Source organism: Ochotona curzoniae, unplaced genomic scaffold (assembly GCF_017591425.1).
Source record: "Ochotona curzoniae isolate NIBS_2020 unplaced genomic scaffold, NIBS_Ocur_1.0 contig_2321, whole genome shotgun sequence".
NCBI lineage: Eukaryota > Metazoa > Chordata > Mammalia > Lagomorpha > Ochotonidae > Ochotona > Ochotona curzoniae.
In genome coordinates, this window is record NW_024465421.1 from 7,433,510 (window position 1) to 7,554,713 (window position 121,204).

General features: G+C 54.3%; 10 protein-coding genes, 1 long non-coding RNA gene and 1 pseudogene across 20 annotated transcripts in view; 5 read left to right on the plus strand and 7 right to left on the minus strand.

Annotated features, from left to right (window-relative positions):
• The window catches only part of GNB2 (G protein subunit beta 2), a 4,825-nt gene extending 583 nt beyond the window's left edge, over window positions 1-4,242 (minus strand). The window contains exons 1-9 of one of the 2 annotated variants that reach the window (XM_040972892.1): window positions 4,087-4,242; window positions 1,782-1,927; window positions 1,540-1,578; window positions 1,317-1,423; window positions 1,092-1,155; window positions 838-1,000; window positions 680-746; window positions 265-466; window positions 1-184 (exon numbers count right to left, since the gene is read on the minus strand). The exon at window positions 1-184 is cut by the window's left edge and continues 33 nt beyond it. In XM_040972892.1, the coding sequence (XP_040828826.1) occupies window positions 1-184; window positions 265-466; window positions 680-746; window positions 838-1,000; window positions 1,092-1,155; window positions 1,317-1,423; window positions 1,540-1,578; window positions 1,782-1,838 (883 nt within the window). In that variant the 5' untranslated portion in view covers window positions 1,839-1,927; window positions 4,087-4,242. Of the gene's footprint in view, window positions 185-264; window positions 467-679; window positions 747-837; window positions 1,001-1,091; window positions 1,156-1,316; window positions 1,424-1,539; window positions 1,579-1,781; window positions 2,482-4,086 lie in introns of those variants that run through there. The other variant, XM_040972890.1, reaches the window with a different exon arrangement.
• A 6,885-nt stretch (window positions 4,243-11,127) lies between these two features.
• On the plus strand, window positions 11,128-19,886 carry ACTL6B (actin like 6B). The gene is made up of 14 exons (XM_040973823.1): window positions 11,128-11,254; window positions 11,674-11,750; window positions 11,883-12,048; window positions 12,295-12,395; window positions 15,855-15,952; window positions 16,519-16,613; window positions 16,691-16,797; window positions 17,419-17,508; window positions 17,593-17,654; window positions 17,789-17,903; window positions 18,023-18,103; window positions 18,182-18,277; window positions 18,470-18,556; window positions 19,777-19,886. The coding sequence occupies exons 1-14, from the start codon at window positions 11,230-11,232 to the stop codon at window positions 19,855-19,857; spliced, it is 1,281 nt and encodes a 426-aa protein (XP_040829757.1). The 5' UTR covers window positions 11,128-11,229; the 3' UTR covers window positions 19,858-19,886.
• On the minus strand, window positions 18,412-20,094 carry LOC121151960. The gene is made up of 3 exons (XR_005883210.1): window positions 20,028-20,094; window positions 18,994-19,151; window positions 18,412-18,804 (listed from the first exon to the last, which is right to left on the minus strand). It is a non-coding gene; the product is annotated as an uncharacterized LOC121151960 (long non-coding RNA).
• A 1,197-nt stretch (window positions 20,095-21,291) lies between these two features.
• TFR2 (transferrin receptor 2) lies at window positions 21,292-32,858 on the plus strand. The gene is made up of 18 exons (XM_040973825.1): window positions 21,292-21,324; window positions 21,553-21,805; window positions 21,905-22,091; window positions 25,243-25,383; window positions 25,457-25,568; window positions 25,668-25,790; window positions 26,124-26,240; window positions 26,382-26,521; window positions 26,832-26,995; window positions 27,376-27,495; window positions 27,768-27,850; window positions 27,942-28,005; window positions 28,094-28,161; window positions 28,246-28,322; window positions 28,400-28,484; window positions 28,571-28,798; window positions 29,083-29,223; window positions 32,291-32,858. Exons 1-18 carry the CDS (start codon window positions 21,292-21,294, stop codon window positions 32,558-32,560), a joined length of 2,406 nt encoding a protein of 801 aa, XP_040829759.1. The 3' UTR covers window positions 32,561-32,858.
• Window positions 32,859-35,238: 2,380 nt separating this feature from the next.
• MOSPD3 (motile sperm domain containing 3) lies at window positions 35,239-37,563 on the minus strand. Of its 4 annotated transcripts, none has more exons than XM_040973827.1 (6): window positions 37,416-37,563; window positions 36,806-37,073; window positions 36,571-36,646; window positions 36,139-36,368; window positions 35,504-35,701; window positions 35,239-35,381 (listed from the first exon to the last, which is right to left on the minus strand). In XM_040973827.1, the coding sequence occupies exons 2-6, from the start codon at window positions 37,008-37,010 to the stop codon at window positions 35,350-35,352; spliced, it is 741 nt and encodes a 246-aa protein (XP_040829761.1). In that variant the 5' UTR covers window positions 37,011-37,073; window positions 37,416-37,563; the 3' UTR covers window positions 35,239-35,349. The 4 variants fall into 4 exon arrangements, with proteins under 4 accessions (XP_040829761.1, XP_040829760.1, XP_040829763.1 ...); XM_040973826.1 differs by lacking the exon at window positions 37,416-37,563 and adding an exon at window positions 37,238-37,295; XM_040973829.1 differs by lacking the exon at window positions 37,416-37,563 and having other exon boundaries at window positions 35,504-35,668; window positions 36,139-36,338; window positions 36,806-37,200.
• Window positions 37,564-38,498: 935 nt separating this feature from the next.
• On the minus strand, window positions 38,499-42,919 carry PCOLCE (procollagen C-endopeptidase enhancer). Its single transcript, XM_040973830.1, has 9 exons — window positions 42,825-42,919; window positions 41,827-41,935; window positions 41,244-41,502; window positions 40,252-40,376; window positions 39,802-39,938; window positions 39,321-39,604; window positions 39,128-39,196; window positions 38,847-39,017; window positions 38,499-38,743 (listed from the first exon to the last, which is right to left on the minus strand). The coding sequence occupies exons 1-9, from the start codon at window positions 42,917-42,919 to the stop codon at window positions 38,607-38,609; spliced, it is 1,386 nt and encodes a 461-aa protein (XP_040829764.1). The 3' UTR covers window positions 38,499-38,606.
• Window positions 42,920-44,047: 1,128 nt separating this feature from the next.
• Window positions 44,048-50,587, minus strand: FBXO24 (F-box protein 24). Its single transcript, XM_040972896.1, has 10 exons — window positions 50,517-50,587; window positions 50,098-50,196; window positions 49,833-50,016; window positions 48,732-48,970; window positions 48,309-48,543; window positions 47,502-47,660; window positions 47,117-47,238; window positions 46,763-46,894; window positions 44,779-44,949; window positions 44,048-44,580 (listed from the first exon to the last, which is right to left on the minus strand). The coding sequence occupies exons 1-10, from the start codon at window positions 50,517-50,519 to the stop codon at window positions 44,218-44,220; spliced, it is 1,707 nt and encodes a 568-aa protein (XP_040828830.1). The 5' UTR covers window positions 50,520-50,587; the 3' UTR covers window positions 44,048-44,217.
• Window positions 50,588-52,804: 2,217 nt separating this feature from the next.
• Window positions 52,805-64,115, plus strand: LRCH4 (leucine rich repeats and calponin homology domain containing 4). 3 transcript variants are annotated; one of them, XM_040972895.1, is made up of 18 exons: window positions 52,805-53,085; window positions 56,186-56,330; window positions 56,470-56,596; window positions 56,744-56,849; window positions 60,089-60,225; window positions 60,343-60,455; window positions 60,602-60,701; window positions 60,854-60,944; window positions 61,039-61,115; window positions 61,219-61,277; window positions 61,371-61,493; window positions 61,591-61,659; window positions 61,739-61,842; window positions 61,952-62,035; window positions 62,152-62,237; window positions 62,388-62,525; window positions 62,620-62,697; window positions 63,873-64,115. In XM_040972895.1, the coding sequence occupies exons 1-18, from the start codon at window positions 52,857-52,859 to the stop codon at window positions 63,975-63,977; spliced, it is 1,971 nt and encodes a 656-aa protein (XP_040828829.1). In that variant the 5' UTR covers window positions 52,805-52,856; the 3' UTR covers window positions 63,978-64,115. The 3 variants fall into 3 exon arrangements, with proteins under 3 accessions (XP_040828829.1, XP_040828828.1, XP_040828827.1); XM_040972894.1 differs by lacking the exon at window positions 63,873-64,115 and adding an exon at window positions 63,025-63,864; XM_040972893.1 differs by having other exon boundaries at window positions 61,198-61,493.
• Window positions 64,085-66,130, plus strand: SAP25 (Sin3A associated protein 25). The gene is made up of 6 exons (XM_040972897.1): window positions 64,085-64,642; window positions 64,812-64,888; window positions 64,989-65,089; window positions 65,211-65,454; window positions 65,545-65,642; window positions 65,735-66,130. Exons 1-6 carry the CDS (start codon window positions 64,497-64,499, stop codon window positions 66,029-66,031), a joined length of 963 nt encoding a protein of 320 aa, XP_040828831.1. The 5' UTR covers window positions 64,085-64,496; the 3' UTR covers window positions 66,032-66,130.
• Window positions 66,131-66,529: 399 nt separating this feature from the next.
• Window positions 66,530-68,218, minus strand: LOC121151851 (insulin receptor substrate 1-like). Its single transcript, XM_040973703.1, is given in 2 exon segments — window positions 66,530-67,626; window positions 67,768-68,218. Coding segments are annotated over 2 exon segments (1,548 nt in total).
• Window positions 68,219-71,750: 3,532 nt separating this feature from the next.
• Window positions 71,751-92,842, minus strand: AGFG2 (ArfGAP with FG repeats 2). Of its 4 annotated transcripts, none has more exons than XM_040972898.1 (13): window positions 92,482-92,842; window positions 83,589-83,682; window positions 82,652-82,767; window positions 81,642-81,795; window positions 80,953-81,103; window positions 80,176-80,298; window positions 79,735-79,767; window positions 74,862-74,982; window positions 74,682-74,764; window positions 74,429-74,512; window positions 73,505-73,633; window positions 73,140-73,213; window positions 71,751-72,807 (listed from the first exon to the last, which is right to left on the minus strand). In XM_040972898.1, exons 1-13 carry the CDS (start codon window positions 92,703-92,705, stop codon window positions 72,748-72,750), a joined length of 1,446 nt encoding a protein of 481 aa, XP_040828832.1. In that variant the 5' UTR covers window positions 92,706-92,842; the 3' UTR covers window positions 71,751-72,747. The 4 variants fall into 4 exon arrangements, with proteins under 4 accessions (XP_040828832.1, XP_040828833.1, XP_040828836.1 ...); XM_040972899.1 differs by having other exon boundaries at window positions 80,176-80,295; window positions 92,482-92,781; XM_040972902.1 differs by lacking the exon at window positions 79,735-79,767 and having other exon boundaries at window positions 80,176-80,295; window positions 92,482-92,781.
• Window positions 92,843-103,027: 10,185 nt separating this feature from the next.
• On the plus strand, window positions 103,028-103,180 carry LOC121152083 (annotated as a pseudogene).
• Window positions 103,181-121,204: the final 18,024 nt, after the last annotated feature.

The following is a 121,204-nucleotide window of genomic DNA, read 5'->3' on the forward strand; positions in this document are numbered from 1 at the left end:
TGCAATTAAAATCATCATAGCCGGCGAGCAGCAGCCGGCCACTGCGCGAGAAGGCGACAGAGGTGATGCCACAGATGATGTTATCGTGGGAATACATGAGGAGCTCCTGATCAGCTCGCAGGTCAAAGAGGCGGCACGTGGCATCGTCGGAGCCCGTGGTGAAGGCATAACCATTGGGGAAGAACTGTGGGACACAGGCCAGAGTGGAGTGAGGACTACGGACGGGTGGAGGTGGGGGCCAGGCACATAGGGGCAAGCACTTACAGCCACGGCGTTGATGTCAGACTCGTGGCCAATGAAGGTCTGTCGGCACATGGAATCCCGCACATCCCACAGCTTGATAGAGGCGTCACAGGCCCCTGACACAAAGGTGCGGCCATCGGGGGCCAGTGACAGTGACATCACGTCCCCACTGTGTCCAGCAAAGCCCACGGTCTGCTGACCTGTCTCAATGTCCCACAGGGCGCTGGAGAGGAGACAGGAACAGGAAGGGATCAGGGCAGGAAAGGATCCTCCCCACCCACTCCCTCCAAACCCCATAGGAACCCAGGGCAGACCCAGGGGCCAGCCCTCAGCCCTGATGGGAGGGATGGCCCCGGGCCACCACAAGAGGAAGGCCTCATTGGCTGGGTGGGAAGTGGTGGCTCAGCCCAGACAGCCTGGCCCTGACAGGGCTCACCAGGTGGTATCCCCAGAGCTGGTGATGATCTGGTTGTCATCCAGGAAGCGGCAGCATGACAGGTACCCTAGGGGAAGGAGTGGTCAAGCAGGCCCGGGTGATGGACAGGGGAGATAGCCCCAGCCCGCGGTCTCCACACCCAGCCAGGCCCCCCTCACCGGTGTGGCCAGGCAGCTCCCGGCTGACCCGGACATTGCCCTCACGGGTCTTGAGGCTGTAGATGGAGCAGATGTTGTCCAAGCCCCCACAGGCCACAAAGTTCCCTGAGGGTGCATAGGCACAGGTCATGACCCAGGAGGAGCGCAGCGGGATGGCATGGACCTAGGGAGGAGGGTGGGCAGTGCTTGGGGTTAGAGCTGTCCAGCCGAGGCCCCACCGCCTGTTCCGCACCACCTCCCCACACGCCCTCTACCTTGTTGGTGGTATAGCTGTCCCAGATGATGAGCTTCCCATCCTGGGAGGCGCTGACCAGCAGCCTGGTGGAGGCCGAGGGGTGGGATGTTAAGCCTGGAGCTATAGCACCTCCCCACCCTCTCCTGCACCCTGGAGTGTCTGGGAGTCAGGCGTCCTCTGCATCCCACCAGACCTGGGGCGGCCGTACCCATCCCCAGCCACCCTGCCAACCATACCCACACACCTTGAGTCTGTCCCCCAGTGCATGGCGTAGATTTTGGCCAAGTGCCCACGGAGGGTCCTCCGTGTCCTCATCTGGATCCTCCCCACTGGGTCCAGCCCAGCCGTGATCTGGAGGTGGGCAGGGTGGGCTCAAGGGGCTGTGGTGGGAGCCCTAGGAGCAGCCAGGCCCCCAGCCTCCTCCCCCTACCACCCCCAGCTCCCAGCTGTCCCTGGGGTCATCTCACCTGGGTCAGTGTTGAATCCCCACATGCTTTCCGGGCATCCTGCAAGGTGGACAGACCCAGAGAAGCCAGAGAGAAGAAGGGGGTGGGGGAGCAGAGGCAAACAGGAAAGCAGGAGACAAGAGGAGAGCCAGGGATGAGACACAGAGGAACACTCAGGATGCCCCCTCCCCGTCCCCACTCCCGCTCCCAGGCACCCTAGTGGCCAGCTCAGCTTCCCCCACCCCAGCGAGCCAGGCCCTCACCCGGATCTGGTTCCGGAGCTGCTCAGCCTCCTGTCTCAGTTGCTCCAGCTCACTCATGGCGCCGGGCCCGTGGGGCGGGGTTGGGGGCGGCTGGGGGCCGCGGGACGGGGGCTGGGGGAGGCAGCTCCTGGCCGCTGGCCCGAGGCCTGGGGGATGCAGGGCTGACGTCAGCTCCAAGGCCGTGGCCGCCGAGTAAGAAGCGGGGAGAGGCGGGGTGGGAGTCTGGTCCGGAAGGGGTAAGCACCGGGAAGCGGAGGGGGAGGGGTGGTGGCCACAGGGTGACCCTCCCTGGGCAGAAGCTAAGGGTCCCTGACCCAGGACAGCCATTGCCCAGGGGACTAACCCACTTCCCCAATCTTCCTCCCGCCCCCCGGAAATGGAGTGGGAAGTGCAAGAGGAAGCGCAGGGGAAACCCCTCCCTAGGACAGCGGGCCAGGCGGGACACCCGCGGCAGGAACTGGGGGGGGGATGGTGGGGGGAGAGTCCCTTCGAAAACAGACCTGGCGTCCGCCCCAGCCTGCACAGGCACCGCCCTTCAAGCACCTAATTTTAAAAGGGGCGGTGCCTCTTTAAATTCACCCCCACACGCTGCACACCCTCCACACACACCCCCAGTTCCGAAGGTGGGGAGGGGGGAGAGGAGGGGAGAAGCTGGGCTGTTCGTGGAGTTGCCTAGGCAACCGCCACCCGGACTGAGAGCACCTCATTGGAGAAGTGCCCCCACCCTAGCCCCGTTGCCAAGGCAACCGCATCCCCAGCAAGAGACCTGTAGGGTGGGTGACCCCACCCCCGGCCCCTTCGCCCCCGCCCCGACCCAGCCTCCCGCCTCTCTCCAGAACCGGCCAGGGTGGCTGTTTACAGGATTTGGGAAAAGCCGATTCGGCACTAATGGGTTCGGGACGGCTCACCCCGGATAATCCCCCAAGCCGGCTGCGTTCCATTAGCGGTCTGCCGAGGGTGTGTGGGGGGAGTGCGGGGGACAGTGGTGGGAACGCAGCCCCACGCCACGGCTCCCTCCGGCCCCAGCCGCCCGCCCTGCCGCGCCGCAGAAAGCCCGGGGGAGCCGCTCTCCAGTAATTAGGGCTCCGAAGAGAGGCCGGCGGCCCCGAGGCGCGGAGCTGCTCTCTTCCCAGGCACCCCAGGAGCCCAGCCCGTCGGACACCCCCACACCTCCCCGACACCTGTGTGATGAGCCGGCAGCCCGGGCGCCCCCACCCAGCTTCCACTTCCCCCTAGCCGCTGGGCGTTCCTCCTCCCCACGGACACCCCTTCCCCTTCTCCAAGATCAGCTTGCCACCCCAGCGCCAGGGGATGCCCCCCTCCAAGGGGCAGAGCCCCCCGACCCACACCCACATCCAGCGGCCAAGCCCGAACAGGGCGGCGACGCCTGAAGCTCAGGCCATTAGGAAACAGCAAGCCAGGAGGAAGGCCGCCGGGGCGGGGGCGACACTCCCTGCCACCCTCCGCCCGCCCTCCACCGCAGCCCCCGGCAGCCGGGAGAGGGGGGCTACCGAGGCCCCAACCGGAGACGGAGGAGGGCTGTCACCGCCCCCGCAGGCCTGCCGGGGCGCGCGCGAGGGCACCGAGGGTCCCCGCATCTGGCAGCTGGGTGCCGCGGTGCGAGGCGCAGTGGGCCTTGGCCTCGGCCCCCACGACCTCCATTTTGCCCAAAAGCCAGTCGGGTGTGTGCGTGGGGGGCGAGTCACCTGGGAGCGAGTCTTTGGGGTTGAGGGCTGGTCAAGGGGCACGGGGAGGGGTGCCCAGGTCTCGGCTGACTTGGGGTAGCGGGGCCCGAACCCCAGCGCGCAAAGGGTGGAGACGTGCGGCCCGGCCTGCCTCTCCCAAGGTTCCGGAGTTCTGCGAGGCGAATGCGGGCGAGGGTGCAAAGCCCGAGGACAACTTGGGGCGCTATCACCCTTCCCCGGGCGGGTAGGTAGGCAGGCAGGCGGGTGGTGTGGGGGGGAAGGGGGCGGGCCAGAGGGGGGAACCAGAGAAAAAGCCCGGGATTTTGACCCCCCAATTAACAAGGGAGCAAAAAGGCAGGCAGAGATGGGATGGGGTCTGGGGGGGGGGAAACCCCAAAATGCTGCTGATGGTGTAGGGACCGCATGCATTCCTGGGGATAAGGGTCCCCCCACTCGGTTCCCCTTCCGGGTTTGGGAGAGACGAGGCCGGAGGAAGGGAGGGAAGGTCTGAGGAGTTACGTCCACTCCCTAGAGGCCAAGACCCAGGGGACCACAAGCGACGTGCCCCGGTGGGGACCTGGGCTGGGGAAGCCGAGGACGCCCGTCGTCGGCGGGGCTACCTGTGGTGGGGGGCCTCTCCAAGGGGTCGCGGGCAGCGCGGGAGGTCCTGTCTTCCTCCGCGGCGGAGGCGGCGGCGCGGATGGATCTCCTCAGTCACCCCAACTCCGCCGGCCAGCGTCGCTCTCCCCAGAGCGGAGGGATCCCGCCCGCCAGTGACGCGGCCCTCGCCGCCGCGCCCAGGGCCCGGCTGGGCGAGACCAACGTGTCAGTGTGAGGGGGGGAGCCCACAAGAGAAAACAGCACGGAAACGGGCCCAAGACGAATTGAGTCCCCTCCCACAGACACAGTTGCCCATTATTTCGACGCGAGCCAGGTCGAAAGCATCAGTGTTCTTCCAGAAAATAAGCAACCTATTCTGCCCCTATTGCTGTCGGAGGTGGTACCGGCCCGGGGAAGGGGAGGGCGAGAGGGCTCTCTGGTCACGTGACAAGACATCCCGCCCCTCCCGGATTGGGCGGCTCCAGACTGGAGGCTGCAAGCCCAGGTTCTCGGCATGGCCACGCCCCCATCCTGGCGAGACCACGCCCCTGCCCGGGGGTGGAGCCAGAGCGATCCGGACGGGCCCCGGCCCAGCCCCGGGTTGGCAGAAGGAGCCAGCCTTTCTGCAAGTGGCTGAGCTTGAGTGGGGATGCAAATGCTGTTCCCTGGGCACGCCGCCGCCGCCCCCAGGAGTCTACCAGGCGGGTCGCCAGCTTTACCCCTCAGTGAGCTCCCGGAGCACGCCAAGGGGTGACCCCCATGGAGTTCCAGGCTCCTGGCTTCGTTTGGCCAACGAACCAAGAGATGGACCGTGTCTCTGTCACTCTGCCTATCAAAAAATAATCTTTTTGGAAAGGTATTACTAACATTTTTCCATCAATGCTAAATAGTTTTTCTTTTTTTAAGATTTTTTTTTTTAATTGGAAAGATTTCTGAAGTAAGAGGAGAGACAGATAGTCTTCCATCCTCTGATTCAGTCCCCAGACGGCGGCAGTGGCGAGGGCTGAGCTGACTCAATGCCAGGAGCCAGGAGCTTCTTTCAAACTCGCAAGAGCTGGAGCCATCTTCTGCTGCTTTCCCAGTTCACGAGCAGGGAGCTAGATCAAAAGTAAAGCAGCTAGGGCTTGAACCAGCGCCCATATGAGCTAGCAAGAGGAGTGTTAGCCAGTTATGGCACGCTACCAGCCCCAGCATTACAGTGTTTCGGAAGCACAGTGTTTTAAAGAACACTGTGGACTTCCTACTCCTAGGTGTACATGAGTTCCCAACTGATGTCAGAAGGGGCCTGTGGATGATTTACTTTCCTCAACCGGCCACTTGGAAAGTTAGCAGCCTGAGATGAGAGCCTAGCGAGGTCACTCCCTACCGGGCTTTCGCCCCTACTTCCTCTCACTGTTGGTTTCTGTGCCAATTTATTACTGTGTTTGAATTCTTCCAGCTAATCTCTCTGCTGAGTGCCACAGATACGTCCTGTGCAGTTCCAGGCCCTAAGGGTGCACTGGGAACAGCAGGTGCGTCTACAGAGGGGATAGGAGACAGGCATGGGAAAGAACCGTGAGTCCTGGTGGCCTGGAGACAGCAGGGAGACAGTTGAAGGGAGACACAGCAGCGGGGAGGGGAGGGGAGTGGCAGGACTTTGAGAGGGTTGAGGTGGCCACGGGAAAGGAGTCAAGAGAAATCCCTCCCCTCCCCCCCCCCCCTTATGAGAGAGTTCTGAGCTAGAACGGGGAAACAGAAGGAGTGGAACACACTCCAGGAGATGTGTTTAGGCTGCAGGTTGGAGACATTAGGCCCAAAGTATTGGGGAGTAGTTACAGGAATGCTCCAGAAGCAGCTGCTGAAGGCCTGCAGCTCAGCAGAGAAATCGGGGAAGAGGGGCTCAACAAGCTTGTCCTCTGCCTGCAGCGCCAGCATCCCATATGGGCACCAGTTTGTGTCCCAGCTACTCTACTTTCTGATCCTGCTCCCTGCTTGTGGCCTGGGAAAGCAGACCTGAAAGAAGCTCTCCTCTTCTCTGTAAATCTGCCTTTCCAATAAAAATAAATAAGTGTTCCTTCCAGCTGAGCCGGTAGCATGGACACGGCGAGGGTCAGGGAATCAGACACCGACAGGAGACCAGTAGTGGTGGAAGACATCTCTCACTGGCCTCCCTTTATTCAGCCATATATACTTTTTCCCCCAAGCCTCTAGCAGAACAATAGGATGCTAATGAGTCTGATAGACAAGGTGCCACTAGCCTCCAAGCCCATTTCCTGCAGGAGCCAAGCTTAACAAATGCTAATCAACTCCTCAGCCCACAACAAATAAGTATTAAAAAAAGAAAGAAGTATTAAAAAAGAAAGGAAGGAAGAAATTGGCCTTTGGGGCCCAAAACGGTAGCCTAGCGGCTACAGTTCTCACCTTACGCGCACTGGGATCCCATATGGGCACTGGTTCTAATCCCAGCAGCCCTGCCTCCCATCCAGCTCCCTGCTAATGGCCTGGAAAAGCAGTTGAGGATGGCCCAAAGCCTTGGGACCTGCACCCACATGGAAACCTAACTTTGGATCAGCTCAGCTCTGGCCCTTGTGGCCACTTGGGGAGAGAATCAGTGAACGGAAGATCTTCCTCTCTGTATATCTGAATTTCCAATAAAAATAAATATTAAAAAAAAAGAAAGAAAGAAATTGGGCTTGGCGTCAAGCCCCGAGAGTGTGTGGCGTGTACAAGCACTTGAAGTCATACGATGACTCATTTCTCTTCCGAGCTCCAGCACAGTCTCTCCAGTGGTAACAACTTGAACCCAGCTGTGGTTGGAGTACTGCTGCTCTGGACATTGGTGCGCACCTCAGCTGAGGGTACCCAAAGAACTAACCCCCAAGACATCCACATCTCGGCTCGCCTTCAGTGGGTTTAGCCCTACATCAGTCACGTGATTCCACTCCCTGTCTGTTCATCCCTCCGCTCTTCCCCAGTGGCCAGCACCACCATTCAGCACCGAAAGAAGCTCACCTCATTAGGGGAGAAGTTAAGGGTAGCCCAGAGGCCTGCAAATGCAGCAACTTAAGTCCCAAAGGAAATACCCCAAGGCAGTGGGGACTTCTCTGTCATTCCAACATGGTGGCCTTCATCGCCATGTCCAATGGGGTCCAGGCAACCACCACTGTTGTAACTATATCTCAGCCTGTGGGAAGGTGGTAAGGATGAGGGGGACAGCACTGGCTCATTCCTGATCTAGGACACCCCTGACTTCCGTTCAGAAGCCAAGCAAGATGTAAGGAATGCTGGGATGTGTAGTCTGCAGCTAGGTTCCCAGCTGAGCTGTGAATAGTGAGTAAAGAGATGGCTACTGGTGGAAGGCCACTGTCATTGTCAATCACAGGAACATCCCATCAGTGCTACCTGTGGTACTGGCTGCCAGCTGCTATTCTGTCCATCCTTACCTTTGTTTTGGCCTCTAAGAGAGTTTGTTTATAATCAACCTATCAAATACAGCTGCTGGAGATATCTTTCTAAGATGCAAATCGTATCACATAACTTAGGCTGTTGAGAAACAGCACGCACAGCTCCCCACTGGTTCCACAAGAAGGACCAAGCTTATTTGCATGATGCACATGCCAGGTCTTGTCTGCTTGACTCAGCACATCTTCCATCCACCCCCACTGCCACCCCCGTGCAACGCTCTTTCCTTGTCTGCCAGAAAAATTCAGGTCATTGTCTGGGACTTAGTCTAAATGCTACTTCTCTGGTCACATTATGTGCACCCCCCCCTTTGCAATGCTGGCTGTTCTCCTACTGCAGCCTTTACTAGACTGTAAATTTCTGGACCCTTGATACCTGCTGTGGGCTCCCTGGGAAGCCAAGCACCTGGTGTATCTACCTTGGAAGGTTGTCCGGGAGCTCAGCCAACAAAGAATTGCCCTTTACAAGATGCGGGGGGGAAAGGGGGCATCAGAAGGGCCCAGGTCTCTAGCATCCTCAGCATGATTAGCAGGTGCTTAGATTTGGCCAGCCTGAATGTAGCCATGGAATGTGAGACCCTCCAGATGATTCTGTTGAATGAATGGTTTCTTCTGCTGTTTTCCTGGGTAGGCCTCAAAGTCCACGGATTTACCATTAAGTTCTAGGAGCCATTTTATTTCCAGTGCTTGCCAGGCTCTTGGTGAGCATTTGTGTTTACCTCCTGGCCAGCACTTTGCACAGACCGCTGAAGTGCTCGTTTTGAACACGCCAGGATCCTATATGGGCACCAGTTCTAATCCCAGCTGCTCCACTTCCCATCCAGCTCTCTGCTTGTGGCCTGGGAAAGCAGTCGAGGATGGCCCAAAGCCTTGGGACCCTGCACCTGCGTGAGAGACCCAGAAGAAGCTCCTGGCTCCTGGCTTCAGATCAGCACAGCTCTGGCTGTTGGGGCCACTTGGGGAGTGAATCATCAGATGGAAGATCTTCTCTGTCTCTGCTCTCCTCTCTGTATATCTGATTTTGCAATAAAAATAAATAAATCTTTAAACTAATAAATAAATAAATCTTTTAAAAACAGACTGAAAATATTTAGAACATACATGTAACAACAGCTGCCACATGGAAAATGCCTTGGACCTGTGAAATTCAAGTGGAGTTGCAGGGGTCAACCAGTTGGCCTTTGACCTGTTTTCCACTACTAGCCACAAATTTCCCCAGACACTGGCCTGTGCCATCAGAACATGTCCAGCCTGTCTCCCAGCTCAAGCTCCTTATGACCCCCACACAATCCAGAAGTGCACCTGCTGGGCATGTGCTGTCCTCCATGTGGAAGACATCTCTCACTACACTACATCCTTCACCACAGCTGGGACTCTGCCCCCAGGAGCTCTCCTGGACTCAGCAGTAGGCAGCCACTCCCTGCCTTTGGGCCTCCTTTTTGGCCATGGTGTAGGCCCCGGTATCCCAAGGGTTAACACCACAGCTTAACTTCTTTCTCAAGGTGTAACAGGATGGGCAATCTTGGCCTGATGCACTCAGCCCCCGGCTTGGACTGACTCGGGGTGCGTGGTGACGCGGGCGTTGCCCACACCATGGTCTAGCACATCTGAGCTCCCCACACTGCGTCCAGATCCCTTATGTGTAGGGGTATCTTTATTTGAGCACAAATATATCTCAGCACCTCCTCCCACCTCCCCCAGCCTAGTCCTTGCCAAACGGTGGACAGTAAAGATGCTTAAATGGATGGATGAACAAAAATGAGGGGTGTTTGTTGTTTCATCATAACTGTTTTCTTTTTCCTTTTTTTTTTTAAAGATTTATTTTTATTATTTTTTCATTGGAAAGGCGGATATACAGAGAGGAGAGACAGAGAGGAAGATCTTCCGTCCGATGATTCACTCCCCAAGTGAGCGCAACCGGCCGATACTATGCCAGTCCGAAGCCAGGAGCCTCTTCCGGGTCTCCCACATAGGGGCAGGGTCCCAAAGCTTTGGGCCGTCCTCGACTGCTTTCCCAGGCCACAGGCAGGGAGCTGGATGGGAAGCGGGGCTGCCGGGATTAGAACCGGCGCCCATATGGGATCCTGGGTGTGCAAGGCGAGGACCTTAACCACTGCGCCACCGCGCTGGGCCCTTTCCTTTCTTTTTAAGATTTATTTATTTTGGGTCCAGAGTAATGGCTCAATCACTAAATCCTCACCTTGCCTGTGCCTGGATCCAATATGGGCACTGGTTTGTGTCCGGGCTGCTCCACTTCTCATCCAGCTCCCTGCTTATGGCCTAGAAAAGCAGTAGATGATGTCCCAAAGCTTCAGGACCCTGCATTCATGTGAGAGACCTGGGAGAGGCTCCTGGCTCCTGGCTCCTGGCTCCTAGCTTTGGATCAGCTCGGTTCTGGCCGTTGCTACCACTTGGTGAGTGAACAAGTGGATGGAAGATCTTTCTTTCTGTATTTCCTTCTCTCTGTAAATCTGCCTTTCCAAAAAAAAAAAAAAAAAAGAATCTTTAAAAAAAAAAAAGATTGATTTATATTTTTTTGGAAAGGCAGGTCAGATGTGCGTTAGCCATTGAGCCATTGCACCAGGCCCCACTAGAACCCCTTCTATCACATAAGAGACTCTTGTGTCAGGTCCCATGGGAAGTGGCCACTGTCAGTTTTGGTGACTCACTTCCCCCATCCAACTCCACTTCACATTCACTGGGAAAGCAGTGGAGGGTGGCAGGCCAAAGCCTTGAGATTTTGCACCTGGGTAGGAGACCCAGAAGAAGCTCCTGGCTCCTGGCTTCAGATCAGCTCAGCTCTGGCTGTTGTGGCCACTTGAGGAATGAACCAGCAGACGGATGATCCTTCTCTCTCCTTCTCTCTGTAAATCTGGCTTTCCACTAAATAAATAAATATTTTTTAAAAATTAAGTGAGTGGGAGTGCCAAAGTGCCCCAACACACATGTATTCACGTGTACACACACACACACACACACACACACACACATTAGGCCACACCTGCCAGCACCGACAGACTCACAAAATCTAGGAAGCAGCCAGAAACTTGGTCCAGTGATGGTGGCCTCCTAGACAGAACAGGTGGCTGAATAGAGGGGGGTAAGGGCAGGTGAGTCGAGTGCCTGTGTGTGTATTTGTGCATGTGTGTGCAAGTGCACATACATGCGCATGGGGAAGGCCCAGATACCTGAGGGTAGATCAGGAAAAGAGCCAGTCGTCAGAGACCAAGGTGAGAAGACCAGAGGAGAGAGGGAGACACAGCCCCTAGAGTCCGGCCGAGGGGAGGGCGCCCTTGGCTTCCTTTTAGTATCTAGCTCAGGAAACTGAGGGTGGAGCAACCCCTCGCCACTGTGGCACTCTCAAGCCCCTACCGCCCCCCATTTTTAAATTTAAGGGAGTTGGGGTCCCCATCGGTTATCCTGCGGGGTTCTGGTCTCCTCTCTGCCGCCCATTGCGTCTAGCCGGTCTTCACCGCCTAGCAAGGATGCCCTCCTCGCGGTAGCCCGGACGCCCCCGAGTTGCTGCGCCTTTAAAGCCGCAGCCCCCGACCGGGTTATTGTCTCGCCTCGCAGCCAACCGGCAGCGCCGTTGGGGGCGGGGGACCGGGTCTCCGGATTGGCCGCCGCGCGCGCCCCGCCCGCCCGGGATCCCGGGAGCTGTCCGGCCGCCGCGGTGCTGATCCCGCCGCCGCCCACGGGCCGCGAGTCGCACGGAGGGACACTATGAGCGGGGGCGTCTACGGCGGAGGTGAGCCGCTCCCGGGCCGCGGGGGGAACCTCGCGCGCGCAGCCCTGCGCCCCGCGCCCGCGCCTCCCCAAGCCCGGGCCACTCCGGGGCCTGTCACCGGGCACGGGGCCGGCTGCGCGCGCCACCCCTCTCCCGGCTTGCCTCGGGCCCAAGAGCTCCACACTATCCAGTCCACCTCTGCCCAAGCCCTGGCTCCATCCTTCCCAGTCAGGAGAGTGGCCGTCACAAGGCCACCGGGTAGGAGGCAATCTTGGCGGCCCATCTCACCCCCTCCTCTCCAAGGTCCCTCCACTCCGGGGTTCTACCCCCGCTTCAGGCTCCACTCCCACCTTCCCTGACCCCTGTGCCTTTACCCTAACCTCCTCCCACCCGGACAGAGTGAGGGGGAGGTCCCTTCACGAGCCCATCTCTCTGCACAGATGAGGTGGGAGCGCTGGTCTTTGACATCGGCTCCTTCTCGGTACGCGCTGGGTATGCCGGCGAGGACTGCCCCAAGGTGAGCTTCCCCTCAAAGTCGCTCCGGGCCCTCCAAGCACCCAGCCCACAGCCTCTGCGGAGCCACGGTGCATGCTGGGGCTGGTGGGGTGGTAGTAGGGTGACGCCCCCTTTCCATGTCCCTGCTCGGCAGGCTGACTTCCCCACCACGGTGGGGCTGCTGGCCGCGGAGGAGGGAGGCGGGCTGGAGCTGGAGGGGGAGAAAGAGAAGAAGGGGAAGATCTTCCACATCGACACCAATGCCCTGCACGTGCCTCGCGATGGAGCAGAGGTCATGTCGCCCCTCAAGAATGGCATGAGTAAGGGCCCTCACAGCTGCCCCTGAGGTAGACCAGGATCCCGCCGCTCAGGCAGCGACACACAGCAACTGTCCAGGTCCCAGGGACCCCGGCTCACTAGATTCCTGGGAGCATGGGGAGGGAATTTAATCCTCTAGAGTTGATCTCACCCTCCTCCTGGACTAGGCTTCCCCCACTCCCCTTTCCTTCCTGTCCCTGACCCCAACCTGCCCCACTGCATCATTCCCCGTTGTCTTCTGGCTTCAGTTGAGGACTGGGAGTGCTTCCGAGCCATCCTGGATCACACCTACAGCAAACATGTCAAGTCGGAGCCCAACCTGCACCCAGTGCTCATGTCTGAGGCTCCGGTAAGTTCCCTGGGTGCCCCCTCCTCACGCCAGGTTTCCCTTCTCAGGCAGTCCTTGCTGCACTGTCACGGATGATGTGGATGCCTGAGCCTTCTCTCCCTTGGGTCCGGCTCTCACCACCCTTCTCCTTGCCAGTGCTTTTTTAATCTTTGTGGTACCCTTGAGGAATCAATTTGCTTTACAAAACACAGTAAGGAAGAAATGCACTTCTTTCCTCTTTCTTCCATTTTCCCTTTGCCAAAGGCTGCTGCTTTTTTGCCTTATTTATTTACTTTGGACGTTTTCCTCTTTATGTCTGTAAACGTCACACTGCTGTTTGTAGACTCGAGTGTCACACATTGCCTGTGGATAAAAAGGGGCCCTGGTGTCTTTCCTGCCCTCGTCTGTGTCACACGTGTTTCTCATGCCCCGCCTTTGAGTACATTCCATTTTAGACTTTTAGAAGATTAATACTCACTATTTAACATCTTATGACCATGGATGCTAATCAAGGCTGAGCTGGCCAATGAACAGATACTTTTCTTTCACTGTGAAACTTTTTGTGTTCCCTACAACTGAAGAATTATCTGAATTTCAATTTTTTTCTTTGTATAGTTTTCTATTAATGTGATCTAAGTATTGATCAGCTCTCTGCACCTTGTGTTGGAGATCACGGCTCCTGCACTTGCTTCCTTGATTTATTCCTTTGTTTTCATGGAGATCTTTCCATAACTGCTTTAGAAAGTGGTTTATAGTTCATGGGGAGGGGCTGGTGCTGTCACTTAGCGCGTAAAGCCACTGCTTGCAAAACCAGCATCCCATACAGGCTCCGGTTTGGTTTGTGTCCAACTGCTCCACTTCTCATCCAACTTCCTGGCAAGAGCCTGGGAAAAGCAATAGGAACTAGCCTGAGTGGTTGGGCCCCAGACTCCCTGGGAGAGACCAAGAAGAAGCTCCTTGCTCCTGGCTTTTGGCCTGACCCAGTTCTGGCTGTTGTGACCACCTGGGAAGGGAACCAACTGGTAGAAGACTTCTCTCTTTGTCTTTCCTTATATCCCTCATTCTGTAACTCTTTCGAATAAATCTGCAAGAAGGAAACGTAAGAAGAGAAGAAAGGAAAGAGAAGAAGGAAGAAAGAGAAAAAGAAAGAAAAGGGGAGAAGAAATCGGTCATGTGGGGAAAATGTTTTGAGACCTTGTGTGTTAGACCTTGGACTGAGGGCTAAGTTGAGTTGCAGCGTTCCAGGTGGGAGATGGGTTTTCTCCCGTCGACACCTGCTGTTGCCATCAAGCATACTGGAGCCGACAGCGGAGGGTCCTCTGATGCCACGACTTCCTTTTTCAGGAAGTTTATATCATTTTCACTTCATCCTCAGTGTCCTACAACGTCACGATATGTGTGGCTTGTCTCTATCTTTTTTTTCTCTTTATTATTTTAAAGTTTACTTGAAAGGCAAAGAGATAGCAACAGAGATTTCTCCATCTGTTGGGTCACTCCCCAAATAACTTCAGCTCAGCAGCTACCGCAGAACCACAGCTGGAGCCAGAAGAAGCCAGGAGGCCACAACTAACCCAACTCCTCCCAGAGTGTGCCTGAGCAGAAACCTGATGTTGGAAGTGGAGCCGGAAGCGGAGCCCAGGCCCCTCCAGTGTGGCATGAGGATGTCCCGGGTGGGGCTGAACCACTGCACACCCTGAAGTCCATTCAAAAGATGGAAGGACAAGAAAGAGCATTTGCATCTCCTGGTTCATGTCCTAAAGACCCTGTGGCTGTCAGGAGTCCAAGTATTCCAAACCATCTTCTGCTGCTTTTTTAGGAACATTAGCAGGGAACTGGATCAGAAGCAAAGCAACTGGAATTCAAACTGATCCTCTGATATGGATGCCAGGCTTGCAAGCAGCAACTTGCCCCTCGTACACTCCTTTTCTGAACCTCCTACCCTTTTTTCACGGGTGTGAGATCATCTGATATCTTACTCAGGATGCTGCCAGTTTGGGTTTTGATCTTCATATGTTTTCACCTGCCCCTGTAATCTCTATCCATTGTCAACCAGCTGCTTCTCATCCATTCTTGGGGGTCCCTGTCTTGCTTTAGAGACCTTTCTCAGATTTATACATACTCCTGTATATCTATGGTTTTAAAAATGTTTCAAAAAGAGTATTTGCTTGTTTGAAAGGAAGAGTTACAGAGAGAGAGAGAAATGGAACGAGATCTTCCATCTGCTGGTTCACTCCCTAAAAGCCACAGTGGGTAGGGCTGGAACAGGCTGAAACCAAGAAACAGGAGCTTCATCCAGGTCTCCCATGTGGGTGTCAGGAGCCAAAGTAGCTGGGCCATATAATGAATGAATTTTGGTGTGCGAGTTTTCCCAAGCAGCAGAATTTTTTTTTTAAGATTTAAAAAATATATATATTTGAAAGTCAGATTTACAGAGAGAAGGAGAGACAAAGATCTTCCATCTACTGGTTCACTCCCCACAAGTCCACAATGGTTGGAGTCAATCTGATGCCAGGCCCCTCTAGGTTCTCCATATGGGTGCAGGGTCCCAAGGCTTTGGGCCATCCTCTGCTGTCCTCCCTGGGCATAAGTAGGAAACCGAATCAGAAGTGGAACAGCTAGGACTAGAATGGGTGCTTATATGAAATGCCAACGCTGCAAGGTAGAAGATTATCCAGTTGGCATTATCCTTTGGCATTCATCTCTCAGCACGTGGTCATCCTTGATGGTCATCTGGCTATCAAAGATAGTACTAGTGTGAACCTCTATGTGTAAGATTTCGAGTCCCAAGAGTAGAGCAAGGTGGTCCAGCTCTTGCCTTCTCGGGTGACCACCAGCTATTCGGGACACCTGCCGTGTGTCCAGGTTTCCATTTTCCATGTGCTGGATGCTTGCTGTTTTTTGCTTCTTACGTATAACCATCATGCTTCCTCCGGTGGGGGTGCAGTGGTGTGCGTCGTGGGGTCTCACCTGCCTCTGGTTATAGCTTTCCTGGGGTCTTGGGAGAGAATAAAAGTAGGCATTTGTGCTCATTTCACCACAATGACAAAGAAATCCTCTTTGCCTGGGGGAGACTGCAGTGAACAAGAGAGGGATACGCAGGCCTGGAGGGGGCCTTGAACTTGTTTTGCCAGAAAAAGAGCTCCAGGCCAAGGTCGAAGGACTGTAGCTCCAGACTCACGTGTCCAGAGCTTCTGAGTGACCTGACCTTGGGCAAGTTGCCACCCCTCTCTGAGTCCTGCCGTCCTCAGATAAGTTTGTCCTGAGATCTTCAACATCCTTTGACGTTCTCACATTCTGAAGCTCTCTGTGGTTCGAGGAGCTTGACCTGTGTTTCTTGTCAAAGTGGCGTGTACACGTGTAGGAGTGCCTGTGTAGAGGTACATGTGTGTGAGTGTGTGGGCATGCGTGTGCAGCCCCACACACGCACCTGGGTCTGGGCTGCTCCCTTGCCAATTCCTCCCTCCCGCACTTTCTTTGCAGTGGAACACCCGGGCCAAGAGGGAGAAACTGACCGAGTTGATGTTTGAGCAGTACAACATCCCCGCCTTCTTCCTGTGCAAGACGGCAGTACTCACTGCGTATCCTTCGGGCCGGCTGCTCAAGCCTGGCTGCACGGCCGGGTGGGACATGGGTTGCACTTTGCCTGGCCTGATTCTTCTGGGATCAGTGAGGGTCCCAGGTGGATAGCTGCCCCACTTCGCCCCATGAGTGGAGCAGGTCTAGCGGGCCAAGCGCATTGGGTCAGAACAGGGTCTCTTCTTGTTCCTTGGATCAGGTGAGCAGAGAGCAAGTTGGCGAGGTAGACAGCAGAGCCAGGAGTGGAATTGGGGAGGCAGCTATGACACAGAGGAGTGATTTCCCAATCAAACCATCCACATTGCCCTTTATTTGTGGTCAGCCTCACATTAAACCCTGAGTTGGGTGATCGGGCCCTGAATTTTAGGGTGTCTGTAGGATACAGAGCTAATTGTGGAGATCAGGGGGTTCAGCTGTGATGGAGACGAGGAAGATGTGGCCACGGGAGGGACTTAGAGAATGGCCATGAGGGCAGGGAGGACAGCAGAGCCAAGAGTGAACCACCCACACCTGTACCCCACCCCCTCCTGGTCACTGCTGCCTCTTTGACCCACCCAACTCACACCAGCTTTGCAAACGGACGCTCCACAGGCCTTGTGCTGGACAGTGGGGCCACACACACCACAGCCATTCCAGTGCACGACGGCTATGTCCTGCAGCAAGGTGGGGCCTCGACAGGGGGCTGGGGGTGCCCTCTGGAGGGCCAGCTCTGTTCTGACTTACCCCTACTTCCTCCTCAGGCATTGTCAAGTCACCCCTGGCAGGGGACTTCATTTCCATGCAGTGCCGGGAGCTCTTCCAGGAAATGGCCATTGACATAATTCCCCCCTACATGATTGCAGCCAAGGTGGGTCCAACTAGACCTGCAGCTGCCCTTGTAGAATCCTGGGCTTTCACGCACTGACCCCACGAGCTAGCAAGGCAGACAACAGTCCACTCCCTGCTCGCCCCAGGCAGGACCCTCAATCTACAGTAGGGTAATCAATGCTCTGGCCAGGAGGAGGGACCTGACTGAGGTTACATGACCAGCCAATATGTGGCAGGACCACATGCTGGATGCCGGGGGTCTAACATACCCCTGCTTTGTGTTCTGCTTCCCTGCTGTGTGAGAGCTGAGTGACCATCATCAATAACATGAATGCTCCCTAAGCCTCAGTCTTCTCTCCCACAAAGTGGGACCACAGTAGAGAGGGCTGCTGTGAGTGTTAAATGATACTACGTCCAGATACACAGAATGCAACCCAGGGACTGCCCTGGTCTCCCACAATGCTCCCCGGACCCCACGCTGTCTCTGATCAGCAGGAGTTATCAGTGGCCAGCATGGGAACAGGCTTTGCACTTCCTCCTCTTCTCAGGAAGGGAAGAGGGAGGGATACCACTGAGTAGAGATTCCAAGTCAACCTCGTGCTGGGTAGGCAGGTGCAGTCACTTGGGCTGGGGCAGTTGCTCACAGACTGTCTCCCTACAGGAGCCTGTCCGGGAGGGTGCCCCCCCAAATTGGAAGAAGAAGGAGAAGCTTCCCCAAGTCTCCAAGTCCTGGCACAACTACATGTGCAATGTGAGGCACTGGCAAGGGGGGTTTTGCCAGGGGGTGAGTGCTGGAAGTCAGTGAATGGGACCCTAACCCCTGCCTGGTCCTCAGGAGGTGATCCAGGACTTTCAGGCCTCGGTGCTGCAGGTCTCAGACTCCCCCTATGATGAGCAGTGAGTGGGGCTCCGAGCCGGCGCCTTGGGTGGTGGTGGTGGAGAAATGGGAAGGGGTAGAATTAGGGCTGCAATCCTGCCTGCGTCATGGGGCTTTAGTGAACTCCCACGGCCTGCTCTTGCTCCTCGGACAGGGTGGCCGCACAGATGCCCACGGTGCACTATGAGATGCCCAATGGCTACAATACAGACTATGGAGCAGAGCGACTCCGCATCCCCGAGGGCCTGTTTGACCCCTCCAATGTCAAGGTGGGTGAGGGGCACTGCACTGGGTGATGGTCACCCAGCATCCCTGGAGTCTGGATGACCACAGGCGTCTGGGAACAGAGGCCAGAGGTTCCCAAAGCCCAGATCCCCTTTGTCCATAGGGCCTGTCGGGCAACACCATGTTGGGTGTGGGCCACGTAGTCACCACCAGCATCGGCATGTGCGACATTGACATTCGCCCGGTAAGGTGTCTGAGACTCAAGGGAGCAGGGGGCGGGGCAGACCCGTGAAGGTTCACTCTCGCTGCTCCCTGCTTTCAGGGCCTGTACGGCAGCGTCATCGTCACGGGTGGGAACACGTTGCTGCAGGGCTTCACCGACAGGCTTAACCGAGAGCTTTCCCAGAAGACCCCACCGGTAGGAGCTCACCCTTGACGCAAGGTCCTGGACTCCTACCCTGACTTAGCTCTGCCTCCCCTACCCCCAGCCCCCAACATCCAGTGCTGTGGCCACCAGAGCAGACTGCCCATGACTATGCAGTCTCTCCTGAAAACCTGCCCCTTTCCACATCCAGGATGTCTGTTTCCTTTGGCCCATTTCTTCCCACAGAGCATGCGACTGAAGCTCATCGCCAGCAACAGCACCATGGAGCGCAAGTTCAGCCCCTGGATCGGGGGCTCCATCTTGGCCTCACTGGTAGGAGGGAAGGAACCTGGTATAGTGCTGAATGAACGCATTGTGGGGGGTACCCCGACTGCTCCCGTCCCCCGCCCCCGTGCTTGCCAACTGCAGGGGCACTGCAGGCTGAGGCTGTGCTCGCTGTAGACAGTCTGCTGGTCCCCAGCTGCCCACAGGCTGTCCAGGGAAAGTCACAGGAAGGGCACAGGTGTGGTGGTCCTTAGAGGCAGAAATCCGATCTAGTTCAGGAATAAGAGTCCATGGAGCTGACATGAAGAAAGAGGAAGAACTCAGGAGGTGGGAAAAAAAAAAATAAATAAGGGCACACAGACCACGCGAGCCAGAGGAGGCCCCAAGGCAGCAGGCAGGTACAGTTGGTTCCAGATGTTAGAAGTCCAACCTGGGCTGCCAGGGTGAAGGAGACCGGAAGGAGGCAGGCAGAAGCGCAAGCTCACCTCTAGGTTAACTGATGGTCAAGGTCAGTGCTACTCCGACATCCCTGTACTGCCTTGCTGACGGCATCATGACCAGAAAAAAACAGTCCGTGCTTGCTCAATTCAGATGCAGTTTCTTAATTGTGCTGGTACAGAACCGGCAGATTATGGAAAACCAACTGTACAAAGAAACGAGTGCCAATCACAGAAGGAAATACTTTGCTGGATCCAGGGTATCTGAAACACTCGCCTCTGCATGTTCCGTGGATGGACAATGTTCTCAATCCTTCACATCCTATTTTCTATACTCAGTCAACAAAACCCAGAGTACTCTTCCGGCCTGGAGCAGATCTCAATCTGCACCTGCCGCGTGAGGTTCATGGGCAGCCCTGGGCAGCCCCAGGCCCAGAGGGCGACCAAGGGCAGACAAGAAAACAGGCTCCAGGGGAAGGTGGCAGGAGAGTGGAGGGAGACCTGGGACCTGGGGAAAGGAGGGGTGAGGTAGATGAGATGACCCACCAGAGCTTAGGAGCAACATAGGGAAAGAGGTCAGGGACATGCAGACTCTGACCTGTAGGCCGAAGCGGGGCCTGGCAGAGAACAGGAGGACCAACTGGCTCAGGGACGCCCCAGGGCTGGGTTCTCACCGGGCAGGTTTAGCAGGGGTTGGGGGTAAGGTAGAGGACAGCTGGGTAAGAACCCACTGAACGGAAAAAGAATCCTGGCTTGAATGCTGGGCAGGGGGAAGCAGGGCTGGGGGTGCAGCGTGCCTTGACCGCCATTGTGCCTCTCCTCCCATCTCAGGGCACTTTCCAGCAGATGTGGATCTCCAAGCAGGAGTATGAAGAGGGCGGAAAACAGTGCGTGGAACGGAAGTGCCCCTGAGGCCGCCTCTTCCAAGCGCCCCCCGCAGCGCGTGTGGGGGTGAGGGGCGTCAGGAGCGGGGGCTCGCCCCTGCCAGGCCTCCAACCAGTACAGATTGAAGCCCTCGACCCCCTCCTTTACTTACCCACCCATAGTGCCCCCTCCCCTTTCCCCATCCTTCAGTCTCTTACATTGTGATGTTTCTGAGTTGGAAAAAGTAAAAAGGTTTTAAGAAAAGCAAGTTTGGCGTCCTTGGGGCTGAGGGTGAAGGGGCGAGTCACATCTCCATGCGTGCTGCCCCCGTGGCCCGGATTGCAGGCATGGACAGCGTGGACGGGCGGGGGAGGGGGCCCTTGCCGGGAACCTGCTGGGGGAGGAGCTGCGGGCCGGGGCGGGGCGGGGGCGGAACCTCGGCCGGATCTCGGGGCTCCCGGGAGCAGCGCCCACGCACTCCGCGCCCTAGGGTCGTGCAGCTCAGGTGAGCCAGGGCTGCGCTGTGCCTTCCCTGGGTGCCATGCATGCGGCGGGGACTGGAACACTGATATACACTAATAGCTCAGAAGTTCAGAACCTGGGGAGGATGTGGGGTTTCTCTGGGGATACCCCAAAAGGGAGCCTGCGCGCCCTCTGCAGTTTGCACCTGCCATGTGTTTCTGCCGGGAGAGGACAGGCAGAGAGGAGGAGAGCCCTGTTTTGAGTCCTTCAGTGCCAGAGGCTGGAGTGCCTAAGGAGGACCGTGACTTGCCCTTGGCCACCCAGCTCTATCTACACCCTGACCCGGGCTCTTCCCACTTCCCATGCTTGGTCGGCCTTGACCTCAGACCCCTATGCTGGAGCGCTCCCTGGTTGCAGAGACCACATCCTCCTACTGTGTCACTGAACCTAGAGCGAGAGGGCAGACCCAACCCCAGCCCATCATGGTGGGACCCAGCCTAGGATCCCCAGGGTTGGGGGGTGGTTAATGAAGGGAGTAGGGGCTGCAGGCAGATGAGGAAGGGCCCTGGTCCTCACCATGAGCCTACCACGGGAGTGTGGGGTGGGAGCTTAAGGAGGTACGAAGGGGTCCCCATGTACACTCGGAGGGGTGAGAGCAGGAGGGGGGGCAGATGTCTGTCCCCTGCCCCCTCTACACTCACCCACCTCCCCCCATCCCTGACAGGAACTGGGAGGCCAAAGTCTGTCCAAGGTCAAACATTGATCGTTCATCCAGTGGGGGCAGGGACTGGCATGGGACTAAGGAGGGATTGGCTGGGCCAGCACAGTCCCTTGCTTGGGCCTGGGCTGGGGTCTGTCTGGAAGGCTGGACTGAGGCCAGGACGGTGCCCCCACCCTAAGAGAGGGAGGAGGAACAACTGCCTGCGGGGGCTGATAAGAGGCCCTTAGGGGCTCCCACCAACGGTTTTATCACTGGGGGGGTGGGGGGGTATCCTGCAGGGCTCCGGAGGGGACAAGGACATGGAGCCACTTTGGGGTCTACTCCGGAGAGCGGTAAGACCAGGAGAGTGGAGTGGGGGGGGGGGGACAACTTGGGGCTTCCTTCAGAGCTTTACAGCCCACTCCCAACTCTCCAGGGTGGGCCCCTCTTCTCCTTCCCTCTGCCCCACCCCCCAGTACAGCTTCCCAGATGTGGCCTCTGCTCTGCAGGCTAACCCCAAAGTCAGAGAGCCTCCAGACCATAACCTCAGATCTCACACACCCCCCTCCACACATACACAGCAGCAGCTGTCCCCACGGCCCTCTCAGAGCATCTACAGGCGCGTGGAGGGCCCCACACAAGGGCGCCTGGAGGAGGAAGAGGAAGAAGAAGAGGAAGAGCCTGAGTTGCCCACCCCTTTCTGCCCCATGGAGCTGAAGGGTCCAGAGACCCTGGGTTCCAGAGAGGGGCAGCCTGGCGCCATACCCTGGGCAGCAGTGGGACAAAGGGCTGCCCCCTATCTGGTCCTTACAACACTTCTCATCCTCACAGCAGGTGAGAACCAACCCCCACCCCATCCCTGGGCTACGGAAGGGTCCCTGAGGTCCGAGGGTGGGGGCACAAGGAGAATGCCCGGTCTTGTCACCCCTCCAGCCTTCCTTCTGGGCTACGTGGTCTTCCGAGGGACCTGCCAGGCGTGTGGGGACTCCGTGTTGGTGGTCAACGAGGACGCTGGCTCTGAGCAAGGTCTGGACGTCCATCGGGGCCCGCTGTACTGGAGCGACCTTCAGGCCATGTTCTTGCGGCTGCTTGGGGAAGGGCACCTGGAGGACTCCATCAGGTAAGTGCCCACCTGCCCCCTCTTGGCCAGCCTGCTCTGAGTCCTTCCACCTGCTTCCCTGACCTCTCTGCAGTGTTTTGTTTTTTGTTTGTTTTGTTTTGGAGGGTGGAGGGTGGCATTGGAAGCTGGGGTCCCAGGAGACTCAGGGCCTGAGGGTAGCACCTGAAGGAGAGACGTGGCTGATGAATGATACAAATAGAGACAGAATCCTCCATCTACTGATTCACTCCCCAGAGGACTACAACAGCCAGGGCTGGGCCAAGAGCTTCCTTCAGGTTTCCCCACATGGGTCACATAGGCCCGAGGACATGGCCATCCTCTACTGCTTTCCCAGGCCATAAGCAGGGAACTGGAAGGGAAGGGAAGCAGCTGGGATATGAACCAGCACCCAAATGAGATCCTGGTACATGAAAGACGAGGATTCAGCCACTAGGCTACTGTGCTGGGCCCGGATGTTGAATTTCTTACCCTTGCAGGGCTGAGGTTTTTGGAGTTGTAGAAAAGGCATCCCCAGCTATGTTACTCAGGAAGTTGTTTGCTACGTTCTGCTAGGAGACCAAGCCAGGAGAATTGGGATAAATGTGTTTCCTGTTTGGTACACACATGTAGAATTTGCATAACCATGTGACTTCATAATTGTGGTCTGAGAAAAAAAGGAATGTTTCTGTTATCTGTTTCTTGCAGTTAATGTAAAAGTCCTAAGCTTTTGAAGTGTTCTTGGGAAAGCTGGCTGTGTAGTCATGCAGTGGTAATATTTTATGTATCCTGTATTTATTTTTGCTTATGTACTCAGAGTGACTGTTTTATTTAAAGATTCATTTTGAACCCAATGCAGTAGCATAGCAGCTAAAGTCCTCACCTTGAACGCGCCAGGATCCCATATGGGCGCTGGTTCTAATCCTGGCGGCCCTGCTTCCCATCCAGCTCCCTGCTTGTGGCTTGGAAAAGCATTCGAGGATGGCCCAAAGCCCTGGGACCCTGCACCTGCAGTGGGAGACCAGGAAGAGGCTCCTGGCTTCAGGTTGGCTCAGCTCTAGCCATTGGAGCCACCTAAAAAAAGAAAAAAAACTTTTAAAAAAAGATTTATTTTTATTGGAAAGTCAGATTTACAGAAAGAAGGAGAGAGAGAAGAGAAATATCTTCCATCTGCTGGTTCATTCCCCAAATGGCCACAGCAGCTGGAAGTGAGTTGATTGTGGTTCCGCCTGACCTTTCCCTGCTTAGGGCACCGTGGAGGAAATCCACACTAAACCAGTCATCCTGTTGGCGGGCAGGTAGGCAAGGAGGCCCGAATTCCACTGCAGGTGGGACACACAGGGCCGGGATAAGGCGTGACTCTGCCCAGTCCCCTGGATCACAAGAGGGGTGTGGTGGGTCAGCAAGCCGAGACCTAGAGATAGAGATTCGCCAGGTCAAGAGAAGGTGGGCTGAGGTTTCAAAACTGTGGACAGGTTGTGGTTTTCAGGAGGAAGTGAAATGAGGCCATGTGGTCAGCCTGGTGGAGGAGGCTCAGGCCTCACAGGGCTGTCCTGGCCACAGTTGCTGTTTGGAGTCTCATTCTTTTTTTTTTTTTTGGCGGGGAGTGGTGTCTCATTCTAAGAGAGCAAGAAGGTGCTGAGGAGTTTCAGGCAGTGGAATAACAGGATCACATTGTGTGAGTGTGTTTTGATTAAGGTCAGATTGCTTCTCAGCCTTTTGGCTAAGATCGGACGTGCCCAGCTCGGGCTGTTGCAGCTGTTTGGGGGAGTGAACCAGTGTATGGACATCTCTCTTTGGCTCTCCTCCCTCTGCAACTGTGCCTTTCAAAGAAAAATAAATACATCTTCAAAAGGAAAAGAGCAAGGTAACATTGCCTTTTTAAAAAGAAAAGATTTGGAAAAGAAAACATCTGAACTGAATAGTAATACAGGCTTTATTATTTTTTTTCCTAAACAATACAGTAACTGCTTAGCAGCATTTACACTGTATTAGATATCATAAGCAGAGCAGCAATTTAAAGTTTATAGAATGAGGGGCCAGACATTCAGCACAGTGCTGAAAACACCACTTGGGCCACACACATCCCATTCCCAGCAGCCTGGGTTCAAGTCCCAGCCCTGTTCCAAGTCAATGGCGTCCTGTTCACACATATCCTGGGAGGCCACAGATGCGGACGCAAGTCCTTGGGTCTTTGCTACCCATGTGGGAGACCAGGATGGAGCTCTGGGTTCCTGTCTTTGACTTGGCGCAACCTCAACTAATGCAGCCACTTGAGAAGTCAACTCCTGGATGAGGGATCCCCTCCCCCACCCTCTGCTTTTCAAATGCACAAAAGTAAAATCCTTGTCCCGGCCACTATCTGCAGTCTAGGTCTACTCAGTGCCATGTTGCCCACCCTACTCCCCTGCCCCTACTGTTCACCTTGAGGAGCTCACAGGACTGACACTGCACCTGCTCAGCGGGTCCAGAAAAGAGGGTAAGACACGCTAGAAGCCCCGTGCCTCAGTTGGAGGGACACGTGCAAGACACATGCACCTGTACCAGGTGTTACAGCTCTGGGACTGGCATTGTGGTGCAGTGGTTTAAACCTCTGTAGTGGGCCTCTGGGGATGCCTGTGTCTCAGATTTCTGATCATTTTTCCTTGGGCCGAGCTGTCTCCCTTTGAAGCCCCCATCACCCAGTTCTCTCTGCCTCTCTCCCGTCACTGCTATTTTCTGGCCAATTGGTAGCTCGTCCGTTCTCATTAAGAACTTAGTCATCTGCCTCATTATTTTAGCCTTCACATTCTGGCCAAAATCCACATGGAGGGGTGAACATGTGGCTGCGACTTAGTGGACAAATCCCCAGGGCCTGAATCTGAGTCATCCTCCCTCCCAAGCCCTGGTGTGTATATGTGTGTGTATATGTGTGCGTGAGAGAGAGAAGCTGCGTGTTTTTCTCTTAAGACTCACCAGGAGAGTTGACATCTCCAGCCAGGTTTCTGTCAAGGCCAGCCCTTAGCAGGGGCTTTCTGTAATTGGACCAAGAAGAACCTATGGGATGGTGGTAATGGGTCCCCTGGCTGTGGGCAGCAGTCAGAGCTTTCCCCTAAGTGTAGGAGCCCCTCATCTCTGGGGCAACCTCGACCCCAGATCCTTCCCTTTCTCTCTAATCCCACTTCTCCCGCATCAGGCAGACCAGCCATCAGGAACGCATGGCCGGCTCCGCAGGGATGGCTGCCCTGACCCGGGACATCCTGGCATCACTCTCCCGCCACAAGCTGGACCATGTGTGGACTGACACACACTACGTGGGACTGCAGTTCCCGGACCCGTGAGTGTATTGAAGGGGAGGGGAGGGGAGGTGGGGTGGGCAGCCTCGGTCACTCACCATCCACGTTTCTCAGGGCGCACCCCAACACCCTGCATTGGGTTGACACTGCTGGGAGAGCCAGGGAGCAGCTCCCATTGGAGGACCCGGATGCCTACTGTCCCTACAGTGCCACGGGCAATGCCACGGTGAGCGCCTGGCTTCCTTTGATCCATCCTAGGATGCGACCTTTGTTCAAAGTGTGGGGGAGCCCACACACGCTCAGTCACCATGGTTCGTGTTCCTAGGGAGAACTGGTGTATGCCCACTATGGGCGCCCAGAGGACCTACAGGACCTGAGGGCCAGGGGCGTGGAGCCTGTCGGTCGCCTCCTCCTGGTGCGCGTGGGGGTCACCAGTTTCGCCCAGAAGGTGAGGGTCCCTGAGTGAGGACAGCATACAGCTGGGGAGGAAAGCTGACAGAGAAGAAAGAAAAAATAACAACCTGGTAGGAAGAAAATGCTGGCAGGCACAAAAATTGGGGCAGGGGATGGTTCTCTGAGGGGCTGTGGATCCTGCAGCGTTAGAAGGCAGACCAGGGCTAGCTGGTGCCATCCACAGGCTGACAGGTACAGACCAGAGGCTGCGCTGCCTTGCTCTGCCCCGTCTCCCCTCCATCCACCCTTGTCCCCCGCTGTGCTCATTTGTCCTGTCCTCTGACTTCTTGGTGAAGGAGTCCTGTAGCGTCCCCTCCCACACGCACAGGTGGCCAGCGCCCAGGCCTTTGGGGCCCGAGGAGTGCTCATATACCCGGACCCTGCCGACTTCTCCCAGGATGGCCACAAGCTAGGCCTGGCCAGCCACCGCGCTGTGTATGGACACGTGAGTCCTGGGGTGGGACATGGGGGAGGCCAGCAGAGTCTTCCTGCAGTCTTTTTTGGAAATGGAGCTGACCTACACCCACACCCCCTAACTAGGGAAGCCCAGTCTACAGTTTCAGGTTGGGTATCCCTTTCCGCACAGGTGCACCTGGGAACTGGGGACCCCTACACGCCTGGCTTCCCTTCCTTCAACCAAACCCAGTTCCCTCCAGTGGAGTCCTCAGGCCTCCCTAGTATCCCAGCCCAGCCCATCAGTGGAGACATCGCTTCTCGTCTGCTGGGGTAAGGGGTGAGGTGGGGGGCTGGGAGGAGCTGGTGGAGAGAGGGGGTGGGAGAGGCTGCAGGTGAGCAAGGAAAAGTTGGCCAGCAAAGCTGCACACAGCTGGACTTCCTGCCCACCTCTCTTGGGCATTGTTGAGCAGCACACAGTTTGTGCAGCCGTCCAAGGTGGCCCTGGCTGTCCTGTCCCTCCCCTTCTGCATGTGCAGAGCCAGAGCCAGGGACAGAGATAAACAGCCAAGAGGACATTGGGCTCCTCTGGGGTCTGGGGCCTCTGCCATTCCCAGCCTTTTCCATCTTCCTCCCCCTCCAGGAAGCTCAGAGGTCCTGTGGCCCCCCAGGAGTGGCAGGGGCATCTCCCAGGCTCCCCTTATCGCCTGGGCCCTGGGCCAGCCCTGCTCCTTCAGGTCAACAACCACAAGGCCTCCACCCCCATTAACAACATCTTCGGCTGCATCGAGGGTGTCTCTGAGCCAGGTATGCTTGCCCACCCAGTATGACCCACAGTTCCTGCGGCAGACAGGATTCATTGGCTCTGGCCAGGAGTGCCGCAACCCTGAGGGAAGTGGAGGCAGGCATGGGCCACAGGAGGGTAACGCACAAGGCTGGTAAAATAAGACTGTAGCCAGCGGTGGAGCCAACAGGCTGGTTCTCCAGGAGAGCAGGGCATGAGCGTGGTGCGGGCCACCACAGGGACAGGGCTGGGGCAGCCAAGTGGTGGGAACCCAGAGATGAAGCTGATAGAAGGGATGGAGTGCGGGGGGGGGGGTGTGTGCAGGGGTTCAGACACTGCCCTCCCAGGGCGCATGCTGGGGACTGCCAGTGAAGGAGCTAGGTCCCAAACATGCCCTCCTCAGATCACTACGTTGTCATCGGGGCCCAGAGGGACGCCTGGGGCCCAGGAGCAGCCCGGTCAGCCGTGGGCACCTCCATCCTTCTGGAGCTGGTGCGGACCTTCTCCTCCATGGTGAGCAACGGTAAGGTCAAGGCCGAGGCCATGCAAATGCTGGGGCCATGAGCTGAGTCAGGCCCAGGGCTCCGAGGCAGCTGGGAGGGTGGTCACCACGGGAACTCAGGGATCGGAAGCTTCCTGCTCCACGTCCAGGCTGGGTGACCCCAGGTGAGTGGTCAGCTGGGGACTTGATAAGAGAGTGCGCACTGAAGCCAGGTGACCAGGACAGGACACAAGAGGAGTAAGGGGTGGGGGCTGGCATGGGCTCTCCCAGTCACTCCCATTTTCTGTCTCCAGGCTTCCGGCCCCGGAGAAGTCTTCTCTTCATCAGCTGGGATGGGGGTGACTTTGGAAGTGTGGGCTCCACGGAGTGGCTGGAGGTGACATGGGGTCCTGGGCAGGTGGTATAGTGGCCAGGTCAGCTGGAGATTCTTACTCTACACCCTGACCCTCACTCCCTCACCGCCACAGGGTTACCTGAGTGTGCTGCACCTTAAGGCTGTGGCCTATGTGAGCCTGGATGATGCGGTGATGGGTGAGCTGGGGGTATGATGCCATCCCCAGGCCTTGAGGACCCCCTAGGGTCTTGCCTGGGGGCCCAGCTTCCCTCTCTTGCTCTTTAGGAGATGACAGATTCCACGCTAAGACCAGCCCCGTTCTGATCAGCCTCATTGAGAACATCCTGAAACAGGTAAGCCCTAGCTGGGGCCATTCCAGGGGGTCTGGGCACTTGGTGGGGACAGAGCCTGACCCCAGGCCCACCCCTCACTGGCAGGTGGACTCCCCGAACCACAGTGGGCAGACCCTGTATGAGCAGGTGGTGTTCACCAATCCCAGCTGGGATGCAGAGGTGTAAGTGGGAATGGGAGGGAGCGGGGAAGGGGGAGGTGGAGCCCACGGAGTCCCCCCCTCAACCTTCCGGCCCCCAGGATCAGGCCCCTGCCCATGGACAGTAGCGCCTACTCCTTCACGGCCTTCGCGGGGGTCCCAGCCGTCGAGTTCTCCTTCCTGGAGGTGAGACCTCCGCTCCAGTTCCCGCAGCCCAGGCAGCCCCTGCGAGCATCGGCCCTGCCGCAGCCCTGCCCTGTCCCGCCCGGCAGGAGGACCAGGTTTACCCGTTCCTGCACACGAAGGAGGACACCTACGAGAATCTGCACCAGATGTTGCGAGGCCGCCTGCCCGCCGTAGCCCAGGCTGTGGCCCAGCTCGCGGGGCTGCTCCTCATGAGGCTCAGCCACGACCACCTGCTGCCCCTCGACTTCGGCCGCTATGGGGACGTGGTCCTCAGGCACATCGGCAACCTCAATGAGTTCTCCGGGGACCTCAAGGTCCAGCACACCAACCCCACCACTGGCCTCTGGAGGTGGTGGGCTGCAGACCCTCTCATGCTGCTGCCTGGGGGGAGTGGGGCAGGGGGCGGGGTCTGCGGCCTGGCCCTGTGCCTCTGCTCTCTGGTCACCTAACCTCCCAAGCCGCCAGGACCCCAGAGGGACCCTCTCCTTCACTCTGGGCCCCTCTCCCCGCCCCCTCCTGCCAGGCTCGGGGGTCCCGGCCTCCATCCTGGGCCGGTCCTGGCCCCTCCGCCGGCCCCAGCCCGCGCCTCTGCCCTCAGGCCCGCGGGCTGACCCTGCAGTGGGTGTACTCGGCGCGAGGGGATTACATCCGGGCGGCCGAAAAGCTACGGAAGGAGATCTACAGCTCCGAGGAGCGCGACGAGCGCCTGATGCGCATGTACAACGTGCGCATCATGCGGGTGAGCCCCGCCCCTCTCCGGACGCCCCGCCCCGCAGCCGGCTCCGCCCCCTTCGCCCTCACTAGGCTGACTGGAAGGGTCCTCCTGGCAATTTGGAGTGTGGATTTCTTGTTTCCTTTCTTACTCCTGCTAATGAGATGAGTGAAGCCCAGAAGGGCTGCCTGGAGGAGGTGTCCTGTGACTCCCTGGCCAATCCACCGCTTGGTGTTGACTGTTTCGCAGCCTGCACCCCAATTCCAGTTCCCTCTTCCTTTCTCTTCCTCATTCCAAGAATGCAACCCTTTAATCTTGGGAAATGGGTGAACAGGGCTTTGGGTTTGGGGGGTAGTTCTGTGGGGCACTATTACTAGCAGCATCATGTTTAGTGAGTGTGGGGTGAGCAGGGGCCCCGCAGTGGACCCACAGAGCTCCACACGGACATGGGGGCATACAGAGGTCACAGGAAGAGAACCTGTCTACCTTGGGTAGGTTCATGAACTTCCTCCGTCTGGCTTCCAGCTGCTGTTCCCTGCCTGTCGCCCTTGGCATCACTATGGCTTCTGTCTACAGAGGCCATCCCTCCGTTGTTATTTTTAAATTAATTCACTTGTTATTTTAAAGGCAAATAGAGCTTTCATTTGCGGGTTCACTCCCCAAATGACCACAATAGCTGGCACTGGGCCAGGCTGAAGCCAGGCACCAAGAACCCCGCTCCTGGTCTCCCATGTGGAGGGGAGGGTCCCATGCACTTGGCCCATCTGCTTATCATCCAGGCACAACATCAGGGAGCTGGATGGGCACTGTATACCCAGGACTTGAACCAGTGCTCTAGTATGGGAAGCTGGCATTGCAGGTGGCTGCTTTGTTCTCTGTGCCATGGTGCCAGCCCCAAACCCATTCCTCTTACTCTGCCTTTCTCACTTCTTTCTCTGCCCTCTCCAACCTCTTCTGATCTCTCCTCTTGTCATTCTGGTCTCATATTCCCTTCCCTGAGACATGTGTGATCCTTGGTGGAGAGAGACGTGGAGATCCAGCTTAGCTCAGTCTCGTTCTCGGATCTTGCCGTAGGTTTTTGGGAATGCAAAGCTGCTGCCCCCGAGTGCAACGTGGGTGGTTCAGGCCCTCGACAGAAAAGGGACTCAATGCGAGAGTTGGTCCAGACAGAGGTCTTCTTTGAGGCTGTATACCAAAGATTGGTCAACTGCAGCCAGCAGGCAAAAATGCAGCCACTTGCTGGTTTTTGTAAAGTCTTATTGCAACACAGCCATCTTCATCAGTTTGTGTGTTGCCTGTGGCTGCCTATTTTTTTTTTAAATTCGCTTTTTGTTTTAATTGAAAAGGCAGATTTATAGAGAGGAGAGATAAAGACAGGGAGAGAGATCTTCCATCTGTTCATTCACTTCCCGAATGGTTGCAATGGTTGGAGCTGAGCCAATCTGAAGCCAGGAACCAGGAGTTTCTTCTGGGTCTCCCATGTGGGTGCAGGGTCCCAAGGACTTGAGCCATCCTTGACTTCTCTCCCAGGCTACAAGCAGCAGGGAGCTGGATAGGAAGGGGACCAGCGAAGACACGAGCCATCACCCCTATGGGATGCCAGTGGTGGCACATGGACGATCAGCCTGCTGAGCCCCTGTGGCTGGCTTTCTGCCTTTTCTACACCGGTGGTGACTGACACTGGACAATTGTAATAAGGACCACTCTGACCTGCAAAGTGACTTGCATAGCAGAAAATCTTTACTGCCTGGCACTTTGTAGAGCAAGTTTTGCCGAACTCTGCTTTGGACTGGAACTTGGGGTTGAAATTACCGGCAGAACTTGAGTTGCTGGCAAGAAAAGCAGAGAGCCCCAGAGGTAGGGTGTGGCAGTGAAATCTGCCCAGAAACAGGAAAATCTGAGGAAATCTTTCCTCACAAACAGGGTGCGGACCAGCAGAGCCAGATCAGGAGCTGCTGCAGAGGCCCAGGGCCCGGGAACTCCCAGCCTGGGGTTAGGGGGCAGAAAGCACAGGCTGCTTGTGTGAGGAGCTGGTATTCGAGGGTCTGAAGCATAGGGAGGCTTTGAGGCAGTGAGCAATTGGTGAAAATGCAGTCCGGGGAAGGGAGTCTAGCTGGAGGATAAATGACCTGGAGAGGAAGTGGAGGGTGCAAGGGGGGCAGCCAGCACCTGCAGGTGGGGCCTGGGCTTGACCACAGGTGGAGGAAGAAGGAGCTGCTGTGACTAGAGGACTGGCTTGCTGGGAACCCAACTTCAGCTCCCGCAGTAGTACTCCCCTACAGTTGGGAGATGGTGAATGCGTGGACGGAAGCTCAGAGAGGCCAAGTAACTCCCCCAAGTGAGGGGTAGAGCCAAAATTAGAGACCAGACCACGTAACACTCCTTGCCCCAGCCTGTGCTCACTCTGCCTCCCCTGTGAGGGGGTACAGCCTGCCCCTGGGGAGGATGGTGCATTCACCCGCGTGAGGCTGGACAGCAGGAGTCCCCGGGAGCACATGGGGCAGCTGTGCCTGCAAAGGCTTTGGGGAAGCCTCTGACAGGGATGAGCTGTGTAATTTCTCAGTGGGTGACTCTGATATCCGTGAAGACTGAGGCCCACAGGAGTCCCCTCCCCCGAGAGGCCAGCAGAGGTGGGAGGAGGTGAGGCCAGAGGGCGGCTGACCAGTCAGGTGCCTCCTGAGGATCTGGCTTTCCCCTGGACGTTGGACCTTGGGCTGTGGACACTGGGGGAGGTGGGACAGAGTGACTGGGTCGCTCGCGGGCAGCTTTGGTGTTCAGATTTGTTCTTTGAGGCTCTGGGCAGGGAAACGGAAAGTTTGAAGAAAGCGGGTTGGGGGACCGAGATGTAAGCTTGGGGGCTCTAGTAATAGAAAGGAGGGGCTAAGCATCTGACTTAGCGGGAGGACGCACCCTGCCCGGCAACTGATTGCGTCACAGGATGGCTGTTCCTGATTGGAAAGTCGGAGGGAGGCGGGACTTGGGCCGCTCCCGGACGTCTGTCAAGTGCCTGCTTGATCCCAGGCTGCCTGAGGGGTGATCCAAGCCTTACGCCCGAGCAAGCCCCAAGCCCGAGCGCACCCCATTGTTTGCACAGGTGGAGTTCTACTTCCTGTCCCAGTACGTGTCGCCGGCTGACTCCCCGTTTCGCCACATCTTCCTGGGCCGTGGAGACCACACACTGGGCGCTCTACTCGACCACCTCCGGCTGCTGCGCACTGGCAACTCCAGCGACTCGGGAGTGGCGACCGGCCTGGGCTTCCAGGAGAGCCGCTTCAGGCGCCAGCTGGCCCTGCTCACCTGGACGCTGCAGGGGGCAGCCAACGCGCTTAGCGGCGACGTCTGGAACATCGATAACAACCTCTGAGGGCAGCCAGCCTTGCTGGGCACCCCTAGTACCCTGCGCCCTGCCGAGAGCTCCTCCTGTCCACTTCAGCGATGGAGGGGGACAGAAGTGACCCACGCTCGCGGCTGCTGTTGGTTCCTCATTCACCTCAGTGCAGAAGGGCATCCAGTCCTGAGAGCAGAGACCATTCTGGAAAGTTTGCCAGGCCTGGGACCTTCATGGCTGGCTCTTTGTTTGGCATGCTGCCCTGAGGGCTGACAGGAGCCCTGTAGTGGGTGGGCCATGGACTCTGGATATCAATAAACCTCTTGTTGCCATCTCTTGTCCATAGTGCCTCACCTTCCTAACTTTGCCTAATGCCCCGGTTGAGCCCTAGGGGAGGGGATGCCCCCAGGGAATGAGGTGGAAAAGAGAGCTTTAGGAAACTAAGAAAACAAGGAAGGCCCACTCTCTCCCACCTGCCCACCTGCCATAGGGGTGGGGCACTGGCTCAGCACCTTTTCCTGGGCTAGGTCCTGCTGCATGACCCACAAGGCCTGGTGAAATAAAATGCAAGGCCCTGCGTTGAAAACGCGGGAGCAGAGGCTGGCCTTGTGGTGCAGTGGGCTGAGCTGTGACTGCAATGCCAATCTCCCAAACTGGCACGCCAGTTCAAGCCCCAGGTGTCCTGCTTTGGATCCAGCTCCCTGCTAATGTTCCTGACAAGGGAGAGGATGATATTTAAGTTTTTGGTCCTTGCCTCCGGGAGGGAGGCGGGGATGAAGCTCTTAGCTTCTTCCTGGCTGTGAACTTGGCTCAGCCCTGGCTGTTGGCAGTCATTTGGGGAGTGAACCAGCAGATCAAAGATCTCTCTTTTACTCTGTATGGTGTTCTTTGCTAGGTCATGTCGCATTCCTTAGGTACACCCTCACAGGCACCCAGGTGCTGTCCCACAACCTGGGAGGAAGAGCTTGTAGCGCCTAGGACCCTGGTGGGGGAGGAGTGTGGCAGCTGCCTCTAGGAGTCCAAAACCCTGCCTCGATTGTCCTGGCGAGTTTCCCATCTGATGCATAAGTTCAAAAATAAATTCTTGGGGTTGTGCTATGCTGCAGCTGGGGAAACCAACACCTTTGATGCTGGCATCCCATGCAGGCACCAGTTTGAATCCTGGCTGCTCCACTTCTGCTGCAGCTCTCTCTAACGCACCTGGGAGAGCAGCAGCAATAGGTCCAAGTATGTGGACCCCTGCATTCACTTGGGAGTCCCAGAAGCTCCTGGCTCTGATCTGGCCAAGCCCTGGCTGTTGTAGCCACCAAGAAAGTGAATCGACAGGTGGAAGATCTCTGTGCGTCTCTCCTTCTTTTTAAAAATAGCTTTAAAAAGTAAGGTCATTAAGAACTTCAAGACAGAAAACACAGAACATTAAGCCTCACAGTCCTGCTCTGAGCACATGTTCCTGTAAGACCACAGTGGCCATGCACCTGCTAGGTTGGTCCCTTGGGGGGACATCTCCCCTTAGGACTACACTGACCTGTCTCCTCCGCCTCCTGGGCACCAGTGCAGGCCCATCCTCTGCATTTTATCAGGGCCTGCTCAGGCCGTGGAGGAGGTCGTGAGGCCCCCAGAGCCAAGCTGGGACAACTGATTAACCACCCAAGATAGCGGACAGGAGCTGTCCTAACAACAGTATCTCGCGGATGCTTTGTCCCTTGTCAACAATCTGGAGAAAACCAGCAGACAGAATATCTGTCGGGCCCGGCGTGATAGCGAAGCAGTTAAAGTCCTCACCTTGAACACACTGGGATCCCATATGGGCACCGGTTCTAATCCCAGCAGCTCCACTTCCTACCCAGCTCTCTGCTTGTGGCCTGGAAAAGCAATCGAGGAAGGCCCAAAGCTTTGGGACCCTGCACCTGCCTGGGAGACCTGGAGGAGGTTCCTGGCTCCTGGCTTCGGATTGGTTCAGTTCCAGCAGTTGCAGCCACTTGGGGAGTGAATCAACAGATAGATCTTCCTCTCTGTCACTCCTCCTCTCTGTATATCTGCCTTTCCAGTAAAATAAACCTTAAAAAAAAATAGAACATCTGTCACTATGAGTTTCAAATCAATAAAAAATAAAATAAAAAATCAACTTGGGGCTAGCACTACGGCATAGTAGGTGAAATGCTACCTGTGATACTGGCATCCCATGCGAGTGCTGGTTCAAATTGTGGCTGTTCCACTTCCTATCCAGCTCCCTCCTTATGGCCTAGGAAAGCAGTGGAGGATGGCCCAAGGGCTTGGGTCCCTACACCTATGTAGCAGACCCCGGATTAGCTCCTAGTTTTGGCCTACCCCAACCCCAGCCTTTGTAGCTATTTGGGGGAGTGAACCAGCAGATGGAAGATCTGTCTCTCCTCCTCTTTTTCTATAACTCTGCATGTCAAAGAAATGTCTTTTTTTGTTTGTTTTTAAGTTACCTTGTCTCACAGGTTCTGTTAGAGGTAGAAGCAGAGCCTCAGGGAAACACACGAACTTGCTGGAAGGCTGGTATGCTGGACACAATACCAGGATTTACCAAGCTCCTGTCCAGCCTTTGTGGGCTCCCCTGTGGCAACAGGGCTGGGAGGCAAAGGAGAGGCTGTGCAGGCATAGGCTGTGGGCAAGTATCCTATAGCTCTCGCTGTAATTTTAGAAATTTATTTTATTCAACTTGGAAAAATGAATACAAATCGCTGGAATTTTTTTCCTTTTAGGAATGGAGGGAGAAGGCAGCCAGGGAGGAGGAAGAGGAGAGAGCCGAGGCAAGGTGGGAGCAACACAGTGGCTGTCTCCAGGCCCCACCTGGGGGCTCAGGTCCGGAGAAACACCATGGTGAGGAGGCCTGCAGGCGCCAGAAAAGGAAAGTAAGGTCAGCCCAGCAGCCTACCCCCAGGGCGCCCACCCTGAGGCACCCCATTCCCACCCCCATCCGTGCCCTGGTTACCACTCAGAGGACACGCTTACCCAAGACGTAGGCTGCCACCAGTTTCTGTCCCAGGGACACGTGCAGGACTTGGGGCAGCTGACTGCCAAGCTGGTCCTGCAGCGGGAGCAGCAGGAAGGCCACCGACACTAGGCCGGTGAGCAGGAAGAGTAGGAAGGAGCTGGTGGCCAGCTGCTGCCGGGGCGCTGGGGGACAAGGCTCCTCAGTGGCTGGCCGCCCTGCCCCAGGTGTCCCAGAGAGGAGGCTGACCACAGGGGGCCTCCTTCCCCACTGCCCCCACCAGGAGCACAACACCAAGGCAATGCCACCCTCTCCTGGGTCCACACAGCCCTCACCCCAGGGCCCTGGCTCTTTGTTCTCTTTTTGCCCTCATGACCATCTGCTGGGCAGCATGGCAGGCAGGGGCCGCTCTCTGCCTCCCAAACCTAGTGCACCACTGAGTCATTGCTTAACACTGAACTGAGCTGGAACCGGACAGGAAGTATTGCAATTAACTGAAGATCTGCCCCTCCACACACGAGCTGCAGTCTCTTCTCCCACCCCTAGCCTAAAATCTCAACTCCTAGGGCAAAAGACCTTGCAAGGAGACGTCATCTAACCCCATTAAGCTCCATCTCCAGACTCAACCTACTCCTTCCCCCATCTTTTCACTCACCCTCTGGGAAGGGTCTGGCCAGGGTGGCTGCTGTCCAGGCAGGAGGTCCCTGTTGGGGCGGCGGGTCAGGTGGTCCCTGAAGCTCCAGGGGCCGCGCCGGGGGTCTGAGAACGGAGGTGATGTCCTTGCGCCCCACCACTCGGCCATCAGACCCCTCCTCCGACAGCTCAATGCGGAAGCGGTCCTGCACGTCGTAGTGGCTGGGGATGGGGGCCACATGGCGGATCACACTGTTCCCGAGGCAGGAGCCAGGAGTGAGATGGGGCATCAGTCACGTGCATCCAGGTGTCCCCCTAAATCCCCCACCCCCAGCGTTTCCTTCAGGGACACGAACAGGTGACAGGACAAGATCTCAGAGCTAAAGCAACAGGTTGCAGTGACCCCTGCTTTTGGTCCACCTCTCCTCCGCACCCCACCCCCCCATTCACTCACATGTCAATGCAGGACTGAGCCTTCACGTAGCCTTCCGCGTCAAACACCGTGTATTTGGCAGGTGCTGTGCACAGGACTGGGTGGGGAGTTGATAGAAACACTAGTCCTGTCCACGAGGGGACACCTGAGCCCCCTCCGCCACTTTGGACGGCAGGACTCCCGGGGCTGACCCTCTGACCCCACTCAAGGCACACACAGCCCCCGGCCCCCTAACCCGAGGCTCGCATCCCCTCACCTCGGAAGCGAAGCGCAGTTCCTGTGGGGTTATACAGGGTCAGCAGCTGTCGGGGCCCGCTCCGCTGGTCAGCCCTGAACACTAGATCCGGGGGGAAGACGAGGACCGGAACCACGGGTCCCGAGGGAGGAGGGGCACTGCGGGACCCCCGCCCAGGGGCCCCTGCACCCACCAGCTCCTGGTCCTGGGGCGCCCCACGGCGCATGCAGGCTCTGGGCGGTCGGACATCCGAGGGCAGAACTCAGGGAACAGGGCCTGGAGTCCAGGGCTGGGGGTACGAGGGGCGACAGCGGTCACGATGAGATGGTGGGACAGGACCAGGACGGATGCCGCCGCCGCCTCGCAACCCCACTCGGTAGGGACCCCTCCCCCCAAATCTGTCCCTTTCCAGCCAGGTCCTCCCTTTAGATCCCGCTGGCCACGCCCACCCACCCTTAAACCTGCCCCTCGCCGCTTCCAATCCGGGCTTTCTCCTCAGGCCGGGTTCGCGGGTCCACCAAGTCCCGCCCACGGGCAGAGGCCCCGCCCCTTCCGGACGTCCCGGTGCGCCCTCCCCCTCTCTCCGGCCAGGTTCCGCCCGCCGCTGCAGCCACCTTCGGAACTGCCTTACAAACGCTTCCTGCTCTCCGAAACACCTTCGGCCCCGTCCGCTGCCTGAGCTTCCTCCATCGAACGGCCGGCCGTTTGTATTGTGGACGCTCATCTTGTAGTCATAGCCCCTGCCAATCAGAGGGGAGCCCCTACGAAGGCTGCCATCTTCCCCCCAGCTCCCTAGCTGCACTTCCGCCGTACAGCGTTTCCTATTGGCCAAACGACCTGGGTGCCGCCCGACACTGGGCGCTGATTGGTGCGGTTGAAGAGCGTACGAAACGCCTGCCTCCTGGCGCCGGTGATTGGCTTAGTTCCTTGATGCGTTGGCGGGGCGGAGCACGTCGGCCAAGCCAGGATCAAAACTGTCCGCTAGGTGGCAGGATCCGTCTGCCTCCCTCCAGGGTCTGTGCTGGCAGCAAGTTGGAGCCAGGAATGGAGCCAAGGTACTCCAATGTGCGATGTGAGCAACTTTTTAATTTACAAAGTTTTTTTTTTTTATTGTTTGTTTTTATTACACAGAGAGAGATCTTCCCTCTGCTTGTTCACTCCCCAGAGGGCTGCAACACCCAAGGCTGGGCCAGACTGAAGCCAGGAGCCAGGATTTTCTTCCAGGTGTCCCACGTTGATGCAGGGGCCCAGGTACTTGGGCTAGCTGCTTTCCCTGCCATGCAGCAGGCATTATAAAGGGATGTTGGTACCACGGGTGTTAGGCTAAATACAGCGCTACCCCCGGATGTGAGCATACAAGCCAGCAGACAAAATGCCCACTCCTTGCCAGGGCAGATGCCAGAAGCTCCCCTTGGGGTCTCCCACCTGTGTGACAGGGACCCACAGTTGCTACCCCTCCCGGGATGTACATCAGCAGAAAGCTGGAGGCAAGACTTGGTGGGTGGGAAGTGTCACAGGCTGACAGCTTATCCAGGGAGTGCCACTTGGTGAGTGACTGAGACGCACACTGAGGGAAGAGAACGTGGAGGCCTGGAGCAGAAGGGCGCTGGTAAGCAAACAGAAGGCACCTGTCTGCTGCTTGCACACCTGAATGAAAATCTATCCGCAAGGTGGCCTTTACCCTGAGAAAGAGAGCTCTGACAAAAAAAAAAAATTTTTTTTCTAGTTAAGAACCATTTATTCAGATCAGAAACACCACACGCCTTAGGGCCAGGTGTCCTTGGAGCTGGCCCCCGGAGTTTCAGACCTGGGACTGGGTGGGTTAGGAGGGGCACTTCCTCTTGCTCAGGTTGGTGAGTATCTGGTCCTGAGTGGGGCGGTAAAGGACCACAAAGCTGTCTGGAGGAAGGACGGGTCCATTGTTCTCGTCTACCTGACCCATCAGCAGGTAGCTGGCTCCTGGGGGAGGGGAGAGGGGACAGGATTGAGAGCTCATTTCCACACCTGTGTCACTTGAGAGTGGCTCAGCCTGCCCACTGCCCAGCGTATGCCTGTTTGTTACCTCTCTTCAGGGGGCGGCATTGCTTGCAGGGCACGAAAAACTTGAGGGAGGTGTCCGTGGGCGGAGAGGGCAGGTCCAGGCCACCGGTTTTATAAACGTTCATGAGACTGACTGTGACGGTGAGACCTTCGCCTGGGCCCCGAACGATGGACTTGACTGTTCCCGTCACAACTAGAGGAGGAAGGAGGTGGGAGATGAAGAGCCCGGAGGCCGGGGTGGATCTGGGACCAGAAGAGGGGAGATGGTTGAGGGAGCTGTGGAGGCGTGGATGGGCATCTTACCCAGGCTGCTGGTACAGAAGTTGCCCTGCAAGGTGCCTGTCCGCTGGCACTGTTTGGGGCAGGGGGCACCTAGGAGGGAGGGGTAGCTGTTTGTGGTAGGCCAGCACCTTGCAGCTCTGAGTCCCTCAGGCAAGACCAGCCTTTGACAGGAAGGAGGTACTGCCCCCCAGCCCCTACTCCTTCCTGTACTCACCAGGGCCAGTGGCAGTGGCCTTGGCCTGGAGTGGGGTCTCAGGCTTCTCTGTAGGCTGGACACGGGGTTTAGGGGGCGGCTTGACTTTGGGTCCAGTTCCCGTCTTAGGGCCTGGGTGGTCGAGGGGGTTACCCAGTCGTGCATTCTCTCCTGGGCCCTGGGCTGGCCCTGCTGATGCCGCACCCCTAGGTTGGATCTTGTAGAAGGCTGAGAAGCCGTCGGCGGTGACGCTGAGATCTGAGACGAACTGGACCAGGAGCTCGTTCCCCTCAGAGAAGATGGGGCTGCATGACCCAGCGGGAGGCATCAGGTAACCACTTCCATGCCCCACGGCCTTGCGGGCTAGCTACCCAACTTTGTACAGTCCCCCACTTGGCTCTCCAGGCAGACCCCAGCCAGAGTGGCCAGGGGCTGAGGCTCTGCCCACTGTCTCAGGCTCCGCCCTCTAGGAGACCCGGATCCACTGCCCTGCCCCTCTTACCCCGGGGTCGTGTCGCCGCAGAACTTCCCCAGCCTCTTGGCATCATCACTCACGGCTCCGTTGAAGATGCTGACCGAGTCGTAGCGACAGTAGGTGTCCGGCTCCAGGTCAAACTTCCCAAAGGTCAGCGCGATGACCTGGTGGCGGACGAGGCAGAGGCATCCTGGCACCCTGCACCCTTTCAGCCGCCCGACCTGGCCTTCCAGGATACCAGATCTTTTCCTTTACCCCACTGCTCAGGGGGAGCACACCTCCACCAGGGGGCCCTGTGTCTGTGCTCCGCAGCGAGGTTCCGGCTCACACTCTAGACACAGGTGCCCGCCCGCCCACTCCTTGGCACCACATAGGTTGCACCAAGCATGTGTACAAGTCAAGGCTGCGTTGGCTGCAGGTGGATGCCCCCCTCTCCCAAGTCCCCAAGGGGGTGAGAACCAGCAGAGGGGCAAGTACCTGGTCAGGGGGTGCAATAATGTGCCAGGAGCAGCTGACACCCGGCGGGTAATCGGACTCGGGCCAGTTGGGCGTGGTCAAAGTTCCCTGCGCCTTCTCCATGCGCCCCCCGCAAACCTGGTGTTCTGGGGAGGGGAGAGAGGAGCCGGGGTGGGGGGCGCTGGAGAGCTTGTGGCAGCTCAGGGAGAGCGCGCTAGGCCCGGATCAGCAAGTTCGAGTGTGTGGGTCTCGGGATGAGGGGTGGTCCAGAGGAAGGGGGAGGAAAGAGGAGGAGGGCAGGTTAGCAGAGGCGGCTGGTGGAGCGGGTGCCCCTGTGGGCAAGTGGGAGGAGGAGGCATTGGCTGGGCGCACTCCCTTCCGTGCCCCTCCCCGACTGACCACACCGCGCCTCTTTCCCCGGGAGATCCCATCCCCCCGGCCTGGCAGAGGATCCCCTTGGCAGGCTGGAGATCCCTCAGGCCCTCAGGTGCCCTCCACTTAGGGCTCTGTCCCAGAGGTCCCTTTGGGGAGGTCTCCGCCTGAAACATCTCAAGGAAGACTTCTGCCACCAGGAGGGGGTGATGGGACCGCAATCGGGAGCCCAGAGTTGGGCAAGGGGGGGCTCCGGGTTGGGGGAACTTAGTCCCCCACCCAGCCCTGGGGGTGCCCCCTCACACCCATCGGAGGGAGCCCGATTGCGGACGGGCCGGACAAATTACTCACCGTCCCAGTAACCCCAGGCCGCCCATTCCACCCGCGGGTCGGTGACCCATTTCCGCCTCGCGCCTGGGGGGGGGCCTGGAAGAGGGGGTGGGTGGGAGCGGGAGGGGGGAAGAAAAGACCGGGAGGAGGGACTGAAGGGGCAGTTAGTAAGGAGAAAGGGTAAGGGAGGCAGGGGGGACCCTAGACTGGGGCGCAAGGTGGGGTGTGAGGGTGGGGCTGGTTAGGGCTGGGCGGGGCCTGTGCCGGGAAAGGGGCCGGGCAGGGGCGGGCCGAGGGGCAGGAGGGCTCACCAGTGCCCGAGGTGGCCCGCCCGCTGTACCAGAGCAGGAAGCCTCGTCCTCCCGTGCCCTCATCTGCTGTCATCCTCAGGGTCACCTGGTTGCCCGGGGCGATTACAGGGGCAGGTCGGAAGGTCCCACAGAAGCGCCCAAGTCGCTGGCCTGAGGTCCCAGCCCCGGCAAAGATCTCCAGGGCATCATAGCGGCAGGAGGGGTGTAGCTCCAGGTCAAAGACTCTGAAGGACAGGGACACAGTCTGGCCCTCGGGGACCTGAAACAAGGGGACAGGGCAGAGAGCCCACAAAGTCAGGCTACGCAAACCTCCCCGCCCCCGCCCCCACCCCCACCCAGGGGTCTCTCCATTAGCAGTTTGAGGGCCAGCAGAGGACCTGGGCTCTGCATCCCTGGGCCCAACTGGAGACTCCAGGTCTCTGCAGAGAGGAGAGTGAGCAGCTAGGAGAGAAGTAGGGAGTGGAGAGTCAGGATGGGAGCTATGAGTCAGGAGCCCTGGGGGAGAGGACCCCGAGGGTACCCAGCAGAGGCATCAGGCCTTTCCCTGGGAGAAGGGGCAGTGGTGACCAGAGGGGTCTCTCACCGTGATTGTCCAGATGCATTCTTTATTGGGGGGGTAGAGATTGGGGAAACCCTCGCTTGCCACGTAACCTGAGTCCCCTGTCACATCGCCTCCGCACAGGAATACAGGTCTGGGGAACAGGAGGGGGCTTGTCAGGGGGTGCGGGTAATAGCGGAGAGACTGGGATGGGTAAGGATGGGTGGGGGGCAGGGGTCTGGAAAGAGAAAAGGCCAAAGGGATCTCAGGGTGCCATAGCCCCCTGGAGGGGATGGGGTAGAGAAGGTGCCAGCAGAGGGTAAAGGAAAAGCTGGACCACTCCGTCTTCCCTCTGGTCCCCCAGATCCCCACCCCCACGCAGGCAGGAATTCCCGGAATCCTCAGCCCCTCTTCCCCACGCTCCATCTCCACCCCGCCTCCTCCTGCATGGCAGTCGGGGACAGGAGCTGCCTAACCTAACCACTTCCAGATGTGGACACAGCAGCCACGAGGCGGGGTGGGGGAGGGCAGGGGAGGGGCAGCGAGGAGGGGAGCTGCTGACATGAGTAAGGACCTTCACAGAGAACCTGGAAACCAGCTTCCCCTCCTCCCCCAGCCTCTCAAGGTCCTGGAGCTGTTCCAGTCCACCCCTGGAGTCCCTGCCTCCCAAGTCTCCCCTCTTTCTGTCCCACCCCTCCCCCCCATGTCTCTAGTTGCTGGAATCCAGATGTCCAGCTATCAAGTAAGTTCAGGATCTTGGCTCACTTAGACTCCGTTGTGGTGGTGGTTTGCGGGGAGGGTGAGCCAGCTAGAGTCTGGGTAGAAGAGGAAACTTAAGAGGGCCAGAGGACCGAGGCTGGAAGGAGGGGAGCAGCAAGTAGCAGGCAAGGGTGGTCTTCAACAGGGACAGAGATCTTGGCAGGTGGGCTGGGGTGGCAGAGGGGATGTGTCAACCAGACCATCCTAGGCTGTCCACAGGCATGACCCACAGGAAGCAGAGACCAGAAGTTCCCCTAAGCTGTCTGCAAGAGGCTCAGACCTACCTGGTGTAGTTGGGGGTCTGGCCCCAGGTGAGAGGAAGCAGGGCCCAGGCTGTGAGGAGGGGCCCCAGGAAGGAGATTGTGGCAGCAGGCAACATGTTGGGGGGAGGGGAATAGTGCTGGGGTCCTCAGACGGAGCAGGCAGCAGCTGAGCTTGGCGGAGGAGGAGGAGGAGGTGGCGGCGCGGCAGCCGAGGCAACAGCAGCAGCAGGATAATCAGTGCCAGATGAGGCAGCCCCAGGCCGGCGTGTGGGCGTGGGGACTGGCCAGCGGGGCGGGCGGCAGGAAGGCGGGACAGTGGCAAGTCCAGGGGCCTCCCTAGGTCTAGGACACAGAAATGTTGGCCTAAGTAGGGGGTGGGGCAATGGAGGCCAGAGGGTGCATCCTGCAGCCTGGATCTGGGATGGTTCTCCCCCTTCCGGGGTGGTGGAGGCAGGCCTGAGCCACTCGGGAGCACAGCCCCTGGACCCTCAGGAGGAGTCTACAGCCCACCTGGACCCTTCCACCTCCTGCTTCTTCTCAAGACTGCCACCCCTAAGCAGTCCCATCTTTGCTGGCCACCCCTGTCCTGGCCTCTTTGCTACTTGACGGTTCTAGCACTTCTCTCTCCAGGCCTTGGCTTGCGGGAGACCTGGCCAGGGAGGAAAGATTCAGCTCCATCCTTTTCTCTCCCAATATCTGGAAGAACAGCGGAGCAGGGAGGCAGGTGATGTGGCTGAGGGAGGAAGAGGAGGAGGAATGAGAAAGGAAGTGGGGAGCAGGGTGGAGGGACATCCTTTCGGGAGAAAGAGAAGAAGGGGCAGACACCCCCGAGAAGGAAGGGAGACAGCTGGCAGCTTTTCTGGGGTCAACAGGATGTGGTCTCCTGAAGATGGTCCAGTAGACAGAGGACCATGGCCATGAGTCAGATAGTACATTCCAGAAAGTGAGGTTAGGACTTTTGAGTCCTGGGGTCTGGGGCGTGGGGGGCGGAGTGCGCAAGCATGCTGTGGGTATCAGGTGCCAGTTCACAGCAGTTCACAGTTGGGGCCCATGCTGCCCTCCCTCACCATTGAGCCAGGCATCACCCCCCACCACTGCTGCCTGTGATCCGTCCTCCCGCCCAGGCCCTGAGCTCCAAACTGGGCCTTGCTTCAGTCTTTTATTGTATTTGTCCATTAAATCTCTTGTTCATGATAGCTGGGTTAGGGGCCCCCTCCTGGGCAGCCCCCTGAACATTTTATCAAAGGGTTCTTTGCCATGTGTGGCCATCCCCTCCCTGTGACCCGCCCCCCCCATCCACTCGAAGCATTCATTACCACCAACTCCACATCTCCCTAGCCTGTGTCCCCTACCCGCCCCAGTGTAGGGGTGAGGCTGGGAGGGAGGGGTGAGGCTGGGAGGGAGGAGTCAGCTCTCAGGGGTTGTGGAGGTCTGGGCTGTCTCCTCCAGGCTCCATTTGCAGCATGTCCAAGGCCTCCCAGAAGAAATCCTTCTGAGCAGCCATCAAGGGCATCCAGCCCACTATCTCCTTCATCTTCTCCATGCGGTCCTGCATTGTCGGGCAGCTGTGGATCTGGCTGAGGTACTCCCTACAGGCCCGAGCTGCCCCACTGGGGTCCTGCGATGTGCAGGCCTCCGCAGGCTCTGGGGTCACTGCTGTTCCTGTGGTCCTGCTGGCCGGCAGGTCCCGGTAAGCAGGATGATGCTCCAGGTCGTGGCTGGTCAGCATGTACAGGCACTCCCTGGTGGAGCAGATGGAGCAGGCACACAACGGGACCTGGGACGGGCAGACGGGAGGGCGTGGCTGAGAGGGGCCTTGGAGGCCAGAACTGATCCTGCTTCCCTGGGCTTCCCCCAGCCCAGCCCAGCCCAGCCCAGCGCAGTGGGGCAAGAAAGCTGTGGTGAGGTAAGGGAAGACCAGTGGGGTAGGCTAAAGTAAGGGAAGTCCTGACAGGAACCTGACCCCAGCTCTGACCTTGACATGGAGCCTGACGAAGGAAGCACTCCCTTTGGGCCAGCCCGGAAGGCGTCCTCCAGCCCCACAGCCGCAGCCCAACAGCTCCTTGCTGAAGTCGGGGCTCTGGCTCAGCACCAGCGAGTGGTTGAGGCCGCACCACATGGCGATGGGGCATTGCAGATAACGCACCTGTGGGCACAGGGCCAGCCAGGGTCCCTGAACTGGGGTGGGCGTTGGGGGATGCTGGGTCGGAGAAGGGGGACTGAAAGGCTCAGGACAGGAGGACATCTAGATGGTGTGGGTTGGAAGGTGGCGGTGCAAAAACGGGAGCCGGTAACCCTCCCTGCTCTTACGGACTGGCCCTGCAGCGCCCCCCCATGGTTGGCGTTGGTGAGCTCCTAGCACTGGTTCCTCATCTTTGCTCCCCTTGCCTGAGGCTGGGGCCTGCTGTCTGCTTCAGCCCAGAGCTGGTCCAGTGGGGCACCTCACCCAGCCTCCCAGCATTGGGGGGCACACAGTCTTCCTCTTGCCTGTGCAGTTTTAGTCTAACCCCCACCCCTGCCCTGTCCCTATCTCCCTGCCACCATCCCCTCCCTTTACCTCTCTAGAGTTCTCAGTCATTCTCTTCCAAAGTGGCCCTTCTAGTTTGACACAAAAGCATTTTTTCTGACTCCTGCCGCATTCTACCCCTATTCTGAGAGCAGTAGAGCCAGTGCCATGGCCCTGTCTGGGGTTGACCACATTTTTCCTGCTGCCTCAGGCAGGCTTCCCAGGAGCCTCCTCGTGGTCTGGCATCTCTCCCTGCTGTGCCACTAACATGCTCTCCCCAAGGACACCTGACTGCCCAGCCGTTTACATCCCAGGCCCCTCCTGTACACACTCACTCCTCTTGCAACAACCGTCGCCACTTTAATGCTGAAGTCACACAGAAGTCATCTATGGCTGTTCCAGAAAAGAAAAAAAAATCAAATATTGACATCCCCCCAAAAATTTTTTTCGAAATCCTGGGGAAATCTCACCACCTGCTACTAACATCTTGTTTGAGAGGCTTTTGCTGTTGCCTAAACAAACAAATACACAGGTTGTGCATTTGCAAACAAAAGCAGGGTTGGACTGTGCACACCGTTTCCAGCTCACCTCATGTGGCATGATCATCTTTCATGTCGGGAAACACACTCTGACCGTCAGGCAGTCACTATTGGCCATCCGCCTTCCCAGTACAGCCTGACCCCCTGCTTTCCTGTCTGCTGGGAGGTGTGCATGGGGAGCACCTGCCCCACTCATCTCAGAGACCTCCTCTCCTCACTACCCTGGCCCACAGATGTTTGCTCCTTTCTCTCCAACTGTTGTCCGTTCCACCTTCCTCCTCCTTGGAATCTAAGCAGCAGCCAGTTACTTCTAAGCACCAAGCCGGAGTTTCATTCTCACTGCCGAAAATTCAAACTCATGCCCTTCCACTATGCCAAATAAAGAAAAAAAAAAAACACATGATGCCAACTCTTAGGTGTGTTGGTGTCCCCTCTTTCTTCCATAGCCACCCCTGTCTCCTCTAAGCCATGCCCACCTCTGCAGCTTCACACTCACTGCTTTCTTGCACTCTGTTTGAATCAGGCCAAGCCTTCCACAGTCCCACATTGTGCAAGCTTCGTCCCAGTCCCCACTGCCCACTGCATGGATTGCCTTTCCTTATGCCTGTCTGGATTCCCCCTGACCCCGGAGGCACTGTTGCAGCTTATCTCTTGGTTACCCTAGCTCATCCAAATCCCTGACTGCCCACCCTCTCGCTGAATTCTGACTGCACCTCACAGTGCTAGTCCTGGATGAGACAGGACCACGGGCATTGCAGGCTGACTGCCTAACTGTACTGGGGAGTGGGAACAGGTTCTCAGGAAACTGCTGAGGTGGACAGGCCCAGAGATTGGGGCATTGGAGAGGAGGGGTGGGGTGGGGTGGGGTGGAGATGTAAGTAGCAGGGTGCAAGGGCAGCTACTGACAATCTCACCTGTGTGGGTTCCCCCCGGTCCATTTTGTCCCCTGTCCCCAACTGCCCATAGCGGTTATTTCCCTGCATAAAGATTCGGCCAAATTCATCCACGAGGCCGAGATGATTATAGCCAAGAGCACAGAATAGGACCTAAGAGGAAGACAAAAAGGTGGCGGAGAGGGACACTTGATTCGCTGCAGAGCAACCAGGAACCCCAGAAGCTCCCAGCTGCTGACCTGCCACCCCCGGCTGGTCTTTGTTATGTGTTATCTTGTCCTATCCCTTCCTATGCCCTTCTCCCACCTGCCCCCTCCAGCATTGCTCTCCGAAGCCCCATCCCCTCTGACACACTCCATCCCTCTAGGATCTTACCTTGGCAGGCAGTGAGAGAGCGAGCGGCATCTGCTGGTCCAGTGGGTCAAAGGCTTGAAGGGTCCCAAAGAGGTCACGATACACCCCTGGGGTATGCACCTCAAAATACACTCCACCCTGGTCTGAAGGGTTGGGCATGCCCTCAGCTCAGTGGCTTTTGGGCACCCATTTCCTAGGGCTAAGTCCCCATCTGGGAAGAAAGTGGCAAGATCTAGGGAGTCTTCCCACCCAATAGGAAAGCATCAGTTATGCTGCCCATGAACCTGATCTTAGCTTCTCACTATGATGTCCCGAGAGCTCCCCAGCCCCCAGTTCTGGGGTGAGGAGTGTCAGCAGGTGGAGGAGGGTCTGTCCAGGGCTGAGACAAGTGAGGGGCTTCTCTTACCCGTGATGTAGAGGGTACTGCTTTGGTTGGAGGCCATGCAGGTCACACGCAGGTGAGGCAGGCAACGGGACACTTTCCTCAGGGTCAGCTGAACAGTGTAGGAGCGGGGCTGGTCCAGCTGGGTTTCGTTCACAACCAGAGAGTAGATCTTGCCTTCCTCTGGGGCGGAAAGTGGGGTGGGAGTGGAAGCAGTCAGTTACATGGGGGAGGAGAATTACCATGAGCCATATAACCATTTGCAGAGACTGCCTAAGCCAGGGATGGAACGTTGCTGCTCTAGAGAAGGACTGGAGGAAGAAGAAAGGCGAAAGGAAATGAAGAAATGAAGTGAGAGTAACTTCCAGTCTCCCAGACCGCAATGCCTGGAATGCGCAGGAGAGCTTCAGCATGAGGGAACAGCCCATGGTCAGTGTGGGCAGAAACAGAAAGTCTGGGGATTTGGGGTCATGCTGGGTCATTCAAAAGTTCAGGGGATCTCAAATTTGAGGGTGTAGTCAAGTGTAGATGACACTGGGAAAGTGGTGAGGGGGCAAGTTTGGGGTACAAAGTGAGGTACTTTGCAAGGGATGTTGGTGGGATTAGAATGTTAAAATGCAGGCATGCATCACAGCAATGTTGTTTTTGTCTAGCTGGCAGCAGGGCCCTTTGTGTGCAGTGCAATGCAATGCAGAGTCCTAGCCTAGGAGACAGGATGGAAGATGGGAAGAGGCAGCCTGGGAAGTCTTTGTTTCTCCCCCATCCACCATACAGTAGGTCCTGAAGAAACTGCAGCAAACAACTAGGCAAATCACTCTTTTCAGGTCACACCTGTGAGGAGCAGCAGTGCCCGATGGGTCTCCTGCCCGACCAGGACAATCTGTTTGAAGCTCATGGAGTGGTGGAAGGTCATCTTGAAGACTCGCTGCCCGCTGGACTGCAGGTAGACCTCCACACAGTCACAGGCCCGGCCACTGGTTGTCCCAACCACTGCCGGCTGCTCCCGCGTGGCCAGGACATAGAGGTATTTCCGGTACATGGTGTCACATCTTGGGTCTGAGGCAAACTGTAAGGGAGGGTGTGAAGGTGTTGGGGATCCAGGGCCTCAGGAGGGGGTGAGGTTGGGGTTACAGGGCAGGGACATGAGAATTTGTTTACTTGTTCCTGGGGGGAAACTTGTAGGGAATGCTAAGCCCTGGAGGAGTGCGAGTGGGGATGGGATGGCTTTGGTTTTGTCACCAGCATTCTACTCACATCCTTGGCTCCACGACACAACACAACATAGCGGCAGGCTCGCTTCCACTGGATTTGGCCAAGGGTGGAGGAGACGAGGGCATTTTTGAGAAAGAAGAGGGTCCCCACGTAGTCAAGAATGAAGACGTGGTCCTTGGTGGGCAGGAAGCGGCGGTAGCCATGGGCCAGCAAAGGAGCCACACTCTTATTGAGACATCGGCGGCGGCCTCCAAAGGCCTGGAAATACAGGCCCTTTGTGTCTGGAGAAGGGAAGGAGATGGAAGGTTCAAGGGGCCCCAGGGAACACATTGGAGAAGAGGTAGAGTTTGGGCAAGCTGGGTTTCCCATACACTTCCTCCTCTCCAGGGCCTGGGAGCAGGCCCCCTCCCAAGGGAGATGTGGATGTTTGAGAGTCTAGCTTATGCCTCAACCTCAGCTCTCTGTGCCATCACAGCCCAGGGCAGATGCTTCTCAGTGGGCACGTCTTTGCAAGACCAACCTTGCATGAGTAACATCAAGGGGAAATGGATAAAAGCATGGAAAGAAGCAGATGGAGGATGGGAAGGGAATAGCTGAGAAGGGCTAATTACCCTCCCTCACCCTCTGCTCTGGATCTGCTTTCTGGACCCATCTCTCCTCATCTGTGCATGAAAATAAGACACTGGATAAGTGGCTCCCTTGGACGGCTAGGGGTGCAGCTTGGGTCCCCAACTGGAGGACTGTTTGCCCCAAGTAGGGATGATGTTCCTAGCATCCAGCAGGGAGAAGCTAAATATGATGTTAGACCACCCCTAGAAAGCACAGCACAGTGGAGGATGATTTGGTCCAAAATGCTGGTGGTGGTTGGTCCAAAATGCAGGCCGAGGGCTGCTGCTTTGGAGGAGGGAAAATCTCAGGATTGGGGTGGGAGTAGGATCCAGAGGGACACCTAGCAGTGATGCTACTGATGAGTCTGTGGGTAAATCTGTCAGAGACAGTGCAGTAGGGCATGGGGGCCAAGAGGGGTTTGTGTGACTCAGACAAGTCTCTCCTGGAGAGAAGGAAGGCTCGCTGGGATGTGGGGGTAGAGAGGAGCAGGGATGGCCCGGTACGGACAGATGGGGGCAAGGATGGGAGATGTACAGTTAAGAATGGCGGCTCTCTTCCATGGCCGGACCCCAGAACCCTGCTCTCGGAGACGGGGGCTCAGCTTGCGGCAGACACGTTTCCACACGCCCTCGGTGTCGCACACTTCGTGGAAGTAGTGGCAGGTCCGGCCGAGGGCCACTACGTCTCTGACTGGCAGGAAAGAGATGATATGCTCCACCTGGAGGCCGGGGGAAGACGCAGGGGTCACGGGCGGCCCCTTGGTGGCCTGGTCCCCTGGTCCTCCTCCCTCAGTACTCACCAGCTCTGGGGGGAACAACTGAACAGAAACAGTGGTCCTACGTCCCTTCTTCTCCTCACCCCCAGGCTCGGGGCCACAGGAAGGGCAGCTCCGCTTTACCTGCCCAGAGAGAAGGGAGCAACATGGGGTTTTAGAAGGTTCACCCATTTCTTTCTCTCTTCTACCCCTCTTTGTTCATCTGTTCCCAGCTCTCCACAGGTGCACATGACTTTTCATCCCCCCTCTCGCTGCCCTTCCCTGGCCTGGCCACCCTCTCACCCTGATCCCCTCCTCCCATCCACACAGCCCAATGAATGTGGGCAGTTGGCTTCTCCTCACCATCCTGACTGCCCCCTCCCTGTTCCTGCCCTCATCTCTCTGGGCCCATGGGCCCCCTGTTCGCAGCTCCCCTGGCCCCGTCCCTGCTGCTTTTCCCACACCATGTCCCCTGCCTGGGCTTGGGGGACTTTTAGGGCCCCTCTGCATCCAAGGCCCCTCCCTCATGGAGTCTGGGACAGACAAACCTCTCTGTGACCTCACCACCCAGCCACTGTGACCTGTACTCTTGCCCTGGCTCTGGACTTAAATTAGCTTCTGGGATCCTACTCAGATCTGGCCACAGGACAAGGGAAGCGTATGTTGCTATCATGGGCAGGTGAGGAACCTACAGGAGGACTTTCCCACTTGAGGCCCTTGCGACCCCAATGCTGCAGACAAACACGGCTCCATCCCTGATGTCCGAGCAGGCTGGGGCCTCTGGATGATGCGGGCCATGGCCCACCCAGCACCTGGGAGCATGCACTGGAGGCGAGCGGTAGCAATTCAGCACAATGTCTGTGCCATCTCAGGAAATAAGCATCCTAAAGCAGACTGCTTTCTTGGCGTGGCCACTGCATGTGTGAAGACAGCCTAGTAAGGAAGAATAAATGATTACTCGGCTTGGCATCTTAGGACATCTCCAAGTCTGCTTTCTTTTAAAAAATATAGATTTAATTTTAAATTTAAAAATATTTTTATATTAAAGATATATTTTTATTGGAAAGGCAGATCAGGAGAGAAGGAGAGACTGTTCTTCTGTCTGCTGGTTCACTCCCCAAATGGCTGCAAAAGCCTGAACTGAGCTGGTCTGAAGCCAGGAGCCAGGAGCTTCTTCCTTGGTTCACGGGGTTCAGGGAGGAAGTGGGGGAAAGTAAGGCTTAGGGCCATCCTCCACTTTTCTCAGGCCATAAGCAGAGAGCTGGGCAGGAAAGCGGAAAAGCCAAGTCAAGAGCTGATGCCCTAATGGGATGTCAGTGCTGCAAGGCTGAGAATTAGCCTATTGGAGCCATGGCACCAGCCCTGACTTGGCTTTCTTGGGTAGGTTGGGGGTGTGAGACATTTTTTAAGAGAAAGCACAGGAGCTGGTGTTGGGTCTGCGAGCTCCAGGCAGGAGATGGGCACCCACAAGTCTTGGGAGCCCCTGACTCGTCCAGGTGGCCCAGAGGAGTCCAGTTCTGTTGGCTCTCCTGTGCAGGGTTTCTGTCGTTGCCTGTGCTGGTAGACAGGATGTTCCCCACCCCATCCAACGTCCCCGTCTGAGGATACCCAAGGGGGAATGTTTGGTTAATCTGTGTTCAGCAGGGCAATGGTCGTGCTGTTAGGAGAAGGCGACTTCAGTCCAACATCAGTGACTTTTTGAGGAAGTGGACTGAGGCCGCTTACAAGGAGGTCAAGATCTCCAAGGAAATAGTGTTTTGTTTTGCTTCTAGATCCCCTCCCCTTGGTGCTTTTCAGCTCTAGGAGGCAAACCAGAAGTGGTCTCCACTGTGAACGGAATTGTTTGGAACGCACAAGTAACGCTGGGACTGTTCTCTAACACAGTTTCCCTATTCGCAAACTGAACCCACCGGGTCAGGCGGCTGGTGTTCATGCACAGCCATCCCATATGAGCTCCGGTTCCAGTCTGGGTTGCTCCCTGCATACGTGCCTCGGAAAGCAGCGAAGAATGAGTGACCCGAGTGCCTGGGCACCTGCTACCCACGGGAAGACCTGGATGGAGTTCCAGGATGCTATCCCCCAGGGTCTCAGCCTCCGCAGCCAGAAAAGGTCCCCGCGGTCCCTTTCGGCTGCGACAATGGCCGTCATACCGGCTTCAGGCAGCCCTTCCCGCCTTGCCTAACTCCCTTGCGCGACCATCACGTTCTTCACTTTAAAGTTCTAGTTCACCCGCCTCCTTCCTCAGAGAAGCGCACAGCTTTCTCGCCCATGCGATTGGTAGGCAGACCGGTCCCTCAGAGGAGAGGCTGGGCCTGATTTCCTGTGTAGAGGATCTAATTGGCCTGCTGGGCCAGTCACTCATCTGTATCTGACTTGCAATTGGTCCTCGTTGGACCCCGCCCCCCGACTGGCAGTCTCTCCGCTTCTTTTCCTTCTGGGGAGCTCTGTCGACCCCGCCTCCTGGCTGGATCTGATTGGCTCCATCCCTAGTCGTCTCCGTGTGGTGATTGGATACGGCTGCGCGGGGCGGGCCGAGCTTGGAGCGTCGGCCGTTAGCGAGCGCTCCGTTCTCGTGCCCCTCCCATTCTTCTCGGGGCTCCCGGTGCCGGAGGCTCCACCCCCTAGGCGGGCTCTGATTAGCCGCATCCGACTGGTTGGGGGACCACGATTGGTCCGCTAATCCTTGAGCCCGCCTCCTCCCCCGCTGGAGTCGGCTACGGCAGCCCAGAGGAGGAGGAGGAAGGGGGGCGGAGGGCGGACCGGGCCGGTGCCGTCAGTCAGGCAGCGAGAGCCGCCAGGAGCGGATGGCGGCGGCGGTAGCGGCCCCCCTCGCCGCCGGGGGTGAGGAGGCGGCGGCGGCGGCGGCCAACATTTCCGTGCCAGGCTCTGCTACTCTGCCCGGAAGCCGCAGCGCAGAGCGGGCCCTGGAGGAGGCGGTGGTCACCGGGACCTTGAACCTGTCCAACCGGCGCTTGAAGCACTTCCCCCGGGGTGCGGCTCGCAGCTACGACCTGTCAGACATCACCCAGGCTGGTGAGTGAGTCGCTTGGGGACCCCTGGGGCCCCTGGCGTCCGACTTGGGACCGTCATTTGCATATTCCGGCCCCGCCCCTCCGGGAGTCGGACCCGCCCCTTTCACCTGGCGGTCCGGGCTCTCTCTCCCTGCCTTGATTGGCATCAGCCTGCGACCACCCCAACCCACCCACACACCCACCCACAGACACGCACCTGCGCGTTCTAGGAGCCCCTGGGCCCTGAGTACTTTTGTGCTTGGCGGCGCCGAACGTCCCAGTTTCTCTCTCCGCTCGTTCTGCAGGTGCATGTCTGCGCACCTGTAGAAGGGCTCCGCCCCTCACCTGGTGGACTCATTTGCATGTCCTCCTTTCTGACTTTCCGATCGGTCCTTACGGCAGTCTCCTTCTCCCGCGAGTTCCTCTCACCTCTTCTTTTTCAACCTCCTTTTCTAACTCCTTCCCTCTGCTTTGAGTGCAGCTTGCGCCCCCGGGACCACTTGATGCTTCTGTTTACTTTGCCGTGGTCCCGCCCACCGAGGTCTCCCGGCCCTGTTCACGCTTCCTGCCCGCCTCCCGCCCCAGTCAGCTCGTGGGAAAGGGGCAAATCTGTCTCCCCTAGCCCTTCCACCTGAGCTCCTCCACCTGTTTCCCCTGAACCCTTACTTCTGCGTGTGAGAGGTCACTATGGAGCCCTAGCCTCCCCTTCAGTTTCTGCTTGCCCCAGGAGCTTGGGTGGCCCTGGGGAGTTACTGAAAGGGAAGGAGCCCTTTATCTCCTACTGTGAGCTCGGGGCCAGCTGGGAACTGCCCTTCCACCCTGGCCTTAGAATGCCTCTAATCTGGCTCCTTCCATGCTGGTGTCCTTCTGTGGCAGGGTGGGGGCTCTGCTGTGACAGGTGATCAAGACACAGCCTCTGACCCTGGGCTGGCAGCTGGGGGTAGGGACTAGGAGAAGGGTGGAGGGCCTGGCGCATTCCCCGCTGGGGTGTGCTGGGGTGTGAAGCCTACACCTCCTCCTCTCTCTGGGGTGTTGGCAGTCTTGGGGCTTCTTCAGCAGGTGCTGCAGGCTCTCCTGCAAGCCCTGGGCTGGCCCCAGGACCCGCACTCTCCCCTCTGCTGTCCCAAGAAGCACGGCTGTCCGTCTCTGCACTTTGCTTGCTTGTTGGGCAGTGACTTGGGGAAGGGGATGAGCCCCAGGAATAGTTCCTATCCCTTCACCCCGTTCCATCCCCCCTCCCCGAACCCCCCAGCTCCAGATTGACCTCAGCAGCTGTGTGACACTCGCGGGTCTGTTCGTGCGCCCCTCCCCCTTGCTTGTTTTTTGACAAAGACCAAATGTTATTCTTTACTTCCTCGGACTGTGGCGCAGTGACTGGGCTCTTGGGGAAAACTACCCAGCACTCCCAGCTCCTGCCCCGGCCCTGCCTGCTCTGCCCCCCAACATTCCGGCTCTGGGGGGCAGTTGTGCTCCAGTGTGCTGAGCTGTCCCACAGTCAGTGCTTTGGGACCCAGGTTCCAGGCCAGGTGGGATCCCTCTTTTGCCCACAACACTTTCCTCTGTTCCCCTCCCCAGACAAGGCGCTCATGGCCCTGGGGATGAAAAGGGGAAGTGACAAACCCAGGGCTACCCAGGCCCTGCCTAGCTCCTTGCCCATCAACCCAGAGAGGAGGCTTCAGGGCTCTGCTGTGCCAGTCACCCCCAAACACCCTCCTCATCCATCCTTGCGCATGCTTCCTGCCCTGCCAGTCCCTACCTCCCTTAAGACTCTGCTCCCTGAGGTGGGGGTGGGGGAGGGGCAGGGATGGGGTGGCTCCGGCAAAGGAGAAGTGTGGCTCCTTCTCTCACAGGCCACATCCTGTGCCCCCGTGCCCTGCCTCCTCTGGCCTGGGCTTCTTCCGTTCCTAGCTTTTGCCCCCTGCCACTCCTCACCCCATCGGAGCTCATGCACTCGCGTACACACAACACACAACACACACACACACAGATTTGTGGATAGAGAAAGCAGGCAGGTGGAGGTTGCGGGTGGAAAGACCAGATGCAGTCCTCCCACCCTCTCTGGAACGAACTTCCGCTCTGGGTCTTCTGTCTGCGCACTCCAGGGCTGTGGTGGAGATGGGGAAAACAGTTCCCAGGGCATCAGGCTGTAACCCCCCAAGGAAGCCACAGGGCCCAACCCCACAGTGATTTCTGCTGTGCTTCCTGTCACAAGATGTGCTTCCCTGGGGGATAGACCCTGGCTGCCCCCACCCCTCCACAACCCAGTTTGGGCTGGGAGGAAGCTCACCCAAGCTTTGCTGCTGGGACTTCCCCCAGTAGGCCTTGGGCCTGCCCAGCCCCCCACTAAGGGGAGGAAACATGCAAGCCTCCAGAGTGGGGGCCAGTCTGTGTGAGGGCCCCCTTCCCCCTCTGGGAGGGGCTGCCTCCAGGCCTGGAGACAGCAGGAAGTAGATGGGGCGGGGCAGTCAGGGCCTCCACCCTCCTCTCGCCCCTCCCCACTGCTGCCTGGCTGCAGGTGCACACAGAGGTGGGAGGTGGGCACTCCCCGAGGGCTGGCGCAGTGAGGAAGGAAGAGGGAACAGGCTGATGGGGCTGGCAGTGGGGATGAGGTGGCCAAGCCCAGATAGGGCAACCTAGAGGGGAGGGATCCAAGGGCTTAGGCGGCTTAGACCTGGCAGCCTGGAGCTCCCTTGTCCCTCGGATGTGGTGGGAGCCTGTCGTCTGTGTCAGGGCTCTGTGGCTGACATCTAGTGGCCCCTGTGTTTCCCCGTGGGCCGAGAGCTCCACTGGGCATGAAGACTGCCCAAGGGCAAGTCCTGCAGCAGGGGTTTCCCGCTCTGACATCTGCCAGTCCTGGGCTTTCTCTTTCTCCCTCTGTGTGCCCTCCACCCCCTGGCATTTCAGAATGTTCCAGCCTCTCTCGTAGCTCAGCAACCCTGGGCCTTCTGCCGTGCCTTCATCGTCCTGGCTGTTCCAGGCTGCAGCAGGCCTTGGGGTTTCCCACGGGAACGCAGGTTGCTAGGCCTAATCCCTTAGGGACGCTGGGGGGCCGGGTCTTTCTGTCCAGGGCTGGGCTTCTCTACAGCTGCCACCTGACCTATCTTCCACTGGCCTCCCCGCAGACCTGTCCCGGAACCGGTTTCCCGAGGTACCAGAGGCTGCGTGCCAGCTGGTGTCTCTGGAAGGCCTGAGCCTCTACCACAACTGCCTGAGATGCCTGAACCCATCCCTGGGGAATCTCACAGCCCTCACCTACCTCAACCTCAGGTACCAGGGAGTGTGGCCTTCTTGGCCCCCAGGATTAGGACATGCTGTCCAGAGGGATCCTCCCGGTGACCCAGAGAGGAGGGCAGTTCTTGGCGGCTACGCCTGGGGTATGAGCCCACAGCCTTTATCCTTGCTGCAGCCGAAACCAGCTGTCGTCGCTGCCGCCGTACATCTGCCAACTGCCCCTGCGTGTGCTCATTGTGAGCAACAACAAGCTGGGAGCGCTGCCTCCTGAGGTCGGTGCCCTGGGAAGCCTGCGGCAGCTGGTAAGGACAGGAACAGTGTGTGTACATGCGCAACGAGGGCCTGGGGAGCCAGGTGCTGGGGACCTTCTCGGGGGATGTTGGGGCAAGGCAGAGCTGGGGATGGGGGCCATTCCTGATGGCCTTCCCTGCTGCCTCCCCTGGTTGCAGGACGTGAGCAGCAATGAGTTGCAGTCCCTCCCTGTGGAACTGTGTAGCCTCCCTTCCCTGCGGGATCTCAACGTGCGGAGGAACCAGCTCACCAGTCTGCCTGATGGTAAGGCCCCCGGGAGAGGGCTCCATCATCTCGGAGCGGCAGATGCAGGATTCTTAATGCCAGCAGCAGTCTGCTGCTCATGCTTCTAGAAGCTCACGGTCCAGGGCTGGGGGGCCAGCATGGTCAGGTACTGGCAAGGGCCCCTTTCTGGACAGCTGTTGTCTCATGTCTGCCCATGTGTGCGTGGCTGAGCAGGGAAGGGACTCCCTGGAGTGTCTGTACTTCAGGCACTTGTCTGCACCTGAGGGCTCCAGTCACAGGACCTGAATTACTTCCCAGAACCCCGCCTCCTAGTGGATCACTTAGGGCTTACACTTTGTTTCTTATTGTTGAAAGGCAGACAGAAAAATAAACAGGCGTATCTCCCATCCACTGTTTTCTCCCCACTGCCTGCAAAACCCCAGACTGGGACAGACCAAACCCAGCTACTGCAAATGTCAGCTTGTGTCTCCCCTGGGTCAGGGCCCCGGGTGCCTGAGCCATCCGTTGCTGCTTCCCAGGGTCTGTAGTAGCAGGGCTCAGATTCAGGCGTGGGCGTCCCAGTGGCATCCTAACAGCTGCACACAAATGTCCACCTCAAGGTTATACTTGCAACATAGGTGTGGGGAGTCAAGTATTCAGTGCATCTCAGTGCATCCACTCTGAAGAATCTTTCCAGAAGGGTGGTGGCTTATTACCCAGGATTTGGCAGTATAAAAAAGATACTGTATCCTTCTCTCTAAATCTGCATTCCAGTAAAGTTGGCTAAATCTTTAAAAAAAAAAAAAAACGACGGCTCAGTTAGCTAATCCTCCACCTATAAGTGCTGGCATCCCATTTGGGTGCAGGTTCCTTCTAGTGCCCCACTTCCCATCCAGTTCCCTGTTTGTGGCCTGGGAAAGAGTAGAGGATAGTTCAAAGCCTTAGGACCCTGCAGCCTTGTGGAAAATTTAGAGGGGGCTCCTAACTCCTGACTTTGGATCAGCTCAGCTCTGGCTATTGCAGCCATTTGGGCAGTGAACTTGTGGGTAGATCTTGCTGTATCTCCTTCTCTCTGTAAAATTTGTCTTTCCAATAAATGTGGATGCTTTTTTTTTGAAAGACACTGCAAATGAGTTTATTTGGAGGCTGGCAAGTTTATTTGGAGGCTAAATCTGTTTTTGAACTATGAAAGCGGGCACAGACAGGGAAAGGGGCTAGTGTATTGGCTGTGTGTGGAGTCTCAAGTTTGGAAGGGGCCCCCAAGTTCCCCTAGCATCTCTGAGGAACCTCACAGAAGTGCTCTGATATCCAGCCTCCTGAGTCAGGTGATGTCCCTGCCGTTGCCTCAGAGGCTGGGAATCTAGGGGGCCACACGCTGGAGCCCCAGCAACCTCCATGGCAGCACCTCTTTGTGATCCAACACTTGATGGCCTCTGCTGACAACAGATGCAGCCGCTTCTGGCCTGCTCATGTTGCTGTGTGCACCTCAGTGGATTAGCAGGGGGACACCCAGGTGACATAACAGGGACCAACTCTGGGGTGTGATGGTTTAGTGAGGCGTGCTAGTAGAGGATACTAAAAGAACCCAGGTAGGGGGCTAAGAGCCCAGGTGGGGGGCTAAGAGCCAGGTGGGGGGCTAAGAGCCCAGGTAGGGAGCTAACCCCCCAGGGGCATAGGCGCAGCAGGAGCTGACCTCCAGCAGAATTCCAGGGCCCCTGCGGCAGAGTGTGGTGTGGAGGGCCCAGGGCCAGAGACAGCGCCCATGCAGCTAAGAAAGCAGGCAGGGCTTGGAGGAGTGCGGAAGTGGCCAGGCTGGGTTTTGAACAGGAGGGGAGTGTGTATGTGTCAGCATGGCAGAGCACGCAATGCCCTTTGAACTGAGCAGAAGCCTTGAGACCAAAGATCTGAAGACAGGCGTTCCATTCAAGAATGGAGAGTTTAGTAGAACTAAATGGTTTATGGGGTGCGAGAACGTCTCTGTGCTCCTCTGAAGTCAGTACGTGGACATCTAGCTGCTGAGATGTCTGTTCTAGCACTTAACCCTGTGGCTGGAGAGAGGGCATCGGGCACGGGGAAGGGAAGTAGGACCTGACGTGGCATCAGCGTGGTCTGCCGTCACACAGGGAGTCCAGGGTCATCAGTTTTCTCCCCTGAGCCTTGCCTCCTTTTGTGACTGCCCTCTTCCTTCCCAGTCAGCGGGTGCCTTAGCCCATTTTCCATTGCTGTAACAAAATACCTGAAGCTGAGTCATTTCTGAAGAAGCAGTTCTGGCTCGTGAGCCTCAGGGCTGGAAAGTCCACGGCACCAGCTCACCTCCTTGTGAGGGCTGCATGCTGTGTCGGGGCAAGGCAGAGGTCAACCCAGCAGGCGGTGAGCCAGCCGGCAAGCCCAAGAGCTGCTGCCACGGCCCCCACTTGTACTAATCTAGTGTGGATTAGGCCAGTTTTAGGGCAGAGCCTTCTGTGCCCATGCCCCTGTCCTTTTCCTGAGGTTGCACCTCCAAATGCCATTCTTGAGGATTTAAAGATTGAGCTTCCAACACTTGCACCAGGTCAGGGGAGTGAACCCTCTAGCTGTAGCAGTAAGGGCTGTCTGTGCCCAGAGAAGAGACCTGAGCAGAGTGTCCTGGGGACCCAGAGGATCCATGAATGCCATCAGCCTGAGGTGGCTGGAGAGGGTCACACGGGAGGGGATACGGGAGCTGAACCTTAAAAAGTGCCTGGATGTGAAGACTAGTTGTCCCAGCTGAACAAACAGGAAGTGGAAAGAAAGGCCCAGAAACTGAGGGACTGGAAGGGCAGGGAAGTGGGAGATGTGAGTAGAGCATGAAGCTGTGAGCACATGGTCTAGGGGGGTTGTGCTGTGAGGGGTGAGGGCTGAGCCTGGGGAAGGCTCCCCTGCTGGGCATGCAGAGCTCCGTCCTGTCCAGGCTGCAGGTGGCCAGCCTATTCAACCCCTCTGCCCTGGGCTCCTGCTGTGGGGGGCTCTAGAGTCACCTCTGGGCCGGTGTCTGCTTATCATTGCAGCCTGAAGAATGAGTTCTAGGACGGGAGGGCCTGGGGAAAAGGGTGTTGGTGGTGGGAGTTGGAGTCAGGATGCCCGGTGTGGGAAAGGTTTGGGTCAGAAGGGGCACATGTGGGCCGGAAGAGGAGCAGGGGTCACAGCCTGAGCAGAGGCTGCGCGGGACCTGGGGGTGACCAGAATGGCAGGCGCAGAACAGAGCATCATCGCAGGGCCCGTCCTTGGTCCTGCTCCTGACTTCCCTCACCTGTCCCCAGAGCTGGGGGACCTTCCTCTTGTCCGCCTAGACTTCTCCTGTAACCGTGTCTCCCGCATCCCGGTCTCCTTCTGCCGCCTCAGGCACCTGCAGGTCATTCTGCTGGACAGCAACCCCCTGCAAAGTCCCCCTGCCCAGGTGAGCGGGTGGGCCAGGTGGACCCCGGGCAGGGATGTGATCTGGCAGCATCTGGGGGGCAGGAGCTGGGGAAATGCCTTTGTCTCTTTATGCCAAAACTGTGCTTCTCCTGCATAGATCTGCCTGAAGGGCAAACTTCACATCTTCAAGTACCTCTCAACAGAGGCTGGGCGGCGGGTGGCTACGCTGGGGGACCTGGCCCCCTCCAGGCCCCCAAGTTTCAGTCCATGGTAAGTGCCAGGGGAAGGAAGGGAGCCCTTGGCTACTTCCTGCCTCTTCTAGGCTCCAGGGACCCCCTGGTTTTGTGGGGGGAGAGTGAGAGTTATGGCTTCAATTGCCCCACATGGACTGACCACATGTCCTTGGCCGGCCGCAGCCCTGCTGAGGATTTATTCTCGGGACGTCGGTACGATGGTGGGCTGGACTCAGGCTTCCACAGTGTTGACAGTGGCAGCAAGAGGTGGTCTGGAAATGAGGTAAGGATCCCTTGCCCCAGGAGGTGGTGGGACTTCTGAGCTGGGGTCCTGTCTCCTGCCCCCTCTGATCGCAGCAGCCCCACCTGGGCCTCCCTGGGTCTGGGCACCACAGGGAGGTCATCTCCCTCCTCCTGTCTGTTGTCTTTCTCCAGTCAACAGATGAATTCTCAGAGCTGTCATTCCGGATCTCAGAACTGGCTCGGGAGCCTCGGGGGCCCAGAGAACGCAGGGAGGATGGTTCTGGTGAGAGTGGAGTAGGAGTTGGGGGGCTGCACGAGGCTCTGAATTACACACCCACTGTCCCTGTCTGCTTACTGACAAGCCCCGGCCCCTCTAGCTGATGCGGACCAAGAGCAGACGGACTTCATTGACAGCCATGTCCCTGGGGAGGACGAAGAGCAGGCCTCTGCTGAGGTGAGGATCCAGCCCCTGCTTGTGGTGGGAGAAGGCAAGTGGGCGGGTGAATGCACCATGCCGGGGCCAGGCCTTCCCTCAGCCTCTGCTGTTCTCTCAGCAGGAGCAGCGGTCTCCTGAACTCAGCCCTGCAGCAGGGTTTGGGGAGAGGTCGCACAGCAGGTACCCCAAGCTCCATCTACCAGCCACCTCCAGTGCCTCCCTCCTCCATAGCTCCAGCCCACCTCTCTGTCCCCCATCCCGCATTGTTTCTAGGCGGGAGGAGCCGGCTGGGGAGGAGAGGAGGCGCCCAGACACCTTGCAGCTATGGCAGGAACGAGAGCGGAGGCAACAACAACAGCAGCAGAGTGGGCTGTGGGGGGCCTCTCGGAAGGACAGGTGTGAGCCTGGGGCCACGGGGCTGTGCTGGCATGGTGGTTTGCTGCTTGGGTCGTGGTTGTTTGGCATAGCTGACAGCCTCTCCTGCTTTTTCTAGTTTCCCCAAGTCAGGGGCCAGGGCTGCGGGGGGAGCTGCTGTTACCTCATCCATGCAGGCCACCTGCAAGTAGGTCTCCTTCCTGCTTCGTCTCCCCACATGCCCTTCCTGGGAGAGCCCCTCTAATGCCCCTGCTGTCTTTTCGCAGTGGCCCACCCAAGTCCACTGCCACCCAGCCCGGAGCTCCCAGGGGGCAGGGAGCCCCGGCCCCTGCCCCTCTTTCCCAGGAACCCCTTCCTGTAGCTGGACCAGGTAAAGGCTGCGGGTTGGGGGGAGTTGCTGTGTTGGTGAGGGGATGGTTAGGAAAAGTGTGAGCCTGAGGAGCATGCCCCTCATCTGTGTGCCCTGGTCTGGCTCCCAGTGACGGCACCTGTTCCCCGGCCACTTGGTTCCCTCCAGAGACCAAACAGCTTCCTCTTCCGTTCTTCCTCCCAGAGTGGCTCAGGTGGGTTCTGGCACTGCCCTGGCACCAGCCACAACTAACCCCAGGCCTGTAGGCTCTCTGGATTTGTTGCAGTGCCACACCCTTTGATGGCAGTCATGTCCTTCTCTTTCTCCTAGGCCCCTCCTCGCCAGACTCCATCTTGAGGTCTCGGCCAACCTCCCAGGGCCCAGATGAGAAGGCACTCATGGCCCAGCTGCGCCAGGTGGGCAGAGGTGGGGCCTGTGGGCTGCGCCCTTCTGGCTGGGGACCCAGGCCTCCCTTGACACCCTCTTTGCCCCCCCCCCCAGTTCCTCTCCTGAGGACAGACGAGGTCTTGTCGACCTTGACCTGCTCTCTGTCCCTCTGTTCCTAGGTCCTTGAGTCCCGGCTGCAGCGGCCCCTGCCTGAGGACCTGGCTGAAGCTCTGGCCAGTGGGGTCATCCTCTGTCAGCTGGCCAACCAGCTGCGGCCCCGCTCAGTGCCCTTTATCCATGTGCCCTCACCTGCTGTGGTCAGTGGGGGCCCTGCAATGGCAGAAGTGGGGGCTGGGGCTGGAGTGTCTGTGAGCTCTTTCCCTAATGGTTGCTTTTCTTACCACCCACCAGCCAAAACTCAGTGCTCTCAAGTCTCGGAAGAATGTGGAAAGTTTCTTAGAAGCCTGTCGGAAAATGGGGGTGCCCGAGGTAGGGAGGGCTGTCGTGTTACAGGTGGCAGGGTGCTGGCCTGCATGCAAGGTGGGATTCTGTCCACGAGGTGTCTGCTCCGAACAAAGCATGCCTGCACTCTTTGCCTGCTAACCTGCATGCCCCTGCCTGCAAGTCTACGTGCCTGTATGGCCCTGCCGGCAAGCCCGCATGTTGACGTGGTCCTGCCCGCGAGTCTGCCTGTTGACGTAGCTGTGCCTGATGCGGGGGGTGGGGGGTAGGGGTGGAGCGGCAAGGTTCGTCACTTGTGCTGCTGCTGACGGCTGTCCTTTGTCCTTGTCCACCTGCCCTCCCCCCCTCCCCCAGGCTGACCTGTGCTCGCCCTCAGATCTCCTCCAGGGCACCGCCCAGGGTCTGCGGACCACACTGGAGGCCGTGAAGCGAGTGGGGGGCAAGCCCCCCCCACCCCTCTGGCCCCCCTCTGGTCTGAGTGGCTTCGTCCTCTTCTACGTGGCCTTCATGCTGCTGCTCTATGTCGTCTACACTCGGCTCCTGGGTTCCTAGGAGACCCTGGCACCCCTCTACCCGTCCCCTTCCCCATTCTATTTATAAGATTCCTGCTCCCCCTCCCCCGTCCCCCACCAGTGGTGCCTTCAAGCCCCACCAAAGACACTAGCGAGCCCCTTCACAGACACTGACCTCAGAGGCCCCACTCTGGGGCCCCCAAGCCCTGGCCCCCCTCCTGCAGCTCTTCCCCCACTCAGTGCCTTCCTCCCTTTCCTGCTCCTGTCCCCATCCACCCCCCCCCGGCTGCTATGGGAGGGTAAATTATCTCTATTTTGTAGAGAGAACTCTATATTTGTAGGGGATGAGGGGGCCCCGGGGGTCCCTGTCTCTGTATAAACTGTACAGACCATGGCTGCCTCTGTCCGAATGTGTGTGTGTGTGTGTGTGTGCCTGCAAATGCAACCTGCTCCGTGTATCCACTGCCCACCCCAGCAGCTCCGTCCAGAAATGGCAGCCGTGCCTACCCCTGACCATGCCCTCCATGTCACCTCCCTGCTGTTCTCTGCTGGCAGCTTCCTTGGTGTCCTGTGTGTCCCCAAGGCATGGGTGCAGGCCACCAACCCAATACTTTGGCCTCCTACGCCTTGGCAGCAGGGGGGCTTTGGAGGGGGTGCTGAGGGGGAACTGAACCTGGGCCCTCCCCCCAGGAGTCCCTGTGCCAGCCCCACCACATCCTGGAAGAGGAGGGGGCCCCTGGCAGGGGCCTCCCCCACATCGCTGCTGTCATCCAAGCACTGCTGGAACGGCCTTAGGGGTGGAGGTAGGGGTGCGGGGCCACAGCCGCTCAAAACCCTTGACAGAGAAGCCGCGGTGGGCTCTGCCCCCTAGCCAGGATTTGGTTGAGGGCGGCCTTGGGCCTTGGGGTGGCCTCGAGCCTGGGCAGATGAGGGCCAGCCCGGCGCCGGAGCCCCACTGCCTCGGGGTGCGGCGAAGGTCTCGGGGTGGGTGACCAGCGATGGCTAGATACTGTATCAACCGCAATAAAAAAACCGGGAGCCCTCCGGGATGGCCTTCAGGTGTGAGTGTGTCTTTGCTGTACTGGGGAGGGGCGGCCCCTTTTTGGCGCGCTGAGACTGCGCAAGGCGGAGCTGGGCGCGCGGCACCTACCGCCAGGGGACGCCGTCGGGAGCGCGCGCCACGTGGCGGGGAGCCGCCCTGGGCGCTGGCAGCGGTGGGGAGGCTCCCTGAGGGCAGGGCCAGCTTGCTCAAAAGGCCAAGTATCCCCAGCGCTGCACCATTCGCCATTCGCTCGCGCTCGCGAACACAGCAACATGTTGCCGCGGAGGTCCCAGTCCTGGGGCGACGGCTCCGAAGAGGAGCCCGAGAAACCCGGTCCATCATCGGGCAGTGAGCAGAGCGAGACCAAGAGCTCTGGAGAGGAGGCACCGAAGGATCAAGGGGCGGCATCACAGGACAGGTGAGGCTAAGCTGGAGCCGCGCGCGTGCCGATGGCCCCACGCGTGGCCATCGAGGCGCTATCCGTGACATGGTTGGCAAGAGTTCCCAAAGAGTGGGCGCCGGTGAGTCTCTGCCGTGGCCCCAACGGGGATCTGGGCAATCTGGAACCTCTCGATATCTCCCCACAGCGTGCCGCCTCAGGCCCTCAACGCTCCCTGGACCCCGGGGCAGCAACTGGCGCCGGAGCAGGCCCAGCAAGCCCCAGGTAGGCGCCAAGCTCCCCGCCTTCCCAATCTCCCTGCCTCCAGGTCCAATTGCATCCCTTCAAGTGTCCACCGTTCCCCGTCTTCCCCGCCCCATCCCAGCTTTCCATCAGGTATCCTGGGAGGTGAGTCCTACCAGGATGGCTCTGCTACCACCTTGGGATCCCAGCTACGAGGTTAAAGCGGGAACTCGGGTGCTGTGGGTGAGTTGGGAACCATCACCTCTGGGCTGGGGTGCTCTGCGGGATGGGGAGGGTGTCTTAGGAGGCTGCGGCTGAGACTTTTGGTATCTCCGCTCACCCCCCCACCCCACTTTGTTCCCAGGCGGCCGGCTGCGGGTCTGGTGCATCTTACTCTGGGCGGACTTTGTGGCATCCGTCCTTCTGGCCGCTGTATGAGACCAGCTCCGGTGGGACCAGCTCTGGCGTGGCCAGCTCCGGCGTGGCCAGCTCCGGCGGGGCCAGCTCCGGCGGGGCCAGCTCTGGTGGGGCCAGCTCCGGCGGGGGCTCCCAGCCCCAGGCCCCTGGCGCTGGCCAGCAGCCTGCTGAGTCGGTGGCCCGGGATGCAGGTACTTCTGGTGGAAGGAGAGAGCTGTGCTGTGCACCCCCGGGGTTCAGTCTTGCAGGGTTTAGTGACATTCCCCCTCTCCCCACTACAGGGATCCCTGTGGTGTGCAGGGAAGAAATCTTCTTCTTAGATCCTCTGCTTCCCCAGGGGCAACGGGTGCCTCTGTTGCTGTCAGAGGTCCCTCAACAGGTGAAAGCAGTGCCCCGTGGAACGCCCGCTTCCCTGTCTGGCTGCTTGGGGCTGGGGTTGTGGGGGAGACACTTGTTCTCTTCTTTTTTCAGGCCGTGGGCTCCCTGAGGCTGCTGTTGCCTCCTGCGATCATGTCTCCCTTGGTCGTGCCCACTGTGACCCGGAGCACCTCCACCGCCTGGCTCACCGGGCCGGAGCTCATAGCTGTCACTGGGCTGCTGCAGATGAGTGAGGGGCCACCACGACCCAGCACCCCCCCTCAAACTTCTCCTCTGTCTGAGGACCCCCCAAGCTCAGCCGATGAGCCCCAGGACCCCGAGGGTGGCCAGGACTGCCCTCCGGGTCCTGACTCGGACCTTGCACGGTCCCCAGGCCCCCAGAGTCAGTAGCTCCTCTTGGTAAAAGGTAGGAGGGGGGGGGCCCAGCATAAAGTCAACCGCCTGCTTCCCTCACAAGCTTGATGAAGAATAAAAGTGTTGACTTGCAAACTTGGCTTCTGGTGGCTTTTGCTTTGTGTGGGGGAGTTGTGGGGTGGGATGGGGGAGGTGTAGGGGTGGGTGGGGGGTGTTTTCTTCGCGCTATCATGCAAGGTGCAGGAATCTACAAACTCCAAGACATTTCTCAGGAACTATGCAGAGTATTCTTTAATGAGTGGGTACGGAGGTGAGGTTAGGGTTCTAGAAGTTTCTCCCTTAAAAGAATTCAACTTCCTGGGGAACTTCCTCCTGAGAATTTCTTTGCAGGCAGGGTCCCTCCCTTCTCCCCACCTTTGCCCACCAGTTCATCTGTAGGTCACAGATGGTCACTGGTAACTTTGTTTTTTAGCCCATGTGCCTAGCTCCCGCATGCCCTTAGGGCAGGGCGGCCAGTGTGGCCTTCTGAAAGTTCTAGAACTCGATGCAGGCATAGCTGTGGGGGCTGGTCCCAGAAGCACGGCTGGGCGCAGCGAGAGGCGGCACCAGGTCCAGGTCCACGTAGTTGAGGCAGCGATTGCTGTGCTCTGATCTGGCACCGCCCACTTTTCCTGCAGACCCAATGCACACGTAGTCACCGGCCAGCTCTGCTGATGGTGGCCTGCGTGGTGCAGCCCCTGCCAGCCCCAAGCTGCCCCCGATGCCACGATGGGCATCTGGGACCCTGACTCTAAGCTCTCCAGTCCCGGACTTGGGGGGAGGGGTTTGGGAGAATGAAGAAACGGGCTCGGGAGGAAAGCAGCTCATTGGAACGTACTCGGGGCCACCAGGGTCCTGCCGGGGAGCTGCGCCGCGGTGTTTGCGGTCATTGTGGGCACTGCCTGGGGGCGCCATCACCACATAGCCGCCACCACTGCTGGCCTCGCCGCCCCGCATGGGCTCGTAGTCCCTGCCGGCCTGCATGGTTATGTAACCCCTGCCAAGGTCTAGCCCCTGGGGGTGGGAAGCTGGGGGTGGCGGCGGCCCCAGCCTGGCCAGACTTTTGAGTGCGGTCTTCTCTGCCCGCTCATCCAGGCTGCTTGACTGGGTGGTAGAGCCCGAGAGGATCTCCAAAGGACGGGAGCTGGGAGGTCTAGAGGCGCTGGTCGGGGATTCTCTGGGCAGTGGCTCGGCCCTGGCACCCGCAGCGCCACCCCCGAGTCGCTTCATGGCAGCCAGCACTGTCTCGTGGATGCTTTGGGCCACCACTGCGTCGGGCGCCTGCAGCCACAACTCCCCGGGTCCTGTAGGCGCCGAACGGCCGAGTTCCAGGAAGAAGAAAGAGTCTGCGTGGCCACAGCGGCGCACGCTGAGCAGGGACAGGCGCAGGGCGGGCGGTGGGGAGGCCCGGGCATCTCGGGAGCCTGTCTTCCGAGGCTTCCGCAGCAAACTCAGGGCTCCTGAACCCAGACATAGGCGGTAGCGACCGCTGCCCAGGCCTCGTGTCCGTCCCAGCCCCTTGGGTCTCAGTGTCACAGGCCACACGTCCTGGAACGGAGCAAGGAGCCAGGGGTCCTCTTGGGAGCTGGGACCTGGGGAGATCAGAGGCTGGTCACAGGGTGGTCATGTGGCAGGTGCAGCGACCCCTTCCCTAGCAATCTTGTAAGTCTGAACTTTCAGTGATCTAGAGGAGGGACCAGATCTAGGAGCCCTGGATCCCCTTGGTCCCCCACCTTAACCCGCTGCCCCGGGGGTTTTGGCCTCACCGGCTGCGGCGGCAGCGCGCACCTCGAGCAGGGCACTGTACCATGCCTGCTGTTCAGCCTCGCTGGCCGCCGCCACGCCCAGGCTGGTGTCGCGCGTGTAGAGCACGATCAGGTGGCGCTGGCGCGCGTCTGCCCGCTTGCTAATGGTGCACGCGCCTGCCAGGCTCACGCTGCGCCGCGGACGCGCGGGGCCCCCGGAGTCCGCGCGGAACTTCTGCTCGCTCTCGTAGCACTCTAGGCGCGGCGGGTCCGTGCGCAGCACGAAGAAGCGGCGGCGCCGGGACTTCTGCTTCCGCAAGTGGCCGCAGAGCCGCACGTCGGCCGGGCAGGCCCAGGGCAGTGGCGGGCCAGAGGGCAGCATGTCGACCGGCTGAGACTGCGGGGTGACCGTGGGGCCGCCGCCGACTCCGGGAGTCATCTCCCGGCGGAATAAAGTAGCGGGAGTCGGGCAAAGAGGGGTCTTTGCGCACGGCGTTTGCCCCGTGGCTGCTGGGTACTGGGACACTTGGGGCTCCTAAGGTCTTGGAGGCTCCACCCGCTGCCTCCCCTCCAGCCCTCCCTTGGCAGACCCCTTCTGCAGTCCCCACCCCCGCGGGGTTAACCCCCGAAAGTACAGACCGGGGTGGGGGTGGGGGTGAATAGGGACGTGTAGAAGAGGCGTCCTGCCCCCCACCCCCGCCCGGGCACCGGATCCTATGCAGGGCGGGGAGTGTGGGGGCATCTCTACCAATCAGCTGGCAGTTTGTGGGGGCGGTGGACAGGGCTGTGGTAGGGCAGGCGGGGACAGGCTGGGGCGGTGCAAAAAGCCAGTGTGATTTGGGATCGCGTTCTCCGTGATGGCACTGATGGTGGGGGGGCCTCAGTTAGAGGGTACCCCGCTGGGGGCTACATACTACTTCCCCTTTCAGTTGTAGTGGTCCATCCCTGTGTACCCGGGAATGGCTCTGGACTGGTCTTTGCAAGTACTCTCAGGAGCAAGGCCGCTGAGCACTTGAGCCGCAAGTCTGTTCTCCTTGGGGGTTGGGGGGTGGGGAGGTGGTAGGGAGCATCTTGTTGTAAACAAACTTAGGGGCTGGACCCTGTGCATAGCGTACATCTGCTGGAATCCTGGTCAGGCGGTCCCTGCGGCAGAGCCTGTGGGGTAGGGCCTGGCCATCTCAGAGGGGAGGAGGGGGTAGCCTTTCAAGCCTCCCGCAGTGCCCTCAGCCCCTCACATGCCTGGGAGATCTGAAGGCTCTGACCCCGACATACTTCTCATAGAGCGTTCCCCCACTCCCTCCCACCGCCGCCCAGGCATGTTGAATGGCCGGTCACTGGACATTTTTGTGCCTTGGTTTTGATCCCAGGACCACCCATTCACTTGGGCTGTGTGGGTGGTGGTGGGGAGGGAGGTAATGATGGCCCTGGTCCTGGCACACTCTGCCAGGCAAACCTGCAATTGGCATCTGGTGGGATTTTTGTTTTAGCCAACCTGGTAAGTTCACTCTGGTGGCAATGATTCCTCAGTTGGGGGAGGGGGAGCTGTTGAAGGCGCTGTTGGGAGACCTTGGGCGCCAGGGGAGAAGATAACAGGGTAGGAGAAGCAAGCACACCAGCCTCCCTTTCTGACTAATCCAAGGGCAGTGGTGGCCAACTACCTTTTTTCTACTTCCTAGGGAAGGGCTGGTTTATGAGCTGGAATATAGGAGCCATTGTGTGTCAGTGTGTGTCTGGAGCTTAGGTCCTCAGAAACACCTTTGCGGAGGTTGTTGAGAGTGGAAGGCACATAAGGGTGGGTGTGTGGTCAGCTGTCAGGCTCCAGGAGGCCCCTGGTCAGCCCACAGCTGCAAGCAAGTACAGGGAAGGAGTGCCTGCCACGGTGGTACAGTGGGGGGCAGTGACTGCTTAGGGAGAGGCAGGAATGGGATGGACCCTTGGTGGCCAGCAGAACGCCATTGTGTTCAAGGTCATGCTCCTTCCCCCCCACCCCCCCGCTCTCTGCCATGTTGCCCACAGCTTTGGTGCAGTGTCTGCACTGCCCCTCCCCTTACCTCTTGTGGCCACCTCAGGGAGGACAGAGGGCCCTGCTGTGACCCTGGCTTGGAAGCTTTATGGCCCCCAGCTTAGCGGGGACATATCCTCCATCTTTACCCATCAGGCCAGCCCACTAGGGGTCCTGGAACACCCTCCCCTGACATGCTGCCTGAGGACACAGCCAGGAGCAGCAGGGATTGAAATGCCCGGCACCTGGGTAGCAACAACGGCACGAAGGGCTGGTGGTCAGTGCCAGGTGATTTGGCCTGCTGCGGGGACCCGGGAAAGGCTGGAGCCAAACAGCTGGCCTCCGTCAGTTGCCCTACTAACTCTGCTGCCCTGGCCCTACCCAAACAAGAGCTATTTTAGGACAGGGAGTGGCAGAACCCGGGCGTCTCTCCCAGCTGGAGGGTATAGCTCCTCAGGGCAGTACAGTCCTTCCCTGCAGAAGAATCTGATTAGCAAAGGCAGTGACCCCCTCCGAGAGGGGCCCTAGGCTGTCCTGCTCATGGCTGGTCCTCTGTGGAGGGGACATCGGGGAGAGAGCAAGATAGCTTTACCTCACCTCTAGTCCCTGCCTGCAGCTCTACATCTGCCTGAGCAGGTCCCAAGTGTGCACACAAGCCTGGTGACTTGGCTCACCTCATAGGGCTAACTGCAGCTGACTGGCCAAGTCAGAGGACCACTGCTGGCAGAGCATGGCCACTGGCCAGGGCACATGTTAGAGGGTGAGGACTGGGCCTGAAGTCTGGCACGAGCTGGGCAAGTCACTCCAGCCTTGCAGTGTGTGTGTGTGTGTGTGTGTGTGTGTGGTAGGTTCAGGCCAGCAGGACTTAGACAAGGCCATGTGAGAGGGGAAGGGGAAGCAGCCTGGCCAGACAAACCAGGACATTCTCCATGCTTCTCTTCCCAGTGCAGGTCTGCTGCCCGGTAGGCACAGCAACTGCAGCCCTGCTCTTTACAACTCATGCCCAGGGGACTCTTGAGTTTCTCTGCCCTGGTGTCTGACGTGGACTCAGGGCAACCTCTCTGGCCAGGGAGCTTGGCTGGAGTCCACGTGGGACAGAGGAACTGGGCAGGGAGGGAGGATGGACTCCAAGGAAGCCATGGGAGATAGCCTGGGCATGCCGGAGACACAGGAAGAGTCAAGGAGCCTTCATACCCACCCAGGCTTTCAACCCTCAGCTCCATGGCCTTGAGAGAGAGGCTGGGGGAGGCTGCGGGTACAAGACATGGGCCAGATAGAGGACACGGACAGCTGGCCCCGGGGTAAGCAGAAGGAAGAGGAAGCAGATCATTAGGATGACAGAGACCGAGGGATGGGGGATGCCCTGGGGGCCCCACTAAGAGGGCAGATATACAGACAGGAAGATGAGCTGATTCCTGGAGAGGTGGTTAGGCCAAGCCTGGCTAGACACACAGCAGTAACTAGAGGGAGGGGGGCTTCCAGAAAACTCTGCCAAGTAAATAAGCAGAGATCCCAGTGTCTCTTTGCTGTTATTTGTGGAAGGCCCACAGAAACTTCAGAGTCAGCAGTCTGGGGGTAAGGGGGACCTCTCCAGGGAAGGGATGTGTTTACCCCACTCGGCCGTCTTGTCATCATACAAATAACCCAGACTTCATAGCTGTTGTCACAACAGCCCAGCTCCCCTGCCTTAGCTGTGGTGGCACCTTTGTCATTTCCCCACTTCCCCCCACCAGCCTGGTAGGACCTGCCCGAGCACCGTATCTAGGGAACCCCCACCCCTGCAGGAGCAGCCCTGCCCAGCAGCTCCTTGTCATTGCTGACCCTGGACCAGTCAGGACAGGAACTGGCCTGTCTTGTCTTTGGCCATCAGCCCAGGTCCAGACCAGTGGAGCCAAAGCAAAAGGTCAGTTGTGGTGACAAACCTGCGGCCCCTTTCCAGCTGGGCCTGAAGCAAGACCACGAGAGCCACTTTGTGTTTTTTTTTCAAATGCAGTTTTTTTCCAACGTCACCTGCCATGAGCTTTGGTGCCGAGAATCAGAGCAGCGGAGGCACGTCGACAAAGGGGAGAAAAAGAAAGACACAACACCCAGCCAAGGCTCTCTAGAACAGCTCAGGCTTGGGGGGCTGGTGGCTGGGGACACACATTACCCTCCCTGCCTCATCTCAAGCTCCAGTGTGGTGGAGGCTCTGTCCTATGTCCCCTATCTGGGAAAGGGAGAATGGCGGGGATCTGGGTGTGTGTACATGGGTGTGTGTATGGGGATGAATGGATATATTTTTCTATATATATATATATATATATATAATAGGCTATATTAGAAAAGACTCTCTATGTATAAATATAAAACACTGGTATCCAAACCTGATGCCAGTGGCTAACTAAAGTGCTTGTCAGGAGCGGAACTGTGTAAGTAGCAGGTGAAACCATTTATCCTGAGTGCCAGGATGGGGGCAGGGGTTGGGGGCAGCAGCACTGGGAAAGTAAAACAATGGAGAGGCAGAGAATAAGCAGGTGCCAGCTGCGCCAGGTGCCAGGGGGCTGCCTGGCCACCATCTCACGTCAGCACCACACCTCATCCTTATCCTGTTGTCCCCCACTGCACAGTGCTGGAAAGCTGGGCATGGGGGGCAAGCGTGGTGTGTCTGTCACTTCTGCCTATTAGGCCAGGCAGTGGGGAAAGGTTGACCTCATCCTTAATCATGAAGAGGCAGATCGTCCTTGCTCTTGTGGGCAGGGCTCTGCCTCACTCCTTTTGGAGTCTCTTGGACTTCCTGTCCAAGGTGAGGGCTGCCCTTCCCATCTGTAAATCCCAAATGAAGCACCAGCACCCCCACCATCCTGAGATCCCCACTCCTCAGAGCCACAGAGAGGCCCACAGGTAAGTGGTCCCCAGAGCTCTTAGGGAACAGGGAAGCCCAGAAAGTGGGAGGAGCTGTCCTTCTCTACTGCCCCCAGGACACAGTGCTACAAGAATGGGTTGGTGGTTGGAGGCTTGGAGGCAAATGGGCTTGATGCAGGTCCAGTCTGGAAAAAAACAAAAAACAAAAAACTAGCAACAAGGTTATGAGAAGAGCAACAAGGTGATGAGAAGAGCTGGGCGTGTGCATGGGAGAAATGCAGTTTAGGGTCCCATTTCCCAGCAAGCAGGCCCTATGGGCTAAGGGATGTGGGAGGATGAGGGTAGCGTGAGGTGGTGGTGGGGTCCAGCAACCGATCCCTTGTCCTGGCGGCTTGGAGCATGCACAACTCCACAAAGGAAGGGCAGGAATTCTACCTCTTCAGGAAGGTTCTGTCCCCCACAGCCCCACCCTCCTGCCCTTGGGAAAGATCACGGTGGTAGGACCCTGGGAACTCACCATGAAGGGATTGGTGGAGATCCCAGCCGGCTGGGACCCCAGCTTGGCAGATCCCAAGTCCCCAAAAGAAGAGCCTGCAAGGAAAAAGCAAAACCGCAGTTGACATGAACTTGAATCCTGGTGACTGCTGACCAGCCCCAATCACCCCCTCCCCAGGACAGGTGGATGGCAACAGGGGCCCTTCCCAAGAAAGCGTGGGGTGCACCGGTAGCTCTTGCTGTCTTGGTTCACAGGGAACTGGGAAGACAGGTGGGGGATAGAGGGGGTAGTGTATATATGTGTGTGCGTGTCTTTTACAGGTAACCAGAAGGGGGTGGTTGGTGTGTGTGTGTGTGTGTGTGTGCGTGTGTGTGTGTGCCCCTTACCATTCTCCTGCTGAGCCAGCAAGCTTGGCTGGGGGAACAGCGGGGGTGGGAAGGGGCTGGCAAAGGCGCCCATGGGAGGCACTGTTTGGGGGAGGCCAGGCCCCACGCTGCCCATCCCAAAGCCAGGTCCTGTGGAATGAGAGAGACATCATGCATGGCTCAGGCAAAAGCTCTGGGAGGTGGGCCTGGAGAGGCTGTCACTAAGTCCCTCAGAGGTAGGAAGACAGGATGTGGTTCTCCTAAGGAGAGGTGTTCAGTGGAGGCCCCAGGAAGCCCTGGGCTGTGGCTGCCTCTGCCCCTCCCACTCCCACCTCAGCTTTCCAGGCTGTGGCCACAGAGGACACGGTTCTCATGCCAAAGGAACAGGATGGGGGCTAGCTCTCTGCCACCTATTAGATTGTGTAACGAGAGCAGACTTTCAACCTTTCACAGGCTTGCCGAGGAAAGCAATGCGGAGCGCATCACACAGAGCCTGCTGGCTGCTGCTCATGGTCTTCTCTCCTGGCCCTAATTTTTGGGTACTGGAGGTGGGTGTGAAGAAAGAAGCAGAGGCTCTGGCTGGGGGTACTGGGGTGTGGGGAGAGCCTGGAGACTATGGGTGGGGGTCCTCAGTTTCCCCATGGCCCTGGCTGGCTCAGTGCTTTGGACACAGAAGGGAAAAAAAGGCTGGATGTTCAGGGGGCTGGAGAAGGGAGTCAGTCTGGTCTAGTTTCAAAGTACTGGATTCTGTGGTTCAGGAGCTGTAACCTCCAAGGTGACCCTCAGCAGAAAAGGGGCCTTGCCTCGGCAATGAACAGGCAGACAGGGCTGCTTCTTCCTACACTGAGCTGAGGCGTAAGGGAGAGAGCTGCAATGGGTGCAGGGAGGCTATTTCCTAGTAAGAGTCTATGTGGGGGCAGGCCAGGGACAGCGCCAGAGGCTTACCTGAGACCAGGCCATTGGGCTGGAATGGGTTGGTGGAAGGCAGCTGGGGTTGAATAGCAGGGGTGGCAAACGGGTTGGTGAGGCCTGTCCAGGTAGAATTGGAACGTGGGAGAGAGGAGTTATTTTCTTTCTCATTTGCTTGATTCCAGGTTGACTGAGCATTTATGCTTCCATCCCCTCCCCCCATCCCCAACATCCCCAATCTTCCTCTGGCCCTTGGTCTCCTATTTGGGTCTCCCCAGGTAGGACTTACCCCCAAAGGCAAGCCCTGGGCTGCTGCCACCACCAGTCGTGGCTGACTGGAATGTGGGGACCTGGCCACGCATCCCAAAGATGCTGCAGTAAGGAATAGAGAAGTAAGCAGGTGCTTCTTTCAGGATCTGGGGTGGCAGCCCTGCTGGCTTCTCAGAGCACTCCCCTGTGTGGCACCTACCTGCCAGGGACACCCCCAGTTGATGCTCCGGAGCCCAGGAAGCTGCCCACATCTGTGAGGTTGTTTGGATGACTGCCAGGGGCAAGAGGTGTGGTCCCAAACGGAGTCACCTGGCTGCTCCCTGGATAATCACAGGGGGTGAGACAGGATGGCAGGAGCTGAAGGAGGTGGAGTAGAGGGGTGGCCCCCAAGGTACCCCTTGGCTTCTCTGTGCTGCCCATGTCCTAGTGGGCCATCCCTCTGCATAGTTCTTCTGGGTAGTGGGCAAGGTGACAGCTCAGCCCTTTGGCTTTGCTGCACTCAAAGCTGCCACTGCCAGGAAGGCAGTGGCTCATCCTGCCTGTAGCTGGCCTCCACTATGCACAGCTTAGCCCTTGTGTCCTGGATGGTCGGCGTCTCCACAGCTCAACATGGAAGGACAGCAGAGGAGCCAGGAAGCACACAAGTCCTGAGCTCACTCAGGAAGACTTGGGGAACCGAGGAGTCACCAGTCAGCACTATTCCCTCTGCCACCCCCCTGAGTTTGGCCTGTTGCAGCCCCACGTGGGAGGCAATTCCAAGCAGTCTCATCTTGGGGAGTGTCCGGGGTCTGCACCACCCAGGAAAGCCATGTCAGTAGTACAGGCCCTTGCCCAACTGCTCTACACTGCTAGGTAGGTGAAATGAGACTAACAATGGAAGACTTCATTCTCAGGAGGGTTGGCAGGCTCGTTACCAAAGTGAGACTGATGGTGCCCTGTGCCTAGTGCGTGTCAACACTCAGTAAAGGCTTGCCGAACAGACCCTTGGCTCAGTGCACTGAGAGCTCAATTTGAGCTGTGGCCTTCCACTGGCCACCTCCTGCAGAGTGGCAGTGGAAGACCCCCTGAGCTAAGTGAAAGGGGTTTTTGGCACTTAGAGAAGGATCACAGCTGTGGAAGGGAAAAAAAAAAAAACACTTGAGAGGCAAAGTCAGGTTTCAAAGGGGTCACAGGAGACTGGTAGGATGAACACGAGGGAACCAAGAGTCTTCCCTGGGGTCCCAGCTGCCGTCCCCTGCCTTCAACAAGAGGCATGGCTTGCTAACTCTTGCCCAGACACCACCCCAACAGCACTCTGACAGCAGACAGGCCTTCCCTGAACCACTGGTGGGACTTTGATTGTGGTTTTCCGCTTGTAGAGAGGTGTTCACTTCCTTTATGGCCTTGGCTACACTGGGGCCTTTTGTTCCTGTATCAGCTGTCTCTATTGCAGTGACTCCACTGCTAGGGACTTTCTAAGATGTAACTCCTAAACGTGCACAGACCCAGCAGGTACAAGGCTAGGAACCGCAACCCTGTTTGCCTGAAAAGACTGGAAACAGCCTGATGCTCCTCAGCAGGGATGAGATATGGGACATGCAGCTATGAAATACTGAGGAAGGGGCTGGTGATATGGTGCAGTGGGTTAAATCGCTGCTTCAGATGCTGGCATGCCATTTCAGAGCGCTGGGTCAAGTCTTGGCTCCTGCACTTCTGATCCAGCTGATGGAGTTCTGGGCTCCTGGCTTCAGCCTGGACCGGCCCCAGCCATTGTAGCCATTTGGGGGGAGTGATCCAGAAGGTGGGAGACCTCTTATGCCTCCCCTTTCTTTCTGTCATTCTGTGAAGTTAAATGAGTAAATTTTTAAAAATTAATCTTTTTTTTTAAAAAAATTTTTATTTGTATTATTTTAATCTGTTTCTTTAAAAGACTTATTTGTTTTAGACGGTAGCCTAGTAGCTAAAGTCTTCACTTTGCACATGCTAGGATCCCATATGGGTGTTGGTTCATGTCCCAGTGGCCCCACTTCCCACCCAGCTCCCTGCCTGTGGCCTGGAAATGCAGTAGAGGATGGGACCCTGCACCCAAGTGGGAAACCTGGAAGAAGCTCCTGGCTCCTGATCAGCTCAGTCTCAGCCATTATGGTCACTTGGGGAGTGAAACAGTGGACGGAAGATCTTTCACTGTCTCTCCTCCTCTCTGTATATCTGACTTTCCAATAAAAATAAATCTTAAAAAATATTTATTTTTTATCTGAGAGGCAGATTTACACAGAATCGACTGGTTCATTTGCCAAATGACTGCAATGGTCAAAGCTGCGCTGATCCAAGCTGCAGTCAGGGACTTCTCCCACATGGTACAGAGGGATACGGACTTGGGGCATCCTCTGCTGCTCTCCCAGACCATAGGCAGGGAGCTGGATTAGAAGTGGAGCAGTCGGGACATGAACTAGCACCCAGATGGGATGTTGGTGCTATAGGCAGAGTATTAACTTGATAAGTCAGTCCCAATAAATGAATCAATTTTTTAAAAAGAAGCTCTTACTGATTTTTCAAAATCATCTAGCATATCTTTGAAAAAAGAACAGTTAAGAAAAAAGAAAAGCAAATTAAGGTGCAGAACATGTGTACCATGCTATAAAATTAGTTAAAAAAAAGGGGGGGGAGGGGCAGAAATAGAAAAACACAAAATGAGTCAGTGCAGGCCAAGGCCACAGGCCGTTCTTCCCAGAGGCCTGGCTGTGGAAATAAAGTGAGCCAGATGGGAAGGCCAGAGGATGGAAGAGTCTCGGCCCGGCACATTTGTAGGTAAAAGGCACGACCAGAGAAAGCAGAGTTGCAGGGCCAGGCAGAAAACCAAGGGGATAAAACCTGGCTGAAGGCGGGAAAGGGGGCTGGGCTCTGCAAGGGAAGGTGCCTTTATTCTGAGCAGGAGAGGAAGAGTGAGGGGTGCGAGGTGCTAAGGAAAAGGTAATGCTGGCTGGGTCCGAAGTCTTCACTGCTTCCTGGCCCTACAACCACATCCTGCTGTTGTGTCAGGGAGGGTTTGGGTGTTTCTGAATGCTGGCTTCTCTCAAGTTCTTCTCCCTGTCCTGAAGGGCAGATGTAGCGACCCATGCTGAGGGACCTTCCCAAGGCCAGGCAGGCGCTAAACACCACAGCAGGACGTGCTCTTCTAGAGCAGCTCAGAACCCCGGGGAAATCGAGGTGCTCGGGGCCTGCTTGTCACCAGCATTCTGTGTCACTGAGTGTCAGCGTCTGCCGTTGCCACCTCCTGCTCAAACGTGTGGACTTTCTACATGCACAGGCTAGCTTGCCCAGCTTGCTTCCTGCCATGAAAGGCTCCCACAACCCTTGAAGACGCCTCTCTGGCCACAGGGCAGGTTGGGGAGACCAGCAGGGTGTTGTTGATGTTGATTCTTCTGGCCCCAGGCAAATACCTGCCTGCCTGCATGTTTTGGAATTTCCGTGTGAACACAGCCCTGTCTCCTCAGACAGGTCTGGCGCTTCAGTTTTGCCCCGGGGTGGGGGGGCCTTCACATTCCAAGAACTTTCTCCAGTTCTACTTTCCCAAGGCTCAGAAGAGCTGCAGGTCCTGCGGCCTGGCGGCCGTGCTGTGCCTCCCCGTGGCCACCAGAGGGCAGTGCGCGCCCTGACCCAGGTGGGCCAGGCTGGTTTCTCTCCCAGGCGGCCAGTGTGAAGGCCCTGCCTTTGGGTTGCTTTCCAGCTGCTGCTTCAGCCACTTTGAGGGGCAACTCCAGGCAGCTGTAAGTGTTCACCTGTCTCAGAGCAGCCTCAGAGCAAACTGCACTTAAAAAAAAAAAAAAACACTCCTTGCTCCATACTCCTCCACAGAAATACAGAAATAAACCCAGGCTTGTCAGAAGCGACACTCACCTCTGTAAGCCAACCTCCTTTCTGACTCCCTACCCCATAGCTCTTGATGTCACACTCCCAGTCACACTGTGGGGAGCAGTGAGTGGGGCCTGCCACCTGTCAGCATTCAGGATAGGTCACATGGAGCCGCACACCGTTCTCTTTCCCCTCGGACATACTGTGTAGAGGCTCCTGGCAAGACAGACCCCTGGCTGCTGGCTGAGACAACCAGATCCTGGGCAAAGGGCTCGAAGTGGGGCAGGGGTGCTGGCTGAGGGGCTGGCACTTTCTCTCTCTAGCTCTGTTAACTCTGGTCTAAGCAGACAGCGGGGCGCGGAAGGTGTTTCAGTAGGCACGGTTTATGTCATCCTCATCTAGGCTCCTTGCCCTGTCCCATGCATGCTCCCAGGAATGCTGCTTCCTTGCTGACGTGTGCATCCCTGCCCCCTTCCACCCCTGCCAACAGTACACAAAGCAGGCCACAGCACTGGCCGTTATCAACCTTATGTGTGTCCATTGAAGGTGTAAGACAATATTACCCGAGTTTGCATTTTCTTAGGTGGCATGAGAATATTTTCATATTTTTGCTAAGGATTTCCTGCTTTTATCCCTTGCCCATTATTCTATACTTTTTTTTTTATTTAGAGGAGTGTAAATAGGTCAAATCATAAAAGGCTCCTGTGTTTGAAATAATATATACACTCTGACTGCTGGTTACAAAGTTTTACTTAGGTTGGACTTGTTCAACAAGTCTCCTTGTTTGTTTTCTCCATCAGTTCCTGTGACAGAGTGTATCATCGGCTCCTGTTCTGCTGGCTCACTAGAGTCTCACTGTATGTGCGAGAATCTCAAGGTTATGCTGCCAGTTACTTTAAGCACATGACTGTGAGAACTTTGTGAATTTTCACTTTTATCAGTATGAGATGTCTCTTTTTGCCCCCCCCCCCTTTTCCCCCCCCCCCCCCCCCCCCCCCCCCGCCAACCCTGGAAACATTTAAAATAAAAAGGCAGCAGACCAGTTTCCAGTGGGATGGTCCCTGGTAGAGAGAGAGAGCTGAGAAGTCCCAGCTGTGCCACGCTGGGGACTGCTCGGCTCACGTTAACTACTTCACTGTCTTTTCCATGAAATGGCTAAAACTTTGAGGTTCCTTTCCACATCTCAAAACTCTGCGAGCACAGGGCTCGGGGTAGGCTGCAGCGTGAGAGGAGTGACTCACCGAAGCTGTAACTTCCAGTTAGCATCCGGCTGGCTGGCCGTGAGGGCAGAGAAGGAAAAGAGAGCTTGTAAGTCACGGGTGCTCCCCAGGGAGCTGGTCTCCAGGGCCCTACCGAGAGTCCAGCAGGTTTAAAGGACTTGGGGCCGCATGGCTTAGGAAGACTCGGGCAGGACCAGATGCTGCAAGGTGGCCTGTAGAGTCTCCTGCTGTAGTCTGAGGCTCTTCTAGCAGTGGAGGTGGAGAAAGGGGTACAGGAAAGGGAAAGGTTTCTGGAGACTCTCTTGAACTTTGCTCCCAGCCCCTCTGGCCCTTTTGGTCAGTATACCACACGATGAGGGTGATGCCTGTATGTGGACAACTAGGCATCTTTGGGGACTGAAGGAAAAGTGGGGATGGTAGTGTGTGTGGCGAGGGGGACAGTGGGGTAGGGGTTGAGTTTACCTGAGGGTGTGGGCTGGGTCTGGAAGGGGGTCTGGTTGATGGGAGGGACACTTCCAAATGCAGCTGGGCTACTACCAAAGGCATCAAAGTTGGCAAAGCCCCCAGGGGAAGGCGTCTGGCCTGCTGGGAGAGAGACATGGGGGTTACACAGGAAACCCAGGCATGTTTCTGGGAGGGACCCCCACCAGTTCTGAAGATGTCTCTTGTGATATCTGCCTCTCACGGGGTCCTCTTCAGTTTGGGATCTGGAGCAGACAGCCCCACCCAGATCCACACGGGGTAGGTAGAGGGGCACACATTCACTCCCTGCTGCCTTTTAACTGTACTTCATTTTACTTTTTGTTGAGGTTTGGTTGATGGCAAAATCATGTCAAAACTTTATTTTTTGGGGGGGGGGTGGGGGAAAGAGTTTGAGAAAGAAGGGGGCCTAGATATCACTTGGTTCTACCCTCCCCTGATGACAGCTGGTCTCTGGGAAGGCAAGTGGAACACAAGTCACAATCCTCCCATTTTCACAGAGCACATAATTAAAAAAAAAAAAAGTATGGGGGGGGGCGGGGCGCTCTCCAATGTTCTAAAAGGAAGTGGAAGGAGCCCCCCAGGGATAATGCTTTAAGGATCGAACTCTCAAAATGTGATCCTCCCGTATTTCTGCCTGCCCTGCTTGAGAATGGCCACCACAGTGAAGAGATCTAGGGCAAATGAGAACGCAGTCACCTGAGGGACTGACCTTCTTGCATCACGGGGGTGGGAGTTGGCACCCCCAGTCGCACTTACCCCCAAAGGCTGGGAATGGACCAAAGGTGGGTGCAGCCTGGGGAGCAGCAAAGGGGTCCCCCCCAATGTCAGCCAGCAGGTCCATGCTGGCTTTCTTGACAGCAGAGTGGGTCGACAGCTGGGAGCTCCGGGCCTGAGACTGGCTGACGGGCTTGGAGAGAGAAATTGCACATGACACTTAGAACTGCAGGCACGACCTAGGCCGCCTGGCAGTGGCTGCCCTGGGAGGCAGAATGTGAGTCACTGCCCACATCTGGAGCACTCATGGGGGAGAGGGGGTCTTCAAACAGTTCATGGAATGTATGCTATCTTTGAGTTCCATTTTACAGACTTTCAAAAGGGCCTGGTGTTGGCACAAGGGACCCTGAGGTACACAGGCATGTCTCCCAACAGGGCTCTCTGGAGCCGCTGCCAACTTCTTACTCCTTGCAGGAAATGGCCCAATGTGCAGTCAGTTTCTCTGACTTCCCTGAACACCGTCTCCTCTGGCTTTGTTTTCAGAAAGACACAAGGGATAACGGGGACAGAGCCCCAGTTACGGGTTAACTGCAGGACTGAGGACTGACTGACTCGTGGTCCTGTACTGCTGTCTGCGAGGCCTGTGAGGGGGGATGCAGGAGCCAGACACTCCTGCCTTCCAAACCTCAACACAAACCTGCACAAGGAGGGAGGGCAGCGCTGAGAGGTACCTGGCCCGAGGAGGAGGTGGCAGCTGAGAAGGACGGCACAGGATCTCCCAGGAGGGAACGTGAGGCTTTGCCCTCCGGGCCGGCGCCCTGGACCGGGGTGGAGGCACTGCCTTTGGTGTAAGTGGGCCCCTTGACTTGGTCTGGCGGGACATACCTTTGAGAGACAACAATCAGGCTGTGAGGCGACAGGCGAGACCTTGGCCCACACTCCCTCCAGATGCTTTGGGTTTGGTGTGTGTGTGTGTCCTTTCCTTCACTTGCCCTCCTGCTCTTTCTGACACTTTTGACCCTCCGACTAGTTTTACGCCACACATACAAGGCTAGCAGACAGACCATTTGTCCTAAGCCTCCTGCTCTAGCACCCCTTGGAGCTTTCCTGGGGGTCCTCCTTCTCAGTCTCACAGAAGAGGGGTCGGTGGCTTCACCCTCCACCTGCTTACCACTGGCCCTCCCTCCGCTGGCTCCTGCTGCTTCTGATCAAGTCCCTTCCACTCCGGAACGGGCAATGCCCACTCTGGAAACATCTTCGCAATCCTGAGGACACCTCCAGGAGGGACTCCACTTATCAGTCCCTGTTCTGTCCCCACTACCCACCACATGTGTGTTCCAGACCTCAAACGACTGCATCTTCTCTCACTGGGGAGTGGGAAGGCAAGGGAGAAGGGGAATGTTGTCTTCATCAGGAAAACAGAATGAACACAAACCATACATGAAGCTATAGGCTAAAGGAATAAAGCTGCAGCCGTGTGCTTCAGGACATCTCTCCCCTGTATCAGCTCAGCCAAGCTGATCCCACTCGGTTCTCACTCAGCCACCTCCCCGCTCTGAGGGGCCCTCAAGTCAGCAGGGCCAAGGGACTGAGGACAAGCTGGCCTGTCCTGCACATCTTTCTTCTTGTGAAGTCAGAACGTGGAGCAATCTAGCCTTTAGAGGAGCTCAAGCCCAACTCTAGACACCAGGCTGTCAGGGAAGAGCATCGCTGACGCAGCTTTCTGGGGCCTTGTTCTTACCATCTCTTCTTCTCATACTTCTCCTGGAGAAACTCCTTCACCTTCTGAGGGTCCCTGGAGTCTGGTATCAAAGATGTCCGAGCGTCAAAGAGGCCCAGCCAAATCTTTCTGCAAACCTGAGGGCACAGAGTCGGGGGACAGGGGGTGCTGCAGCACCAAGCCTGGCGTGCAGAGATCCTGCTTTGGAGTTCTGCAGCTGCACAATGTGTATGAGCACAGATACTCTGCGAGGTCAACCTACACACCGCAAACGCTGCCTCGCCTCCCAGCTCCTCATGTAAAGGGGAAGTCATGCCTCAGGTGGATACATTTACAATTATATTTTGTACCTTGTAGTATTGAGAAAGGAAAATGGAGGGCCATGAGAATGATGGAGGACTAAAGTTGGACAGGGCTGGGGTCAGGGCTCTGGCTTCCCAGGCAGTCTCTGGAGGTCCTTGCCCTAAGCCAGGGTACTGCTAACACTACAGGTGGCAACTTCCAACCGGCACATACAGTTGGCACGGGGAAGGGAGTGTGACTCCCTTTCAAGCCAACAACATGGACTTTAAACCCAGGCTGTCTGTGTCATCTGGGCAGGCTCCAGATCTCACTCGGGCTGGGGGTGGCTGGTCAGCTCTCAACGCCTCACCTCAGGGGTTGGTTCTCTCCATTCTTCCTGGGAGTCCTGAGACCAAACCCTACAGAGAGATGCTGTTCCTTCCCTTGATTCCCCAAAGAGGAGGCAATACACACTACAATTTGGCTAACTAAAATTCTGTAAATGCACATGAGAAAAAAATAATCTTACATGCTAACAGACTAAAAGAAGCATGACTTTTTAAGGATTGTAGGGCTTTTTGATTTGTTTTTGTTTTTAAACAATTTTGAGGCCAGGCCAACAGACAGGGTAACAGCCACCCTCAGGCCACTCTAGTCATTCATGGGGGCAGCTCACCTCATTTCCCCGAGATTGCAGGAACACAACTTCAGGCTCAGTGAAAGTGGTCATGGAAATGGACTTGACACGGTGAGGGGGGTTCAGGCCTCTCCTGGGGGACAGAAATAGAAAGAATTATAACTCAGCAATGCAGGTTGGTTATGGGAAGCGAGGAGGGCGGGTGGAGAACAGATTAAACAACAGCACACCAGCTGAGCCCAGACAGAAGTTCACCTGCAGCTATTCCTGTATCTAGGAAAGAAGGGGAACAGGAACATTTTGGAGATGTCTGGTGAGAGACAGGGCAGGCAGAGCCAGGAGGACACTGCAATCCCAGTCATTCTGAGGAAGGAAAACAGAGCCTGTCTTTCCAGAAGCTTCCTTGGGTCTGGCTTCAATCCCAGCAGCTCCCAGGGTCCAGGCTCCCAGGGTCCAAGGGGTGCTTCCAGGGACCTACATGTACACCTGACCTGTGTGTATCCCCGAGGTCCCAGAGCCTCCTGCACAGACACAGTTCTCACAGGCTGGAGGGGAGGGGAAAGCCAAGGCCAAGGTCCCCAGGCTGGCCACCCCTCCTCTTGTCTATAGGGAGTAGAGGTGGGGAGGGAGGGGGTTCCTTTCTCTTTCAAGGACGCCATTTCTGAGAAAAAGGAATATTCCAGATTCTCTTGTTTCTAAATCTTTCCACAAGGTAAGAGGAAGTCAAGTGTAACCATGAGCTGGGAGGCTGGCGCTGCTGGAACATGTGCCCTGTGGCGATGCTTCTGTGCCTGCTCCAGGAGCTCTGTTAACTCCCTGGGCATCCGTTTCTGCCCACGGACACCCTGTGGAGATTAGAGCAGAAAAGAGGCCTTCCACGCCCCCACTCAACTGGTCTCCTGGGGGTTCCTCTGGGAGAAATTTGGGACTAACCCAGGCAGGGCTGTACGGGTTTACCTTTCTTCGTACCTCAAGTTTCACTCCGGTTTAGACCTACTATCTTCAGCCAATTAAAGCAAAACTAGCCAAACTCAAAATGAACCAGACCCTGAGACTGGATCAAAAGAATAGTCTGGAAAGATACTCTCAGTTGAGAATGCCTTTTCAGACTTCTTAGGGGCAAACTGGGCAAATCGAGATCTTTAAGGGGGCAGGTGTGTAGCCCAGCAGCCTAAACTGCCATTTACAATGCAGACATTCTACCTCGGGATGACAGTATTGAGTCCTGGCTGCTTAGCTTTCCACCCAGCTCCCTGCTAACACACCTGGGAAAGCAGTGGAAAATGGCCCCAGTGTTTGGACCCCTGATACTCACACGGAGACCAGTGCAGGGGCCTGACCACTTAAGCTATCTTCTGCTGCTTTCCCAGGCACATCAGCAGGAAACTGGATTAGAAGTAGAGTAGCCAGGGGTGTCCGGCACGGTGGCCTAGTGCTAAAGTCTTCGCTTTGCACACGCCAGGATCCCAAATGGGCACCAGTTCTAATCCTGGCAGCTCTGCTTCCCATCCAGCTCCCTGCTTGTGGCCTGGGAAAGCAGTGAAGGATGGCCCAAATCTTTGGGATCCTGCACCGCATGGGAGATGTGGAGGAAGTTCCCAGCTACTGGCCACAGATTGGTGCAGCTCTGGCTGTGCTGGTCACTTGGGGAGTGAATCAGCAGTTGGAAGATCTTCCTCCCTGACTCTCCTCTTCTCTGTATATCTGACTTTGCGATAAAAATAAATCTTAACAAAAAAAAAAAATTGAGTAGCCAGGACTCGAAACTGCTCCTATGAGATGCCAGCATTGCAGGTGGCAGCTTTACATGTTATACCACAGTACTGGCCCCCATTTAAAAAAATTAAAGCAGATAAAGTATATGGGTGGGTATGTATAGGTCCTATGCAAATGCCATGCCATTTTATATAAAGGACTTGAGCCTCCAGGGGTTTTGGCAACCACAGAGTCCTGGAACCAGTTCCCTTCAGGAAATGAAGGACAATGATCAAGCCAGCATCGGTCCTGGTTGAATCCTCAGGAAAACAAAGGGAGGAGGAAGATGTACACACAATTTATCAGCTTGATTTATTTAAATTTGTAGAAAAGGTAAATAAAAGACACATTCATGTTCACAAGTGCATGCACAGCATCAAGGCACCCCCGAAAAGAGCCTGCGAGCTCAGTGGTGCGGGTGTGGGCTTGAGTCACGGCAGTGAGGTGGCGGAGGGGCTTTGGTGGCGGTGTAGGGCACAGATGACACAGTGCAGAGCACACCTGCACGGCAGCCGGATGATAAATGACCCGTTATGGGATTCTAACAGAGGACACGACACTGGGAGCCCGAGTTAAGGTCACTTTCAGCAGCGCTGCTGTTAGACTTGAAGGTGAAGGATTTCAAAATGCCCTTAAAAAAGACAGGCACTATTCAAGAGGATCTCACGGCCTCTATGAGCTCTTTCTCATCCACCACTCACTCACCTACCAGTATTTGTCATGGCATGGTGGTGGGCACTGTGTGTGTGTGAAAATCATGGCATCTGGTCCTTCAGGCGCTCACAAGGAGGCCCCAGGAAGCTGGGGCACCATTTGGCGGGGTCCTGGCAGACAAAGGGAAGGTGACTCCAGAATGCAGCAGTGGGGGAAAGAAGAAGAACGGTCACCAGGAAAGGTAAAGCACGCTATGTTTACACTAGAGAAATAGATTCGAAGCCTATCACAAAAAAGGTCACTGATATTTCCTGAAAGGACAATCAGGAACTGCTGACCAAGTGCAAACAGGCAGGGGCACTTCCTTGACAGGGCAGTGAGGGGGCTGGGCCGTGGCATCCATCAGGGATGGGATGCGTGGAAAACAGAACTTCGGAAGGCTGAGCTTGGATGGTGTGGGGGCGGAGGGGAAGGCAAGCAGAGAAGGGGAGTGATGGCATGAAGGCAAGCAGAGAAAATAGGAAGTGATGTAGATACCGCAGGCCAGGTGAGTCTGGTAGAACAGGATGTATCCACAGCATGGGATGGAAAGTGCAGCGTTGGACTCGGTGTCTTTAGGCTGGATTAGGTACAGCCTGTGAGCCCCCATCTGGGGTGGGGGACAGGAGATACTCCACAAGAGAGCCCTCACGAGGGCCTGGTGATGTGGTCTGTGAGTCAGTCAGACGACTTTTGTCTGAATCACAGACGGGCCTCTGCTGGTTGAGAGAAGCCATGCGAAGACATCACCCCTCTCCCACTGGCAGCTGCCATCAAATGGTCCACATGTGGCATGGTCTGCTGGGCCCAGCAGTGGACCCCAGTGTGAGTCACTGGCCCAGAATTCATCAACCCCAGGTCTCCAGTGTGTACCCCTTATGACTCAGGACTACTCCCCCTCAGCCATCCAACACCAGCCCACAAGAACAAGTCAGAGTTAGAAGGAGGCACTGCCCTTCAGTTACCAAGCCAAATCTAGTGCACTGTTTCTGACCAGCAGGTGCTAGGGAAGCACAAAGATAAATGTATTTGCCCAGAGCGGGGCAAGTTCTTACCAGCTGCAAGGAAGTCCCTGGCTGGGCCCCAATCCTCCAGCCAGGGACACTGTTTCTAGCAAACATTAGCTTCTTCCCTGCAGGGCGCCTACCTGGCATTGGTTCTAGGCTAGGGAAAGCCCTCTGTGTGCCCACGGTCAGCCGCCCTGTTCTCTTGCCTTTTCCCCTCTGCACACACATCAGGCTTGTGTTTTCCTGTGGCCTTCACCCTTGAGCAGGCCTACATTTTGCCTTTCTCTGGCTTCATAAACTCAAACCTGCTCCGATAAGAATGTTCTGCCAGGTCAACATCACAAAAACAAAAACCAGTTCCACCCAGTACCCAGGTTCTTGAAGTGTGCCAGATCTGAACTTAGAGATTTCTTGCCTCTGAATATTTGTGTGCCAGTTCGTACACTCTGGAGCATGCTTCCTCCTTCCTGGGATCCCACTCCCCCTGCTGAGCAGGGGCCGGCAGCATTGGGTTTGCTCTTAGCTTGGACTCAGAATGCCACCTAGCAGTGTGTCCCAAACAGAAAGCCTCTCCCACTAGCCTGCTCCACAGTCAATGTCACCAGTTTGTTGGACACTGCTTCCTTTTTTTTTTTTAAGTATTTATTTATTTTTATTGCAAAGTCACATATATATACACATACATATGTGTACATATATATATATTATAGGAGGAGAAACAGAGAAAATATCTTCCATCCGATGATTCACTCCCCAGGTGACTGCAATGGCCGGTGCTGTGCCAATCCAAAGCCAGGATCCAGAAGCTCTTCCAGGTCTCCCACACAGGTGCAGGGTGCAAAGGCTTTGGGCCATCCTCCACTGCTTTCCCAGGCCACAAGCAAGGAACTGGCTGGGAAGCAGGACTGCCAGGATTAGAACTGGTGCCCATATGGTATCCCAGCATTCAAGGTAAGGACTTTAGCCACTAGGCCACGGTGCCGGGCCCCAGGACACTGCTTCCTAACCTGAGTTCTTCAACTAGCTTCCTTGGCTCTTGAACCAACAGCATCCTCTTGTCCAGAGCCCGGGAAGTTTGATGGTGTGACCAGCTTTCTTCCTCTCAGCTCCATCCTCATTTTTTTTTTTTTTTTGACATTTTCTCCTGTTTTTTTCAATCCCTTTGGCAAATGACTACTTCTGAGGAGCTTTTAAAGTTGTTCATGGGCCTGTTATGAGAAAAAAACCTGACTGTAATTTTGAGGCTCTGAACAGAGGTACCTGTCAAAGGGGACCAACCAGGGGCAAGACCACATGGACCTCGTCCACCTGCACAGCTGGAGTGAATTACCAAACACATTTTGAACCTTTCCTTCTGTGCAGACAAAAATGCTTTAATGACAGCCAGCTAGAAAGGAAACGTGTGTGTGTGTGGGGGGGAAACAAGTCACAGATGACAAGCTGTGCTCTGCTGCCTTAGTTCTTTCTGATTTCCACAATCACTGGGCACAGGCAGAAGAGACAAAGCCCCATTACTGAGACGTACAGGATGGCCCCAAACAGCCATGTCAAGGAGACATGTTGCACTTGGCTGAGAAAAAAAGGGTGTCAGAGTGAATGCCTGGGGCTGGTACTGTGACCCAACAGGTTAATCCTCAGCCTGTAGCATCAGCATCCCATAGCAGTGCTGTTTCCTATCACACTGCTCCAGGCCCATGTCCACTTATTTCTAAAGGACAATGATTTATCCAATGTGAGAAAGGACATTTAAGGCACTGCTTAGAAGAGATTGTTTTGTCTGTTTGTTTTTTTTTTTTTAGTGGCATTTTTAAAAACCTCATTTTAAGCTTCAAATGAGAGGTTCACACTCCAGTAGAGGAGTGAGAAACATAACTAAACAAGCAAGGGAGTGTGCAAGGAGACAAAATTAAAAAGATCTATATATCCAGGTTAAATAAATTAGGTACTGGAAGAAAACCAAATGAATAAAACGAGGGCAACTTTGGGCCCTACCACGGTGGCAAATTTAGCAACAGCCAAAACTAGCAGCCTGTCTCTCGTGCCCTCATACTCACATTGTGGGTTTTTGTTACAACCCAGAGACTATTTCTCATTTAAAAAGAGCAAGAGTGAGCTCATACACGTGGCGATGAAGGCTGTGTCACGCCTGCCCCCAAAGATGAAAGCATGAGCTTGTCTTCAGGCCTCGGGAAGCTCAGCTTTGGCTGGGGCTAGTGGACCGTGCGCCGCCAGGCAAGTCAGCCAGCTAGGTGCTGCCCCCACAGGACTCCGCTCCCTAAGAAGTACACCTATTTGTAAGAGTCAAGAAATCTGGCCTTTCAAATAGAGCCAATCTTAGTTGCCTCCTTTCTTTGGCTCTGGTGCCAAGCATGTAATTTTCATATGCCCTTCAACACCCTCTTCACATTAACAAAGAATATTTCTTCTCTTGCATCAGCCCCAAATGACTCACGAACTCGTGCAGAACTTTGCTTCAATAGCACTTCTATTACTACCTGAAATCACAATCAGAAAGATTGATTTGTGGCCCAAGGCCCCCACTAGGAAGTAGCCAAATGAAGATGGGGATTTGGTCAATGGCACACCTCCATGGCCAGAGCAGCCTCTGGGCCTTCCTGTGTCATCTGCTGACTGACCGAATGTGCAGGCTGCTGGCTGACTCTAACTTTGACTTCCTTCCACCACTAAATCCTAATCTCTGGGCAATTGAGCAGATGGCTGTGAGATGCTGACTGGCCGGCGTGCAGCCACGGAGCACAGCTCTCTACCGACTGTGGGACTATGCGTGTTCTTGTTTCACTCCACAGTGAGCAGCAGGAGCCTCTGTCTCAACCTGCTGAGGTCCCCCAGGCCAGTTCCTAGCCCTTCCAGCAGCACATCAAAGGGACCTCAGTCGGGGTCCCCAGTACTCGGCTAAGAGCTCTTTCAAAGGTCTTAGCTTGTTCTAGCTCACGCAAACTAGAACGCTGATTAGTAAACAGAAAGCACCACCAGGATCTAGGTATACAGTTGGAGTCAGAGCCCCTCCGGTTGGCTGTTTCCTGATGTGCCTGCAGTACAATTTCCTTTACTGCCCACCTCTTACTCACTTCTCACTTCTGGCTATCAGGGTTGACCAAACTTCTGACTTCCAAACTCTGCTCCCTAAAGTCTGTCATCTTAGAAATCAGTGCCTTGGTGTACATAGTAGGTTAAGCCTGCAGTGCTGGAATCCTACAGGCATGCCACTTTGAATCTCTGCTGCTCCACTCCCTGATCTAGCTCCTTGCTAATGCGCCTAGGAAGCAGCAAAGCATGGCCCAAGTCCTTGGGCCTCTGCACCCACATGGGAGATCCAGAAGAAGCTCCTGGTTTTGGATCCACACACATCTGGCCATTTTGGCCATTTAAGGAGTGAACCAGCAGATGCAGGATCTGTCTCTCCTCTGTGTCAATCTGCCTTTCAAATAAAAATAAACCCTTAAAAATCCACTTCGTGAGTAGTGTGCATAACACAATGCATTCTCAAAGTACTAAGCAAAGATGGCCTTTTTAGAATTTCTTAAAACTAGACACTCACAGATTCCTTCTACTCGTCGCCTGGAAATTTCCTTTCCCAGGGAACTAAGCTTCCACTCTGAGTGAGGTAAACACTTCCTGGACAGACAGGCCTCCAGGCTGTGCATATGTGTGTGTTTGTGTACGAGGGGAATTCTGCAGTGAATCAATCTTCAGGCCACTGCCGCCTGTTCCGGGTTTGTGTGCACCACTACTGAGTGAGTTAACCTTCCCGGCCACAGAAACCAGGTTTTTCAGGTGTCCCAGATGCCTCGGCCTTCCTTCTGCCCTGATTCGGAGACATTCATTACAGAAAAGAACTGTGATTTGTGGGGCGCCATAAGCCAGGCTCTGGGACACAGCGACAGCGCAGCCAGCATATCCCATGTCTCCGCCTCAGCTCCCATGTCACTGTCCATGGGAAGGAATGTACACGGTTTCCCAGCATTTTCCTCCTAGAAGCTGGCTTGCACAGACCATGCATTTTTCTCCCCCACTTTCTTTTCCTTCTCTCCCAGACTCTATCATCACATGTCCCTTTTCATAACAGGATCGAGAGGAATCTGCTCTGTCTCATCCTGCTTTAGGGTGTAGATACCCGTGAACTTTGCTCCTCCTCCCAGCCCAATCTCCAGGCTCTATCCTCTTGCTGTGTCTGCATTTTTTATCACAGCTTAGGACAGCAGTCCCAGAGCCAGAGTGACTTCTTGTTGACCCAAATCTGGCTCACCTAAGGGGGAGGTTGATTAGAATACAGAAGTTGGGCAAAAGATGTAATGCAAAATAAATAACACGGAGCAGAGAGAGTTCCAAAGTGCATCTGTGGAGCCCTGGACCCTCATTTGCGATCTGTCATGATCATAGCTACTACCGAACGCCCACGGCTGAGAACAGCAGCCCCCAGATGGCATCAGATACACTGCTAAACCACTCTTTGCTTCTGTTCTCCCATCTGCCATGCAAAAACCACACTGCTCGCTCTGTGGTTCCTAAAAGGTTTAAGAACAAGCACTGTTAAAAAGTAACCCCCCAAAGCCTAAATTCTTTGATTAAAAAAAGATCCAGGCCTGGTAGCAGGATGTACCTGCATCTAATCAAATAATAACCTGCAGGTGGGGGTGGGGAGAGGAACCCTACTCTAGAACCAGAAACCGTGGCTGTCAAGAGAGCTCTGTCAGGGCCAAATGCGGTAGCTGGTGTCCAGGGAGGCGCTGCAGATACCACAGCTCCCTCACCCCCAAACTAGAAAAAGTTTGCCACAGCGAGCTTACAGGTGTGGAGGGTAGCTCGCCTAGACAAGTTGTCTGCTGACAAGTTTTGTGCTCTTGCAAGGGGCTTCCTTCAGCAGCTCCCATCTGGCAGGTGTAGCATCCCCAAGCCCTGCAACATTAGGCTGTACACCTGAAACCAGGCCTGGGGGCCCTCTGGGGGGCGGGCGCCTTCTGGCTACGGTGTGCCTTAAGTTCACCTGCTCTCAATAGGCTCCTCCTCCACCTCACACTGCGAGAGGGGGCACAAGCCTGAAAGGATGGAAGCCACTCCTCCTCGAGCCCCGCATTCTCCCCCTCCTCGCCTTCTGCCTTCCACCCACACCAAGTTCCCTTTAAAGATCCAAGTCATTTCATGGCCCTTTCAACGCCGCCACCACCGCGATCTGCGTTCTCCGCAATTCTCCACTTTGTCCCTCCCAACTTGCAGTTCCCCTCACCTCCCTCAGGGAGCCTCTCCCTGCCCCTCCGGTGTCCTTCCTCACCCCCGCAACGCGACTTGCAGCCGCTTCTGCTTCTGCCTTCCCTCCCACTCCCCGCTGCCCACGACACCGAGCCCGCAGCCCACCCTGCTGCCAGGTCCCTCGCCCCTCGAGTCCCAACCCTGCCCGCACCATGCCGCCCTGCAACCTTCTTCTGTCCCGGTCCTCCCCTTCGCGCCAGTCCACTCACAGGAGGCCGGAGCAGGTGGTGCAGACGAAGCTGCCCACGGTGATATCCACGTAGGTGACCCCGCGCTGGGCGCACTCGAAACAGTGTCGGTTCCCGGCCTGGCTGCAGCCGCCCAGCTCCCGTACTCGGCGGCACCACACCTCCGAGGCCGCCTCCGCCTCCGCCTTCCCCGCGCCGACCCCGCCACCACCCGGTCCCGGGCCCTTCTTGGCCGCCATCACCATCGCTGCCCACTTCCCCGGACCTCCTCTCTCTGCAAGTTAGCAATCGCACCCTTCAACTACCGCCTCCGCCGCCGCCCTCGCACACCCCGGCTCCCCTGACAGAAGCTGCAAGCCGGCAGCGTCCGCCCCAGACTCCGCCACCCCCGGCCTTGCCCGTCCCGCACGCTGATTGGCTGGCCTTCTCCCACCTCCTCGCCCTAATTGGCTTGCTCTGGAGCGGCCCCCGGCGACCGGAGCCGCCGACGCCACGCCCCCGCCGCCTTTCGTCCCAATAATTGGCTGGCAGAGACTGTGGCTTCGAGAACTGTGCGTGCTCTCTCCTGGTCGCCGCCCCCTCGCACCACTGCCGGACATGCAGCCCGCCTCCCGGTTATGATTGGTGAATGCCAGGCACCCGGACTCCTGCGCTAGCTCTGATTGGCTGTCATGGCTGCAAAGTTAGCGCGCGAGACAGAGGAGGTGTCCCGCGCGTGCGCAGCTCTCTGCCTCACGCTTGAGGACCGTCATTCCCGCCAAATTTGAAAGGCTGTCGAGTGGCCGGCAAAGCTGAGAAGTGGCCGTTCTGAGGTATTGAGGGAACGCTAGGGTGACGAAAAGAGCACGTAGGGAAGGGAGGGAGAAAGAGAGGCTGTGCTTTATGAATGCTATAGGTGGAATTTTCTTTTCTTTTAAGGTTTTATTTATTTTTATTGGAGAGTCATACAGAGAGGAGGAGAGACAGAGAGGAAGATCTTCCATCTGCTGATTCACTCCCCAAGTGACCGCAATGGCCGGAGCTGAGCCAATCCAAAGCCAGGAGCCAGGAGCTTCTTCCAGGTATCCCCCACAAGTGCAGGGTCCCAAGGCTTTGGGCCGTCCTCGACTGCTTTCCCAGGCCACAAGCAGGGAGCTGGCTGGGAAGCGGAGCTGCCGGGATTAGAACTGGTGCCCATTTGGGATCCCAAAGCATGCAAAGGGAGGACTTCAGTCGCTAGACTACTGCGCCAGGCCCGGAATTCTCATTTTATATTCCTTAGTTATAAGTCATACCACTGGTACACGACCCAGCCAAGGTTTAAATCCAGGTTACCTTTAAACCACCATGTTTTTCCTAGTTGGGATAGTTTTCTTTAAAACAAAACTATATATATCTGAAATGCAGATTTAAAGAGAGGAGAGACGGAAAGATCTTTCATCCAGTGGTTGACTGCAGAGCCACCGCCTGGTCTCCCATGTGGGTGCAGGTCTCAAAGCTTTGGCCCATTCTCCACCACTTTTCCCAGGCCCAAGTAGGGAGCTGGATGGGAAGTAGAGCAGCTGGGATATGAATCAGCACCTGTTAGGGATGGCAGCACTTGCAGGCGGAGGACTAATCTGTTGAACCACCGCCTCCGGGAGAGTTTCTAATTGTTTAGTTGACAATGTATTGTGTCTACCATGTTTGAGGCAGGTTCAGGACACAGAACATAACCATGAATACATCAAACAAAATCCCAAACATGGTGGGAATGTACACATTGGTGTGGGGAGAACTGAATTCTCAGTGACACATGGTATACAGGGAGTTAAAATCAGGTACTTGGAATATCCAGCCCTTTAGAGTGCCTGAAGCAGTGACTTTTCAGTGGGACTTGAATGACCAGAAGCCGTCTGTCGTGAGGAGTGCTGAAGAGGTGCACATCCGGGTAGCCAGACAAGCAGATGTAGAAGTTCTGAGCAAGAAGTGACGTCGTGCACAGAATCTGCAACAAGGAAAGCCCCAGTGACTACACTCTGGTGAGTAAGGGAAGAGAGACAGGAGGGGGGTTTTGCTTAATGCGGGCCAGGTCATGTAGGACCTCCCAGACTTTATGAAAGAGTTTCAATCCTCTTTGAAGGATAAGAGGAAATTATTTTCATTAGAATTAGTTCCCACTGGGGGCTGGTGTTGTGAAGCAGCAGATAAAACCGCCAGCATCCCAGATGGGCTCAGGCTCTAGTCCCTGCTGTACCATGTCCTCGTTGGCCTGAGAAAGGCAGTGAAGGATGGCTCAAGTGCTTGGTCCCCTGCACCCACGGGGGAGATCTGGAATAAGCTACTAGTTCCTGACTGTTGTGGCCATTTGGGGAGTAAACCAGCAGATGGAAGATTTCTGTCTCTCTGTCTCCCTCTAACTCGACCTTCCAAATAAATAAATGAAACTTTTAAAAGATGATGTATTAGGTCCCAGTATCACGGGAAATCCCCATCTGCACCAAGAAATCCCCATCTGCACCAAGGCCCCAGGTTGCTTCTACATTGTTGCTCCCTGAGGTGTTTCATGTTTTTGCAAGTTCAGGTCAGGATCTAGACCATCTTTGGCTGCCAAGCCTGTTACAACGGCAGGAAGAGGCAAAGCCTCCCTCCAGGTCTGTTTCCTATGTAGGAGCAAGTCTGCTGCCTCCAGGTGAATTAGCAGGAAGCTGGACCCGAAGCAGAGTAACTGGTATTCAAACCATAAACGCTGGTGTAGGATATGGGCATTTCAAGAAGCAGCTTAACCAGAAGCATCACAACATCTGTCTTTTCAGGGAGCTGCCAGGAAATTGCCCACCACCTCACTAGCCACATTTAAGTGCCAGGAGGCATTCTGAAAAATGCATTGTCCATTCATGTGCTAAAATGATCTTGGCTGTCCCTGTGCTCACCCAGCTCACCCAAACGTAAGGGATTCTGTTACTGAGGGAGGAGAGCAATGCTGGTACAACTCCAGTTTCTGCCACAGAGATCTTAGAAGGGAGGAAGCAGGAATGGGACATGACCTCATCCTGTTAACTGTAGGAGAAAGGATTGCAACTGGGTAAGATTAGAACTAGGGAATTAAAAAGTTCATTTAAAAGTCCAAGCCCAAGATATGGTGGTATGGACCAAGTGACAGAAATCAGCTGGGGGCAAACTAAATGGACTCAGGGGATGTTTTGGAGATGAAACCTGCTGAACTTTATAGAAATCATATAATGTATTTATTTTGTCCATTGGAGGGAACTGTGTGTACATGTGTGCACACACACGTAGAGCTCCAGTCCTCTGCCTGACACCCCGAATGTTTGCAACATTCAGGACTGGGCCAGCTATGAACCCAGTCCAGGTCTCCCTCGGCAGGGACTCAAGTACCGGAGCCATCACTGCTGCCTCTCAGGGTGTTCTAGCAGGAAGCTGGAATTGGAAGCAGAGCGTGTGGTTAGAATCCAGGCCCGCTGACACAGGCTGCCGGTGTCTCAGGAGGCCTTGCAAGGTGGTCACACACCTTATCCTTCAAACTTTATTAATGAAATAGATTTGAGACATGAAAGAAGAACCAATGGCAACTTCCCTTCTGCCCACCAGAATTTTCTGTGGTGATGGAAATGTTCTGAATCTGACTGTCTAATATACTAACAACCTACATATGGCTACTGAGTGCTTGGAATGTGACTAGTAAAACGAGAAAAATGAAATTTAATTCTGTTTATTATTAAAATTTGAAGAGGGCCGCCATTCATGGTGAGTGGCTAGCATCTTGGAAAGGGTAGTTCTGTATTTTGGTTTTGAACAACAGGTGTCATTTCTTGAAAAGACTGCAGGAGGAGCAGCTTAAGGGAGGCTGAGAGCCAGATATTCGTCATTCTTCTTTGAGTGTGTTGATTTGAAATTAGTGTGGAACTTCCAAGGGATTTATGTGTTAGGCTGTGTGGTTTGGATTTCCAAGGCAGGCTGGAGTCAGATGTGCAGACTTGGGAGACATTAGTATAAGGAACAGGTAGTTGGAGAATGGGGCGGGGGGGTGCCATGGAATTAGCCTGGGGTACCCCAATGTGTACAGTATCCCATCTCTAGTTATCACTGCTACGAGTGCACTTCAGCCTCCCTAAAAAATGTCAACACAAGGGTGACCATTGTTGTCTCAGAAAATTAAGCCAATCATTGCAAATGGTAGTGGTTTGAGTTCCATTTACTCCACTTCTAATCTAGCTTTCTGCTAATGCAGGTCTTCCTCACTTACCCATAGGGCTTTTTGTAATGGGAAGGCTCTGGCTCTTTAGGCCATGGAAAATTCCATTTTGAAGACAGTGGCATATAAAGCAGGATTTCCCCCTTACCTTCTTGGAAGTCACCCAAGAGCAATAGAGAAAATAGGGCACAAAAATGAAAATTCCAAGTTCCAGCAAAACAATGTGCTAGCTTGAACTTCATGCCACACACAGTTCAGGTGCTAGGGTGATGGCACCTCTAGAAAAATACACAGAAGCCACATATGAGCTTGTGTCAGTGTTTGAGTGACTGCAGAAGCTTCTGGACCCCAGTTTAGCTCTGAGAAGCAGAAAACATGGGGCTGAGTGCTGACCTGACAGGCAAGCCACTGCACGAGGTCATCTCTCTCTATCAGAGGTAAGAACCTGTTTCCTTCTTCCCCACGTTCTAGGATGGCAGCTCTGAATGCCAGACACTGAAAGTGATAATGAAGAAAGCCCCTTGGGCACCTGCCACCCATTTCCTCACCAAAGTCTTCAGAAGGGGCTGCACTTCTTATCTTTGCTTACATCACACTGCTCCAAGCAGAATCACGAGGGCACACTGCCTTACGAGGGAGGCATATAGGGCCTGACCCAGCCTTGGCCATTGTGGCCATTTGGAGCAGGAAAAATGGCAGAAGCCTCCCTCTCTGTGTGTAATTCTGCCTTTCAAATAAAATAAAATCTCTCTTAAAAACTTAGGACAGAGGGCCCAGCATGCTAGCCTAGCAGCTAGTTCCTCGCCTTGCACACACTGTGATCCCATATCAATGCTGGTTCTAATCCTGGCAACCCTACTTCCCAACTAGGACCCTGCCTGTGGCCTGGGAAAGCAGCTGAGGATAGCCTAAAGCTCTACGACCATGCACCCAATGGGAGACCCAGAAAAGGCTCTGGGCTCCTGGCTTTGAATTGGTGCAGCTCTGGCTGTTTTGGCCACTTGGGGAGTGAATCAGTAGACAGAAGATCTTCCTTTCTGTCTCTCCTCCTCTCTGTATATCTGATTTTCCAATAAAAATAAAATAAAACATTTTTTTAAATGTAGAAAAGAATCTGATGTGGTAGCCTAGTGGCTAAAGTCTTTGCCTTGCCAGGATCCCATGTGGGTGCCAATTCGTATCCTGGCTGCTCCACTTCCCATCCAGCTTCCTGCTTGTGGCCTGGGAAAGCAGTCAAGGACGGCCCAAAGCCTTGGGACCCTGCATCTGTATGGGAGACCTGGAAGAAGCTCCTGGCTCCTGGCTTCAGATCAGAGCTCAGCTGTAGTCATTGTGGTCACTTGGGGAGTGAACCAGCAGATGGAAGATCTTTCTCTCTGCCTCTTCCTCCTCTCTGTATATCTGACTTTCCAATAAAAATAAATACATCTTTTTTTTTTTTAAGTAGGACAATAGATTTGATTTTGAATGGTCTTGTGGCTAGCTAAAACTTTTCTGTGGGAGAAGGAGAATTGTGGGAAAAGTAGTGGTCTGATAAACAGTGTTCAGTATTTCCTGAATACCTTGTTTGATCCCCTGGATGGAGTACGCAACCTACACAAAGTGGTAAAGCAAGGGAAAAGGACATTTGGAATTCAGGAATGAGGGAACACCAGGAAGATGAAGAGATGAAGGGAATCCCTCCAGCGATGGTGAGAGGAGATTCTAAGATGCCGCTGAGCTTCCGGCCTAGAGGGCAGACACTGCAGAGTAGAGAAGGTGAGAGGGTCTTAGCAGGGATTTCTTTAAGAAGGTGAAACTGATAGGAGGCCTCATACTTCACCCTCACCTGGCAGGCGCAGCAGTGTACCTGCTCTGCGCTGTGATAGTCTACTCTGTAGGAAGAAGACATTTATATGCAATGGATTCAATTAGGAATAGAAGTATCCAAGCAAGGAGACAAGGCCGTTAGCTGCAAGGCCAGCATTATGGCTTGGTGACCTAAGCTGCTACCTACCGAGCTAGCATCCTATACCAGGGCACTAGTTTGCGTTATAGCTGTTCTACTTCCACTCCAACTGCCTGCTAACATGCCTGGGAAAAGCCTGTGAGGATCCAAGTACTTGGGCCCCTGCACCCACAATGGAGATCTGGGTGGAACTCTGGATAGCCTGCCATTTGGGGAGTCAGTCAGTGGGTGGAGGATCAATGGCATTCACTCCCTTCAAGAAATAAATAATTAAAAAATTTTTTTTAACTTCAAGGGAAACAAATGGAAAACAATAACATAACAAAAAGTTCAGTTAGGCACAGCATTTATAGTTTTGAAAATATAACCCTAGATGTCTTTTAAACTAGAATGACAAACATTCAGAGGATGGTAATTTGGGAAGTATGTGTATGATGAGGAAGTTAAAGAGATAACCTCTATTTTGCAAAGGATGAGTAAAACTGAAAAAAAAGCAAGAACTAAAAATATAACTGTATTATTTAGACATTGGAAGATAAGCCAAATCAGCTGCAGGAACTGAAAAAAAAATCCTGTGTGAGGAAGTGGAAATGAGAGAATTGAAAGGGTTCTTCTATTTTTTTTTAATCAAGCCTTTGGAACTATTTAACTCTTTAAATTATATCCATGTCAAACTTTATTAAAAATAAAGAACCAAAGAAAAGCTAAATGAAGGCTCTTGCTTGGACTTTCAGGTGAGAAAAGTGGACTGGTATGGAAGGAGATGACCCCCGTGGTCGGCTAGAGCTGAATTATGCTAGCAAGTTGAGGGCAGGGTGGGTGCCTGCTGTGATGTTTGAGCCACCGGCTAGGCCTCCCACATCCCAACTCAAAGTACCTGGGCTTGATTCCTAACTCTGGCTCCTGGCTTCAGCTTCCTGCTAATGCTCACCGTGGGAGCAGTGAGGATGATTTAAGAAGCTGGATTCCTGCTGCTCACTTGGGAGACCTGGAATGAGTTCCCAACTCCCAGCTTTGGCTTGTTCCGTCTGTTGTGGAGATTTGTGGCGTTAACCTGTGAATGAGAGTTCTCTATGTGCCTTGCTATTATGTGCCCGTTTGGGATCTCGGGGCGTTCAAGGCGAGGACTTTAACCGCAATGCTATTGCGCCGGGCCCCAAGTCTGCTCTTTTTATGACAATTGCTATCCTGGGAACTAGCCAGGTTCTTGAGAACTACATTAATCTCCCCTTTCCCTGCTTTTTAAAAATTAATTTATGGGCCCGGCACGGTGGCGCAGTGGTTAAGGTCCTCGCCTTGCATGCCTGGGATCCCATATGGGCGCTGGTTCGGTTCTATCCCGGCAGCCCCGCTTCCCATCCAGCTCCCTGCCTGTGGCTTGGAAAGCAGTCGAGGACGGCCCAAAGCTTTGGGACCCTGCACCGGCGCGGGAGACCCGGAAGAAGCTCCTGGCTTTGGATCGGCATAGTATCGGCCATTGGGCACACTTGGGGAGTGAATCATCGGATGGAAGATCTTCCTCTCTGTCTCTCCTCTCTGTATATCTGCCTTTCCAATAAAAAAAATTAATTTATTTGAGAGGCAGAGAAAGAGAGAGAGATCTCCTACCTGCTAATTTATTCCCCTGTCCCCCAAACACTTTACAACAGCCAGGGGAACCAGTCAGAAGCCAGGAGCTCCATTTGTGTCTCCCTTATGGGTGTCATGAATCGTACTACTTCAGCATCACCCGCTGTCTCTGAAGGTGCACATTAGCAGGAAACTGGATTGGAAGCAGAGCCAGGATTCAACCCCCAGGGACTCTAACATAAGGTGTGACGTAGAATGTGCATCCTTCAATACACCCCACATGAGTCTTTTCTGAGAACAGTGCCCAGTGATCTAATCTCTTCCCACAAGGCCTCAGTCTTAAAGGTCTTATTACCTCAACATCATCACTTTGGGGAAAGCTTCCCGCATGCGGATCTCTGAGGCCACACTCAAACCATATCCCAACCACAATAAGGTGTAAAACATAGCAGCACTTCTTGCCCTCTGCCCTGTATCACCTTTTCACCCCTCACACTTCAGTGTTCTCCTAAGAACTTCACCCACATGGCAGGTCCTTGCATTTCTGCAAGTTTCCTCTCATGCCCCATTACATTCATGTTGCATGAAGTCATGGGGCAGCCTTACTGCTTCTTGGTGCCCCAGGTCAATTGACATGTTGTCATCCACAGAGAAGATGACGGTGACATCCTATAGAAGAGCAAACATTCCTGTCTGTCATGGACTCAGGAGTTTCATGGAATACAGAACTTTCAGTGCCCAAACAATATTCCTAAGCAGACCCAGATGGTTGGTCCCCCTAGGTGAGGCAGACTAAGACCCTGATGGAATAGCGTGCTGCACCTGCCAGCTGCAGATAAATAGCTTCTGATGGTGTGGGCAAAGAGAAACAGAACAAACTACTCTTATCAAGCTGAAGACAGCATCTCTGGTTCCTACCTCATTAAGCTTGAGATAATCCTCCATTATTTTTCAAGTCTTGTCAGCCGTTGGCACCAACTAGCCGGGAGAACTGACTAATGCTGGAGCAACCTTCCCTGATGGCTCCCATCCTCCTCTTGCAGCAACTCAGGGCTGATGAAAGTCAGAGGGGCTGGGACTCCACGGCTCTGGTTTGAGTTAGGTCTTTGCTCATGAAGGAATTATTTTGCTGTGCAACTCAAACAGAATCCAGGCGCACCCATCGGTTCTCCTCCTGCCAACACTTCAAGCAGAAGCTAAAACCTCAACTCAGTGTGTTAGGCCATTTCTTGTAACAAATTTCCCACACCTACTTGACTTTTGCTTTACTGTGGCTACAGCTAGGCCGTGATATTAAAAATATTTAGCAGCTGGCTACCACATGACCACCAGAGATTAGATCAGGCACAGACTTGGGCAGGAAGTCAGGTTCCTGGAGGTCAATGCTTTGCTGGGGGTTAACTCCTTCGCTGCTGAATGAGTGGGAGGTCTGGTGGCTTTGTGGCAAGTACATGGCAGTTCGGCGTCCAGAGATGCTGGGAAGCAATTTACCAGCTGGTAGGAAAGCTTTTCTATATTTTCACAGTCAGCATGGTCCCAGAAAGAATGTGAGCCTGGCCTCAGACAAGTGGCAGAAGCAGGGTGGTCCACCCACATTGCTTAAACCTGCCATCTCTTGAGCCAAACGTCTACTTTTCTTTCTCAGTTCATGTTGGTTTACCATCCTCCTTCCAGTTTCCAGATGGGATAACTTGCTACTCTCCCCAACAAGGGAGCTTTGCTAATTAGTCTTTTCTTCAGTGATGAATTTTTCTGGGTTAGAGGTGGAGGGTGGGGGAGTAGGAGTTAGCCTGCTTAGGCAAACCATTGCTTTGCTTCAGTCTTGCTATTTAGTCACCTGTGATGTTCCAAGACCCATTAGACTCCTCATGTCTGTGTGACAAAGAAGCATGATCGACCCAACTCTGTAGGAGGAGAGGGAAAAGGAGAGGGTGGAGGCTGGGGGCAGAACTGAAGGGAAGGAAAGGGAGAAAGGAAGAAAGGTAACAGCCTGTCTTCCTTCATGACTAACTCACAGGCTTCAAGTCCACACAGTCGCTCCTGCAATATCTCCTTAGAAACACCTACCTGTACTTTCTCTTTTCCTGCTTAGATTCTGCGCCCCAGCCTCGATTTCCCAGTGTTTCCAAACTCTTGTGACCAGATGTTACTCATTAAGAGATCTATGAGTCATGACGTTTGCTTGGCAATGGCAAATGCAGTGGAAATGACTTAGGGGAACCCAGGGCACTGGGGAGACTCCTCTTCTCAGGATACAACTGCCAGGACTTTCCATCTGTAATGATCAAACCTTAATTTTCACCACAGAAATTCAGCTTAGCGGTGAGATTAGCAAATGCTGTAATTTGGCAATTAAGTGCCTGTTTCTATTATAAAATATATGGCAGAGAAGTTTTATATTTGCAAAGAGACAAAAATATACTATCAATTATGAATAAATATAAATGAACACTAATTCCACCTTAGTAAGTGGAAGATAATGAGTATTTGGTGATCTGATTTTAGTGATATATTCCAATCATTGACTGATAGTGAAAAGTAGTTCTTGTAGGTCCAGTGAGTGACCTCAAATATTGTTAATATGATTCTGTTTAGGCATCTTGGGACTAAAATTGTTGTTTATTTATTTGGATATTCAGATTTTACAGAGAGAAGGAGAGACAAAGAGGAAGATTTTCCATCCGCTGGTTCACTATCCAAGTGACTGCAGTGTTTGGAGCTGAGCCAATCTGATGCCAGGAGCCTGGAACTTCTTCCAGGTCTCTCACACAGCTACAGGGTCTCAAGCATTTGGGCTGCCCTTTACTGCTTTCCCACAGGCCACAAGCAGGGAGCTGGCTGGGTAGCAGGCCTGATGGGATTAGAAATGGTACCCAAGCTTTGTGCAGTGGCAGTATCGTAGCCAATAAAGTTTATCCGAGGCACGATTATTGCTAACAAAAACGGCACCCATATGGGATCCTGCCACATGCAAGGCGAGGACTTCCGCGCCAGGTCCCACAGAATATAATTTAAAGCAAGAAATTTTGACAGAGATAAAGAGAAACACTTTATAATGATGAAAGGGCAAGTGCATGAAGAAGACATAACAATTATAATAATATGTACAACTAATAATACAACTCTAAATTCATGAAGGAAAATGTGACAGAATCAAAGGGAGGAATATATAATTCCATAGTAATAACAGGAGACTTGAATACTAACCTTTCAATAGTGAAGAGAAAACAGGCAGAAGATAAACAGAAAAAAACATGTTCAACATTGTTAGTTACAAGGAAAATGCAAATGAGTGAGGTACCACTGTATACCTGCTGAGATGGCTACATGGAAAAGATAAGTAATATGTATTACAGAGGATATGAGTAATTGGAACCTTCGTGTACCACTTGTAGGAATGGTCAATGATTCATCTGCTTTGGAAAAACAGCCTGACAATTATTTAAATAGATGGTACTCGGCAGTTCCACTTCTGGGGATGTACCCATCAGAACTGAAAACCCACCAACGCAAAAGCTTATACGTGAATGTTCACAGCAACAATATATATAATAGCGTCCAAGTGGAAACAATCCAAGTGTCCATAAATTTATGAATGGATAATCAAAATTTGGTCTTTCCTTCAGCATGTCTACACCATGGAATACTTTTCAGCCATGAGAAGATACACTCTACAATATGAATGAATGTTGAGAACACTGTGCTAAGTTAAAAAAAAAAAAGCAAGAAGATCATATATTATATCATTCCATTGATCTAAAATGGCCAGTATGGGAAAATCCATAGAAATGGCAAATAATGGGGCCTGGCGTGGTAGCCTGCGGCTAAAGTCCTCACTTTGCATGCACCGGGATCCCATATGGGTGCCAGTTCCTGTTCCAGAGGCCCTGCTTCCCATCCAGCTCCCTGTTTGTAGCCTGGGAAAGCAGTCGAGGACAGCCCAAAGCCTTGGGACCCTGCACCTGTATGGGAGACCCAGAAGAAGCTCCTGGCTCCTGGCTTCGGGTTGGTGCAGCTTCGGCTGTGGCGGAAACTTGGGGAGTGAATCAATGGACAAAATATTTTCTTCTCTGTCTCTCCTCCTCTAGTACATCTGACTTTCTAATTAAAAAAATTAAGATTTATTTATTTTTATTGCAAAGTCAGATATAAAGAGAGAGGAAGAAAGACAGAGAAAATACCTTCCATCCGATGATTCACTCCTCAAGTGACCACAATGGCTGGTGCTGTGCCCATCCAAAGCCAGGAGCTCTTTCCAGGTCTCCCATGTGGGTGCTGGATGCTAAGACCTTGGGATGTCCCTAACTGCTTTCCCAGGCCACAAGCAGGGAGCTGGATGGGATGCAGGGCTTGCCAGGATTAAAACTGGTGCCCATGTGGGATCCTGGCACATTCAAGGCGACGACTTTAGCTGCTAGGTCACTGTGCCAGGCTCTCTAATGAAAAAACATTTTTTTAAAAGATTTATTTTTATTATGTTTTTATTGGAAAGGCAGATATACAGAGAGGAGATACTCCCCAAGTGAGCACAACGGTCGATGCTATGCTGATCCAAAGCCAGGAGCCTCTTCCGGGTCTCCCACGCAGGTGCAGGGTCCCAAAGCTTTGGGCCGTCCTCGACTGCTTTCCCAGGCCACAGGCAGGGAGCTGGATGGGAAGCGGGGCTGCCGGGATAGAACCGAACCGGCGCCCATATGGGATCCCGGGCGTTCAAGGCGAGGACCTTAACCACTTGTGCCACCGCGCCGGGCCCTAAAGAAAAATTTTTAAAAATCTTAAAAATAAATGGCAAGTGCATTCGTGGTTGTTCAAGGACTGACTGGAGGGGATGAGGGTATTAAATGCAGCTAAAGAGTCTGAAGAATTATAAAAATGCTCTATATCCAATTGTAGTGGTGATTGCATTACTATGTGAGTACACTAAAAGTCATTGAAGAGGCAAGCACTGAGACATATCAGGTAAAGCTGCCACCTGCGGTGACAGTATCCAGCACAGGTGACAGTTCCGGTTCTGGCTGCTCTACTTCCTATCCAGCTCCTTGCTAATATACCTAAGGAAGCAGGGGGACATGAGCTAAGTATTTGGGCTCCTGCACCCATGTGGGAGACCCAAAAAAACCTACCGGCTTCTTCTTGGCCCAGTCTTGGCCACTGGGGAAATCCCTTGGAAAATCTCTTTCTCTCTTTGAAGGTTTATTTATTTTTATTGGAAAGATAGATATACAGACAGAAGGAGAGACAGAAAGAAAGATCTTCCTTCTACTGGTTCATTCTCCAAGTGGCCACCAGAGCTGATCTGATCTGAAGCCAAGAGCCAGGAGCTTCTTCTGGATCATTCATGTAGGTGCAGGGTCCTAAAGCTTTGGGGGCATCCGGTACTGCTTTTCCAGGCCACAGGCAGGGAGCTAGATGGGAAGTGGAACAGCCGGGATATGAACTGGCACCCATATGGGATCCTGGCGAGGATTTAGCCACTAGGTTATCATCCTAGGCCCAGAAAATCCTTCTCTGTCTGTCTGTCTCTGCCTTTCAAATAAATAAATAAATCCCTCTCTCTCTTTTTTTAAGTAGTTAAGGTGTATATTTGAAGTGAGTTAATGGTATGGTATGTGGATTTCATCTCAATAAATCTATTACAAATTTTTTGTAAGCCCAAACCTGGGGCCAGTGGTGACATAGCAGGAAAGCCACCATCTGCAATGGCAGCATCCTATATGCATGTTGGTTTCAGTTCTTGCTATTCTGCTTCTTATCCAATTCCCTGCTAATGCGCCTGAGTAAGCAGTGGGAAATGATCCAAGAACTGGGTCCCTGAACCCACATATGGGAGACCTGGATGAAGCTCCTGACTCCCTCCCGCAGTTGGTCTGGTTCAGCCTGGGCGCCTCACCATTGTAGCCACTTGGAAGTGAACCAGTAGATGGAAGGTTGCGCACTCGCTCTCTCTCTGTTTCTCCCTCTTTCTCTGTCAATATGACCTTAAATAAATAAATAAATATTAAAAAAAAAAAAAACTCTCAGAGTTTGTGTGGTGGTGCAGAGCGTTAAGCCTTTGCCTGTGACACTGACATTCCATAGGGATACTGGTTCAAATCCCAGCTACTCCACTTCCTATCCAGCTCCCTTCTAGTGCGCCTGGGAAAGCAGCGGAGGCTGGCCTAAGTGTTTGTGTCCCTGACACCTATATGATAGACCTGGATGGAGTTCCTGACTCCTACCTTCAGCCTGGCCCACCTGTTGAGACCATTTAGGGAGTGAATCATCAAATGGAAGAGTCTCTCCCCACCCTCCCTCTCTCTCTTTCTGTATCCCTGTCTTTCAAATAAATTTTTTAAAAAAATATTTTTTTCAAAAGAAACTTTTCTCTTGAGGTCAGCATGCTGGCATAGTATACTAGTTGTCCACCTGCATTGCCAGCTACCTGCTTATGGCCTGATAAAACAGCAGAGGGTGATCCAAGTCCGTAGGCCCCTGCATCCACATGGGAGACCCAGAAGAAGTCCCTGGCTCTTGGTTTCAAATTGTGGCCAGCTGAGGAATGAAGCAGCAGATAGGAGATGTCTCTGTCACTTCTTTCCGTGTAAATCTGCCTTTCGAATAAAAAAGTAAAGAAATTATTAGAAAAGGAAACTTCTCTTTCTCCACCCCAGTCATGACTAAGCACATCTCCCTCTCCCCGTCCCACCTTAATTCACTCTGTCGTCTATGGTGCAGTACAGTTTCCCAGACTCAGATCTCCTGGGGTCACTGTCTCAAGAGCTAGAGACACTGAACCTGGTGACGTTGCCTCTGGGCCCGCACACACATGTCGTTCACAGTGACCACAGGCAACCACGTGTCATCTTCGCTCTTGCCACAGCCCTCCTGTGCTCACCCTGTTACCTAAGTTGGAATGTTCTCAGCCACAGCCACGGTTGAAATTATCTCCGTTCTTCAAGGCCTCATTAAAATTCTACCACTTTCCCGTAACCTTTTCCCCCTACTCCCCACTCTTGGAACACACAGTCTGCTAGAGGAGATAAATGAGACAATTGCATTCTGTACCACAAAGCGATAATACTCTGGTGGTGGAATGTGCAATGTCCTAGGCGGGCACCGGGGCGGGAAAGGAACTTCCCAGTTAGTTGCAATAGAGAAAATTCTACTTTAAGGTGACATCCCTGCCTGAGGGCTTAGAACTGTGGGTTTCTTTGTGATGGACACCTTTTTGACAAATCTGCTATTTTCTTAACACTTGGGCTGTGGTTTTCATTTTCCTCTTCTTTTTGAAGGCTTATATATTTGAAAGGTAGAGTGAGAAAGAGATTTCCCACTCACAAGTTCACTCCCCAAATGGCTGTGGCAGTCACGGCTGGACCAGGCCAAAATCAGGAACTATGAACTCTCTTTGGGTCTGCCACCAGGGTTGTAGGAGTACAACTGCATGGGCCCAGGCTCATTAACAAGGAGCTGCCAGAGAAGTAAAGCAGCTGGGACTCACAGGCATGCTGGAGCCACAGGTGGCAGCTCAAGCCACTGTGCCACAAGCTGGGCCAGGACTCTCCTTTCTTTAAATGTCAACTGAGCTTAGTTTTTAAAAATAAAACAATTGGGTCCGGTGTGGTAGCCTAGTGGCTAAACTCCTCGCCTTGCAAGCACTGGGATCCCATATGGGCACCGGTTTGTATCCTGGCTGCTCCACTTCCCTTCCAGCTCCCTGCTTGTGGCCTGTAGGAGACCAGGAATCAGCTCCTGGCTGCTGTTCCAGATCTTTCTCTCTGTATCTCTCTCTATAATATGACTTTCCAATTAAAGAAAATCTTTAAAAAAAAAAAACTGTCACATGATTCAAAATTTTTAAAATTGCAAAAGGGCATTTGGTGAAAAAATCTTCCTAACCCTAGTTACAGACTATATGGTTCCTGGAGCCAGGGACTCCATTCAGGCCTGCCATGTGGGTGGCAGCAGCCCAGCACGTGGGCCCATCCTCCCAGGTATATTATTAGGAAACTGAATCGAAAGTGGAAAATCTAAGCACTTGGGCCTTGAACTGGCGCTCCACTACAGCATGATAGCATCATAAATGATGGCTTAGCCCACTGTGCCTCAATACTAACCCCAGTGAGTTTATTTCTTCAATTCATATGTTATTAGATAAATTTGAATCTCTCTTTATATGAGACATATCATTTGCCCAGTCCAATGACATTGCTCAACCTGCACAGAGGTCCGAATGCTGTCATCTCCTCATACCTGTATCCATGATTCAACCAACCACAGATTGAAAACAACAACAAAAAAACAACCTATTCCCATACTGTATGGACAGATTTTTTTCCCTTGTCATTATTTCATATATAATACAGTATGAAAGCTTTCCATACCACTGCATTAGGCATTATAAGTAATCTAAAGATGGCTTTCGGTATACGGGAAGATGTGTGTGGGTTACGTAGAAATACTGTTCCACTTTATATAAGAACTTGAGCATCTGTAGATTTTGGTATCTTCAGGAGTCCTAGAACCAATCCCTCGCAGATGCTGATGGAGAACTCTGTGTGCCTGCACTAACTGGGTGTTCCCCCACCCCCACCCCAGGACCCTCCCCTCACCCCATCCATGGCACTTAGAGCCAAAGTGGCGGCTAGAGCAAAGCGGAGGTAGGATGGTGTCTGTATCGTTGACACCTGTCATCAAATAATGGGCACCGGAGGAGCTGCAGGCTGGGCAAAGGAACAGATGTGTGATTTGGGTGTATCGAGATCACCGTGTCTCCACAGTACCGATGCCAGATTACAAACTCTGTGGACACTGTCCTCCAACACCCTACCCCAAACCTGGGAATATTTTAATCAAGCCTGAGGAAATTGCTGGAAGAATGTTGAGGGCATTTGTTAGCAAGCTCAGACAGACTGGAAAGTTGATTTGAGTCTCCTAGAGTGTTTTCTTCAAAACTGGGGCAGATCTGACTGGATTAATATTGAGGCAGTTGAATTCTCTAATATCCAAACAAATTTTTTTAAGATTTTATTATTTATTTATTGGAAAGTCAGATATACAAAGAGGAAGAGAGACAGAGGGGAAGATCTTCCGTCCGATGATTCACTCCCCAAGTGAGTGCAACAGCCGATGCTATGCCGATCCAAAGCCAGGATCCAGGAACCTCTTCCGGTCTCCCACATGGGTGCGGGCTCCCAAAGCTTTGGGCCGTCCTTGACTGCTTTCCCAGGCCACAAGCAGGGAGCTGTATGGGAAGTGGAGCTGCCGGGATTAGAACCGGCGCCCATATGGGATCCCGGCACGTTCAAGGTGAGGACTTTAGCCACTAGGCAATGCTGCCGGGCCCTATCCAAACAAATATTGACAGAGCCCCATCTACAGCTGTCGTGCCCTGTATGACAATGCATGTAGCTGCATGATGGTGCCTGCAGAGCCGTTAACAATACACAGAGAAACATTTCATCATCCCATATGATATAAAGCCACTGGTTTGTGGTGGTCCCACAAATACTCACCTCTCCAAAGTCAGAGTCCAAGTCAGTCGTCTTACATGTGTGTTAGACTTAGGGACACATTGCTTCTCGGCCTTCCGGCTAAGATCAAGTGTGAACTTAGGGTCATGTGTTTAACAGAGAGGATGTGATAAAAATGAAAGTGACTCTGGGGCTGGCTCTTAACAACATTGTGCTTCCACCTTGCTCCTTCTGAGAAAGCCAGCTGCCACTTCACAGAGACATGCTGGCAGCCCCCGGAGAGACCCTCCCAGGAGCAGCCGGGGTCAGCTGCCAATAACCAGCCCCAGTCTGCCTGCCGTGTGGGTGAGTCATTTGGGAAGCAGGCCGCCAGCCTCCATCAGTGGGCAGGTGACTTCAGCACTCCAGCTGAAGCCTCAGACGTTGTGGGAGCAGAGCCAAGCCAGTCCTGCCATGCCCTGAATTCCTAACCCACAGAACTAGGAGACAAAATTATTTTAAGCCACTCTACTTGGAGGTAATTTGTAAAGGAGCTAAAGAGAACTGATAGGATGGTAACAGGTGTACAGGGAGTACTGAGGAACAGAAAGAACTGTGTTGATCAGCTCAACACAGCAGTCTTGCAAGGCTTTTTGAAAGAGGGAAAAGTTGGACTGAGTCTTCAAGGATGCGTAGTAGTTGTCTGGACTCCACTCGCTGTTCCAGCTTCCTGCTAATGTGAACCCTGCGAACCAGAGATTATAACTCAAGTGTAGAAACCTGGCTCCTGACCCCCCACCTTTGCTATGGTGGACATTTAAAGAGTGAACTAGCAGATGGAATTCTCTAAAGGAAGGAAGGAAGGAAGAAATAGAAAGAAATAGTTCTGAAGGTTTGGAGGGTATACTAGCCCCAGGAACAGCACAAGTCAAGCTAGGAAACTTAAAGCAGTATGGAGGGGCTGGCATTATGGCTCAGATGGCTAATCCTCCACCTTCAAGTATTATCATTCCAAATGTGCTTCCGGTTCGTGTCCCAGCTGTTCCACTTCTTCCCACCCAACTCCTTGCTTATTGGCCTGAGAAACCATGGAGGATGGCCTCAGGCCTTGGGCCCCTGCACCCACATAACAGACCCAAAAGAAACCCCTGGCTCCTGGCTCCTTGCCTTGGATCAGCTCTGGCCATTATGGCCACCTGGGGTGTGAATCCGCAGATGGAAGATCTTTCCCTTTCTCCATTTATCTGTAAATCTGCATTTCAAATAAAAATAAATATGTATATTTTTAAAGCAGCACGGAGTATGGGTTTGAGCTTTGTAACTTTCTTCTTTTGAATAGAATTCCTGATTAATCAACTCTATACCAAGTTCTGCTGTAGAAAGACTGTGACTGGTATAAGTGTCCTTCCAGGAATACATTTAGCGTATGATAGAGTGTCTGAAGGTTTAAATGTGCTCATCTTTCGTGAAAGGACTTTCAGAAGATTTAATGTCTTGATCTTTGAACGCAAGAATATTCCATTTTATAAAATGACTTCCAAACCTAGGGTCAACTGGGAACTTTTAAAAACAAAACAAAAATTAGATTTCTGGATCTACTGGATAGGGCTGAGGATTTAATCCAAACTTGTAACTGTATAGATAAGAACAGAAGACACTCAGGACAGATTAGGAAGTAGAATGTCAGCTTTCTCAGTAAGACAGATCTTCAAAAAGTTCATGAAGAATGGATCTTATGAGAAAACAACGTGCATTTCATTTATTTTTTGCACCAATATAAACTTTTCGTTCTCTTTTCTGTGAACTTTTTGAAGACTCCTCATACTTCTAGCCTTGCCCCATTATTCCTTGATGGGTATCAGACCTCCTTTCTAGCTCAGCATCAAGACCAATTGTAGCCCTGTGATGGTTCAGAACTGTGAGCTGGAGAGGTATGGCTTCCACTACACATAAAAAAATACAATGTGCTGTTGCAATTTGTGTCTGTTACCTTCAGTTTTTCCCCTAGCTTTTCAGCCTAAACCATGTGCATTTAAAATAAATTGAGATACATGCTTAGCATGAAATTCATTGTCTTAAAGTATACAGTTGAGTTTAGTCATTTCTATTATCTGCAAAAGTTATGCAACTGTCACCATCTAATTCCAGAATATTTTCATCACCAAAAAGAAAATCTGTACTCAACGAGCTCATTAATAATCTTTCCTGTCACCGCTCTCCTCGACCTCCATCTCTAGCAACCACCAACATGCCATCTGCCTATTCTGGACATTCAATATACATGTATCATACATCATGTGTCCTGGTGTGTCTCCATACAATTCACGCATTTTCAAAGTCCATCCATCTGGCAGTGTGTGTCAGTCCTTCATTTTGTGTTGAGGCTGAATGCATTCCATTGTATGCATATACTACATTTCACACCAACCTTCAACATGAGAGATAAAAACCAAAGCCATAAAGAGAAAAAAAAATGACCTTGGAGGAGGCAGGAGTAAAAAGCAGAACATTTTGTAAGTATTGTTGGTTATTGCATAGATAGGAATAGTTATCTCATCCTTGAAGCCAGTACAAAGAACCATTGAAAAAGGGACAGATAAGTAAAAAACTCAAAAATTAATAATGTGGCATTTTAAATGAAAAAAATTCAGTAGAAGGGCTGAGAAATAGTGGTGGGAAAAAAAAACCAAACCTCCTAGAAAGAACAAATGAATAATTAAAGAAAGAGCAGAGGAAAAAATTTATAAAATTTGAGGATCAGTTCAGGAGATGGACCCATTATCAAAAACCGAAAGTTTCACAAACAGAAAACCAGGTGGAACAAAACTATTAAAGAAATAACTCTGGGCCCGGTACAGTAGCCTAGTGACTGAAGTCCTTGCCTTGTAGGCACCAGGATCACATATGGGCTCTGCTTCGCATCCCAGAGACCCCACTTCCCATCCAGCTTCCTGTTTGTGACCTAGGAAAGCAGTTGAGGACGGCCCAAAGCCTTGGGACCCTGCACCTGTGTGGGAGGCCCAGAAGAGGTTCCCTGCTTCTGGCTTCAGATTGGCTCAGCTCTGGCCATTGCGGCTGCTTGAAGAGTAAATCATTGGACGAAAGATCTTCCTCTCTGTATGCCTGACTTTCCAACAATTAAAAAAAAAAAAAAACTAACTAAAAATTGGTCTAAATTAGAGAATTTAAGTTTCCATATGGAGAGAACTTTCATAGATGTTCAACACAATGAATAATAATAAGCTCATGGTAAGACAAATAATCAGGACATTTCAAAACATAGATGCCAAAACTGTGATTCTATAAGTTTATAAAAAGAAATAACAGGGAATGAGAATAACTTCTGATTTCTGAACAACACCGAGGAAACAGGAATAATAAGACAGTGCCTCCAAAGAGCAGTGGAAAGCTGACCATTTGCAAGTCTGGACTACTCTACCTAAACTAAGCAGCTTTCAGGAAGGGGAAGTCTCACAAAAGTGATCTCCCTGCACTTTTTCGTGGAATCTATTGGAAGATAGACTTAATACAATGTGGGAATAATCCAAGGCAGAGAACACATGGAGCTGAGGAACGGAAGACACGAAGAGAGAGGCCGTGTGATCTCAGGGGAAGAGCCGTGCCAGGGCCTATTGGAAAGCAGGACATGAGATACAAGCCAAGTGTCTTTAAGAGAAAACTAGACTCACCAAGTACCTGATGTAATAGTTATATGAGAAATGAAGTCAACAAGAAATTGAGAAAACTAACTTCAGGGAAAGAAAACAAACCAAAGCCCATCGCATGCCTCGTCCATGAATAATTTTTATAAATCACACTATAAACACTAAATGCTGACCTGACCAAAAACCACGGTGTAACTGCATTGGGAAGATGGGGGAAGGGGAGAATGACACTGGAGATGGGAACATAAGGGTTAAAATTCCATTTCATGTTTTAAGAAATCATGTATCTAAAAATGAAAAATTAAGAAATGGTTGTATGGGGGCCTGGTACAGTATCCTAGTGTTAAAATCCTCGCCTTGCACACGCTGGGATCCCTTATGGGTGCCAGTTTGTGTCCCAGCCCCTCCACTTCCCATCCAGCTCCCTGCTTTTGGCCTGGGAAAACAACAGAGGATGGCTTAAGTCTTTGGGCCCCAAATGGTCACAATGGTCGAAGCTGAACCAAACCAAAGCGAGGAGTTTTTTCTGGGTCTCCCATGCAGTTTCTAGGGCCCAAGCACTTGGGTCCATTCTCTACTAATTTCCAAGGCCATAAGCAGGGAGCTGGATCAGAAGTAGAACAGCCGGGACATGGACAGTGGCCACAGAAGCTTAGTGTACTACAGCATGGCACTGGCCTCTTAGCACATGATTTTGGAGAGACAATGCAGTCTATATTCTAATAACATTCATATTTGCAATCACTCTTTAATACTGAGGAAGTAGTCTAGCAGGTACCAGACAGACTCTCTGCTGAACCCTTCCACTGAGTCATAGTTTTTATTTTCATAATAACCCTTTATGCTGGGATCTAAACTATGTCTGGTCAACTTCAAAGTTCACCTTTCTTTCTTTTTTTTTTTTTTTGTTTTTAATTTTTATTAGAAAGTCAGATATACAAAGAGGAGAAGAGACAGAGAGGAAGAGCTTCCATCTGATGATTCACCGGCAATGGCCGGTGTTGTGCCAATCCAAAGCCAGGAGCCAGGAACTTCCTCCACGTCTCCCACGTGGGTGTAGGGTCCAAAGGCTTTGGGCTGTCCTCAACTGCTTTCCCAGGCCATAAGCAGGAAGCTGGATGGGAAGTAGAGCAGCTTGGACATGGGCTGGTGCCCATATGGGATCCTGGAGATTTGTAAGGGGAAGATTAGCTAATTGAGCCTTGGCACTGGACCCTAGGGAAGATTTTAACTTATACTTCTTCCCTTCCCCATTTTAGAAGTCTTATGGACACACAGAACCTTGTGGATAGGATAACGTTGTTAGATTTGACAATAAGAATCTAAAAGTATTGCCTTTGTCTATTTTCTGTTGCTGTAACAAACTGGGTAGTCTACAAAGATTCTGGAAACTGTCAGATACAAGGTCACCTCTAGTCAGGGCCCTATTGCTGGTGAAGACTACAGAGTCCTGAGAAAGTGCAGGTATTACATGACAAGGGGTTGGGGGAACTCATGAGAAACAGCTAAAGCAACACAGAGGAAGGAGAAGGAGGAAGAGGGAGAGTGGGAGGGGAAGGGGAAAGGGAGGAAGAGGAGGAGAAGAAGAAGAAGAAATTTATTTGACAAGAGAGAACTCCCATGTGTTGGCTCACTTCCCAAAGGCCCATAGTTTCTGGGCTGGGTTGAGGTTATGTCAGATAGAAGCTTAGAGCCAGGAACTTCATCCAGCTCTCCCATGGGGTGGAAAGGTTTCAAGCACTAGGACCATCTTTCACTGATTTCCTGGGTGCATTGGCAGGGAGGTGGATCAAAAGTGGAGCAGCTGGGACTGCCACCATTAATCCCCCTGTACCACAACACCAACCCTCTCAGTAGCCTGTGAATCCATTAATCCATGATTCTATTAATGAAGACTGAACATCCTCACGACCCAGTCACCTTTCCAATGAAGTGTCTTCCATGAACCCAGAACATTTGATAAGGAAATTAAGTTTCCAACACATGAGTTCTGACAAACATTGAAACCATAATGGGTACCTTGTTCTAAGTGTCAATATATTCTAATGCCAGGTTTCTGAACCTCAAGATCTCCACCCACTGTGCCCACCAAGGATGCACTGCATCACTAGGCCACTTTCTGGCCATCTGAGCTCCTCCCACTCCTCTGCCAAGAGGGGCATCTGTCCTGGTCTTACTGGCAGGTGCTTCAGTGCTGCGTGACTTTCATTCTCCCCCCCTGACCATCTGTTCCAGGAGCAGCAGTGACCTTTCTGCCATCTTAGTGTACCCTTCCCTTCTTCAGCACTTTCAGTAAAGATGAATGGTCTCACCCTCTGAGGTGTGAAGAGCAGTGGTCTGCCGTTTGGCAGCAGTGGTTAAGATTCAACTTGGGGATTCTACATCCTATGGCAGAGTGCCTGGGTTCACGTCCCCACACTAGCTCCATTTCTGATCGTAGCTTCTTGCCAGTGTACATTCTGTGAGGCAAAAAGTAATGACTCAAATAAGTGGATCCCTGACAACCCCCCTGGGAATTATGGCTTGAGTTCCCAGCTCCTGGCTTTGGCTCGACCCAGCTCCTGGCTGCTGCAGGTACTTAAAGAGTAAATCAGTGAATGGAAGATAGTCCTATTCCTTTACTCTCACTCTCTCTCATCTTTTGGTGGCCAGGGTCCAGATCCTTTTTCCCTTTATTCTCATTAAGTGTCAAAGGAAAGGAATCCTCCAACCATTGCAGGGAGGCAGTGCCTTTTAGATGAGTCATTTGGGGGCAGTAGAGTGGCTAGGGAGGGGTATTCTATTTCTCTTCGTGATGAACTGTCCTCACCCTAAGAAAGTGGTTATAATTCTCTTATCTTAGGGCTTCCCCAGCCAGGAAAGGAAGAAGGAAAAACAGGAGGTGACTTCTTCCTACAGACCTTTTTACTCACCCAACCTGAGCTCACAGGGAGAAAAGTGCCCTCCATTTTGTAGATTTTCCTATCTCTAAGGAGACCAGCCGTGACAGTTTTGTGACCCACATTCAGAGCTACATTTCGTGTTACCAGACAAGTAAAGTGACTTTGAGTCTGAATGGGCAGTGAAATAATGCATCTATTTAAAAATTTCCCTGTAGTTTCAATTTTTTTCCAAGCTTCCCCTCATTACACTGACATCTCTGGAATGTGTACGTGTTGTGGACCCACCCAGCCCCAAGCTTTAAGGCATTAATGTCACATACAATCATCATAAGGTCGCCATTTGGTCAGTCAGTGGAAATTTTTTGAAACGGTGGTGACGCCTTCTCTGGTTAGTGGTTCCTGGCTGGCTCCCAGCCAATTTTGGTGGCAAAAGACTCCCCCCAGGGTAGTGGCAGAGGTCAGTGCATGACCTGCAAGAGTCCCACTCCCTACCCCATCCCAGGGAAGATGGGCTGTCAGAGTGGCTGCTGCTCTGCAGGTACATCCCTGAGAGAAACCTGAATCTGGTGGCTTGGAGACCTTCTGATCCTGCTATCTGTCATAGAGATGGCACTTGCGATAGGAAGCATCCCAGCTTCTGCCTGCATATCCTGGACTTCACATGCCACAGGACAACTTTATCACCTTGGTCCCTCCAACCAGGATTACAGGAATAAAAGAAAAAAAGACAGCGTGCCAAATTAGAAGAGACAACAAGATCTAGCAATGAGAGGCAATGCATGATCTTAGATAGAATCTCTGAAGAAAGTCACCGTGCCAGTTGTTACAGACTCAATTTCGTCCCATCCCAAATTCCTTGATAAAGCCTTAGCTCTCAGATGTTGATGGTGTTGATGGAAAGTCAGCTTTACAGAGAGGAGGAGAGTCAGACAGAGAGGAAAATATTTTGTCCATTGATTCACTCCCCAAGTGACCGCCACAGCCGGAGCTGCAGCAACCCGAAGCCAGGAGCCAGGAGCTTCTTCTGGGTCTCCCACGCAGGTGCAGGGTCCCAAGGCTTTGGGCCGTTTTCGACTGCTTTCCCAGGCCACAAGCAAGGAGCCTCATGGGAAATGAGGCCACTGGGATTCAAACTGACGCCCATATTGGATCCCAGCATATGTAATATGAGGACTTCAGCTGCTAGGCTACCACACTGGGCCCGGACAAAATATTAATCAACCTCCAAGGACCTATCAACAAAACCTCAGTGGTCAGTTTGTGGTCATTTTCATTTCCTTTTTCACCAAGTACTTTCTCCTTCCCATTTTATTTTGAAGCAGATCCTAGACCTCACATAATGTCTTCTATGAATATCACAATATTCTGTCTTTGAGGACTTTCAAAGATTTATAACTACAATGCCTTTTCATGCCCAAGGCATGAATAATCCCTTACCATCATCAAATATCTGATCAGTAGTCATATTCACAATTGTCTTAGAAATGTAGTAAGCATATTTTTTTTTACAAGTTTTGTTGAATCAGGATCCAAATAAAGTCTCTGTATTGCAATTGGCAATGTGTTTTTCTAACCATTGTCATCTGCTGATCTGGTCTCTAACTCTTTATTTTCCCTGGAAATGTATTAATTGTGACTCCAAGTTGCTTATCCCATGGTTTTTTCCAGTCTTTAGCTTGCTGATTACAACCCTTGATGGCCCTCACCCTTTCCTGTAACTGACAGTTGGCAGTCTAGAAACTTGAACATATTTCAATTCAAAGTTTTAAAAAGATGTATATATTTGAAAAAGTTAGAGAGAGGTCTTCCATCCATTGATTCATGCCCCCAAACAACAAAATAGCTAGGTTGACTGAAGCCAGGAGCCTAGAACTCCATCTGGGTCTCCCATGTGGGTGCAGGAACCCAGGAACTTGGACCTCCTTCTGCTGCTTTCCCAGGTGCATTAGCAGGAAGCTGGATCAGGAAGTGGAGCAGCCAGGACTTGAAATGGTGCTTATATGGGATGCTGGTGTTGCAAGCTTTGGATTAGTCCACTGTATCACAATACTGGCCCTTATTACCCTTCTTGGTGGCCAAATCATCTCATCTTTAGCCATCATGAATCTCTAACTTTGTTCTTGAGTATTTTGGACATCACTCTAGTAGCCTGACAGAAATGGCTTTTTAGAGGTGAATTATGAGCTCATCTGGCAGAATGGGCCATGAAGACAGAGGCGGAATATGACTTGTGAAATCTATCTTTTCTTTCCCCTTTGGTGACCACACTTGACTTTCTGGTGAAATGCTCCCCCACTGGGTTCTTGTCTCCTTCTTAGATTGAATTCTTCAGCGCCTTTTCATGTCTGGATGCACCTGCCCCAAAGTTCCCCATTTTGGTGGGGTTCCAAAGATAGAAAGTCAGTATAGAAAGTGTCTTAGTGACCCTAAGAGGGGTCATGAGGTCCCAGCGCAGGGTCAACTGACTTCCTGGTGTTACATCTCCCTCCATCCCACATGAGAGGTTTGTTGTTCCACCACAGCCAAGGTCTTTAAACTTTCAACTCTTCCCAAACTTTCAGTTTTGGCTTTGCACAAGAGCTCGCATCCCTTGCTCACAGCAGCCTCAAGTGCGGGCTTGAACTTGGCCCTTTGTATCACATCTCTTTGTATCCCTTGTCTTTCCCTCCAGCTCAGTGTAAATTCTAGTCTCTCCCATTTCAGCCTATCTGTGTCACAATCCCTACCCCTCTCTTCAGCTTCAAGGTCATATGGCACTCTTATTTCACCGTAACAATTCTCGAGTTATCCTATAGCTAAGAGCATTGAGGAATCTGCCTTTGAATGCCAGTGTGGGATTGGAGCTCACATGTGGGCTACATGTCTGCTTTATGTCAAAGACCACAATCACTATCCCTGGTCTTCGTTCTTCCCAAGAACTACTTTTCTTTAGAAAAAATTAGAATTTTGCAGGCCCAACATGTCTCAGTTGTTAAATCCTCCCCTTGCAAGTGCTAGCATCCCATGTGGGTGCTGGTTCATGTCCCAGCTGCTCCAGTTCCCATCCAGCTCCCTGCTTATGGCCAGGGAAAGCAGTAGAGAATGGCACAAAGTCTTGAAGAAGCTCCTGGCTTCGGATTGGTTCGGCTCTGGTTGTTGTGATCACTTGGGGAGTTAACCAGCAGATGGAAGATGGATAGGAGCTGGATGGGAAGTGGGGCAGCTGGGTCATGAACCGGCACCCACATGGAATGCTAGCACTTGTATGGGAAAGGTTTATCATTTGAGCCATTGTGCATTCGGCCCTCAGTCCAGGTCTTTGATGTGTGTAGCAGAGGTTCAAATATTTGGGCCATCTTCCATTACTTTTCCCAGGCCATTACCAGGGAAGTGCAGCAGCCGAGACATGAACAGGTACCCATATGGGATGCCAGCATTATAGTCATTTTCTAAAAATGGGAATTTCTTGTATTCACTTATTAGTTTATTGTGTTGCTTTATTCACTTTTACTAATTTACTGTGAACTGCTTCTTGTGCCTAATATATTTACGTCTTGCATTCTATGTAACGGCTTCCGTTTTCCACCATTACCACTGATAATTAGTCAATCCCATACTGATGAATGTTATTTTCTAATTTTTCCTTTTTTTAAAAAAATAAAAAGTTATTCATTTAAAAGGCAGAAGTAGGAGATGGATTTTGAGAAAGAGACCAAGATCTGCTGGTTCACTCCCCAAATAGCCACAACAGTAAGGGATGTGCCAGGCCACAGGCAGAAACCAGAAATTCCATTCAGGTCTCCTAGGTGAGTGGCCCAAGCAGTGAGGCCATTGTGCTTTCCCAGGCACAATCACAGGAAGCTGGAGGGGAAGTGGAGCAGCCCAGATTCAAACCAGCACTCATATGGGATGCTGATATTGCAGGCAGCAGCTTACACGGCTGCACCACCATGTTGGCCAATCCAATTTCATTACTTCAGGCAATGCTCGTGAACATTTAACTTTACACACAATTTCCTCAGGATGAATTCCTGGGAATGGGGATTCAGAGTCAAAGCTATACACAGTTTTATCCATTTGCATTTACAAACTGAATTCCTGTCCTGCACATACTTTTGGGACTAATGTTATGAATTTGCTTCAGTTTTGCCTTCCTCATCAGTGAAGCTACTGCTTTATATCACTGAAGTATTATTAAAGTTTATTCTTGTTTCTTTTTGTTCTGTTACATTTGTCTTGATTGCTTTTTCTTATTGATTCATGAACGCTTATTAAGTCACAGTAATCTTTTCTTTCACACGTTAAAAATATCTTCCTGATTTAACATTGGTAGTGACTTTGACATACAAAAGTTTTAGTTGTTCATACAATCATATTTAAAAGCCTTTAAGCTTATTTGTTTGGGTCTTTTAAAAAAGCATTCATTTTACCTTTACTGCAAAGGTAGAGCAACAGAGAGAAATGTCCAAATTAATAGGGTCTGGGCCAGGCCAAAAGTGGGAACCAAGAACTCCATTTGAGTCTCATATCGGGGCAGGAGCTGAAGCATTCAATCAATAGTGCAGCAGCTGGACACTGGATCAGAAGCGAAGCTGGGCTGTGGGATGCAGGCATTACCCGTGGCAGCATCACTGGCCCCCTGTTGTCCCCATTTCTGGCTGTCATGTCATTTGGGGAAAGTCTTGTCCATCCTCTTAATGTTTTGGTTTCACATCTAAATCTTTCGGCATCAGCAATAAGAGCTGTAGCTTTCTACACTTGTCCTCCTGACTGGTTGATTATTCAAGAAATAATTATTAATCATCCTTTTCCAACTGACGAACAACACAGCCTTCCTCATGGAAGCACTAAGTTCCTGTGTGCATTTGGGGCTGTTTCTGGACTCTTCATACTTGCAGATTCTCCTAGGCCTTATTCAAGGACCAGCACGCTGCAGTTTCTGCGGGAGTATCTGGTAGGTCATCCTCCAGGATCTGTGCTGTTTTCTTATTATCATCTTTATCAAGTTTCTCAAACACTCCTTTTGGGATTTAGAAACTGCTTTGAATTATGGACTTGGGAAACTTGACCGCTTTTATATTTTCTTGTCTAAGAAC

Coding starts and splice junctions, on each gene's coding strand:
- TFR2 (XM_040973825.1), top strand. CDS start 21,292: ATGGAGCCACTTTGGGGTCTACTCCGGAGAGCG. Junction 27,851..27,941: donor GCTCCACGGAGTGGCTGGAG/GTGACATGGGGT, acceptor TCACCGCCACAG/GGTTACCTGAGTGTGCTGCA. Junction 28,323..28,399: donor CCCAGCTGGGATGCAGAGGT/GTAAGTGGGAAT, acceptor TCCGGCCCCCAG/GATCAGGCCCCTGCCCATGG.
- LRCH4 (XM_040972893.1), top strand. CDS start 52,857: ATGGCGGCGGCGGTAGCGGCCCCCCTCGCCGCCGGGGGTGAGGAGGCG. Junction 61,660..61,738: donor TCCATGCAGGCCACCTGCAA/GTAGGTCTCCTT, acceptor GTCTTTTCGCAG/TGGCCCACCCAAGTCCACTG. Junction 61,843..61,951: donor CCTTCCTGTAGCTGGACCAG/GTAAAGGCTGCG, acceptor TCTGGCTCCCAG/TGACGGCACCTGTTCCCCGG.
- AGFG2 (XM_040972898.1), bottom strand. CDS start 92,705: ATGGTGATGGCGGCCAAGAAGGGCCCGGGACCGGGTGGTGGCGGGGTC. Junction 81,104..81,641: donor CCACCTCCTCCTCGGGCCAG/GTACCTCTCAGC, acceptor TCTCTCTCCAAG/CCCGTCAGCCAGTCTCAGGC. Junction 80,299..80,952: donor TCCATTCCCAGCCTTTGGGG/GTAAGTGCGACT, acceptor TCTCTCTCCCAG/CAGGCCAGACGCCTTCCCCT.
- SAP25 (XM_040972897.1), top strand. CDS start 64,497: ATGTTGCCGCGGAGGTCCCAGTCCTGGGGCGACGGCTCCGAAGAGGAG. Junction 65,090..65,210: donor CGGGAACTCGGGTGCTGTGG/GTGAGTTGGGAA, acceptor CTTTGTTCCCAG/GCGGCCGGCTGCGGGTCTGG. Junction 65,643..65,734: donor TGTCAGAGGTCCCTCAACAG/GTGAAAGCAGTG, acceptor TTCTTTTTTCAG/GCCGTGGGCTCCCTGAGGCT.
- FBXO24 (XM_040972896.1), bottom strand. Junction 48,544..48,731: donor TGTGTCGTGGAGCCAAGGAT/GTGAGTAGAATG, acceptor CCTCCCTTACAG/TTTGCCTCAGACCCAAGATG. Junction 44,581..44,778: donor TCGTCAGGCTCCATGTCAAG/GTCAGAGCTGGG, acceptor TGCCCGTCCCAG/GTCCCGTTGTGTGCCTGCTC.
- MOSPD3 (XM_040973827.1), bottom strand. CDS start 37,010: ATGCGCCGTGGGGCGCCCCAGGACCAGGAGCTGGTGGGTGCAGGGGCC. Junction 36,369..36,570: donor GCTCAGTCCTGCATTGACAT/GTGAGTGAATGG, acceptor CCTCGGGAACAG/TGTGATCCGCCATGTGGCCC. Junction 35,702..36,138: donor GGCCAGACCCTTCCCAGAGG/GTGAGTGAAAAG, acceptor CACCTGGGGCAG/GGCGGCCAGCCACTGAGGAG.
- PCOLCE (XM_040973830.1), bottom strand. CDS start 42,919: ATGTTGCCTGCTGCCACAATCTCCTTCCTGGGGCCCCTCCTCACAGCC. Junction 41,936..42,824: donor CAGACCCCCAACTACACCAG/GTAGGTCTGAGC, acceptor CCTGTTCCCCAG/ACCTGTATTCCTGTGCGGAG. Junction 41,503..41,826: donor AATGCATCTGGACAATCACG/GTGAGAGACCCC, acceptor CCCTTGTTTCAG/GTCCCCGAGGGCCAGACTGT.
- ACTL6B (XM_040973823.1), top strand. CDS start 11,230: ATGAGCGGGGGCGTCTACGGCGGAG. Junction 17,904..18,022: donor TTGACCCCTCCAATGTCAAG/GTGGGTGAGGGG, acceptor CTTTGTCCATAG/GGCCTGTCGGGCAACACCAT. Junction 18,278..18,469: donor TTTCCCAGAAGACCCCACCG/GTAGGAGCTCAC, acceptor TTCTTCCCACAG/AGCATGCGACTGAAGCTCAT.